The 138,547-nt window shown below is 47.2% G+C and overlaps 2 protein-coding genes across 5 annotated transcripts; one reads left to right on the top strand and one right to left on the bottom strand.

The window, feature by feature from the left end:
* The first annotated feature begins 50,454 nt into the window (after nt 1-50,454).
* Nucleotides 50,455-59,640, top strand: Ada (adenosine deaminase). 2 transcript variants are annotated; one of them, XM_059261864.1, is made up of 10 exons: nt 50,455-50,592; nt 53,101-53,244; nt 53,840-53,955; nt 54,964-55,091; nt 55,609-55,680; nt 55,765-55,866; nt 56,092-56,156; nt 58,192-58,321; nt 58,785-58,884; nt 59,402-59,640. In XM_059261864.1, exons 1-10 carry the CDS (start codon nt 50,528-50,530, stop codon nt 59,413-59,415), a joined length of 936 nt encoding a protein of 311 aa, XP_059117847.1. In that variant the 5' UTR covers nt 50,455-50,527; the 3' UTR covers nt 59,416-59,640. The 2 variants fall into 2 exon arrangements, with proteins under 2 accessions (XP_059117847.1, XP_059117846.1); XM_059261863.1 differs by having other exon boundaries at nt 59,399-59,640.
* Nucleotides 59,641-60,858: 1,218 nt separating this feature from the next.
* Pkig (cAMP-dependent protein kinase inhibitor gamma) lies at nt 60,859-135,351 on the bottom strand. 3 transcript variants are annotated; one of them, XM_059261865.1, is made up of 4 exons: nt 135,246-135,351; nt 88,051-88,119; nt 65,665-65,838; nt 60,859-60,965 (listed from the first exon to the last, which is right to left on the bottom strand). In XM_059261865.1, the coding sequence occupies exons 3-4, from the start codon at nt 65,813-65,815 to the stop codon at nt 60,886-60,888; spliced, it is 231 nt and encodes a 76-aa protein (XP_059117848.1). In that variant the 5' UTR covers nt 65,816-65,838; nt 88,051-88,119; nt 135,246-135,351; the 3' UTR covers nt 60,859-60,885. The 3 variants fall into 3 exon arrangements, with proteins under 3 accessions (XP_059117848.1, XP_059117849.1, XP_059117850.1); XM_059261866.1 differs by lacking the exon at nt 135,246-135,351 and adding an exon at nt 135,071-135,231; XM_059261867.1 differs by lacking the exon at nt 135,246-135,351 and adding an exon at nt 134,936-135,041.
* Between the last annotated feature and the right edge of the window lie 3,196 nt (nt 135,352-138,547).

The raw sequence follows: 138,547 nt of genomic DNA, 5'->3' as shown, positions 1-138,547 counted from the left end.
ACACACACCACACACACACATACACACCACACACACACCACACACACACATACACATCACACAAAAGACAGACAGTCAAGAAAGAAAGAAAGAAGGAAGGAAGGAAGGAAGGAAGGAAGGAAGGAAGGGAAAGACTGCAAGAAAAGGCTTACTGCTGTCAGAAGTATTCACAGTGCATGAAGGGAGAGGACAGACAGACTCCTGTCCACCATTGCCCTGCATCCAGGCTAACAATCCATCCATGGGACAACTCTTCTAATCTCCAAGGGCCTCAGGCTTGGCCTGTTCTCACTGTTTTACCTGCTGTTCCCCATCCTGGGATTCATTCCTGCCCCTTCCAGATCTTCCCTTCAACATGGCTAACCCTGCTCCATCCCTGGGAACCTCTCAGGCCCCCTGGGGCCACCCTCTCTGTTCCCTGTCACACTCCATCCTGCTCTGTCACGTGTCACTGAACACCAGAAGATGGAGACACACTGTCCTGCTGGCTCTTGTCTTCTCTGCCTGTGTCTGCTCACCCACCAGTGACTTCTGGGTAACCAAGAAAGGGGACTTGAAGAGTTCCAAGAGGACTGCACACAGGGCTTGGCCTGGCTGGGTTGGCCGCTGGTAGGTTGCTTCAGTACTGTGAACTCTCTCCTGGGCCAGTGAGAATTCTACTACAGAGTGCCTAAAATAAACAACAAACAAACGAACACCCAGGCTCCTTTTTGTTTTGTGTTGAGACACAGGCTCATGAATCCCAGGTTGGCTTTGAACTCCTTGTGGAGCTAGGATGACCTTGAACTTCCGATCCTCCTGCCTCTACCTCCCAAATGCTGGGACTGCCGGCCTGTGCTGCCATGCTCTGCTTAAAAGTCAGGCTCTGGTTCATGGTCTATGAGGCCTCATAGGATTTTGCTGGTGCCCACATCTTATCTCTTTATTTTCCCGCTCCTCTGTTCCAGTCGCATGGGTCTTCCAGATGATTCTCCAACATGAAAAGCAATCAAGCAGACGCATCAACTGACCCTCCCTAGATCCTGTTCTCCTCACCTCCAAAATGGCCACCTACCCAGTCCCCACCACCCACTCCCCCTCCCCCTCCCTCCCTTGTAGGCCATTGTGAAGGTTCTGTGAAGTCTGGGTGGAGCCTGCTTGGTGAACCGCACAGGGTACATAGCTATGAATGACTGTTATTATAAGAGCATTGAGAGCTGGGGGCCCAGCTTCCTGGTGGGCTGGGAAGGTAGGAACTGGGTGGGGTGAAGACAAAGGCCAACTACTCCCCCTTGGCCCCAGGCTGGGCCTAATAGATCTGCCAGATCCTGCTCTGAGATCCTTGTCAGTGAGCAAGGCCTGGGCCTTTCCCAGGGACCTGCAGGGGGCTGGGAAGAGCAGGGCCTCTGGGAGGTCAGAGCCAGCCAGGTGGCTGCTTACCTCACCTTCCCAGGCCAAGTTTGGGGTGCCTAGGCCAGGCAACCAGGAGCTGTCAAATGGGCCCTTTTACTTTGCAAGCAGCCGGCCTGCTAAGGATTGGACTCTGAGGAAGATAAGATGTTCAAGGCTCCAAATAATTAGGAATACTCAGCTGTCAAGTGTCCTCTGCTTTTCTGGTCCCCTCATAGCCCCCTTGGGTGCTTCAGGAAGTGCTTCATGATATCTATCCATGCAACTAACCATTATCTAGTCCCAAAGAGGAAAGCGATTCTGACATGTCACAGCATGGAGGAATCTTGAAGACACTACGCCAATCAAAACACGTCACAAAGAACGGACTATTTATGCAAAGTGTGCGGAGCTATCGAGTTCATAGAGACAGAAGGCTGAACACTGGTTGCCCGGGGCTTGGGGAGTGGGAGCTGCTGCTCAGTGCGTCCAAATGAAGCTTTGAGAGATGGGTTCCATGGCACTGCATCGACTCAGCAAGTCTGAGCTGTCCTCCAAACGTTAGGGTGGCCGTTTTTGTTACATGAGTTCTACCACAACTAAACATCTCCCTGTGAATTCTGTTTCTCCAATCCCACCTGGTCTTGCTTCGTGTGTTTTAAAGTTTCCTGGTTAGTCCCATGTGTAACTGTAACTGTTGAGACTTCTGATGAATGGACCTCTATTCATGATTAGATCAGTGGTGTTAGTCCTGCCCCGACAGCCTGCAACTCCCTAATTTCAGCCATGGGGTATGGTGACTAAAGACACAGACTCTGAAATCAAAGTCCAGTGACACCCCGTGTACTCTGTAAGCTAGGCAGGTTTCTTAGCCTCTGAACTTCTGTCTCCTCATCTATAAGCTTTATGACTTTACCTCCTTCATAAAGCTGAAACTTTCATGGCACCTGGCATATGAGTTGGTATCAGTCTCCCAATGTCATTAACTCTTCTTTGAATGGTGTGTGTGTGTGTGTGTGTGTGTGTGTGTGTGTGTGTGTGTGTGAACAGGGATGGGGAAGGAAGAGTCCAGACTTTGGAAAACAAGACATTGGAAAAGTCTTTGTAGGGTACCAGGTTACCCCGGGCAAGAACAAAACACCGGAGCCCTGTACCTCGAGCTGTCATGAGGTGGGAGGAGAATTAACTATGTCTGCAGCCCTGTGGATGCTCAGGAGCCAAAGGGGAACTATAGACAGCTGTCAGCTTGACAGAAGAACTTCACAGCCAGGGCTCTCCCCCATGACAATGACCGCACAGGACTGGAGGAGCACTCCAACCCCCTCCCCAGCCTGTGACGCTGAGGCTCGTGGGAGAGGATTCCTGCTCTGCTGGGAGGTTGAAGGAAAATATCATTCGCCTCCTTTTTTGGCCTTGATCTCAGTAAATAGGTCCCAAAATTCTTTCCATGTTTGGTAACACAGCCAGCAAGAGTCTACACCATTCTAATAATAAAATAGATTGAGCATGCTAAAGTTGAACAGTAACAATAAACATTAAGTTTATATGAGATCAACTTTGCATTTATGTAGGCAAGTATGTAAATTAAAATGTGCATCCACGCTTTCGTTAATGTAAAGCATCGCTGTAAGAATTTCATCATGGCATCTTAGTTGCATACTTTTAGAATAAGCTCCCACTGTATATCAATTTTGTGATGTCATTTTTCTATTAAAAAGTGAGATAATTTCATCTTTTTTCTAGCAGTTGATCAAAACTTTTTTATTGTTGGCCCTTGGAAAAGTCTCAGCATCTCCACTCATTATTGGAAAACTGAATTTCTTCCATAGCAAAGTTTTAAGGCCAGCTGGACATGATTGTGAGCCTGTTAATCCCAGGTACTCAGGGAGCTGAAGCAGGAGGATCATCGTTTGAGCCCTGAAGACCTTGGGAACACAGCAGGTCTTCACTTCAAAATGAAAACATCCCGAAGACAATGGTTGTCAGACTGGATTTCGCAGCCATGCAAGAACAAAATCAAAAGCTGTGAGCTTTCAAGCTGGGATTCCTTGATCGTTAATCTTGAGGATTCTTTGAACTGACACCACCTATTAACCAGCTCAGTGTTAGTATCCTCTTCGGGATGACATCTTTTGACCTTAGTTATTGTCATAGTCAGCACTACTCCTCGACAACTTCTCCTTAGCTGAACCTCTAAAAACACCACACATACACCATTATACCCAAGGAGAGAGGAAATGGCAGAGGGAAGTTGGAGTGGACAGAGGCGGCGTTCTCAATCAGCTACGGTTAAAATATCTGATTTTGACGATTCTACAAAAGCATGTGATTATGCATGGGTTGGGCCCACTCCCCAGGTTGTTGGGAGGCACCCAGAGCTGCTCTGAGGCGTTAGTCTCTGACTTCCCAGTAAGTCTACCTCGGCCTCTCCTCAGAATGAAAGCCCTGCTCTTCCATGCTTGGACACCAGCAACAGCTGTTCCTGTTGCATAACTTCGTTTTTCTCTGTTTCTTCTTCCAGGAGGGCTCCAGAGTAGTTTGCTTACCCAGCCCGTCACCTGCTCTATGGCACTGGTAGCCCCTGTGTCTAGTTGATTTGCACCCGTAAGACAAAGGCTGGCCAGATGGCTCAGTAGGTCAAGCATTTGCTACACACACATGAGGACCTGACTCCCCTGAACCTGTGTAAAAATGTCAGGTGTGGTGGTGAGGTTCTGGAACCTAAGACCTGAGGAGGCTGGCTCAACACACACACGAACACACACACTCAAGAGTGTGCACATACATACATAAAGTAAAATATTGAATGGCGCCTAATCCGTAAGAGATTCAAGTTGGGAATGCTGAAGTAGCCTGTCCAGGTCTCCCGGACAATATTAGCAGAGCTAGGGACTGACCCAGAATGAATGAATAGACAAATGAATAGGCAGCAGATGAACTCCAGTTTTCCAGACTGAGGCAGGGAAATGTAATTTCTTGGTGGAACACTTGGTCTCTGCCTGACTGTGTCCCACTGTGACCCACCTGGGTCAGGGACCCCAAGAGAAGGTCTTCTGGGTCCAGCATAAATCTCCTCCCCGTTCCCCACATCAAGAGGCATGTAAGAGCGTGTGCACAAGTGTGAGCATCATGTCTTCCTTTTACAACTCTAAGTATCAAAGCCAAGACTTTAGGCATATCAGCCCAGAGCTCTACCATGGAGACACACCTTTAGTCTATGAATTTAAATCTTTTTTAAAAATCGTTTTAGTTAGCATACAAAGCAAGGGGCTTCATTATGATATTTTCATATACAAGTGGATTGAAACTTGAGTGAACATGGTCTCTGGGCAAATTGGCCTCACAAGACAAAATATACCTACATTGATGATGCTGGTTAAACCTTTTGATGACTGATCAGCGGTTTTCATTCAAAGTGCTGACAGGATCTTAGAATCTATTCCATGTAACAAAGACAGTGAAACTTTTAAAATGCATTGAATCATTTTTCATTTTATGATTAAATATATAGTATGTGTTAGGTATTAGAAATATGAAATAGATGAAGCCTAAACCATTTGGATTTAGGAAAACTGTGTTTGTATATTACCAATGCTCTTCAAAGGTGACCTTTGAAATTATTTCCAAGTTGAAAAAATAGGCACAATGACAGAAAAACAGATTGACTATGTAATGGAAATTAAAGTGGGATGTGAAATTAAATGAGAACTAATATAGGAGTGGTAAAGATTTTAGCCTGAGTCCACAGTTAGGCACTTTAGGACTCAGACATATCTTGGCATAGCTAGAACTTACCAGGTTCAATCCAACAGGGATACATTTAAACAAAGTGGGGGCCTACAGAATGGGAAAAGATTTACCAACTACAAATACAATAGAGGAATAATATCCAAAATATATAAAGAACTCAAAAAACTAGATATCAAGAAAACAAATAACTGAATGTAAAAATGGGATAAAGATCTAAATAGAGAATTCTTAAAAAAAAAAAAAAAAAAAGAAACTCACCAGGCTGTGGTGGCAGTGCACGCCTTTAATCCCAGCATTCGGGAGGCAGAGCCAGGAGGATCGCTGTGAGTTCAAGAACAGTCTGGTCTACAGAGCGAGATTCAGGACAGGCACCAAAACTACATGGAGAAACCCTGTCAGAAGAAGAAGAAGAAGGAGGAGGAGGAGGGAGAGGAGGAGGAGGAGGAGGAGGAGGAGAAGAAGAAGAAAAAGAAAGAAACTCAAATGGCTGAAACAAAGGAACGTTCAGCATCCTTAGCCATCAGGGAAATGCAAATCAAAGACACTTGGGATCCCATCTTACCCGTCAGAATGGCTAAGATCAAAACCACAAGTGACAGCTCATGCTGGCGAGGATGTGGCATAAGGGAAACACCCATTCATCGCTGGTGGGAGATCAAACTTGTACAGCCACTAAGGAAATCAGTGTGGTGATTCCTTAGGAAGCTGGTAATTGATCTACCTCAGGATCCAGCTGTACCACTCTTGGGCATATCCCAAAGGATGCTTCATCCTACCACAGGGAAACTTGCTCGACCATGTTCATTGCTGCTCTATTCAGACTAGCTAGAAATTAGAAACAAGCTAGATGTCCCTTAACAGATGAATACATAAAGAGAATGTGGTACATTTACATAATGGAGTATTACTCAGCTGTTAAAAAGTGAAACTTGATGTCTTACCCATAACATGGGATGAGTGACAGGCCCTCCCTTCACAGGACACGTGAGATCAGAAGATGTGCTCAGGCCTTGGAGACAGAAGCATGGTGGAGCCCGAGCAGGACCTTCCCTCCTGTGCAGGCCCACTGTCTGAGGGACTTTCACATAGTCCCTCAGAGTCAGAAACCTTAAGATGTCTGCTGATGCTTTCTGTGGATGTCAGTGAAGAAGATGGCCATTTGTCGTTATAAAGTAATGCTAGAATGGACATTCATTCCTCCTTCCTGAGGGGTGTGGGCGGGCCCACGTCCATGTGAGCAGATGGGCAGCTGTCCCCCGCACTCCAGTTCTTAGTAAGGAACTACATCCCATTGCGCGTCCTCAGCGAGTGTCTGGCCCAGGTAACTTTCAGTAATGCAGGCAGAGGATTTGGGGAGCAGCAGTCACACTGTCTCTCGTCCCCAAATCATTGCCACGTCTCACCACAGTGGCAGCTGGGGAGTCAGGAGCGGGGCTGTCACCTCCCATGTGCCATACTTCTCTACGTCTCTCTGGAAGGTAGCTGTCACTGTCCCCGTCTCTCAGAAACCGAAGCTCAGCCTGGAATAGCTCCCATCCGAAGAATCTCTTCTCAGCTAAGCAATTTCTCTTTTAAGATTTAACACTTTGGCAAGTAACCCTAGAAAACAGAAGGCCCTCCTTCCCTCCCTCCCTCCCTCCATTCTTCTTTCCTTCCTTCCCTCCCTCCCTCCCTCCCTCCCTCTCTCCCTCCCTCCCTCCCTCCATTCTTCTTTCCTTCCTCCCTCCCTCCCTCCCTTCTTCCTCCCTCCCTTTTTCCTCCCTCCCTCCCTTCTCTCCTTCCTTCCTTCCTTCTTCCCTCCCTCTCCCCTTCCATCTTTCCTTCCTTTCTCTTTCTTTACAGTTCTGGGAAACGAGCAGGCAGGCACTCCTACCACTGAGCTGTAGTCCCAGCCTTGACAATTCAGGTTTTTTTAAAATCTAACATTATTTTCCACCCAGGAGCAAAAATAACCATGTGCTCTCTAGAAGGAAAACAAGGATCATCCCCCGTGCTCACTGCCTAGCGGTTGCTATGGAGTAGAAGCTGAATGTTTGTTGAAGGACTGTGAATACAGCAATGGTGAAAAGGTGATCATTTCACCTGCCACTTGTCTGCCCATGTAGAATGATAGTTCATAAGATGAGACCCACCAGCCCGAGAGTCAAAAACCAGGAGCCTGTCAGTCAGATGGACGATGGACAGTTGTTGTCTAATTCACGTGATATCTTTTTGAAATTTGAATTTCTAGGGGCTGGGAACAGAGCTCCCTCAGTTTGTACTTACCCAGAATGCACAAGGCTCTGGGTTCAATTCCCAGCATGAAATAAAGCTAGATATGGTAGCAAATGCCTGTAACCCCAGCACTGGGAAAGTTGAGGAAGAAGAATTAGAAGTCCAGGTCATCAGGTCAGCCTCAGTTACTTAGTGAGTTCAAAGCCTGCCTGGATTACATGACGTGAGACCATGTCTCAAAAAATTAGAATAAAATAACATGCCTTGATTTGTTTAAAAATCAGAAGATTGTGCATAAACTCTCAGTTTGTAGCAACACTGGCACCTGTTAGACAATATTTCCCAGACTCCCTTGCAGTTATGCCCATAGGCCTACATTCCAGCCAAAGGAATATGGACAGAAGTATGATGTCACCCGGTAATAAAACCTCCCTCACCATAATCTTCCCCTGCTGCTGGCCAGACAGAGAAGGCTCCAGGAGATGGCAGGATCACAAAAGGAGAAGACTGAGAGCTTCCCAGATGACCTGCCCTGGACTGTAGGGAATAGGAAGCAAACCTTGGGAAAGCCAAACTCTAGTCCACTTCGCTTTCTCACTCTCAAGAAAGGCTCATGGCCTTCACTACAGAAGCAGGACCAATACAAATACAGACCTCAAAATCAATACATTTGTAAATGAATCCCAGGTGGAGGTAACAAGGCCATTTCTGTTCTGAGCAGAGCTGGAGAACCTAGTGAATGTGTTCTCTGTGGGCCCCTCACAGCGGCTATGCTGTGGAGGAGGTTCAGCCCATCTCATAGCCATAGCAATCCCCTCATACCTGCTGAGGCGAGCATTTCCTGGAGTGCTCAAAGAAAATATGTGACATTTTCTGTGCAGCATCTGCCATGAGACTGTGGACACCCAGCAGGAGCTGAGGGACCTCCCGGGACTCAGCTATCTCCCTCAGATGAGATGATTGCTTGAGACTAAGAGCAACTTTACCAGAATCATCGCTCCTTCTCCCACCCCCCGGAGACCAGCTGGCCCTCCCCCTCCACTGACTCAGAGATTTGAACATGCTGCCTTCCCCTCCCACCAGCCACAAACACCATACTCAAGGGACCAGGAAGACATCATCACTACATGTAGGGCCTGGACAGAGACAGCAGACAGGGTCCCTCAGTCCTCAAACTTAATTTAGAAAGGCCATGCTGGAAAATTCCAAGAACCCAAGGAGGTTGTGGATACAACAGCTCTGAGTTGTCCTCGAGGACTGACTGACCACATGACATCACACAATGTCCACTAAAGTACAGTAAAAACAAACGTTGCAAGCTATACAGCTTTGAGGCACACCCCTTTCTAAACACAGGAAGTCTACCAATCACACTTGGTAGAAAAAAGCTGACTTGGGGACTGGAGATGTAGCTCAGTTGACAGAACACTTGCCTGGCATGCTTGAGGCATGCTTTGATCTCCAGCACCACATGAACTCGGCATGATTGTACCTGTAATCTCAGCACATGGGATGTAGAGGCAGGAGGATCAGAAGATCAAGGTGATCCTCAGCTACACAGGGAGTCCAATGCTAGCCTGGAATACATGAGACCCTGTTTAAAAAAAAAAACAACAGTAAAATCCTAACTTGAAAAGATGTGTGACGAAAAGGAAAGAAAGATGTGACCATTCAAACTTTATTCTTTGCAGGAATACCAGTGTCTTGAATTATGGGGCTTTAATCCAGATCCCATAGATGTGGTAAATAATATATATTGTGTGCTTGCCCAAACCCCCAAACAACTCCATATCCCAAAATGCACTGGTACCTTGAGACATCAGAGTTTTTGTTACAAACCTAAAACACAGAATCTGTCTATGGCCATAACCCTGAACGTTCCCTACACCACCTAAAACATTGATTCTCACACAAGCATGTCAGAGGAGTTTGTCTGAGCCGGACTCACCCAGGAAAATGCGCTCGCTAATTGCCAGAATCAGCGCTCTGGAATGGATGCAAAGAGTCTGGTGTTACAGATTTAACAAGAACAGGATGGGTGGTTATGGCTGCTTGGCTGTTGGTGACAAGAATATCGGGTGTTGGTTGATCCCTTGGGCTCAGGGAAGATATAGAGAGAAGCTGGAGCATAGCATTCCTACGGAAGTTTTTCACTCACATAATGTCAGCATGTCCATGATGAGCAGAGATGAAATGGTTTAGGATCCGACTCAAGTAGAGCCTGAGACTCCCCCAGTGCCCTGCCTGGCAGGCTGAACAGGAACTGGCTGTTTTCTTTTCCTTACTCATGACTTCACCACCATCCTCTTTTCCCATTCCTCTTTTTTGATATGGGTCTGTCTTATGTACCCCACACTAGTCTCAAATTCAGTATATAGCCAAGGATGACTTTGAACTTACAACCTCTGCCTCCTGAGTGCCAGGTTTGCAGGCATGCACTACCACGTGCAGTTATGTGCCATCCACGGAACCCAGGGCTTCCTGTGTGCTAGGCAAGCACTCTACCCACTGAGACACACCCCAACACTGTTTTCCTCTTTTGTTAATGATCTTTCCGCTGGAGGCATTTATAATATCAATAACAAAATTGTAGGGGAAAATCCTTGCCTCAAGGAAGGGTCATTTCTAGGTAGTCATGTCCCCAGTGCAGTAATTTCCAGAATCATACCATCCTTTTGCTACCATGATTTTGGTTTTAGAAGTAGTCCTGTTATAACGTCAGGACAGACAAATGACAAGAGATTCTAACCAAAGACAGACAGCAGTGTGAGGCTCAGCAAAGCAACATCTTTAAGTCCTCTAAGAGGTCCTCCACTGCCGGTGACAACCAAGGAAATATTATATATGAGGGTGTCCAGTAAAAGGCCTGAGGTGGAGAGGGTGACATTGGTCTCACCTAGGTCCCTGAAACTGTTGGGTCTAGGGTGAACAAATGTCCCTCAGAGGAACTGGGAGGATGAGGTGAAGCAAAGCCTCTCTGTTTCTTCCAACCTGAAAGTCCTGTCTGATTGGTCTCTGGGAACTAGAACCAATGGGTCAAAAGTTGAAGCAAAAGGTTGCAGAAACACATAACCCGTTATTTGAAATCAAGCTGCTCCAGTATTGCCTTCAGGATTTCCTGTTCTGCCTGCTTCTGCCTGTTTCTGCCTGGCTCTTTCGCAAGCCCATAATTGCTGCTCTCCTTAGAGGTCTCGAAACCTTCTCTGTCCTGGGCTGTGGTCCCAGCATTATCAGAGACCCATCCTCACCACAGTGATTCCTCCAACTTTGTCTTGAACCTCCTGGAAACTTGAGGATAACAGTTATTTCCAAAAAGTACCCAGAAGGGCATCAGAATAAAGCAATTCAACCACAGACAGGATTTTAAACAGTCGTGACTGAAGGACTGACGGAAGCCCATGTCTGACAACAAAATCAGCTGTTTGTTACAATGTCAGTATTGGAATTAGGACCTGTGAGAATTAGACACAGGAGTGCTAGATTTGTAAGAATCTCACATTTAGATTAAAGGAAACAGAAGCCTCACGTGTGTCTTTTGGAGTTTCAGGTGCTGGTGGTGAAGGTCCGGGAGATCCCCAAGACAGCCATGACCCAGACCGCAGAGATGTTTTCCGGTTCTTGGAATGTCGGAAAGAACTCGGAGATGTGACAAATAAGAAACTGGGAGGAATACTTTTTTAAACTTTCATTACGTGTGTGTGTGTGTGTGTGTGTGTGTGTGTGTGTGTGTGTGTGGTATTTGTGCAGAAGCACACAGGTGTGGAGGACAACCTTCCAGTCAGTTCTGCTCTTCTACCATCTGGGTCTGAGTATCAAACTCAGGCCATCAGGCTCTGGGACAAGCTCCTCTCCCCACTAAGCCTCCTCGCCAGCCCACAGGACTTATCACAGAGCGAAACTCTGCACTCCAGGGGTGAGAGTGGGCTTCCCAAGAGAGTCTTGCCCCGCAGGCTTTTCTCGGCGTGTGGTCTCTTAAAGCTAGGGGTTGTGGTGTGAGGTTATACGAGCTATTTTTGTCTGGGGTAACTTGACAAGGAATATTTGATTCCTATGCTATGTCAGGATGAGGGTTGGGGCAGATGTGATATCTGCAGCTTAAGTTGGTTTTCACTCTCCGGTTTGGTGCTTTCTGATTTCATGGCCAGATACTGGCAAGCATGTCCAACCTGTGGCCTGCATCTGGCCAAATGTGACGAAGCATGTCCAATCTGTGGCCTGCATCTGGCCAAATCGTGACAAAGCATGTCCAACTCGTAGCCTTCAGGCCACTTCTATCTGGTTGTAACCAAGCTATGAGTATGGCCCAACTCAAAGTCATAAATGTACTTAAAACATTATGAGATTTTTTTTTTGTCAACTTTTTTGTAACAACATCTCCTACATCTTGAGTATGAACTTTATTGACATGTCTGTGCAAGGTTTATGGATTATAAATTCTTTTTGTATCTCTTCTTGTTTTACCTACAGATTTTCCCTTTGACCACCTTCTACTCCCTGGTCAGTCACTATTTCATCCCTCTGTAGTGATATTGTGTCCCCCAATATATTGTGCACCCTAATAAACTTATCTGGGGTCAGAGAACAGAACAGCCACTAGATAGACATAGAGACCAGAAAATGGTGGCATACACACCTTTAATCCTATCACATGGGAGGCAGAGATCCATCCTGACATCCATGAGTTCAAGGCCACACTGGAAACAGCCGGGCATGGTGACATACTCCTTTAATCCCAGGAAGTGATGGCAGGAAGCAGAAAGGTATATAAGGCATGAGGACCAGGAACTTTAGTTTTTTAAGCTTTAGGCTTTTAGCAGCAGTTCAGCTGAGATCCATTCAGATGAGGACTCAGAGGCTTCCAGTCTGAGAAAACAAGATCAGCTGAGAAGTTGGCGAGGTGAGGTTAGCTGTGGCTTGTCCTGTCTCTGATCTTTCAGAATTCATCCCAATACCTGGCTCCAGGGTTTTTTTTTTTATTAATAAGACCACTTAAGTTTTGTGCTATATCCCTCCCTCCCAGACATCCATCTCTTAATTTTAAGGAGTTGCAGAGGGGTGAAGGTTCATTTTCTGTAACCACTTCTGGCTGGTTTTTTCATGGAAATATCTAGAAACCTGCTCTAGATCCGCTTTTTCAAAGGGATACAGTGGGATTTTGTTTGTTTTGTTTTTTTAGGGACCCTCATATTGATATGCAGGGCCTTGATCCTAGAAGATGCACAATTTGCCGGGCGGTGGTGGCGCACGCCTTTAATCCCAGCACTCGGGAGGCAGAGGCAGGCAGATCTCTGTGAGTTCGAGGCCAGCCTGGACTACCAAGTGAGTCCCAGGAAAGGCGCAAAGCTACACAGAGAAACACTGTCTCGAAAAACAAAACAGAACAACACACACACACACAAAAAAAAAAAGAAGATGCACAATTTACAAGAATTTACTGGGCAATGTGGTTTGAAATGCCAGCACTTGGATGAGAGAGGCAGGAGAACTATTGCAGGTTCAAAGCCAGCCTGGACCATGAAGGCCAAGCAGGGCTACACAGATCCTGTCGAGAAAGATGGGTAGAGAAAGAGGAAGAGAGAAAATGATGGGGGAAGGGGAGAGAAAAAAGAAAAAGGAAATGGACATGTTTAAAATGTAGGAATCAGGAGCTGGAAAAATGGCTGTGGCCACAAGCACTTGGTGCTCTTCAAGAGACCCAAGTCCGTTCCCCGATACTCATGTCAGGTGAATCACAGCTGTCTGTAATCCCAGCTGCAGGAGATCCATCACCTCTTCTGGTCTCTGAGGACACCCACATACATGTGCACATACTCACAGACACATACAAATAAATTATTTTTTAAAAGCAGGAATCAGACACAAAGAGCCGACTAGTGATTACCAGAATATGTTCAGAACAAGATTAGTTGAGGGGAAGAAGCTTAAAAAAAAAAAGTCTAGTCTCCAATGCACAGACCAGAAGGCCTTTGGAGTTACTGGATCCAGATCACCCAGACACACCAAGCCTGAGGTAGTTTATAAAACTGAAAATATATTTGAATGCAAAGCATCCTTGAACAGTAATGCCCCAGAAAGGGCTGAAGGATGCATTTCTGCAAGAGCCCACAGCACGGAGGCCAGAGTTTTATAGCTACAGGTTAAGATGCTACAACTGAGTCTGGAGAGTGCTGGAACATTCTGGCTTTTCTCCCTGCACACAGTGGCTACTAGAGTCTTTTCTTGAATAGACCCTACAGTAGCTGTCACGGCCCCAAGAGCCCATCCCCCCACTCTCTGCTTTGGTTCAATACCAATGACTCTGTTCTTTGGTTAGACTTTCTTGTTGGGTATGTTTAAGACCATGTAGGGGAACAAAAATCAACCAACCAACCAACCAATCACCCCGCCATGTGTGTGAGTGTTAGAATTTAAATCTTTTTAACTTTATAAGAGTTTGTGAGTGTGTGCAGCCTGACATATGTATGCACATACATGTGTCCATGTAGAGGCTAGAGGCAATGTTGGATGTCTACCCCAATTGCTGTTTATTATTTTTTAATAATAATAATATTAATAATAATATTACTCTCTCTGAACCCGTAGTTCAGCCATTGGTTAAACTAACTGGCCAGTGAGTTCCCAGGATCCTCCTGTCTCTGCCCCCCAGCTCTGGAGTTATAAGAGCATCCTGTAAAGCCCTGCAATTTACATGGGTGTCGGGGATATGAACTCAGATCTTCATGTTGTGCACCTCATCTGCTGAGCTGTCTCCCCAGACCCTGAAAATCTCTATAGAAAGAACTTTTTTTGACGCTGGGTGGCGGTGGTGGCGCACGCCTTCAATCCCAGCACTCGGGAGGCAGAGGCAGGAGGCTCTGTGTGAGATCAAGGCCAGCCTGGGCTACAGAGTGAGTTCCAGGACAGGCAGGGCTACACAGAGAAACCCTGTCTTGACAAACCAAAAGAGATTTTTTTTTTTAACTCAGTGCAGTGATATCTACCTGTAATGCCAGCACCTGGGAGGTGGAGGCAGGAGGACAGGGGTTCAAGGTCAGCCTCAGCTACAAGCATGTTTGAGGACAACCTGAGCTACATGAAATACCATCTCAAAGAAAACATTGGCTTTGTAAGTCTAATAAAACATTTTATTTACCCAATACTTTTTTTTAATTCTCATTTTATCAAAAAAATAAATAAAAAATGATTTCGGTCCTGTGGAGTGAACCCAAACATGCCAGGTGAGTACAGTACCACTAAGCTGGTACTTAAATAAACCCTGGGTTCCTGCTATTTTTGAGATTAGGTTTTACCGAGTAGCTCATGCTGGCCTTGAGTTCACTATGTAGTCCAGGCTGGCCTGAAACTTTTATTCTTTAAGTTGTCTTATAAAATAATAGGTTTGGTTGACATTTTCATGTGGATGTGTATTATTACACTTTGCTCACATTCACACACAACCCTTTCTATTTTATTGTCAAGGTCCGCTGAGGCTCTTGGGTGACTGGTCGAGCCTTGTGAGGAGCCCCTTGGCTTCCTCAGTCCTTTTCCTCTAGCAGTTCTGTCTCTGCTGGGGCAGGTCAGGGTGGTTGACCAGGTGGCTTCCCTTGAGCTAATGACTATTTATATTGGGTGTGGGTGGGTAATGTGTATGTGTGCACATGTGTGGGTGCACTGGCCTGTGTGTGCAAGTGCAGAACCAGAAACGGACGTCAGGTCTTCCTCTATCACACTCCACTTTATTCTTGAGACAGAGTGGCTCACAGAACCTGGAGACTGCTGTTTCAGCTAGACTGTCTGTTCAGCCAGCTGCTGGGACCCACAGGTCCAATGGCGGTCCTCTGAAGGATGTGTCCTGGGGAGAGCCCAACTTCTGTGGTCTCCACAGCCCTCTGGGCAAGAGACAAGTGACTTACCAGGATTGTCATCCTCGGTGTTTTGGCTGACTTGGAGGGTAGGATCTTATTTTACCTGACATCTTTTTAACCTCAAAAGATCATTTCTTGTCTTGGCCTCAAAAACATAGCTGTTGGACACTCAGAATGGTCTGTCTCCCCCACCCCCACCCCGTGTGTGTGTGTGTGTGTGTGTGTGTGTGTGTGTGTGTGTGTGTGTGTGTACATGCATGTGTGTATGTTGGAATTTAAAGCTTTATAATTTTAACTTTTGTACAACAGTAGCAGATAAAGCTTAGACACATAACGCATTTAGCTCTCAGAAGAATGTGTATTTATAGTCACGGGTTTACAAATACACTGTAATAACCTAAACAAGAGTTTACTTAACTGGGGTTATAGACTATTTAAAAGATCTTAAAAACAGAGATGCAGAGTCGATGGTGCTGGGGAGATGGATAGCTCGTCAGTAAAGAGCACTTGCTGCTCTTCCTGGGGACCCATGTTCAATTCTCAGCACCCACATGGTAGTTCACACCCATCTGTAACTCCAGTTGCAGGGGATTCAATGTCCTCTACTGTCAGTGCCTGGAGAACTAGGCACACATGTGGTGCACAGACATCCATGCAGGTAAAACATGCATACACATAAATAAATATCATTTTTTAAAGACTCAGTTTCCAGCCGGGCGGTGGTGGCGCACACCTTTAATCCCAGCACTCGGGAGGCAGAGGCAGGCGGATCTCTGTGAGTTCAAGGCCAGCCTGGGCTACCAAGTGAGTTCTAGGAAAGGCGCAAAGCTACGCAGAGAAACACTGTCTTGAAAAACCAAAAAAAAAAACAAACAAACAAACAAACTCAGTTTCCTAAGTAGTAAAAGCTGAAAAATGAGCAGAAAACACAAGCAATTATATTGTTTAAAAAAATAATAAAAATCATTGTTGTTTGGATGTGTGTGTGTGTGTGTGTGCGTGTGTGTTTCAGATAGGGTCTCCCTATGTAGACAGGCTTTCCTTGAATCAGATATGTAGCCCCAGTTAGCCTCAAACTCACAGCAATCCTCCTGCCTCTCCCTCCCTAGTGCTAGGATTACAAGCATGCACCACTATATTCAACTAAAAATCATTGTTTTTTTTTTTCCTTGCTGCTTCCCAATTGTTGTGATCAAACACTGACCAAAACTAACATGGAGAACACTGGGTCTATTTGGCTTACACATCCCAGTCACAGTCCATCACTGAGAAGAGTCAGGGAGAAACTCACACAGGAGCAGAGGCAGGAACCATGGAGGAAAGCTGCTGACTGACTGGCTTACTGGTTTCTTCAGCTACTTTCTCACACAGCTCAGACCCACCTGCCCAAAGGTGGCATGGCTCACAGTGGGCTAGGCCCTCCCACATCAATTGTCAATCAAGAAAATGCCCCACAGATATGTCCACAGGCCAATCTGATGAATGCAGCTCTTCAGTTGAAATTAGCTCTTCCCAGGTGTGTCAAGTTGACAATCAAGACCAGCCATCACAGTTCTTTAAGTTGTTTTTATGAATGTTACTAAGAGCAGGATTTTCAGAACTCTTACACAGGGCTGGAGAGATGGCTGTTCTTCCAGAGGTCCTGAGTTCAATTCCGACACCCACATTGTGGTTCACAAACATCTACAATGGGATCTGATGCCCTCCTCTACAGATGGACATGCAGACAAAGTACCCATACACAGAACATACATTAAATAAATAAGTAAAAGAAATCCTTACTCTAAACATTAGAGAATTAGGTTCTAGTTTTACATCAGTGCATTAAATTTTACCTTAGAGTTGGAGAGATGGCTCAGCAGTTAAGAGTCCCGGATGCTGATCCAGGACACCAGAGTTCAATTCCCAGCACCCACATGGTGGCTCACAGCCATCTGAAACTCCAGTTCCAGGAGCTCCGATGCCCTCTTCTGGCCTCCGATGGCACCAGGCATGCATGTGGTACTCTGACATGTATGCTGCAAACCATCCATATATATAAAATAAAAATAAAATAAAAATTGACCTTGGTAATTCCTCAGATAACCTTTCAATGTGGCCAACTAATTTAACATAAAACAAATGCTTTTAAGGTCTCATACTTAACTTTTGTGACATACTTTAAGTTTATGGTTTTGCTCTTATCAGTTTTTTGTTTTATCTGGACGCAATCCTCTTTTAATCCAAGAGCATTCTTTTCTTTCAAGTCCTTTTATTTTCTAAACCAAAAATATATTTCCATATCTAAAAATTTTAATATAATTTCTCTTTCCCTTCTCTTCGTGTGTGTGTGTGTGTGTGTGTGTGTGTGTGTGAACTGCTGGAGACCAGAGGACAGCTCTAGGGAGTCGGTTCCCTCTTGCCACCCTGTGGGATCCAGGACTTGAACTCAGGTCGTTGAGTTTGTGTTCAAGGGCCTCTACTACTGAGCCACCGCACCAGCCCAGATGGTTCCTTTTTTTTTTTTTTTTGCCTTGTTTTCTTCTTTAAACAATAAAATTCAAATCAGTCTTTACCAGTTCCTGAACTTAGACAAAATTATTTCTTCAGGAATAAAATCATATATTTTATATTTTAGTGATGATCCAGGAAGTGATATCAGAAACAGAGAAAGCAAAGAACCTTCAGTTGTAAACATCTAACACATACAAATCCAGACACGGGCAAAATGTAAGTTTACAGTGATAGAGACGTTTCTATTTGTTTCGTTTGGTTTGTTTTTTTCTTGTCATTGTTTTCCAAGATAGGAATTTCCTGTGTAGCCCTGGCTGTCCTGGAACTCCCTCTGTAGACCAGGTTGGCCTCAAACTCTCAAAGATCTGCCTGCCTCTGCCTCCCGAGTGCTGGGATTAAAGGTGTGCGCCTCTGCCGCCCAGAACATTTCTGTTTTATATGACCAACAAATTAATTTATTTGCCAATGACTTCAGTCCTATGAACTAAAAGGAATTGGAGCTAATTTTACATGAGCATTTCTTTATTCGTAAGCCAGCTGGAATCAACTCTTTTTGGAGAACCTTATTTTGCAAACACTTCATATATCATATATCATATACAAAAGGCAACATATGTATGTACTATGTATGTATTTATGTGTATATTTACATACACACACAATCTGAGATTATATAGACTCCAAGCTAAAACCTGAGTTCAAAGACAAAGGAATGTGGTGAGACTAAACTACTCATTTGAAGAGTATTGATGCCAGGTGGTGGTGGTGCTCACCTTTAATCCCAGCACTGGGGAGGCAGAGGCAGATGGGTCTCTGAGTTTAAGGACGGCCTGGTCTACTGAGTGAGTTCCAGAATAGCCAGTGCTACATAGAGAAACTCTATGTCTCAAAAAAAAAAAAAAAAAAAAAAAAAAAAGCAAACAAACAAAAATGAAATGAAAAGGTGCTGTGGATATCGTTCTGTATAAATAAAATGCTGATTGGCCAGTAGCCAGGCAAAAAGTATAGGCAGGACAAGCAGAGAAGAGAATTCTGTGAACAGAAAGGCTGAGTCAGGAGACGCTGCCAGCCGCTGCCATGAGTACCAACATGTAAGATACTGGTAAGCCATGAGCCATGTGGCAAGGTATAGATTTATAGAAATGAGCCGATGGTGGTGGCGCATGCCTTTAATCCCAGCACTTGGGAGGCAGAGGCAGGCACATCTCTGTGAGTTCGAGGCCAGCCTGGGCTACCGAGTGAGTTCTAGGAAAAGCACAAAGCTACACAGACAAACCCTGTCTCGAAAAACAAAAAAAAAAAAAAGAAAAAAAGAAAAAAGAAAAGAAATGGGTTGATTTAAGATGTAAGAACTAGATAGCTAGAAGCCTGAGCCATATTTTATAAGTGGGCTGCAGGACTGCCAGGGCTTGGCGGGAATTGGAGAGAAACTCTCCAGCTACAAAAAGGAGTGTTGAAGGCTGGGCCAGGTGGCACAGTCTTGTAATCCCAATGTGAGGCAGGGGTTGCTGAGTATTCAGGCCTGAGTTATAGAAGATGGACCTCTGTGAGTTCAAGGTCAGCCTGGTATACATAGCAAGTTCTAGGACAGCCAGGGCTACATAGAGAGACCCTGTCTCAAAAACAAACAAATAAACAATAAATAAACAAAATCCCAAAGTAATATAAGTACACAAATAAATTAATTTAATTACATTTATGATAAGTTATATTTGTAACAGAATAAATGAGGTTATTTGTCTAAATGATCACACCCTAACAATTTTTAGGTGTTGTAAATGTTTTGTTTTGTTTGTTTGTTTGAGAGAGAGAGACAGAGACAGAGACAGAGAGAGACAGAGAAGAGTCTATGTAGCCCAGGTTTCCCTATCTCATAATCTTCCTGCCTCAGCATCTCCAAGGCTGGCATTACAGATCTGTATCACTTGGCCTGGCCAGAGGCCAGTCTTAAGCAAGCCTCATGGATGACTGGATTTTAAAGAGTCACGTTTGAACCCTTCACCGGTCTGGTCGTTTGCTCTTGCACGTCTGTGTTCTGTGCAGGGCTGGCTTGCAACAATCTTGCCAAAGCTGTGTTTTCAAAAGAGGCAACTGAAGAGAATAAACCCAAAAGATTAGAAGCCTCTCAACTGTAGCCCTGGAGATGCATGCAAACACACACACACACACACACACACACACACACACACACACACACACACACACATCAGTATCAACCTAGATATGTAAGATGAGCTCAGAATGCAGAACCAAAGCAACTGTAGGTTGCCCAATACTGTCTCAGGACACATCAGTAGAGGCTCATGCTGATGGCTGAAACAAGAGTCTGTGTTAGGGAAGCGTTTGAGCTCAGCAAACCCTGCTTCCCAGAGGCATCAATGGGTCAGATATCCTCCATTAGAGGTCTCAGAAACCCCCAGCACCAAGGGGTGTGAGTCACTCAAAGTAAGGGTGGTTACACCTCTGCGCCCTTCAGAAGACTTGTCGCATTGCTCCCAACTCTCATTCCTATGAGATATGTGAGGCCCTGTGAGGTGGATGCATGGCATGGGGTCAGATACTTTGATGCCTCCATTAAGACCCACAGCAGGCTAAGGTAAGCATCTGTCTCTTTCTTTGGGGTCTGGAGACCCTCAATAGATAAATCTCTAATGGGACACTGCTGTTCACTCAGAGGTTTTAGCCTGTCAGTCACCACAGACAGGCTAACGTCAGAATAATGGCAGAATGACATGTCAACAGTTGCATGAAGTCAACAATTATAATGAACACAGATGAGAAACGAAAAGAACATGTGTTAAATTAAATCAGAGTATATTCTTAGATATTTGAGTAAACTATTTTTAATAACATATAATCCTTTTTAGCCATAAGGGGAGTTTTAGAAAACATAAACTTAGGGCGGGGGAGAAGGCTCATAAGAGTTTGCTTTGTAAGCAAGGAGACTTGATTTGATCTCCAGAAGTCATATAATACAAAGCTAGGCCTGGCCGTATGTACTTACACTCCCAGCCCTGAGGAGGAAGACACAGACAGGTCCCTGGGGCTTTCTGACCAAGCCAGCCTAGCCTAATCTATGAACTTCAGGCCAGTGAGAGACCCCACCTCAAAGTAAGATGGATGAAGCCCAAACAACACTTGAGCTTGTCCTCCAGTCTCCACACATATGTACACACATTTGCATGCACACCAGCACATACATGCACCAACACACATGTGCACCCACACATATGTACAAGTACATACACAAATATAAAAAAGAACACAAATCATAATCATGTGTTTTAATCTCTGTTTCATGGGAAGAATGTTTATTCAACCTAACCAGCGCTGCCCAGTTCAGAAATCAAATATTAACAGATCCAAGAGGACATGGGCCAGACATCAGCACGTGAGAACAAAAGAAAATTAGAAAAACAGGGTGTTGCTTCCTTTCCAGAGTGGGGCTGGACAGCCCAAGGGGAAGTCATTGGGTAGAGGGGGGGTGCCCATTGTGCTGAGTCTACTCATTTTTGTGACCTAAAAGGAGAGGGTAAAGGGGACTAAAGCATGCAATCACTCCCAAAAAGGGAACTCATATGACCTTATGACCATATGACCTTACACTGGGATTTGGCCTCTCCATTCCAAAAAGGATGGGCATTTTAGAGCCTGAATGTCCTCAAAATCAGAGGGCAGCAGCTTTGTGTTTGTAGAGGCGGGAGCTTTCGGCATGGCCAGGGTTCCAGAGTCCTGGTGATGCCCCCAGACATGAGGCAGCCTCTTGCCCAATCAAGGTGTTTTGTTTTGTTTTGGTTTTGGTTTTGTTTTTGTTTGAGACAGGATCTCTTACAGCATAGACTGGCCTCAAACGTGCTGTGTAGCCATGAATGATCTTGAATCTCTAATCCTCCTGCCTCTACCTCCCCAGTGCTGAGATTACCAAGCATGGGTCACCATGGCTGGCCTGAGTGAGGTCTTCAGACCAGGAGGAATGTTTTTTTTTTGAGCTAGCAATGGCCGAAAGGAATAAATTGGGAAGGTCATCTGATGACCAATTTATTACATGCTTTGTAGTGAAAATCAGAGTGAACTGTGAAGAAAGGGGAATGTGGAGGGGAGGGGAAAGCGGCCCAAAGGCTGCTTCGTCGTCGGGGACTGAAGAACACGTGACTATGTCCACAGAAGTCAGAGTACAGAACTCCCAGAAGGGCTTTTCTGAACCATGAACCTAATGACTGAGAAGATGCCAGAAGAAAGGAGAGATGGGGGTGGAGCAGATCTCACGGTCAAGTGCACAGTATGGGTAGGGTGTGGGCAGAGATCCACAAAGGCAAAAGAAAAGCCAGAGCTTATATGGTCCCTCCCTGCTTTCTGGGTGATTCAAGACCCACCTAAGACTAGAGGCTGCCCTCACCTAGGGAGCGTCGGTGGCTACAGCTTGGGAAGAACTGCAGCATTCCTTGGTCTCAAGGTGTTCTGGGATTTGACCAAGAGCTGCTCAGTAGCACTGACTCAGTTGGGATGGAGCCCATGCTGCCTGCCTTCTGTCTTGACTGCTCCTTTCTCAGTGTGCTTCAGGGATAAATCAACCAAGTGCTGGACTCTTCAGTCACTGGGGCCCAAGATGGTGGTGGGTATCTCTTAGACCCTTCCAGGTCCCGATCCCTGCGATCACCCTAGATGCTAGCAAGATGTGTTCCCATGTGTCACTTGTGGAACCAGCTGGGGTACGGGATGGAGCTCTCCTGTGGAGAAGGTCCCAGCTTTGGAAAACTGGCTTCCTTAATTTGGGTTCCTCGAAGAGTGAGTGGGTCTGAAAAGCGCTTTGAGTCAAGTGTGTGGTTTATGGGCGAAGCTTTGCCAGGAGTCACCTCACAGTCAAATAGTACTTCGAAGTGTCTGAGAAATGCAGTTACCTTAGACTGACTGAGATACTTGAAGAGACATGTGGCAGCCTTTGTAAGCACCTCCAAGACAAGCTAGAAGTTCCCTCCACTGGTTGGTCCTTCTGGTGTCAGTCTGTAAGGGACCACTACAGGTTATAGATCAACATCCCAACACAGCCCTCTTCTGGGCTGTAAGGAACACCATCTCTTCCTTTTGGAGAAGAGCTCTCATGTAGTAACACATGACAAAAGACAAAACGAAGTAGTGGGTCATTGACCAGGGATAAATCTAATAAATGACCATCTGTTTATATGCACATCTTCAACTAGGGGTGGCTAGATGGTCCCTCAGGTAAAGGTACTTTCCGTGTCACCATGGTGACCTGGGTTTCATCCCTAGAGGTGTGTTGGGAGAATAGGAACTAAAACAGCTCCATCAAGATTAACGTGTGGCCAACCACAGTGAGAAACACTTTTAATTCCAGTATTTAGGAAGCAGAGGCAGATAGAGTTCTGTGAATTCAAGGCTATCCTGGTCCTCACAGTCAGTTCCAAGCCACCCAGGGCTATATAGACCCAATCTGAATAGATAAATAAATAAATATCAAGATTAACATGTAAAGGAAGTGAGTTTCTTAGGAAGACTGAAAGCTCTACCTTATCCTGGCATCATATAAATGCATGAAATAAAACTCCCAAAATACAAACAGGAGGTGAAGGCTATAAAAGACCAGACACTGCGTGGCGAGAGGCTATTATGGGCTCTTTCCTCCTCTCATTAGCCCACTTCCATTCTTGAGAGTGTTCTTTTTATTTATTTATTCATATTATTGGGGGTTTTTGTTTGTTTGTTTGTTTGTTTGTTTGTTTCATTTTTTGAGGCAGGGTTTCTCTGTGTAGCTTTGTACCTTTCCTGGAACTCACTCTGTAGCCCAGGTTGGCCTCAGACTCACAGAGATCAGCCTGCCTCTGCCTCCCGAGTGCTGGCATATTATTGGTTGTTTTTTTTTAATATTTTTAGTGCATGTGCATTGGTGTTTTACCTGCATGTATATCTGTGTAAGGATGTCGGATCCTCTGGAACTGGAGTTACAGACAGTTGTTAGTTGCCATGTGGGTGCTAGGAACTGAACCTAGGGTTCTCTAGAAGAGAAGCCAATGCCTCTAACTGCTGATCTATCTCTTCAGCTCCCTATATGATTGTTTTTAGTTATGTGTAATATGTATATGTATGTGCATGAGGATGCGGTTGTCCTCGGAGCCTGGAAGAGTGTTGGATCCTCTGGAGTGCGAGTTACAGGTGATTGTGAGCTTCTTAATGTAGGTGCTGGGAATCAAATGTGGGTCCTCTGCAAGAGCAGTGGTTTTAACTGCTGAACCATCCCTCCTACCTACCTTTTCCTTTTTAAATAATCTATCTATTTCTAGTCCATGCCTAACTTAGCAGACATAAGTTTTCCTCCATCTCCCCGATGGCTGCTAGGACTTTAACTTAACCTGCACTATTTTTCTTTTAGGCTCCAATCAAATTGTTCTGGGGCTTTCTTTTGAATCTATTCTAAATTCTTTTATTAATGAGACTCTGATCTCCACAGTCGTGCTGAGGCACTCACACCCACACACACACATCACACCCCTACACACACACACCACACACACCCACACACACTAAAGAAAATTTAGACTAAAAGGCCCTCTGCTGTTCTGTTGTTTGCTTGCTGGCTTGCTTGCTTTAAGAGCAGCCTGGCTTTTAAATCATTCTAATTCTAGGGGAAGACAGCGGTGCCCAACCCCCTTCAGTGACAGTGGTGGAACTCAGCTCCTCTCCCTTCCTCTGGAGAAAGCCCAACAACAGTAAAAATATTCTGACTTCCTCCAAAGCATCTGGGAGGTCTGCATCTCAGGGCAAACCACTGTCCAGCTTCAGTCACCTGAGGCAAAGACTTGCTCCCCAGAGCGGTACTGCTGAGGTCCATAGAGGTTTCAACAGCGATTCTCAGCCTTCCTGACGCTACGACCCCTTAATACAGTTCCTTATGTTGTGATGACCCCCAACCATAAAATTATTTCATCACTACTTCATAACTGTAACTTGGCTACTGTTATGAATTGTAATGTAAATATCTGATAGGTGACCCCAAATGGGTCTCAATCCATAGGCTGACAACCTCTGGTTTAGGAGGTGGGATTCATGAGGCGTCTTCAGGTGGGTTGCTGGAGTTGTGTCCTTGCAGGAGATATAGAGCCTACCTCCCTCTTGCTCTTCCTGTTTCCTGGTCACCATGATGTGTGCCACAGGCCCCACACCTCCAAAACTGTGAGCCAACAACATCAAACGAAAAACCCAAATCCTTTGGTTCCATATAGTTGAATAGCCTAGGTGTTTGTCATAGTGACAGGAAAATAATATGGCTGCTTCCTTGAAGTTAGGAAATGCAGAGTTCAAGGCTGGTACCAAGTACCAGGTCTAGAGTGGACCACCAAAGTCAGTGGTTATCAAAAATCTCACCCTAAAACATACTCTCACAGGATTGTGCAAGAGTCAGAGCTACCTTCTCTGACATCCCTACCACGGCAGGAAGCACTTCAGGTCCAAGGCAAGCTGCCTTATGTAGCCAATCTCTGTCAAGGGGAGGGGAGGGGAGGGCTGGAAAGGGGAGAGGAGAAGAGAGGAGGGGAGGGGAGGAGAGGCCTGGCAGAGGTCTTTGTACCAACAATGAGGATGGTCACTTGTGAAAACACACATTCTTGCTTCTCACACTAAATGCTCCAAGTGGCACCAAGGGATCTATTCTTTTTTTTTTTTTTTTTTTGTTTTTTTTGTTGTTTTGTTTTTTTGAGACAGGGTTTCTCTGTGAAGCCCTGGCTGTCCTGAAACTCAGTCTGTAGACCAGGCTGGCCTCAAACTCAGAGACCCCCTGCCTCTGTCTCCGGAGTGCTGGGATTAAAGGCGTGCGCCACCACCATGGCCTGGCTAAGGTCTATTCTTACAGAAGAAAAGAGAACACAATAAGGGTTTGCCCTGGTTGTTTGTTTATTGCTTTGATCAACAAGAACAGATTAGTCATAGCTCACTTACACATTCCAAGTAGTTCTAGTGATAAGTGAGAACGAGATATTCTCCTAATTATTCATATTTGGATGGTGTCAGCATGTCTACAAGGAACTTGGCTGAAATGGCTCAAGGTCCAGATTAATTACATAATCAGACTTTGAAATCCAGGAGGCTGTGTCCACTATCCCAAGACTACTAGCTACTAGGCCTGCTGGGAAATACAGATAGTTTTCTTCATATTTCCATAGATAAAGGGTGTGGCCCTCTGGCTGGATGACAGACAGTATTGGAAGGGACTTGCATTCACTGAGTCACTTAATCCTTACAGTCACCCGTTGACGTGGAACTTGGATTATACACTTATTCTGTAGATGAGGAAAATGGGGCAGAAGTGAATTGAAATGACGTGTCTGAAGAGACAGAGCTGGAGATGGCTAGAGCTGAGGACTGGACCTGGCACCCTGATTCCAGAGCCCACTCTGGACATCTCCAGCACTTGTCATAAAAATGCTAGGGGACATGGGGTGGGGAGATGTGTGTGACCGCAGATAGTAAGCAGTGTGTGTGTGTGTGTGTGTGTGTGTGTGTGTGTGTGTGTGTGTGTGTTTGCGTATGCTTGTGTGTATGCTTGCATATGTCTCAGTGTGTGCTTATGTATGTGTGTATGCTTGTGTGTGTGTGTGCCTCTGTGTAAGGAAGGGAGTGTGTATGAGCATGTGAAGGACAGAGGTGAATGTTGGACATCTTCAATCACGCTCTACCTTAGTTTTTGAGACAATCTCTCCTAGAACCTGAAGCTCCTGAACTGGGCCAGACGAGCTGGCAAACAAGGATTTGCCAGGGATCCTCCTGTCTCTGCCTCCCCAGTGCTGGGATTGCAGGCACAATTTGATGTGGGTTCTGGGAATTGAACTTGGGTCTTCATGATTATACAGAAGGCACTTCATCAACTAAGTCATTTCCCTAAGCCCCAGAGAGTAAGCTTTTAAGCCGCATGGCCACCCCCAAGATAGCACCTCAGGAACATTCTGGTGGTCACCAGCAGTTCTGGTTTTCCATGGCACGACTTTGGTTTTAGCATTGAAAACCCTGCACCTCAGGAAACTCACTATCTGGGAAGGCTGCCCACCTAGTTCTTCACCTCTTCCCATAAGAATCACAGAAGGCCACTGGGGGTTTCTGGGGTCTGAAGACACATGCTATCTGTACCACAGTCTGCAAGTTTTAATTTTTCCAGACAGACTCTCACGATGTAACTCAGGATTCCCTCAAACTCATGATCCCCCTGCCTTAGTCTCCCATGGGCTGTGAGTGTATACCATCAACCCTGGCTCTTAAGAACTTCTCACAGACAGGCGATGCTCTTGCAGGCTCCCCCAGGGGACTGACACCGGACTTCATCCATACTCCAGTGGGAACACACCTCTGGAAGGAGATCAACTCTAGCATTCCAGCATTCCAATTTAGAAATAACATTCTCAGCCCCACCTTTGAGTCTAATTCACCAAAGATCAAACTGACATCTAAGGAGTGAACTAGGCCAGGAACTCATATCCAGCAGCTTAGGGCCTGCCCAATCCCATTCAGGTTCAAGGAAGAATAGTTAGGTCCTGCCCCTTAGCAGGGGTACAGGCCAGAGCTGAGATGCAGCTCTGCTCAGGCGTAGAGACAAAGAAAATTCTGAGGCACCAAGGGCTTCCAGAGCTAAATAAGGAAGGGGCAGCCAGGCTGGGAACACCATAGAATGTCCTCTAGCCTTGAGGTTTCCCCAGGCAAGAGCATAAGCCACATACTGGCTAGCTGTGGCCGACTGCTATCACTTACTTAATGTCACCATTCTCTGTGATTCTGAGAGAATGACAAAGACACACACACACAACATACACATCCGCTGACTGGGACAATGACACCCTGTGAGGTGATAACAGACAGGAAGAATCAACTAAACTGTGGATGCTATAGAACCAATGATGGATGGATGTGGACAAGGAACCCAGGGCCTGAGACCAAGATGCTCCAGGGAGCCATGGAGATATACTTGCCTAGCTCCCCAAAGGCTCAGGAGTTGGAGGAACCTGGCTCCCCTGAACACCCAGAGGTGGAGGACAGATTGCCATTTGAAGGGATGACTGACTATTGCTCTGAGGAACTGGTCAACCAAGGCTCTTTTCACAGTAGGCACAGACAAAATGAGACCTTCCCCACCATGATAGGAGACCCCATCTCACGTGCTCATAAGGGCTCAGGAGTGTGTCTCTCCCCATTTCCTTGATGAGTCATTCACACCAATGCCCTCTTCCTGGCTTGTCCTCTTATTTTTTCTTCTTAGTTACCAAGAGACTCAAAGACACAGAATGAGAGAAGTCACATGGACACCAGTGTCTGGCTTCCTGATGCCACACTTTCTTCCTACCCTCCTCAATGCACCAGGCCATTTGATGGGACAGAAGAAGTTTGTTTCCTCCCACTGTGTAACATTCTCTTGGTCAGTTTTCTAGAGTGCTGGGGATGGGACCCAGGGCCATGCCTGTGCTAAGCAAGCACTCTACCACCGAGCTGGGTCCCCATTATCCTCTCCTTTATTAACAGGGCCTTCCTTTTTACCTGAGAGGCTTGTTTTCCAACTAAAATGCAAAACACTTCCCAGGTTCCTTTGCAGTTCAGTGTGGTCATATGACATCATAAGTGAAAACTGTAAAGAGATTTGGAGAACTGAATCTTTAAGAGGAAGGCATTACTGGCTCCTTTCTTCTTCCACTCTGATCATGGAACTGCTGATAAGATGGGTCAGGGCCTCAGCAGCTACAGCAGCCATTGAGCATGAGGGCTTCACAATGGGTGTCACAGAACAGAAATAGGCTGAGCTGTTCTCACAGAGTCATGACCTTCATGGCCTGCCTTTGGATTTCATATGACAGAGAAAGAGAAAAGTGTCCTGTTGTAACCACTATCATTTGGGGATTTTCTGCTGTGAAAAGAAGCTAATCCTATTTTGTAACCTGAGGTGAGGTCCATCTTCTCCCAGGCTCTCTTCCCACTCAGATCCTGGGAGATCAGCCAGCAGGGACTGGGCTGTATGGAGTTCACATATCCAGGGGCAGATGTGAAGCACAGATGTTTTCTTTAGCTCCTACAAAGTTTTAAAAATCAGAAAATACTCGAATATGCTTTCTCTTATTATTCTTGGTGAGTTTTGTTGTTGTATTTTTGTTAGTTTATTTGAATCAGTGTCTCATGTACCCAGGCTGGCCTCAGGCTTACTATGGAACCAATGATGACCCTGAATTCCTGACCCTCCTGCCTCCATTGTTTGGGTGCCAGGGTTACAGGCATGTGCCACCATACCTGGCTTATCCAGTGATGGAGACTGAACCCAGGACCTTGAGATTCTACATGAGAACTGTACCAACTGAACTATATCCCTAGCCCTTGAATAGATCTTAAACTTTGAAGTCCAGGATTCTGGATCCTCTTTGATGGCTGGAGGATCTGGCTGCCAGGCCAGTATTTCAGCACAGCAGTATTTTGTTTGTTTGTTTATTCATGACAGGGTCTCATGCAGCTCAGGCTAGCCTCTAATTCACTATATAGCTGAGGATGACCTTGAACTTCTGGTGCTCCTGCCTCAACCTTTGGAATGCCGGGTTTATAAGCATGTATCATCACAATGAGCATTTAGATGTGGCATCTGCTACCTCCTTGTGATGGTTCCTTATCAAATAAGGATACTCTCCTTGGTCCAAGAATGAGATTTGCCTGTGGCTCAGACTATGAGCCAAATACGTCCACACACTGTCCCTGAACTAGGGACGACCCTGGCTTATTCCGTGAGTTAGTGAATCTGTGTCGTCATCTCCACTGTACAGAGGAGGAAACGGGACTGGGGCTTGTCTGAGGCTGCAAGCCACAGGCCATCGTGAGTTCTGACCGTCTGTACTCTGTAACTGCTCTGTCAGCATTGACTCTGTAACCCTGAGACTCCTGGACGTGTGCTCAGCCTCACAGGGGAAGAAGATAAACTTAACGACCATTGATGTGTCACATTAGGAGGGGACAGATTATCTGAAGAATTACAAATAAGCAGAATGAGAAATTCCCTATATTCCCAAGTCTGGCACAGAGTCAGCCTGGGGAGCTATGTTGAGCAAGTGAGGAGGCCACACTCCTCAGTCACCTGGCATCAGAACAGAGCCAGGATGCAAACCCTGGGTTCCTGCCTCATGCCCAGCCCCACCTGCTTTCCCTCAAGCACACTGCCTAGCATGTTCACATTCAACCCTGGTGCATCTCTCACCAGCAGCCAACGTCGAGCTTTGGCTCCTCCCCAAATGAGGGTCTGATTGTGGTCCTTGGCCCTCGGGACTGCAGGGCCGCTAGGAGGACTAGATGATATCACACACGAGATGGTACATAACAAGTGTAGTGGGTAGCCGTTCCAGCTTTGATCTGGAAGTACCACCCCCACTGAGGCTTTGGTAACTGTCACGCCTACAAGGCAGAGCAGAGAGAGGACCCCTAAAGACCCGAGATCCGGATGGGCTGGCTCTCTTGGTTCCTGGACCCTGGATACTGGAGGTAGACCGAGTAGAGTTCTCCAGAGAACACTGCCGGACTGCGCTACACCTTTCCCAGACCCTGTAACCTATCCCTTCACTTGTAAGTTACCCCACAAAATAAACCTCCCTTTTAACTACGTGGAGTTGCCTTAATATTTTAACCAATAAACAAGTGCTCAGTAAACAGTGGGTGTCGTTTGGATGCACCGTGTATGAAGTTAGGAGATGCAGGGGACTGACATTGGTACCTGGAAATCCTCATCTGCAGCCATCAACCTGACTCTACACCAAAGCCCTGCTCAGATGCAGCTCTGCTCTATCCAGGCGCATCACAATGACCAGAGCTTCCCCTAACACTCCATCACACACCCCACAACACGCAAGCTTACTCTTCTCAGATCCTGGCCTCGGCCTGGGGATCTGGAGAGAAGATGAACCCAGCCACTGGCCAGTCAAAGTCATAGGACTTTCTTCTTTAATTCGTGTGCATTAGTCACAAAGATAATGGGAACATGTAATGTGCTCTGGTCATAATCACCCTGTTACCCTCCTCATTTCTCCTTCTCCTGACCTTCTTCTCACCAGTAGCTTCCTTCCTGATAATTCTTCCTCTATATTCTGCACTTGAGAGAAAATGTGACTTCCTTTTCCTTTTAAATTGATTTATTTAATTTAACATGGTGATCTCTGGTCTTATCTATTTTCCTTCTAATGATATAATTTCATTCTTCTCATGGAACATTTTCTTTTCTTTTTTCTTTCTTTCTTTCTTTCTTTCTTTCTTTCTTTCTTTCTTTCTTTCTTTTTTTTTTAAGAAAAAGCCTCAGCCTGGTCTACAGAGCAAGATCCAGGACAGGCACCAAAACTACACAGAGAAACCCTGTCTCGAAAAACCAAAAAAGAAAGAAAGAAAAAGCCTCATGTAGCTCAGGCTGGCCTCAAACTCACTAGATAGCTAAGGATGACCCAATTCTTCTGCTTCCACTTCCCAAGTGCTGGAATTACAGGCACGTACCACCACATTCCTTCTTCACACATCCACCTGTACTCTACTACAATGAATTAAATGTGCTCCTTCTGAACCTGGCTACCTCAAACTTCCTCTTCTAACTGGCTGGAGTAAACATGACCTTGATACCCTAGTGCTGCAGATTCAGCAGGACTGGAGGGGACCAATACCCAGAAGTATTGAAGAAGTGGCTAACTCAGGGATCAGGCATCAGTATTTGTTACATCCTCTTTGCTACAGTAATTACTGTTGAAGAATTGTAGGTTTTTTCTTTTCTTTTTTTCTTTTCTTTTTTTTAATGTTTTAGTGTTTGAGACAGGATCTCTACACAGCTCTGACTGTCCTGGAACTCAGTCTAGTCTATATAGACTAGACTGGCCTTGAACTGAAGAGAGATTTGCTTGCCTCTGCTGAGTGCTGGGATTAAAAGCCAGGCCCCGCAGACTGTAGCTGTTTTTAAAGTGAAGCACCCCCACTGCACCCCACCCCCACACAAACTTTGTTACATGAGCTGTTTGCTATGGCATCAGCGATGTTATTACCAAAGCCTCTCCTGGCAAAGCTGGAGAGATTACTCCTAAGCAGTCCCCATAATGCAATTTATTAGCTTGAATTGGATTTACATATATTGAGACACAGTTTCACTCTGTAGCCCAAGCTGGTCTTAATCTTGTGACAATCCTGCTTCCACCTCCCAAGCACTAGGAATACCGGCATGAGCACTCCACTCTGGTTGGGGTTAGACTTGAGCTTGGTTTTGCAGGAAGGCTAGGAGAGCCAGAGTTCCTGTGTGCTTGAGAACCTATCTCAGTACAAGCAGTGTGCTGTGTGCAGAATGCAGTTAGGGGACGGCCTCTCTCTCCATTCCTCCTCCAGCTCCTGCCTGGTGTGTGTTGTACGGAGAAGCTCAAGGCAGGGACCAGATGACACCCTCAAAGAGAGTAATGGAGGAAAGTTTAACAGACGGACCCACTACAAAGGTGCGGGCTATGCCTATGTGCTGCCCAGGTAACCTGGACTTCCCTCTACATGGTGAAAACTACTTCCCAATGACAGCTGGATGTCCCCATGTCTGTCTCTCTGCTGCAGGGGCCCGCAGCCACTGAGGCACACTTAGCCGGTCATGTTGAACTGTGGGCACCAAGAAGCTAACAGAAGAGGTTCAAATAATACCAGAGGAGATGGGGGAAGGGGACAGCGCTTGCCTGCCACTCAAGAAGTCTGGGGTTTGGTCCTCAGTACTGCAAAATATACACACAAGCACACCTGATAATGGAGGAGAGTGTGTGGTTAAGCCCCTCCCTCCCTGGGCCCCCAGTTGGATTAACTGCATAGCCTACCATCTGCCAGAGGTTGAGTCCAGAGCTCAGGCTGGTCACCTACCTGCTCCTGAGTTCTCTCACTGCCCTGTCTTTTTTCTGCATCCCCCTTTCAGTGCTTCCTCAGATCTCTTCAAATAAACCCCAAACTGTGTCTCCGGAGCTGTGTCTAGGAAAACCCTAACACCAGGAGCATAGCTCAGGGAGAGCAGCCACACATAGTATATAGATCTTGGGGTCATTGTCTTAGAGACAGGGGCAAGAGGGGAGCTGCGGGGGTGCGGGGGGTGGGGGGTGGGGGGTGGGGTGGAAGCCTGCCCGAAGTTATGGCCTTGCCAGAAAGACAGTTCTCTTTGATGACTCGGGAAGCAGAGGGAATAAGCATCCTGGCTTCTCCATCCTGTCACCTTCTGCCTCTCTGCCTATGCCACGGGCAAGAGTCCATGGTGGTGTGTACACCATGAGGCTGCTTTGGCAGAAGGGCGGTTTGTGTACCCAGCGGTGAGGACAATCAAAGGCTTGTAACCAAAACTCGGCTATTTCCTGGAAGTTTGATCCTGCCTAGAGAGCAGAATTTCAACAGTCTGGGATCTAGAAACTTTGCTAGGTCTGGTCAGGATGGAGCACACTGAGGTACAGAAGCTGTGGCAGGTAGAAGTACCTGCCCCCAAACACGGTAGCCAATGAGAAACACCTGCTATAGCTTTGAGAGTAAGGAACATGGCTGGGCTCGATGGGGCACTGACTGGAGTCAGCTTTACTGTACCTCAGACGGTGGGATTAGGGGTGGCTGACAGTGGGGCCTGGCTCAACAGCCAACTGGACTAGCTGAACATGAACTTTTCACCAGTGACAGTTTCTTCTGGTGGCTCACATTCCCAGAGAGAAAAACCAAGAGACCCCAGTGGAAGTCAAAAGAGCCCCAGCTCCCTCCAGATAAGAAAGACCTTTGCCTCCTTGGCCATGTCCTTTTTACCAGCAAGTTCTTCAGGCCCTCCCAGGGCAAGAAGCCAGGACCTAGACTCCATCAGACAAAGACAGAATCAGCAAAGAGTTGTCACCTTTGGTGGAAAGCAAGTCATTTGCATGGCCCCAGCTTTCTCTAACATGCTGGATTGACTTTGGAGAAGGACCTGACTGGCACAACCCAGACCCAGATACAGAGTCAGAAATCAACCTAAGTACCAACTCTCCCTGCAATGCACTAATCTTCCTGGGCCCAGTGGGCAGGGTCTTCCTGCAGCCTCGGTGACTTCATCTGTAGACTGATAATGGCTCCTACTTCACAGGGTGTGGGATAGATTGGACCGGATGGTGTTTATAAAGCGCTTCCACGACACTGGCCACCAAGGGTGTGCCCGCATACGGTGGTGGTGTCATGTATCCAAAGTAACAACAACAAAAAATCTCCTACAAAGCTACAATGTGTTAGGAATTTTTCTTTTTTGAGACAGAATCTCAATAATCTCAATAATAGCTCAACATCCTCCTGCCTCAGCTCCCTGTAACTAAGGTCACACGCATGTATTACCATCCCTGTCTTAGAAAGACCGTTTTGATCCAATCCATCCGCTCCCTCACTCCCACACGCAACCCAATCCCAGATTCGGATTCTGCAGCTTACATGCAGAATCTATCATCTGCCCCACTGTCTCTCACCTGGATCCTTCCCCGGAGCCCCTCTCATGCTGTCCCCTCATGTCAGGGTGCCCCGGTGTCTCCACCTCAAGGTGCACACAAGTTGTTTAAGATCTTGCTAGAATACAGCGCCCCCTTGGCCTCAGCCAAGACTATGTTTCTAACCAGCTCACCTGGGATGTCAACCTGGCTAAGTTTCTAGACGCCCCTGGAGGATTTTTCCAAATAAAGGCGCAGCAGGCTCATGGGAAGGGCCAAGCCTCACTGGGGCAGTAATATGATTTAGCTTCCACCTCGCCTGCTGGCCTCAGCCCTCCACTCTCCTACCTCCACTTTCCCCTCTGATTTATAGGTCGGTTTATTTACAGACGAAAAGAGGAAATTGCACCTCGCCCAGTTCTGATGTTTCCATGTGCCCCAGTCTTCCCACAGATTTATCCTGTCCCACCTCGGGACACAGTGCCTAGACTTAAGTGTATGTTTCCCTTGCTTTACAATCCTCCTCACTGGTGCATAGAGCTAAACATGCATAGTTTGGGTGTTGTTTTTATATGTTCTAAAGGTTGACCAGAGTCTGTGGAGTTTTCTTCTACCTATTCTGTCTGTCTCCATTCAGTATTGTGTCTTGAGTGCACCTGCTGTGCTTTGCAGCTGAAACTCACATAATACTTTGTGGAGCAGACAGTGCCGGGTATTTCCCCAGAGAGTCGAGGTGAGAGCATCCTGACGTTTCTCCAGCCTGACTGCCCCGGGAGAGATGAACTCTGTGTCTCCAGCCACCCTGGTGTCCTTTCAGTTTTAGTTTCCAGGAGTCTCTCACACACATAACGAATGTCCTCTGCATCCCACCTGCCCTCACCTGGTGAGCTCCAGCCGTCGTTGACTCCGCTAAATCTCCCTAATTACACACTTTTGTCTTGGGATTCTGCAACAAGTGGGTCTGTCCCACAGAATCCAGCCCCATGAATCTCCGGGGCTCCGTGCCTCCAGCTCCGGCCTGTGCACAGTAGGCACCCAGGCAACAGTGAAAAGCCTCGGTGCAGAAGGGGCCGGAAAGAGGCCAGGGTTTGGCGGGGACACTGGGGTCACGCCTTCTGGGGGCTCACCTGGCTGTTATCCAGAGTGTAGCCGCCGGGAAGGTCTGGGGTCCAGCACTCCGGGAAATGGGCGCCAGGGCTGCAGGCCGGCCAAGGGCGGGCCCCGAGCCCTGGCAGGCGGCGTCTCCGGTGTGGGCGGGGAGTGGGCGGGGAGTGGGCAGGACCGACCAGGGCAGCCCGGTAAAAAAGAGCGCGGCCGTCTGCCTTCTCTGAGAGCCCTCGGGACGCGACCCCGCCACCGAGCCAGCGCCGACCCAAAGAGCTTCAGCAGAGGGATCAGCGTCGGGGTGCACACTCGGCACCATGGCCCAGACGCCCGCTTTCAACAAGCCCAAAGTGAGCGCGGAGGGGCTCTGTCGCCCGGCTTCTGCCCCCGGGCTTGCCCCAGGGCTTAGCCGGGCCCAATCCTGGGAGTCTTCATCCTAGATGCATAGGAGGACTCCTGCTGGCTTCTCCCCTCGGCCCAGGCCTGGGCTTGCTTCCGGGATGTCGAGTGAGGGACGATGTGGCAGGGAGCGTTCAGAACCTGGAGGTGCCTCTAGCTGGCCTTCGGGTTCGGCTGCTGCCCACGCCGCGTCCACTTTGGGTCTCAGCCTCGCTGTCTGCAAAATGGGCGCCCAGTGGGTGGGGCTGTGTAGATGTGTGAGCCTGGGCGGGGTCCTGATGTCTGAACATCAGTAGAATGGGGCCCAGGGTCTCTCGCTGTTAAATGTTTGGTGAATGGCTTTATACTTCAGTGTTATGTTTGCTTTGTTGGCACCAGGTAACTTAGGTTTGTGGATGCACCCGTGGGAAAAATCTGTGATCCACGCCAGAAAGGGGAGCAAGACAGGAGGGCGCTGGGGAGGAATTCTTATGCACCCCGGGCCTTTGGCCACAGTGGGTTTGTCTGGGGTCAGGTCATGGCCCTTGACCCCAATGGAGAACCCCTTGTCTCTCTGCCCACAAGCTGTGGCTTCTTGGAAACAATGAGAGTCGAGGAGAGTCCAGGTCCTTAAGGCCAGGTTTGCAACCTTTACAGAATCTGTCCAGCGAGGCACTAGACCCAGCAGTCAGCCAGGCAGATTGAATGGGTCAACAGAGTGTAGGACTGAGGACGCAGGGGGAGGAATCAGAGACAGTCAGCCTCAGACTGTCCAAGAAACAGATGTTGAGTGGTGATGGCGGACATCGCTAAGGCGTTGGTAAGAATCCAGCGTCTGGAGGGGCAGGGAGGAAGGGCAGGTGGGCCTGCTCTTACCATAGAGAACTCACTCTGCCCCTCCTGCTAGAAGCTAGAGGCAAGAAGGGCAGGGCAAGTCTTCTTGCCCAACTCACGCCTCCTGCACATCTTGTCTGGTGCCCCTCGCCATAGTTAATGGCCCTTGCCGCTGAAGGCCTTTCTTTCTTCTCCTCTCCATGGTCTGAATTCTCTCCACCCTTGGTCAGGGGAACCACTTCTCCTGATGGGAGTGATGGAAGCTGAAGATGAATGACCGGTCACACTTCAGTAGCACCTTACCCTTTTGTGACAGCTCTGTGGGGAGTACCAATATATTGCTATCCCCGGTATTGTCACGTGGCTCATGGTGGCAGGTCATTTCCTTCTAGGCCTCAGACTCCACACCTGGAGAAAAGGACTTCATTACTGGGTCTACTAGCACTAGTATCTACGTTAGAAGGCAATGCTGGAGCAGGAAAGTAGCATGTTGGTGGCCACGTCTGAGGTGTGACACGTCTCCTGTCATGGTGGCGGAGGAATGCCACTGTAGCTGGCTGAAATGGGAAGGAGCCACTGTGATCAGAGTCTGGCCAGCCTGTGTAGCTGAGTGTCACCAGCTCAAGTTTACCGAGGGCCCAGCCTACACAGCATAACGGCACACAGCCAGTCCATGCTGGCAATGACCTTACGAGGTGGCCAGTGCCATCTCCATGTACAGATGGGGAAACACGTGCAGAGAGCTTAGCTAGGAATTAGCCAAGCTGGGAGAAGAGCCCACATTGAGGGCTGGCTTCAAAATCCCATCTCCTAAGCCAGGCACCATGGTGTGTACACCTGTAGTTCTTGGTATTTGGAAGGCTGAGACAGGAGGATTTTTTTTTTAGTTCCAGGGATGTTTGGGATAAGAAAAAAACACATAAAAGCCAGACATTCCATGCCCCTGTCTCTCCTGGTGAGCTCTGCAAAAGCCTTGGGGATGAGAGGGCATCTCACCTGAGCCAGGGGCCTTTGCTAGGTTCTTTGTTTCCCAAGACCTGGGACTTGGACAACTTCAAGGGGAGCCGAGCCCACGACACCTTCCAGGGCTTTTTGTTTTGTTTTGTATATATTTATGTGTGTGTGCAGGCATACTGGTGGAGATCAGAGACCAACCTTGGGTGTCGGTTTTCACCCTCCAGCACCTTTGAGATAGGATCTCTTTGTTGTTCACCTCTGGAACACCAGGTTAGCTGCCCCCTGAGTTTCCAGGGATTCTCCTGTCTCTGTCTCACGGAGTCATGGGTATTGCAGATGTGAGCTACCAGTCCTGGCTTTCATGTGGGTTCTGTGGATTTGAACTCAGATCCACACCCTTGTGTTGAAAGCTTTTTACTCACTGAGCCAGCTCCTCAGCTCTGCCTTCAAGACGTAGAAGTAACATGGCTTTAACTGCAGGCTGTGACTGAGGAGGTTTGGGTGGGGCTGAGATCCTATTGTCTTGCCCCCAAGCGATATAACACCACTGGTCCAGCAAGCGGCCTGGAGGAGCACCTGCTACCTGCTTCCTAAGAATTGCTGGGCACGAAGAAGGTGTGTGTGTGTGTGTGTGTGTGTGTGTGTGTGTGTGTGTGTGTGTAACAGTGACCCTTATCACTCTATGCCCACTTGAAACAGGGTTACAAAATCCCATGCTCCAGCTGCCGCCGTGTTAAAGGTCCATCCTGACCTTGTTCCTCTGGCTGTGATGTGAGCTGAGGACCTTTGGAGTAGAGTAGCCGTGAGTACCAGAACCTTTAGCAGCTTCATTCACAGAATCCTGAATGACCAAGCAGGTGACTGTCAGCATCCCATCTGCAAGTGGAGTTGTCTGAGGACTAGAGAGGAGAAGGAGCTTGCTCAAAGCTGCTCCATCTGTGCATCTCACATCTTAGACTTGGAGGGAAGTGGCCCGGGTTGGGAAGGCTCAGTTTCTAAGCCAGCCTTTCCTCCTGTGTAAGTTCATAGGTAGCATGATCCCAGAGCACCTTTGCACTTGGATGTGTGTCTTGCACCGAGTGCGGTTCTAGCTACTTTGTATCGATTATGTCATGTTTCATTCACAACAGCCTTCCGGGATAGGTCTTGTTGTCTTCATTGACATAGGAGGAAACTGACTCAGAGATGCAAAGGAACTTGCAAAAGTAGCTCAGCCAGAGAGCGGCAGAGCTGGGCTGTAAGTCAGAGCAGCCTAAAACTGAAGTAGGTGCTAGTGACTGCTTTGCTAATTAGTCATTTTCCTTTTGTGGGGCAAGAGAAGCGGAGTGTGGGGATGTTACAGAGCAAGGACCTAGCATCAGTGCCTTGGCCTTGGCCTTCAGATGGACCAGGGTAGAACCCCTGCCTCTCAGCTTGGCGGCATTGTCCTCAGGTAAGCAGGCCCTGAGACTCGGCTTCCTTTGCCTTGGGGAAAACCCACACCGCCATGGTTTCTGCTATAGTGCCTGGCTCTAAAGTGTGTGCTTCCTTCCAGGGGTTGCAATGGGCGCTTCCTGGACTCTGGGTCACCCTCATTGCTTATCTTGAGCAGGTGTACTTCTCTGGGTTCTTGGGGGTCTTTTGGTTACCAGAGCCACCTGTTAAAATGAAACTACCCCTGGGAAAAGACCGTCTCGCCCGTTCAGATTTGTGTGACAGTTGTTGGGGAGGGGACAGATGGAGATTTGGTTTCATGGAAGCCTTTGTCTGATGGGGCAGGATGAGGGACCAGAAAGAGGAAGGGGTCTGTGGTCACGCAGGGAGGCAGGGAGGCCAGCCTGATTCCTGATTCCATATCCTGGAAGGCTGCCCTGCAAACTGGGAGAGGACTTCACCTGCCTAGGTGTCCTGAGAGAGTCCTGTGGTGGTACCCCTTGGGGTTGGGGAGGCAGCACTGTGTGGGATAGCCTTAGACAAGGGGACCCCAAAATGAGGTTGAATGCTATATTTATCCTGGGGTCAGGGGTATGGGTGAACTGTGCCTCAGAGTAGCTGCAGGGTTAGATAGCGCTCTGGGGGCTAAGGCCAGGCCTGTGCTGTCTGAGTTCTGCTCTCCCACTTAATTACTAGAGTTAAGTAACTTCACTGTGCTTAGTTTTCCCATTAAATGGGAATTATACCTGTACCCATCTCAGGGACACCAAGTGTGGCCTGCTTCGTGTGGGCATGCCACTGATAGCTCCTGTCTATAGGGACCAGTATCACCATTGTTGCTGATCATCCTGATCACATTTTCCCTCTCCTCTGCCTAGCACCTTGCCTTGCACGCAAGGAACATAAAAGCTTCTGGCTTTAGGCTCAGGCAACTTCCTGGCTATGGTGTTCATCTGTTTGTAGTACTGTTGTGGTCTACGGCAAGCTCCTCTCTGAGCCTCAGTCTTATCACCTATAAAGTGGGGGCAAATGGGCCGCATTCCTAGATGGTGGAGTCATAAGATTTCCCTCAGTTAGAGATGCTTCTGCTGGCTGGGGAAGTTCTGGGGTGGCTTGTGAATAGTACTGGAGAGCTTCACCAGGCCCCAAGGCTGCAGGAAACACAGAAGGGCTGCTTGACTCCTTCCAGTCTGTACCTTGGAGCTACAGGAGCGCAGAAAGGGCTGAGCTGAGCTTGGAGGGCTTCCTTAAGGAAGCAGGGCTGAGACGGTTCATTGCCCCAAGCCTACCTTGTTTATTGATTTCAAACTCAAAGTCAGCAGAGAGGTGGTAGGGCATGAGGTACTGACCCCTGACTCCTGCTCCACCCAAGCCATTGCCAGGATGAGGTAGGAGGAAGGGGCTAGGGCTGGCAGTGGGCACCTGTGGCTCCTCTGGGTACTGGCCATGGTGCTCAAGGCCAGGGCCTGGCTGCTCTGCCTGCCTAGATTCTCTACCAGATCTGCCGTTGCTGACATTAAGACTGGGGGAGGGGGTGGGATCAATGACATTCAACATTTGCTGTGCCGGGTGCTATACTAGGTACCTAAGACCCAGGAGAGTGACACAGACAGGTCCCAGCTCCTGAAGCAGCGAAAGTGGAGTGAAAACAGAGCAGGGGCAGGTATGGTGACACACACCTTTGATCCCAGAGCTTGGGAGACAGAGAAGGGTGGATCTCTGAGTTTGAGGCCAGCCTGGTCTACAGAGTGAGTTCCAGGACAACCAGGGTTATGTAGAAAGACTCTATCTCAAAAAATTAAAAAGAAAATTTAAAAATATCAAAGAGGAAAGGAAGGAAAAAAAGAGAACAGGGCTGTGTGTTTAGGCGTGTGGAGGCCTGGGGACACATTGTGTACTGGGGCCAGCCCTGCCCACCCTCTATGGTCCTGAATCAGATATGAAAGCATCTGGCCAAGGAGTCCAAGATTTAGATCCTTGTCCTGGTTCTGTCCACTGTCTCCAGCATGTCTTGTGACCTGAATGCACCTCTCTGGACCTCACCTCTCTGGACCTGACATCTCTTGGTGCTTCCTGAGTTCCTGGTACACAGTAATTATCTGTTTGTTACTAAGCTGCTTCCTGTCCCCAGCAGCCCTAGGAGGGCTTCCTGCCATTCTCACAGATAATGGCCAACTATGAGCCAGTCTTGCAGAGAGAGGCATGCAACTCCTCCAGAGAGTCAGGAGGCTGGGCGGAGACTGGGCACCGGGGTCAGGATGGTGCTGTGGCCACGAACAAGACCTGCGCTTAGAGGCAGAAGGACTTGGGCCCTGACTCGGCTCTCAAGTCAGTCTGCACCCCCTAGGGAGGGCCTTACTGAGCTTTACTTCACAAGTCCATTTATGCAGCAGCAACTAGATCTAGTATGAACCTTGCCTAGTGGTCGAGAGAAAATGTGATGAAGGGTTCAAGGACAGCCACAGTTCGTCCTGTCTTTGGTGAGGCCAGCAGGACAGTAGTTAGGAGCTCAAGGGCAGACTTGGGTTCACTGACTGATTCCTGAATCTTTAGCGCAGTGGTTCTCAACCTTCCTAATGCTGCCACCCTGTAATACAGTTGCTCATGTTGTGGTGACCCCCAACCATAAAATTATTTTTGTTCCTACTTCGTAACTAATTTTGCTACTGTTGTGGATCATAATGTAAATATCTGATATGCAGGATATCTGGTATGTGACCCCTGTGAAAGGGACACAATCCACCTGTTGAGAACCGCTGTTTCACATATTTCTCTGAGCCTCAGTTTCCTCTTGTGTAAAATGGGTGTGGCGTCCTTACCTTCAAGGTTGTGACTTACACAGTAGACTCCACAGACACCCTAGCTGCTCCTTTTCCTGAACATGGCCCCACCTCAGTCTCCAAACTTGTATACCTCCATTCTCATCTGGGCTGGTGGACTGGCTTCTCAATAGCAGTTTTCTGAAATGTTCGGTGGGTTACCTATCTAAATTTTGAGCTGTCTGTGGAGATGGTCTATGCTTTTGCTCCCCACCAGCCTGCTTCTGTGGAAGCTTCTGTGGGAGCATGGTGGACAGCTGATCCCAGAGTTACCCTTGCCCCCTCCTGGTTCTCTGACACCCTCCTCCGGGAGCTGGTGTGTGTTGGACTCCTGCTCGCCGCGTACCTACTGTGTGTACAGTGAGGGACACCCCATGCAGTAGCCAGCTCCCATCTGGACACATTAGTGTCCTCTGTTGAGGTTTACTCCCAGCCCACTCTCCACCCAGGAAGCTAGAGAAGGCTTTTAAGAGGTGCCTCCCCTGTTGAAAATATTTCTGTTGAAAACCCATCTCTGTGAGCAATTCCCGGCAGGCTTCCTGATTCCAACACACACTAACTCCTTGATCCTTCCTTCTTTCTCTCTGGCCTACTCTGCCCTGTGGGTCTCCTTCAGGTGGGCCTTCTGGACATGCTCTATTGTATCCCTTGGTGTCTGATTGTCTTTACCTTGTGGCTCTGACTTGTGTGTGTCATCGTAGCCTGGGGCTCTAACCTCAGAAGGGTTCTTGTTCTGGTAAGTGGGACAGGCCAGAGCAGTCCAAGACAGCGTGGACGCTTCTAGAGCAGGCTGGTTGGCTATCTGCCTGGAGCTTCGGGGAGCCTTTGTGGTCATGATGGTCTCCTGGGGGCGGGCAGGTGGGGCTGTCACATCCTGACAGATGTTGCTGTTAAACCGCAGCAGAGCACACTGTGGAGGCATCTTGTGTTGACACAGAAGTGCTTTCCCCAGAGTGCCCTTGCGGACCCCTGGCACCCACTGATGGAGACACAGAACCCAGAGACCCTGCCCTGACCCACTGTCTGATCCCCCTTCTCACAGACCAGGCTTCATTTTGCCTCCTAAACCTCCTCCCCCTTTTTCTGTGACCTCCTTTACCCCATCATGCATTAGTGTCTAAATGTGGCCAACTCACTCCCCCCTCAAAAGAAATGAGCTGCTGTGACCCACATCTAGCCTCTGCAGCCTCCTGGGCTGTGTCTACCATTCAGAAGTGAGGTTCATAGGAGAATAATCACAACCTTCTCCACTTTCTCTCTTCCATTTAGTCAAGCTTTTCCCTATCTGGATCCTGCCCTTGCTCAGGCCTCTAGTGTAGGGCTCTAGGGCATCTTCTCAGCCTTGACTCTATGTTCAGGGAAAAAAACAAACAAACAAACAAAAACCACAGGACTGAGGGTGTGACTTAGTAATAGAGTGTTTTCCAGCCTGCTGGAGGCCCTGGCTCCCATCCCTAGCACCCCAAAACACATAAGTACACAGTCACACAACTGTGCCTGAACCTACCCAGAGGACTGAGGCAGAACTGATGAAGCCCAGACATCAGTGACTTCCCAACACTACCCCAGTGTCCTGAAGGGTTTCTACAGCCTGAGTTCTTAGACTCAGGGGCATCATTGTGTCCTCCTCGCCTTGACCTCTGGCAGGGCCTGGCTGCATGAAATTCCTGTGGCAGCTGTCACAGGTGACCACATGCTAAGTGGCTTTAAAGCCACAAAACCCCCTGGGCTCTATTCCCAGCCCTGAATAGACAAAGCAGTGACATCTCCCTGCCCCCGGCCCACACTCTACCGTTCTGGAGGCCAGGAGTCTAAAATCAAAGTGCCTGCGGGGCCATGCTCACCCTGAAAGTGCAGGGAATCAGCCCTTGGCTTTTCCAGCCTCTGGTAGTGTCAGGCATTCTGCAGGCTTATGGCCTCAAGGATCCAATCTCTGCCTTTGTGGTCACATTGTTGCTTCTTGTCCTGAATGTGAAAACTCTACCTCTGCTACTAGGACAAGAGAGTACGTTCAGGGCCTGCCCAGAGAGTCCAGAATAAGCTTTCCCAAGATTGTGGAGGATTCCAGGTGTTAACATCTAAGATTGTGGAGGATTCCAGGTTTTACCATCTAAGATTGTGGAGGATTCCAGGTTTTACCATCTAAGATTGTGGAGGATTCCGGGTGTTAACATCTAAGATTGTGGGTGATTCCAGATGTTAACATCTAAGATTGTGGAGGATTCCAGGTGTTACCATCTAAGATTGTGGAGGATTCCAGATGTTATCATCTAAGATTGTAGAAGAGTCCAGGTGGTACCATCTAAGATTGTGGAGGATTCCAGGTGTTAACATCTAAGATTGTGGGGGATTCCAGGTGTTAACATCTAAGATTGTGGAGGATTCCAGGTGTTACCATCTAAGATTGTAGATGATTCCAGATGTTAACATCTAAGATTGTGGAGGATTCCAGGTGGTACCATCTAAGATTGTGGAGGATTCCAGGTGTTAACATCTAAGATTGTGGGGGATTCCAGGTGTTAACATCTAAGATTGTGGAGGATTCCAGGTGTTACCATCTAAGATTGTAGATGATTCCAGATGTTAACATCTAAGATTGTGGAGGATTCCAGGTTTTACCATCTAAGATTGTGGAGGATTCCAGGTGTTAACATCTAAGATTGTGGGGGATTCTAGGTGTTAACATCTAAGATTATGGGGGATTCCAGGTGTTAACATCTAAGATTGTGGAGGATTCCAGGTGGTACCATCTAAGATTGTGGAAGAGTCCAGGTGGTACCATCTAAGATTGTGGAGGATTCCAGGTGTTAACATCTAAGATTGTGGAGGATTCCAGGTGGTACCATCTAAGATTGTGGAGGATTCCAGGTGTTAACATCTAAGATTGTGGAGGATTCCAGGTGTTAACATCTAAGATTGTGGAGGATTCCAGGTGTTAACATCTAAGATTGTGGAGGATTCCAGGTGTTAACAGCTAAGACTGTAGATGATTCCAGGTGTTACATGTAAGGTCCTAGTTACTGGTTCTAGGGCTTGAAGTGCAAGAGACTCTGGGGGCCCATGGTTGGCCTGGTGTTCCCCCCAAAGGAGGTCACTGCTCTTCCTTGATAAGCCTGGTGGACTGACCTTTGTATGCCATGTCCCCCGGTTTCCACCTATCTCTGGCCTCTATTCTCCAGGCTCTGCCTCCCCTGCACTAAGTGCTGGCTTATGCCAGGGCCTGGTCCTAGACTCCAGCCTCCAAATCTTGTTATGGCAGCCTCTCTCAGCCTGCCTTTCTTGCCAGCTTCACATCTTATCCTGGCTTCTCTGGCCCTTTGCCGCTGGGTGGTTCTGCCCTAGGGTTCCCAATCTCAGCATCTCCCTTCCTCCCATACACTCCCATTTCCCCCGTCACAGGGCCTTTGCACATACTGTTATGGCCACCTGAAATATTCTTCTGCCCGTCTCCTCCCTTCACTTTCTCATCAGCTCCTCTGCATCCTTCAGCACTTGGTTCAGGTCTGCAGGAGGCTGTTTGCTGCCCAGCTGAGTTTGTTTGTTGCTGTCCTTCACAGTGAGGGTTTCCTGTGGGACCATCTCGGTTTATAACTATACATTTACCCACTGGTCCCTAGCTTGTCCCTTGCTGGCCTGTGCATGCCGAAGGAATAAGACAAGACTGTCCCTTTTGCTTGCTTCTGTAGCCCCAGCAACACACAGGGCTTCACTATTTTTACTCAAATGAAAACTCCTAAGTGCTGGGTATGGTGGCTTCGCGCCAGTAATCCTAACACTTGGCAGGCTAATGCAGGGGAATTTCAGGTTTGAGGCCAGCCTGAGCTTGGGCTATATAGTGAGATCCTATCTCAGAGAACAATTTGAGAGATAAAGAATCAGGAAGACCATTCTTGGCTATAGAGTGAATTTGAGGCTATCCTGGGTTATATGAAACTGTTTTTTAAAACAAACAAGTGATAGAGGGCAGGATTTTAGCAATTGCTATATGCCTAGAGCTTCATGATGGACCATCCACATGGTTCATGAAGACCTAGGGGAAAGGCATACTCTTCTCCCCATTTGATGTGAGAACCCAGGGCACAGTGAAGTATCTTGCTCGCTCTGGGTTGCAAAGGAGTGAATAGAGGCTGGCTCCCACTGTGTGTGTGATGCCCTCCCAACCACTTGGCCTAGCTTCCGGGTGGATAACATCCCCCTCCAGCCTAGGCTAAGAAAGTAGAGACTCAGAGAGGTACAGTCACTTGCTTTAGGTAACACAGCTCCATGGGCCAGAAGCTTCAGGGTTCCAGTTGGAGACTCAAAGAAACTCTTAGCCAAATGGGGAAGCCAACAGCCAGTGTGACCCCAAGCTGGGGGTAAGCTGTTCTATCTTCTCCCAGCTGGACGGCCTTAGGAGTGCTGGTCACTTTAAGGACTTGCCGACTAGAATTTTGTCACCTCTGCTCCCTGTTGCTCTGGGCCTGGTTTCCTCTGCTGGAAGCAGGCTCTGTGAGAGTTTCTGGGGCTGCCCCTTAGGTCAGCAGTTCCCAGATGTTCCTGCTCCCAGCGAGATCTGCCAACCTTCTTATCTAGGTCACCAATTTCCAAATGTGGCCACACCTTGGGAAATAGCACTTCTGAGTCTCCCTTGGTCCAGGAAGTTTCCTCCATGATCTGGATCAAGCAGATGACAAAGTCCCTTAGGTCACTGGCTCCTGGCACTTGTACCTCTTAACAGCTTGTGGGAAACACCACCTCCCGGAGGCAGTGACTGCTTTCTTTGGGCCACACTTCTCCACAGTCACTGTCTAAAATCTTCGTCGTGGTTTTTGTACAAGAGTGTACTATCCCACGCTGTTCAGTTAAAGCTTAGACCCAGAGAGGCAAAACAGCTGAGGTCTGCCCTACAAGGGTAGAGCTAGGATCTAGACAGATGGACTCTCTCCAAAGCTCCTGCTTGTGGCCTTGGCTTTGTGTACAAGGTATCATATATGGGACTGGGCAAATAAGGGGTGATCACCAAGACCCTTTCTAGAGGATTAGAAAGACTTAGTTGTCACATACATTGCCTGCAAAGGTAGTCTTGACTAGCACCTCTTTGTGACACAGCGTGGTATTTATATATTTACAGTACTAGGCTTGGAGCACAGGGCCTTGCACGTCCAAGTGTGTATTCTACCACAGAGCTGTACCCTCCGCTGGAATCTGACTTGTGTTTCAGTGTGTGTGTGTGTGTGTGTGTGTGTGTGTGTGTGTGTGTGTATGTGCTTGCATGTGTAGGCCAGAGGTCAATATCAGGTGTCAGTCCTAGAGTGCCACCCACCTTATTTTTCGTGACAGGTTCTCACACGGGGACCTGGGGGGGGGGGGCTTACCGGTTAGGCTAAACTGGCTACTGAACCCCAGGGATCCCCCCACCTCCATCTCCCCTGCCCTGGAATTACAAGTGTGCACCAGCACACATTTTATGTGAGTGCCGATTGGACTCAAGGCCTCATATTCATACTTTATAAACCGAGCTGTCTCCCCAAACCCCAGAGCCTGATTTTTGAGGTGTCTGCAGATGGCCCTTTCTGTTAAACTCAAGAGTTGGCTGAGTGACATGGCTGAGGGCAGCAGCTCTGGTGTGGTGGTGGTTGGCCTCATGGTTGTGATCACAAGTTTGGGAACTGGATTGGGGTTCGAATGCTGATTCTGCTGCTCCCCAGCTGTGGCTAGGGCAAGGGTTGGGTCCCTGTGTCCATTGCTTTCTATGTGACTTTGGACAAGACATTTAACCTTAGTATCCTGAGCTGTCAACCACATAGCACAAGTACTTGGCCAACCCCCCCCCCCAAACACATAAGGTGAGCTCGGGCAAGAGCATCGTGTAGAGTTTAAGAGGTATATTGACTACGTGTCCGGGAAAAGGTGGCTTCTGAAGGGGTCCTCAGGCTCTGCGGTGTCTCATGTTCTTTCTCTGCCCCTTGCAGGTAGAGCTGCACGTCCACCTGGATGGATCCATCAAGCCGGAAACCATCTTATATTATGGCAAGTAAGTCCATGAACAACCACAGTCCTCGCCAGGGTTCAGAGAAATGTACAGCTCTTCTTAGGGACCCCTGGAGATTCCCAGGGCTCTGTTCATCCCTTGTGGGAGTCAAGGCAGCCCTTAATGGAAGAGGTGATGTCCTGGGTGCTTTCCACCCCAGCCTCCATAGGTTGGAGGTGGGAGGCGAGCATCCTACCTCCTGAGGAGCTGTCAGGAAAAGTGAACCCTTCCCTCACCAGCATCCTTCACTCCTTTGTTGTTAAGCACTCTGTGCATGCTGGAAGGACTCAGCTTTTCCCCCACTGTCTCCAGTGTCTAGCCTCAACTCTACCTGTGTGCCATGAGACAGCCTCCCCGGGTATTCAGGTGCCAATTGGGAATTTGTCGCCCAACTCTAGAGCATGGCCCCCAGTTCCCCGGGAGAGTTCTGCTAGCACCCTTCTGTCCATGTTGTGCTTCCAGCAGCCTTTTCCTGACCTGGGTTGTGGCTGTTCTTCAGCCTTGTGACATAAGCACACAACCTCGGCTGTGCTACACTGACTTAACTTAGTGATTCCTTCCCAGGCCACTGGCCTGGGGGGCAGTTCTCTCGATCACCCCACTTTACAGATGGGAAGACTGAGCCATGGCACCAAAGGCTTCCTCAGGAGCACAGGGCAGGGTTTTAGTCCAGGAGTCTGGTAGAGTCTCTGCTGCCATCAACAGCGCAACCTTCTGTGAAGGAAGGGCTGAAAAACAAATAGCTCAGTGCATATCAGGATACCCCATTAAGGTCACTCCCAGATGTCACGCTCAACATCTATGGCTCTCGTGGTGGGGACATGTCTGGCCTTATCTCTGTGGCCTTTGCTCAGCTGGAGCTGGTAGCTATTGCCACAGGGCCTTGCTGAGGTCATTTGGATGGGACGCTAAGATGGGTTCTAGTCGGGTATTATTAAATGGTCAAAGGCGGCTCATTAACCAGGTCAGGAAGACGTGAGTATTCCTGGGTAAAACAGGAAGAAGTGGATATTGAGGGACTGGTGTGATTCTTCTAGCCTCAGTGAGCTCTCAGGACGGGGGGTTGCCCTGGAGTCTTCAGGCAGCGGAGAAGCCCTGGCTTACAGTGCCCACGCCAGTGACCCCTTCTCTGTCTTGGTGACTGTGTTGGCAATCATCTCTTCTTCCTCCAGCTCCCGGGTTTCTGCCCTTCATGGTGCCTCTTGCCTCCTTGCCAGGCCCCTTCACCACCCTGTGGGCCCTCTGTAAAGCATATGAAGACCCAGCCTCCCTCTATTGCCCAGCATTACGCTACTCGGGGCCAGCACCGCCCTGTCTCTTGTCTGTCTGCTGTCAGGTGCCTGTCACGGCCTCAGCATCCTCTGGGCGTCAGGGCTGCAGTGTGACCACTGTCTCTGAACATAGTTAGCAGTGTGTCCCTCTGAAGGCTCTCCAGGATCACCATGGCTGTACATGGCCTCAGGAAGGTCATGTGGGCAGGCTGGCCAGCAGCAAGAAGCTTAACCTGGAGGGAACAGGGGGTACTGAGAACCTACCTTATTGGCCAGAACCACAGCAGGGGCAGGGACCACATCCCCATGGTAAATTATGGGGACCTGGGACTGGTGAGGTTTCATGACACTCAGGCTGGAGCAGGGAGGCCTTGGTGTTACTTACTGGGAAACTACAGGGACTAGGCTTATTTTATCTTATTGCTGGGATGGAACCCAGGGCTTCTGCATGCTGCGAAGCTGAAGTCTGAGCCCCTTAATATTCTCTTTTTTAAACACACACACACACACACACACACACACACACACACATACGTGTGCACACACGTGCACACACGCACACCAATAATAATAATAGTGGTGGTAAAATAGCAGAAACCAAGGCCTAGAGGAACACTACGAACTGGAGCTGAGTCACAGTGGGTGGAGACAGCAGAAGGAGGAAGACACACCAAGTTCCCACCAGCTTCCTGCAGTCCACGGGGAGGCAGAGCTCTGGTGTAGGAAGAAGGCTCCAAGGCGAAGGTGTTGGAGCAGGGATGGGGACAGAGTCCTGAGCTGGGTGGCCAGCACAGCAGACCTGTTCTGGGTGGGGCAGGCTGCTATGACATGCCAGACAGGAGGGCAGAGGGAGAGGTCCTGATCCCAGCTCCTGCCCTGGGAATTACGATACTGTACAGTAGCTGTTGTGTCTGAGAGCTTCTGTCTGGGCATATGTCCAGACGTCTCTGCCTGCCCCTGGACCTGATGAGGAAGACATGGGCTTGCCATGGTACTCACCCCAGCATCAGCCTCCCTGTTAGTCCCTTGAGATGTATGGACTTTTCTCTAGCTCTACCACCCTGAATGCATTTACTCTCGGAAGCCAAGCAGGGCTGGGCCTGGTGAGTACTTGGATGGGAAATGTGTGATTTGTCGTGGCTTCTGGCTACAAGTCTTGGAAGGCCTCTACTCTGTCCTCTAGGCCTTGGAGCTCAGTTGCCTCATCTGTACCAGAGGAGAAGCTAGATGGAAGGATCCCCTTGCTTCTTACTGGGGCTACCAGTCTGTTCCATGCCACCCTGGGAGGCCTGGCTGGATCCTGCTCTGGCATCTCATTTTGTTTTCATTTGTTTTGTTTTTTAATGTAGATTTAAAAATTCATTTTACGCGTCTGAGTGTTTTGCCTGCAAGTAGGTACGTGTAACACATGCATGCCTGATGCCTACCAAGGAGGCTGAAAGGCATCAGATCTCTTGGAACTGGAGTTGTAGATGGTCTTGAGCCTTCGTGTGGGTCTCGGAAGTAACCCCAAGGTCTTCTGCAAGAGCAGTCAGTGCTCTTGCCCACTGAGGCCTGGCTGCAGCCCCTCACCCTCAGTTTTATTTTTAGGAAGAGAGGCATCGCCCTCCCAGCAGATACAGTGGAGGGGCTGAACAACATCATCGGCATGGACAAGCCCCTTTCACTCCCAGGCTTCCTGGCCAAGTTTGATTACTACATGCCTGTTATCGCGTGAGTTGTTCCCAATCCTCATGGCGCAGGGCAGCACCTGTCCCTGTAACCAAGACCAGACTGAGCTGCTGTAGAAGGCACTCCAAACCTCCGGCCCTGCTTTTTACCATGGTGTGCACCTGAGCCAATCTCTCCTCTGCCTTTGGACTCCTAATCTCTTATCCCACCAAGAGGCAGAGGAGGCTCTGCTGAAGCCCTGTGGTGCTCAGGCTATGGGATGTCTTGTTCAGAACTCACTGCCCCTTAACACACCATATCCCGAGGCTCCTGCCACCATCACAGATCTCAGAGAAAGAGCCCTTGGCCTAGGTCAAGAAAAGGCATGGGTGCAGAGCAGGGTGGGGCCTGAATCAGGTCCCCCATGCCCCAGTCTGGAGCTTTGGAGGCAGGGCCAGGTCAGGCACCGGAGTGGGAAATGAAGGTGGAGTTGGGTCTTTCTTTGATGTCTTGAGTCACGGGTTGAATGAGGAACATTACTAGTCTTTGAAAAGACCCAGGAATTGTCGCTAAAGAGTGTCAAGAGACAGGACTCAGACTCTCAAAACCTAAGCCAGCCTTCTGACCCAAATTTATCAACTTCTCTCTGTGTCGCTCAGAGCCAACACCAAAACCCACTTGCCAGGTGCACAGTCCTACAACTTTGAGCCCTTGCTTTTTACAGACTCTGACTCCTACTCTCCCCTTGGGTACTAACACCCCACCCTCAGGTCATCTGCCCTTCTTCCCTCTGCCTGGAATGCTGTTCCCTAAAAGCCCATGGTCTGCCTTCCGTACATATCTCCTGTGTCCCTTCTCAGGGAGCCTTGCTGACCATGTTGTGGCATACCACATCGCCTCCTGGCTTTATCTGTATCAACAGTGTTCCTGTCTAGTGGACTGTGTGTTTTCCCTTTACCTGTCTCTCCTGTCAGAAGGTGACCAAAAGGCAGGGATCCCAGCTCCTGGAGTTCACTGTGCACTAAGGGTCTGGGTCTAGTATACAGGCTCAGGACCCACTTAGAGAATGAATGGAACCACAGCTATGGGAGAGCCGTGGGGGTCTGGGGCTGGGAAAGGCAGAGAGCAAGCCCCTCCCACGGCAGAGCTGAGACCCAGCTCCCCCCTCGTCCATTGAACCTCCTCCTGGGGGTGACCCAGTTCCCCAGAGCCGGGCCCCTTCTTCTCACCAAGGGCCGGTGGGGCACTTGCTTCCTTTGCCCGCTCTCCCTGCTCTGGGGCAAGTCCTAACTAGGACAGCCCATCAGCATTCGATCAGTGCTCACAGAGGCTCTCACAGGTCACTTTCTGACTTGCTCGTGTAGCCCACACTCCTCAGCAGCAACTAAAACACTTTCAACATCTGACGGATCACTTCTGGGCCTTTTGGCTGAGATCAAGTGTAGCATTTGTCTGCCTCCATCCAAGTGCTGGCCTAAGTGAGGTTTCTGATGTTTTGGCCATTTGTCCTTACAATAGTCCTTTGATACAGGTATCAGAGAGGGCAACTGACTAGCCCAGGATCACACAGACTATATAAGTCCATGACTATCATTTGCCCATTCCAGAGTCCCTCTGGATTCACATATCTGTACCCCTTTATCATCCCTGCCAGCCTTATATCCATTATTCAACAAATATTTGGCCACTGTGCCCTAGATCCTTTCCTTAGATGAAGTGTCACAGCCGTGACAAGAGAGAGGAAGGGATCTTTGCCTCATGGGAGTCAAGGGGAGATGGGAAATAGCACTTCAAAGAATGGTGTGATAGCTAATGTCAAGTGGTGATTAGGGCTTGGGGAAAGGATACCCAGAGAGAAAGTGGTCTGAGGAGGCCTGGCAGAGTGCAGGGTGCTGGGGCAAGCGATGGGACTGTGACCCAAAGTCCTGAGGTGGGAGGGACAAGCTTGGTGGTCTTTGGCCAGAGGAAGAATGTGAGGCCCAAGACGTTAGGGAAGCTGGTGACTGCCATTGGGGCTGGCATGGAGTCAGATCTTTCTCCACAGTTAGAAGCCATAGGATGCTAAACACATGTTCTGTCATTGAGCCAAACCCCTGAGCCCTGGTTTACTTTTCTTTCTAGATTCTTCTTTAGGGGGTGGAATCAGAGGACAACTTGCAGGAGTCTGTGCCCTGCTTCCACCCTGTGGCTCCTGGCAATCAAGCCCAGGTCTTCAGCCTTGATAGCAAGTACCTTTTCCTGCTGAGCCATCTCACTAGCCCTCCTGGTTTCCATTTTTAATCATTCTCACTGCTACATGGAGAATGAGGTTCAGGACAAACATGAAGACATGCCCGTTAGAGGCAATTCAGTTACTCAAGGGTGAGGGGTCAGAATGAGTTTGTAGGTCAGAAGTACCAGGTGCTAGGACCTGCCAGGTGGCTCAGATCTTCTCTGCAGGTGCCCAGACAGTGAGAGCGTGTGAGCTGGAAAGAGGTTGGATCTAAGGAGGGTTGCAGGCACCTCGCTTGCTACTGGAGCTCCCAAGGAGTGGAAGAAGGTTGTTGCCAACCTGTGTTTTTCCCTTCCCAGGGGCTGCAGGGAGGCCATCAAAAGGATCGCCTATGAGTTTGTGGAGATGAAGGCCAAGGAGGGTGTGGTGTATGTGGAAGTGCGCTACAGCCCACATCTGCTGGCCAACTCCAAAGTGGACCCAATCCCCTGGAACCAGACTGAGTGAGTGACAGCCCCGGAGGGGCTGTGCTGAGAGTGGGCTGCACTGCCCAGCCGGAGAAGGGAGGATGGAGTGCTGAGAGTCCTGGCCTGGTCCATGGACTCAGGGACTCAACTCAGCCGGAAGAGGCATGATCCCTGTCCCTCTGCCTGTGGTTATGCCTCGGCCCTACGTGAAGTGCTTGGCTAGCTGCCCATGACTCTGCCTGGCTTAGCCAGTGACTTCTAGAGGCTTTGTTCAATGAGTGAGTCTGGCCCATCCCCGTCTTCTGGTCTGTACCCCTTGCATCTTGAAGGCCCCCTTGCTCCCTCCCTCTGAGCCATGATTCTGATACATGGAGAAAGTGGTAGTTCAACAGGCCCAAATTTAGCCCCCTCCACCTAGAAATAGGGAGGGCTGTCTGACATCCTCACACTGGAATCTGGCAGTGCCCATGCAGCTCTAAGGAAGTAGCCCCTTACACAAGGGCTTGAAATCATGTCCACGTGTCTCCTTGGAAGACATAACTCGGGGGCAAGGCTGCCCCTCCTTGCTCCAGTTCCATGGCTGCCCATGGCCTTCCCTTGGCCTGAAGTCCTCCCTTCTCTCTCCACACAGAGGGGACCTTACCCCTGATGAGGTTGTGGATCTTGTGAACCAGGGCCTGCAGGAGGGAGAGCAAGCATTCGGGGTTAAGGTCCGGTCCATACTATGCTGTATGCGCCACCAACCCAGTGAGTACCATTGCACCCTGCTGGCTGCCTGGCCTAGCCACAGGGCTGTGCCTATTCTATCCCAGCATCCCCTACCCCATGTGTCTGAGCTTTCTAAGGACACCAGTGAACTTTTGGTGGCTCTGGTGAGTCTCCTTATCAGGAAATCTAGGTCTTGACAGCCATGTGACAGGAAGCCAAAGGAAACTAAACAATAAGGAAACATCCAAGACCACAGGACTCTGTGGTTTGGCCCGGTCTTATCTAAGCCAGAACCTCTTGCATAGGTCTGATTTCTGAGGTATCTGGGATTCCTCCCGTTACCAACATTGGTCAAACATCCAGGGCTCAAGCTTCAACCTGCAGGGCCCATTCTGTGACCTTGGGCAAGTCACATCACCCCTCTTGAGCTTTTACACCTTGTCCTGGGATGGTCACACTCTATACCCCGCCCTAAGCATTAGTGGGAACCAAAGCCAAGGGCTGAGGTGAGGTTACAGGGCTTGCTACAATAGGGCATGGCCTACATGCCTCTTCTCTACCAACGATGCCGCCTGAGGATCAAACTCGGGTCATCAGGCTTATGGCTTTCCCCACTGAGCCATCTTGTAAGCCCACACTATAATAACTTTATGGGGCTCTTAATATAAAAGTGCATGACTCATTAGCAATGAACTAATACTCCTGTGAGTTATATTATGGGCTAAATATTAGGCTCTATTTTCCCATTTTCTGAGTAGGGGTAAGTCTGCCATGGGTGTTGATAAGCACTGAGGGAACGGCCTGCTCATCACCTACTGAGCCCAACCTTTGTCTCAGCGGACCCTTGCCATGTCCAATGGTGGTGGTGTTCCTCTGGGAAAGGGGACTGTGAGGCTTGGGTGGGGGAGACACAGCAGTCAGGATCTGAAGACAAGACACTGGAACCTAGGTTTTCTCTGGACTCAGACGAGGGATCAGAACATTCAGCAGGGCAGCTGGGCAGCCCTACTCTCAACTGTTTGATGAGGTGCCATTGCTCTGTCCCAGGCTGGTCCCTTGAGGTGCTGGAACTGTGTAAGAAGTACCATCAGAAGACCGTGGTGGCCATCGACCTGGCTGGTGATGAGACCATCAAAGGAAGTAGCCTCTTCCCAGGCCACGTGGAAGCCTATGAGGTGGGCCTGAGGAGAGAGATGGTCTTGGGGAGCTTGGATGGTGAGCTTGGGGCCTCCTGAGTCCCCAAGTGTGTCTTGGTTGGGGTTAGGGATTCAGAACCAGGCAGAAACAAAAGCCCCCGCATGGAGATGGGAGAGCTGTGTTTGAGTCTGCATGTGCCTGTGATTTCCTGTGTGACCTTGGACAGAACTGCTTCTTCTCTGGGCCTCATTTCTTGGTTCTTGTGTAACTTGACTTTCTTAAGCTCCACCCTAAAATAGTCTTAGTTTGCTTTAGAATATTAGACAATGCATTTAAACCCTTCAAACAGGTTCAGTGCACAGGAGCTGCAGGGTAAAGGCTAGTTACCACTCTACTCATGACTTGGGAACCAGGCTACACCACGTACTTAGGGAGGTAGCCTAGCCTGACTCTGAGGACAGTCACACCTGCTAAAACTTAGACCCCAAGTGTGGCAAAGACAGTGCTTTCTAGGGACCTCTCGGAGCTACCCCAACCTGTCTCTTCCCCTTCCAGGGGGCTGTGAAGAGTGGCATTCACCGTACCGTCCACGCTGGGGAGGTGGGCTCTGCTGAAGTTGTGAGAGAGGTAAGGAACCAGGGACCCTGGGCCTCTTCTTCCTGATTCTGATCCTGCTCCCAGAGAACTCAGCTCCTCTCTGCCTCTCCACAGGCTGTGGACATACTCAAGACAGACAGGGTAGGACATGGCTACCACACACTGGAGGACGAGGCCCTCTACAAGAGGCTACTACAAGAAAACATGCACTTTGAGGTGAGGGTCGGAGGCTGGGCGCTGCCTCTGGATACCCTATGCCTTTAGGACAGAGGTGGAAGGACAGGCAGGCTGAGTGGGAGGGGCCAGATGATGGTGGTCTCATGGGGCTTGAAGCAAGGTCTTGGCAAAGCGAGCAAGAATGGTGCCACAGCAGGTGGCTCTGCCCCGCCCCCTGGTATGGCCTGGGGCCCGCTACGTCAGCCACACCCCTGCCCCTTGCAGGTCTGCCCCTGGTCCAGTTATCTCACAGGCGCCTGGGATCCAAAAACGGAGCATGCAGTTGTCCGGTGAGATCTGGTTCCTGGGACCCAGTTGGTTTTCTTCTGGAAAGGAAGGGGAGGGAGTGCAGGAATGGGCACCTGGTCATCCTGGTTCATAGTAATGAAGTCACGTTGACTGGTTGGGAAGCAGGCATTTCTGTCTCTGTCCAACAAACGAGGAGTGTGAAGCTCAGATGTACAGACCCAACTAATAGCACTGGGGTCCCATAGCCACGGCAGAATGCCCCCTCCAAGGCAAGCTTCTACATTCTTGTCACCCCACTGTCTCCTGGGCTTTGGGAAGATGAGTCTCATCTGTCTGGGTGTTTGCTACTCTTGGTGCTGTTGAGCATCCCCTGAATGCCAGCTTGAAGCTTTTCCCCAGAGCATCTCTCCCATACTACCTGGCTCCCATCAGCAACTAAGAACTCGGCCCTCCAGAGCTGTGACCAGGTCCTTACCAGGGCTCATGAGGACAAAGCTGTCTTCTCCTAAGGCAGGATACAGATGGAGAAACTTGGGCTGCCACAGCTCTGCCAGCCAAGCTCACACAGATGGAAGGAGTGTGCTCTGAGGACAAGAGGCTCTTGGGCTTCCTTAGCACACGCGTGCACGGGGCCCGTGAGACACCAGTGGCAGGTCTTGGAGACACATGGGTCTATAGCATGCTGGCTAAAGGTTCAAGTCATCTATGCAAACACAAAGGTTGAAGAACAAAGCCTCTGGGAGATGGTGGATTGAGAGGACCAGGGAGAGAACTCACAACAGTGACATTAAGGGACAGGCAGAAACAGAAGGGAAGTCAAAAGTGTGGTGCCAGGGGCTAGGAAGACAACTCAGTGGGTAAGAGTGTTTGCTGTGCGGCATGAGGACCACGTTCAGATTCCTGGCACCCACATAAAAAGCCAGGCATGGCCATGCACACCTGTGACCTCAGTGCTAGGGAGGGGAGTGGAGACAGGAGGATTGCTGGAACTTGCTGGCCTCAAAATAGTGAACTTCAGGTTCAGCGAGAGACCCTGACCCAAAGGACTAAGATGGAGAATGAGGAAGACAGCCAACACCTTCCTCTAGCTCTGTGCATTCTCAAACATGGGCATACACACAAACAGAAAACAAAAACCAAAATTTTAAGTGATGTTTTAAAAAGTATGGTGTCAGAGAAATCCAAGATTGGTGCTTTGAGAAGAGTCAAGTGTCAAGTTCTGGGACTGGAAAGATGGCTCAGTTGTGTAAAGGCGCCCGCCACAAAGCATGGCAACCCACTAACCTATATGGTAGAGGCAGAAAACCCACCACCACAGATTGTCCTTTGGCCTCCACACATACACCATGGCATGCACATCCACATCATAAATACAAATTTAGAAGTGGTGGAGAGATGGCTCAGAGATTGAGAGCACTGGCTGCTCTTACAGTGGTCCTGAGTTCAATTCCCAGCAACCACACGGTGGCTCACAACCATCTGTAATGAGATTTGGCGCCCTCTTCTGGCGTCCAGGCATACATGCTGGCAGGACACTGTATAAATAAATAAATAAATAAATAAATAAATAAATAAATAAATAAATAAATAAATAAACAAACAAAAACAACAAAAAAGGGTGTTGAATACTGCTACCTGAGCAAATAAGGTTGGAGCTAACACAGTCAAGCTCAGTAAGATGGCGGGCAGGGTTGTGCCAGGAAGTTTATGTGGTGTGCTGAAGAGCCGTATGAGGAACCGAGGACTGACTGGGAGAGGAAGGCAGGGTGCCAGACATGCTCCAGTACTGAGAGGGGAAGGCTAGAGGGAAGACAGCTTGGGCGGCGGCGGCGGCTTTCTGGGCTCTCCAAATTGCCCTTCTCCCTGGCTGTCACCTCAGGCCATTCTTCTGGAAGTCTTTGCTTCAGGACTGGCAGGGTGGCTTGAGATCAGCTCCTGAGTTTTCTAAGTGTCCTCCTGGGTACCGGAACACAACCCTTCATGTTGTCCAAGGCTGTGTAAAGATCGAAGGGGGAAATGGGCAGCGATGGTTCTAGGAGTAAAGAGGTCTTTTCTCCCTGCCGGCCCCTCCCCCAGCTTCAAGAAAGATAAGGCCAACTACTCACTCAACACAGACGACCCTCTCATCTTCAAGTCCACCCTGGACACTGACTACCAGATGACCAAACGGGACATGGGCTTTACTGAGGAGGACTTCAAGCGACTGGTGAGTAGGTGTGAGCTGCGGCCCTGACACTTGGCCCAGGTGTCTGTGTGAGGACTGCCTGGGAACTCTGGAGACCCACAGTCGGTTTGCCTGACATGCCAAGCCGAGCCTAGCACCAAAAGCCTTCCACAGAGCTGCCTTGGCACCGGCATCCCAGCTGAGGGACCAGGTGGCTTAGCCTTTGCTTGTGTTGATGCCTCTCCCCAGAAAGGGGTCTGGCTGTGGAAATTTTGTTGCCATTTAGGCTGCTCCTCCACCGAGACCTTGGTCTTGGGCTCTGATGTCCTGAGTGAATCCCTGCAAGGGCCTCTGCCCACATCCAACCTCCCCACATCCGCACTGAGTATGGGGGCCTGTGGTCCCTGCTACGGCTCATGCTGTCCTGTGGCCTCATGCGAGCCCCTTGCCCTGGTTCACGAGGCCACTCCCTTCCTTCTCTTCAACTCCGTGTCTCCCCTTCTAGAACATCAATGCAGCGAAGTCGAGCTTCCTCCCCGAGGAAGAGAAGAAGGAGCTTCTGGAACGACTCTACAGAGAATACCAATGGCCGCCACAGGCTGAAGGTACACCTCTGCGGGGGCCCAGCAACTCTCACCCTGTCCCTCCTCTACCTTACGTGTGTCTCACAGCAGAAGTCCTTGGGGGGAGGGGTACACCTCTGCAGGGGCGCAGTAACAACCCCACCCCGTCCCTAACTTTCTGTGTGCCTTGTAGCAGAAGTCCTTGGGGGAGCAGGGGCCAGCGCTGAGACTAAGTGAGGACTGCCTGGCTTCTGGGCACAGTTGTCAGGCAGCCAACTGTCAGGGTGGCCATTCCTGAGCAGCTACTATCTGACAGGCTTTCTGAAGACTCCTCAACCATCAGGGAAGCCTGGGGTGTGACCCGAACAAGGAGCTGGCCCAGTTCTAGCTCCCGGAGTCCCTTCATATGGCCTTGGAAAGGCACACATCCCCTTCCTTGCAGCGCGTCTTGCTGTCTGTGGAAGGAAGTCACTCTCTGGGCCCGGAATTCTGTGTTCTCCCCAGTGCCTTATGTGTTTTGAGTGCTCTGACCTTTCTGTCTCTCTGACTTGACCAGCAGGGCAGGTCCCCTGAAGATGGCAAGGCCACTTCTCTGAGCCTCAGCCTGTGGATGGAGTCTTCACAACTCTGTGACACTTACCTTCATTCCTTCCAGACCGTGGAGTGCCAGGTCTGTACTCTGATCGGGTGTTCTGGCCAGGGCCCAGGGGCCTTGCCAATCATGGGTGAATCGTGAATTGGAAACCTTCCTTCTAAGGCTGAAAATCTGGTGTTCAATAAAGCAGCTGGTGACTGGTACCTTGCAGCACGTGGTGAATGGGGTCTTGGGACTGGGTGGCTAAGAATGAAGAGTCCTGGGGCCCCACACCGGGGACTGGGCTAGGAGGAGCCAGGACCAAACTCCACAAGTGACTTTTCCAGAACTGTCTGAGCAGATGCTCCTCAACTCCTGGCTCCTTTAATCAGAGTCCTCTGCAGTGATTTTTATTATTTTTAAGATTTCTTCATTTTTGAGTATATGGGTGTTTTGCCTGCATGTATGTGCACCATGTGTGTGCCTGGTACCAGAGGTCAGAAAGGGCACCATATCCCCTGGAACTAGGGTTTAGATAGTTGTAAGCCACCACCGAGCATGTGTATTTCAGAGGACAACTTGTATCTGTTCCAGGGATCCAACTCAGGTTGTCAGGCCTGGTGCAAGTACCTTTACACACTGAGCCCTCTCACAGGCCCCTTCCAGGCTGTGGTAGCCGCTGGCTGTGTGAGGATGGGGTGGGGTAGGGCTCATCAGATGCCACCTGAGGAGTTGTACTGGTCACTACAGGACAGAGGGCAGCACTGGAACCCTGCTGGCTGAGGAGGGGGGAGGGGTACAAAGCCCAGCGGGGCATTTGATGGTTAAAAGAAGGAATCTTAAGCCAGTCACACAAATCATCAGCATTTATTTCCTGGGACCTAAGTATCACTCTCTTGGTACAAAGGGCAAAGAATTGGCCTGTTAGTTTTGAGTCCAAATCTTTTCCCTACAACTGGATCTGTGAGGCTCCATGGGGGAACAGAGCTGCATAGATCATCAGAACTAAGCTTAAAACGGCTTTCAAACCAAAACCAAAACAGAAAAAAGTGATTTTCAGTTCCCCCTTCTCTGCTGAAAAAAGTTATGTTTTTAAAAAATGTAAAAGAGGCTTTAAAAAAGGGCTAGAACGATCTTTCCAACATAGGCGGCTGGCTGGAGGGATGAATGGTGTGGAGACAGACCCTGTTCAGGTAGGGGCTGCTCACCTGGGGGGCAGGGCCTGGCTCGAGCCCTGCCCCCACCTAGCTGAATAAATAACATCCCGTGGTGATGGTGTACCTGGGTACCATGGGGAGGTGGAGGGAGAGTGAAGCCTGTGGGTGTGGGCAGACGACTTTGCTGGAGTACGGGCCACAGAGGCCTCCACAAGGCTCTCAGCTGGCCTGGCTGGCCTGGGATATGGGCTCAGAGAAGAGGCTGCTGGGTTGTGCCAGGGCTCCAGTTCCGGGGGGACAGCAGGTCTCTCTTCAAGACGAGGCGTTAGCATCACTGCTCTCAGGCTGGCTGCTGGCCTCCTTGTCTGGGGTACTTCCCTCTGCCTGTCCTTCTGCAGGGGAGAGGAGGAGGAAGTTTGGGACACATTTGCATACTATGAAGCACAGGGGGTCTGGAAGGACCAGTCAAACTGATCATTGTGGCCAGCCTTTGGAGCAGGCTAAGAGCTGCACTGGGGAGGAGCTGACCAAGGCCAGAGATGCATTAGCTTGCTCTCTCAATGTCCCACTTTTACCATGGAAAGGCTGGCAGGGCTCTAGTATAATAAAAATCAGTAAAGGTCAGGATTGTGGACAGGTGCTAAAAACATGAGATGAATGTGTGCTCTCCAGTGGGGAACTGTGAATGTTAAGTTCCCGGCAAGAAGCACGTGCTTAGTAAATGGGAATTTCGTTGAAGACAGTATAGCAGACTCAACCAGTCCAGCTCAGGAGTACCCACTATGGCCTGCACATCCCAAGGTAGAGGATGCACATATGGACTCCCTGACTCAGCACACCACTGCCAGCATCCACTCCTGCTCCACTCCAGCCAGCCAGAAACCTGGGCTGGCCTGAAGTGATGGACAGCAGTAGGCTGAGAGACCTGCCTGCTCTCACGTCCCTGTGTGAGCTGGGTCTCCTCACTCCCAGCTTCCTCTGGCCTCGCTGGGAGGTGGGACCGGCAGCTTCTGCCTCGCCTACCTAACAGCAGTGTGCCCAGCTCGTACTCCGTTCTCAACCCTCCCAGGGTCAGCACCCTCCACAGAGCCTAGTTATGGGCAGAGCCTGGTTACGGGCAAAGCTCAATCAATAGTGCAGTCTCAAGCCCAGGGACACTGTGAGGCACTGAAGGTCCATCTCACTCTGCATTGGGCCTGTCTTTCTGCCTGAACTGAGCTCTGGGTCTGGCCACTGCAGGCACTCTGTTAAACAATCCACACAGCAGCCTCAAGCTGTGGTTAGAGCCACAACATCCATGAGAAAACAGGCTCAGAGGGGCAAGTTGATGGATGTACATGTGACCAAAAGGTGGAGAGCCTGCTTACTGCTAAGCCCAACTTCTTCCACTAAGCAGCATTCTCTGGAATTTATAGAGACTTGTTGGCAGGACAGCCTCCCGGTACCCCACATGGAAGTCTTGGGCCCTGAATGCTCAGGGAAGTAAATAATTTGGACAGAACTTGGCATTGTGGCTCAAGTGTGTGCCAATCTGAGCCTGCCTGGCATGAAGCTACCTCCTCTGAGGATGGTGACTGAACCAAGGCTCTATCCCACAAGGTTCTTCTGGGCCTCTGGAGGCCTAACACCCATGACTGCAACCAAGGTAACATTTGCATTTTGTGAAGTCCTCTATGAGCTGCGACCCTTTGAACTCCCCATGGTCTTTGCTCTGTTACTCTGCTCCTAGAGACCGCAGGCAAGTCACTTTGCAGAAGCCAGGCTGGCAAGGATGAAGACATTCTGAATAGACTCTGTGTCCCTCACCTTAGTTGTCAGGCTATTGAAACACGGACCCCAAGAAACTAGGAATTCCCCAGGATCTCCTGCTGAAGAAAAGCCTAGAGCCTGAGCCAACCAGAGGGACTTTTCCCCCCCGGAAAGAGCTCTGCAACTTGTCAGACCCTGAGGACAGTGGGCCCCAAACAATGAAGGGTCCATGATGGGCAGGACCACACCTTGTACAGGACTGCTTAGGTATTCACAATTCTGGCCTCTATTTAAACCTGCCCTCATGGCAGGGCCCCAAAGATGAACTTGGAAGGGTCACTTGATCTCTTTGTCCCTCCTTCCCATTGTGGCCATGCTGAATAAATTACCTTTTCCTGATCTTTATGTTAAATTGGATCTCAAAAAATTTTTTAAATGTATTTTTACTTTATGAGTGTTTTGCCTGCATGTATGTGTGTAAGTATTTTACTTGTATGTATGTGTGCCACATGCATGCATGGTACCTTTGGAGGCCTGGAACTACATATGGAGCTACATATGGCTGTGAGCAGCTATGTGGGTGCTGGGAACCAAACTCGGGTCCTTGATAGAAACAGCAAGTGGTGTTAACCACTGAGCCATCACTCCAGCTCCTAATTTGGTTCTTTTAATTGTCATACTGGGGACTGACATCTGAATCTGGCTTATTGGAGCATAAGATGTGACCCTAATTTCTCTCTAACAATCATATATTCTTTGTGCCAGCCCGAGAAGAAAGAAACCGTGCTGCCCAGGGTCAGTGCACTGTCACCCCCATGGCTAGCCTGTGGCTTCTCTTCCTTTAGGCAAAGAAACATCTGTGCTCCTTGTCTGAGAAGACACCAGGAACAGACAGATTCATACACAGCATACTGGAGAGTGCTCACACACAGAGCAGGCCAGAGGCTCGGGGAGACCAGGTAGCCAGGACCTCTTAAGCCTTTGAGGACTATACCCTGTCCTGCTCAAGTTATGTATCACCCTTGGAAGTTCTGACAGAGAAAAATTCTGGGGCCCTTGGCCTGCTGGGTCAGAATCTCAGGGGTGGCATTAAGGCTCTGTCCTCTGTCTTTGTGAGTCTGCTGGGCTCAGAAATGCCTGGAGACATTTTATTGTGAGGCCTCCTCACAGAAGCTTCTCATAGCTGGTCTCTTTGCCCCAACTCTACCAAAGCTGCTCCAATCCCTGGCAGCAAGCACTGTTCTGTCTCCATGTCTCCTTGTTAGACACCAGTCACTGTGGCTAGCAGGCATCATGTACTGGGAGGACCCAAATGCCACAGACTCTCAGTTAGGGCAAACAGTGTTGTAAGGGCATGTATGAGGGGACTAGCAGCTTTGATGGCTAGGGTGGAAGGCACCAAACAAAGCCAATTAGAGCTGAACAGAGCACAGAAGCCTTGAAGAAACCCTTGGCACCATGCCTAGTGTGCCAGCTGGACACACTGCTCATTCGGCTGGGCAGTGAGCAGCCATTGAGGAGGTACCTGTCACATGCCAAACAGTGCTAGTCACAGAGGGCATGTGCTGCAGCTCAGTTCAGAGGGGGTGCTGTGCTTACAGGGGATGGAGACAAAGGGAGAAAAGGGGCTCCTCTGCCAGAGACGAGCTGTGGTCAAGGAAGGCCTGGGCACAAACAGCACCACAATGAGAAGCAACCACCATGTGTGGAGCAGGCAGTTGAAGAAGCCCATCACAGCTTTTGAGAGCCTGCAGGCCTTTCCTCTGGCTGGAAGAGAGAGCATGATGTGTGGAATCAGAGTTGAAGCTGCATGGGGATGTGGCATGAGCCCTGTGGAGCTGTCTACACCTGAGCAAAAAGTAGGGACCAGCACAAGCGAGGCTGAGAGGAGGTGAGAGGCAGGACACTCCCTCAAGGCATAGAGATTGTCATACTAACTATGGTCATTTACTGGGTGAACCCAGGAAACCTCCCAATTTCTCCTGACCTGAGCTGACCTATCATATGAAAAGCTGGGTTCCAGCCCCCAACATCTTCTCTGTTCTGTCCTCCTAAGTCACTTCTGGGTAATAAGGACCAAGAATTCAAGACTAGAGCACCCCAGGTAAGGACAATGCTATGGCTCTGCAAGGTCTGACTGCTCCTGGGTAACGCAGGAGGAAGCCCCAGTGCATTGTGGGAAGTGGTATGGCAAGCATGGCCTTGGTGCCTGCAGCAGAGAAGGACTGGTAGGGAAAGCTTCCCAAGGAAGGGTCTGTAGCTATCTGTGGAGTTGAGCTGAGCAGAGTCCTCTTAAGAGAACAGAGGGAAGTCGGGCGGTGGTGGCGCACGCCTTTAATCCCAGCACTCGGGAGGCAGAGCCAGGCGGATCTCTGTGAGTTCAAGGCCAGCCTGGGCTACCAAGTGAGTTCCAGGAAAAAGGCGCAAAGCTACACAGAGAAACCCTGTCTCGAAAAACCAAAAAAAAAAAAAAAAAAAAAAAAAAAGAGAGAGAGAACAGAGGGAGAAGTGGGGAGCAGGGTGTCCCAGGCAATACTGGGTGTTTCCTCTTGGTTTCTTCACTGGGTCATTCAGCCTGCAGTCACCAACTGCCTGCCATGTACAGGAAGAACAGAGGCCCCTCTCTCCTGGAGCTCAAAGTCAACAAAATGAGAACTTTGAGAGTAATATGGCTGGGGCAGCCCATCAGCTCTCAGAGGCCACTCAGAGCATCTGCTAAGCTGGACCTGAGAGTAAAGGGCCATTGGGGATGTTCTAGATGGGTAACAGTGAAGTAAAGGCCCTGACAAGGATGCTCTGCACCATGACAGAGAACTAGACAAAGATGGCTGAGTGGGGTAAGGTGTGGTTAACAAGGCACAAGTAGACCCAAGGCCAGGCAGCTGGCAAGCAGTGCGTGACTTCTGGGAGTACTGAAGAGCATCTTGGCTCTGCGGTGTTACCAGGGAGTGTGGGGCAGAAGCCCAACAGGACTGGATGGCTAATGAATCCTGCTGTCTGCAGTGCAAGACGGGCAGGGATTCCTAGTGAACAGCAGGTAATATGGCAGCTATGGGGAGGATGAGAGGATGAGGCATGAGGAGTTAGGATAATCACAGAGATCTGACAGGGCTTGGTGGTGGAGTGGGAGCAGGAGAAGGAAAGTGCCCTAGATGCTGGCTGGAGCCCCCAGGACCAAAATGCTGACATTCTCCAACCTAGACATTGGCTGGGCTTTGCCACTGATCAATAACAGTCCCAATATAAAAACACTTCTCTGAGGAGCTGTAGAACCTGGAGACTAGCAAGAGCTAGCAGAGTACCTCCCCACCTGCCCACTGGGATGCTGGGCATTGGCCTGACCTGCCCCCTCAAGTGCCAGCTCGCCCATGTCTCCAGCTAGTTTCCGCACGCTCACAGCCTCTGAGTCACCCTGGATGTCAGGGACTGCATTCCGACGGCCCGTTCGGTCGCAGGAGATGAAGTCCGAGTAGGAGGACTCGACCTCCATCATGCCTGTCGCATCGCTCCTCAGGCCTGTAGGGACAGGAGCAGGAGAGCAGAAGTGAGGCGCTGGCAACCTCTGACAAAATGGCATGACTATTTTTCCACTGAGAACTGAGAAGAAAGCATAGCAAACAAAAGGGACCCAAACCACTGTAGTCCCAGCTAGACCACTATCCACATCTTAGAGAACAGCATGGAGCCAGGGGGTGGTGCAAGGCGGTAATCTCAGAAATGGAGGCAGAGGCAAGATCTCTGTGAGCTCTATGCCAGCCTGGCCTACAGCGAGTTCCAGGACAGCCAGGGCTATGTAGAGAGACCTTGTTTTATTAGAGAGAGGGGAAAAAAAGAATGTGTGAGGCCCAGGAAGATGGATCAGTGGGTAAAGGGGCTTGCCACCAACCTGATGGTCTGAGTTCAATCCCCAGACACCACATGGTAGAAAGAGAACTCACTCCTGTAAATTGTCCTCTGATCTTCATACCTTTGTACCTTCTCTCTCTCTCTCTCTCTCTCTCACACACACACACACACCTACACACACACACACACACACACACACACACACACACACACGATGAAATAAATGTAAAAAATATCTTTAAAAAGAGCATGCATTCAATCTTCATTCAAAGTAAATTTGATGATCAGCATTTCCATGCTTACCATATCGTGTGCCTGGCCTGTCTTGGGGCTACAGAGGGAGCAAAGAACAGCCAGCACCATTCCCCACCTCACAGAGCTTAGAGGTCACTGTATTTAGCATCAACCTACCATGGCTTAGGCCATGATCACGTGTTCAGGGCTTCAAGGGTGCTACAGGGATGGCCAGGACCCAACCAAGACTTGGAATCAGGAAGTACCACAGCAGTCAAGATCCAAGGATGGTGTGAGAAGAATCTGGGCATGGTGGTTTACACCATGTTGTAATCCCAGCACTCAAGGGACTGAAGCAGGAGGATGGTTGTGAGTTTGAGACCAGCCTGAGCTATGCAGCTGCATGTTGAGCTCTGGGATAATAGAATGAGACTCTGTCCCAAAGTAAAATTTAAAAATGGCCAAAGAGAGAGGCAAAGAGTGTCCTAAGGAAGGGAACAGCAATTCCTGCTCTGAGGAAGGACAATGGGTAGAGTGGCAGAGCAGAAAGGTCTTGTAGGAGGGGACAGTGACACCGAGGGCCCTGAGGGTGGGCAGAGGCAGACCACGTCCCGGCTGTGTATTTCAAAGACAATTCTAACGTCTGTGTAGAGCAGGGCCTGGACGGGAGCAGGTTAGGAGGCTTCAGGAGAGGTCAGGTATGAGAAGACAGAGGGATCAAGCAGGCCTGAGATGGATTCTAGACACAACCTGAGAAACAAGCATGTGGGCAGTGTCTGGTTGACGGGGAATTTTGGTTTCTGACATGAGTCAGGAGATAGTGAGAGGCGTGGCTACTGAAATGGGACCCACAGAGGAAGGAGCATGTGGGATACCAGGTGGGTGGAAAGCAACTGTTTACTAGTTAATCGCCTGGCTGGCTTCAAGTTTCCCATGAGCCCTCCAGTGGGAAAGGTGGGGCAGGCACATGAGGAGGCTGGAGAGGAAACAAAGGTGTGAAACCAGAAACTGTGGTAGACAACTCTCTGAGCAAAGAGAGGACACGGTAATTATTTAGGGATCATATCATACATCACATGTACATCTACACATCGTACACCACAGCCTATTCTTTGGAGCAAAGACCCTATCCCTCTCTGGGCCAGTTTGCCCACCTGTAAAATGGAGGCGTGGGGAGATGGAGGGGGGCACACAAACTCTGTGTGAGCAGTCCCCACTGCATCCAGCAGATGGCGCACCCTGCCTAGATTTCTTAGCTGTGGTCTTAGCTGTGGTGAGGGCCTCAGCTGAAGAAATTCCTGGAGGTGGTTCCTCCTGCTAGCCACTCAGCCTCCCCTTCCTTTAGGGAAACTGTTCAAAGCCCCAGTACAGGTAAATGGCTGTCTGCAATGATGATAACACCGTAGGAACAAGTACAAATGACAATGCCACCAGCGGAAAGAGTGACAGGACAGTCACCAGGCTCTTGTTTCATATCCATCACTCTCAATGGCCCCACCCAGTAAATAAGCACTGTGTAGCTTTATAACCTGACTTGGAAAGGTCTCAGGCAGATCCATGTGGCTCCCAGGCTCAGATGTTTCCCCATGTGACACCAGCTGCCCATGGGATGGGTCAAACCCTGGACAGCCCACACCATCTGCTGCAGCCTGTTTCCTCCATGAAAAGGAGGATTTGTGTCTGGATATTCAATGCACCAGACTGAAAGGCCTGAGCTTGGCAGCCAAGCCAATATGCTCTGCTGCTTCCTTCCAAGATGCTCCACTCGGCACCTGCTCCAGAAGAGGAGTGCTCTATAAATAAACCTGGATCACATTGCTTTCATCCACCCACCTACCCACCCAGCCATTCTCTCCCCCTGCTACCTATCTATGGGATGACAGAATGACTCCACGGGCTGCAGGGGAAGGCTCTGCTGCCACAGAGTGCTGCACTGTTCTTGCCTATCTCCAGGATCTGACACCAGCAGATGGAGTTACCTGCTAATCTCAAGTGCCAGCCACTCTCTGGGACACACTCCCTGGGGCTCTGACCTTGCTCCTATGAGCTGCACAGACAGAAAGTAGATGCTGTTGGCACTGAGAAAGATCACTGTCAAGCCCCAAACCCAGTCCTGGAAAGCATCTGTCCCCATCCCTCAGGGAACAGGGATTCCAAACACAGCTCTGGGGAGTTTTCAGCTCTCACACCAACACCTAAGCTCACATTTCTTTCACATCTATATTCTTCACCCTGTGGTGGCATAGACCTGGAATCACAGCTACCTGGGGGGGCCAAGGGAGGATGATCTCAGAGTCAGCTAGCCTAGGCTACATAGCAAGATCCTGTCTCAACAGATAGACAAACATGAGGAAATGTTCATGTATACTGTTAAGTGAAATAAAATCATATAATCACATAGCGAATATTTAAATTATGAGTGATTTTTTTAAGTATTTTATATTTTCTCTACTTTTTTGAGACAAGGTCTCGTGTAGCCCAAGCTGGCCTTGAATTCACCATATAACCACCACTGGCCTTAAACTCCTGATTTCCCTGCCTCTATTTCCCAAATGCTGGGATTACAGGTATGCACCACACCTGGCTTACTTTCTAAATCCTCCTTAGGGAAATAGTTATGTTTCTATTATTAATTATTTTTAATGCTGGAGATGTGACCCAAGGCCTTCTGCATGCTAGGCAAGTGTTCTACCACTGAACTACAACCCTAGCCCATAAATTATCAAGTTTTAAGATATGTGTGCAAGAGGAATAAAACTCACAAGGTGCAAGAATTAGGTGTCTCCAATCTACTCCAGACACTCTCCCCAAGAATTGGGTGTCTCCACCCTACTCCAGATACTCTCCCCAAGAATTGGGTGTCTCCACCCTACTCCAGACACTCTCCCCAAGAATTGGGTGTCTCCACCCTACTCCAGACACTCTCCCCAAGAATTAGGTGTCTCCACCCTACTCCAGACACTCTCCCCAAGAATTGGGTGTCTCCACCCTACTCCAGATATTCTCCCCAGCACGATATATCTTGGGTTCTCCCAGAAATGTCTGTGTCATACACAAAGTCTTTCCCTTCCTTTTCCCTTAAAATTTTTGCAAACAAAATTTTCATTTTATATCTTTATTATTATCGTGTGTGTGTGTGTGTGTGTGTGTGTGTGTGTGTGTGTGTGTGTATGCATGTAACATGAAGTGCGTGAGTGTAGGTGTGTGGCAGCCACATTGCTCATATGGAAATCAGAGGACATCTTTGCGGAGCTCTCTCCTTGTGTCCTTCTGGGTGGTCAGGCTTGTGAGGCAAGAGACTTTAACCACTAAGCCATCTTGTTGGGAGTCCTTTCTCTTCTTTTGGAGAAAGGGTCTCACGCTGTGGACCAGGCTGGGCTGGGACTTACTATATATCCCAGGTGGGTCTCCAACTCACAGCAATCCTCCTGCTCTAGCTTCCCAGATGCTAGGATTACAGGCTTGAACTATCATGTCTGGACAAAACTTAATTTTTCATCTTGCTTTTCTTCATTCAAGCATATGTCTTAGAAACAAGTCCAAATTCCCCTGAAACCCTGTACGACGATGATATCAAAACGCTAAAAATACATCCAAAGTCTCCTAGCCCTCAGCTGTCGCTGGCAGCTGCATGATGATCCTCTGCGGTCACTGCTGCAGACCGATTTAACTGCTCCCCACCCGTAAAACCTGGAGCCTGTTTCCTTAAAAGCAGAAATGCCACATCAAAGGCTCTGTGCTTTTTCACTGTCCTAAGTCCTGCCCAATTTTCCTCCACAGGCTGTTTTATTTTCATTCCCATTTCAACCATCCTGTGCTGCTAAAACAGAATACCTGAGTCTGAACCATCCTCAGCCCCATGCTTCATTTGAATACGGAATGTATACACAATCAAGGTTTTAATGATCACAAGTCATTCTTTTATAATCTCCCTCCCACAAGGACAAACACCGTCTTTCTTTTCTGTTTCCCAGTGTGCCCTGGAGGGCTTTCCAATGCCTGCATGCACTGGGTACTTCATATTTACTGAATAAATAACGAACTACTAATAGCCTGAGTCCTCCTCCTTAGCAGCCAGGCTGGGTCACTATCAGCACCCTGTGGTAGGTGTAGGACTCCTCTACACTCCACTTGAGAAATGAGAAGAACTGAAGTGCCTGAACTACTGGTGCTCCCATGCTCTCCTTCAGGCTCTTCTCTGTTTCCTCTCATTGCTCTGCACATCTCTCCATCCCGTGACATGGCCATCCACCTGCTCAGCATCAACTCTCTCATGCTGAGATGCAGACACCTGGGTGACATCAGTAGGAACAGCAACATTCTGTTCCTTCCCAGGCCTCTTGTTTATTCTTTCTCCTGGGCGAGGAGCTACCTCCATAACCTGCTGCCCAAGACAAAACTCTATGGCCCTCAGCTCACTTCTTCCACAAGCTGGCCTATGACAGCGCTTTCCTTCTGGCATATTCATCTACTCCCTACCTCTACCTCCGGCTCACCCTCAGGTCCTTCATCCTCTGCTGGCATGAGGGACACTCAAAAACAGTCAGGCTCATGGTCACCCCTGGCTCAGAAAGGTTCAGTGATTAAAAGGAGTAAAGCAAAGCTGAGTATGACTGTATGTCTGAGACAGAGGCAGGAGGATCAGAAGTCTAAGATCATTCTTGATTATATAGTAAGCTCAAAGCCAGTCTGGGCCACATCAGACCCTATCTTAAAAAGATAAAATAAGGCTACATGCACTGATGCATTCACACATATGACATGAAAGAATATTCTCAATAAATGGTCAGCAACACGTGGGTCTGTGCTGCTTTCTCCCCTTAGCCCTGGCCCATCCTGGATTTCCAGCAGAGCAACAGCTTTGATGCATTCAGGATCACAACAGGGCCTAGTCCATAGTATATGCTCAACAAATAACAAAAAGTTTACAGCAGAGTCGAACTGAGGGGGACTCCAGAGCTCATCTAGAAGAGCCTCTTGCTACTTGGAAAAGCTGAGGCTCAAAGGAGAATGCTAGAGGGTCACGGTGGTACACTCCTTTAATCCCAGGAGGCAGAGGCAGCGGGGGTGGGGGTGGGGGGATTTCCGAGGCTAGCCTGGTCTACAAAGAGAATTCCAGACCAGCCAAGATGACAGCGTAAGACCTGATCCTAAGTAGTAGTAACAGTAACAACAACAGGAGAGTGCTATACCCAAGGTTCTAGAATCTACAGGTCCTAACGCCTAGTGCAGAGCTCACTGCTCTGCCAGCTGAGTGGTCCCAGAACATCACAGAGGTCAGAGGCTGCAGATGCACTGTGGTGAACTCATCTAGTGCAGCTGTCCGGCCAGCTTCCCTACTTACCACTGGGGACATAGTGGCTTGGGCCTAACCAAAACACTCCAAAGTTCCTGGGCCGAAGTGAAGATACAGTAAGAATACAGGCTTACAGGGGCTGGAAAGTTCCATGCGATGTGAGAGGTACCAATTAATAAAACATTGCTGTGTCCCACTGTGGCTGAGGTATCAGCAAAGCTTCCCTTCTGACATTTCACCCAGCTCCTTTGTTTACTCTCTAACAGTGCCGCAGAGAGCCAAAAGCTACACCTCCTTCTCCCTGCTGTCACTGCTGGGTGGAATAGGGATTCTACCAGTAGGCAATCCTGGCCAGCATGTGCACTATTTTACTTGACAGACCTAGCTTACAGGCCAAGTTTAGGATGTGATGAACTGTGTTCTAGACTCAAGGTGTAAGGAGCAAAGGCTGAGCCCTGCATCCTAACAGCAGTAAAGGTCTGACTCCACCCTCAGTGCTCACACAGAGGGCAGACTCCCAGACCCTCTTCTAGCTTCCTTTCCTGCATCTGAATAATGGAGTGTGTCCGCTAAGTCTCTTCCAGACTGGATATTTCATTGTCTACTGCACCCCACCGATATGCCAGGTACCTTCCCATGTGTGGGGTACACACTGCAGACAAGAAAAAGCATTGGGTGGGTATGAAAGGAGATGGGAGGGTTCTCCAGCTGGACACATGGGTCAGTTAGAGGTGGTAAGTCAAGGAAGTGGCTTCGGGGTTAAAATGAAAAAGAGAGAAAGGTCAAGTGCCAGGTGTGGTGACATCTGACTACAATCCCAGCACCTAGGAAGGAGAAGCAGGAAGACTCCCAGAAGTTCAAGGCTGGCCTAGTCTGCACAGAGTCCCATAGGGAGACCGCCTCTCAGAAACCAATCGATCAAACTAAAACACCGTACCCCACACGAAATGAAGGTGGCTCAGGAGTGATCCAGGCAGAGCCAACAGCCCATGTGTGTCTAATAACGTCAATCTGAGCCTGTGCTCCATGCAGTGCTAAAGATCAAAACTCTCTACGTTATCCCTGGAGGTCTGGGGAACTCTGTGGGATCTGGATGCTTTCGGGGAACCCAGATGATCTTGACACTCAGACTGGAAGGGAGAAGCCCTTCTATTCTGGGGTCTTAAAGTCAGAGGCCGAAGGCCCTGCAGGTGTTACTCTCGTCCCCACAGGATGACATCTCTTTAGGGTCTCTGCTGCTCTCCCAGGCTCTGAAAACTGAAAAGGCCCTGGGCTGTGCCAAGAGCTACAGTCTCCTTGAGTCTGCAACTCTTAGTCCTCATTGCTAGGGCAGATTCCATTACAACCCCAAACTGATTTCCAAATACATTTGAAAGGTCCTTTCCTGCTTTTTTTCCTTTTTTAAAAAATAAAGTATTTTGCAGAAGTTACAGAAAAAGCAAACAGATTTTTTTTTTTACAGAGGACATAGGGTATGGGAGTGTGAAACGGTCTTGTAGCAGGTTTCTCAGGGTAAGCAAAACTGCCTCGTTCCTCTAATGCAAGAAAGAGCTGTGGGTAGCTGATGTTTGGAAAGCCAGGATCTACTAAACCAGCAGACCCCAAACTCTCTTCGAAGAAAGCTGGAAGCAGACAGGCAGCAAGGCTGGCATCAAAGGGCTCCCTAGTGCCCTGGGGCACATACAGTGCAGGACCCCAGAGTGCTCAGCACCCATGCAGAGTAGCCCTGGGCACAGCTTTGATCAGAGGTGCCAGCAGGCTCCCAGCCTCTGCATAGGGAAAGCCCAGACTTCCACGGTCAGGGCGCAGCAGTGAAGCCTGCTGTGGGAAGTGTATGATGAGAGGAAACAGTAGGATGCTGGCCCAGACAAGACCACCAGTGACCCTGTAGTGCCAGGGAGCAGGGACAGCTTTCTGTTCATTTCTTACTTCTCTAGTCACTTTTCCCGTGGGGTGTCCTGACACTACACCCTCTGGGTCCCCTCTCCTACTGGAACCTGTACATTAGAGCTTCTCCCCCAAGTCCTTGGTCCTGTGATCTGTGTGCTCCTGGGGGGGGGGGGGGCGCAATGCCTTCCTTTGAATACTATATGTTGATGTCACCCAAAGAGCTTCAAACTCTCTTAGAATGTGTGAATCTGCCCACTTGGCATGTCACTGGGCTTCCTTGTCACCAGCAAACCTCACCTGTCAAGCTATCAGCCTGCTCCCTCCCAGTCTTCCCTTTTCCTGGGCTGCTGGAGTCGAGAGTGTGGAGCCATCCCTCATCCTCCTCCGCCACCCACTTACAGTTTGTCTCCAGGTTCCATCACTTCTGCTTGCAAGACAGTCTCAGCGTGCCACTGTCCACCCGCTAAGTGTCATGCAGAGGCCCTGGATGCAGTCCTGCATCCCTCTTACCCAAACTGCTGCATGGCAATTTCCCATGCAGTCCCAGAGTTGTTCTCGAAACAGAAACTGGGCTGTGTGATTCCTCGGCTCCATTCAACATCAGCAAGACCCTAAGCTCTCGTGTCAAGCCCTGACGTCCCACTCTGACCCAGCCGTGCCTTCCCTCACAGCTTTTCATCATTTCCTCTCACTCTCAAACCTAATGTGATTCCTAACCTTTCCAGGCCTCTTCCGTCTGCCCGAAGCATTCTTGGCCACTCTCACGCTCGTGCACTGTAAGTAGACAGGTGACACTCTAGTTTTCCAAGGTTCCTGCTCTGAGGTCTGCAGGGCTCCAAACCACCAGGGTTCCTCTTTCTCACTGTGTAAGTCAAGAAGGCCCGGGGCCTGGAGGCTACTGCAGTGGACTTATATAACTAGGGTTCTGAAATCTAACATCTGTCCCAGAGTGGGCCCTTATGGTCCTGGCCGACTCACCTGACCAAGGCACGACTGTGAAACATGGGTGCTAATAACTGCCTTGAGTGTGGCTGCAGGGATTCTCAAAGCTCACTGGTAACAGAGCTCCGGTGGTCTCTCTCTGGCTATAAACCAAGGCTAAGACAAAGAAAGCATTATCATGGCTGTTTTGCAAAAGACAGGGGAGGTCAGTATCTTGCCCAGATCACACGGCAGATGTGGAGCAGGATCCAGTCTATAATCAATCAGGCTAGAGCATGGAAATGACCTAGAATAAGGTCTAGTGTCTAGTACGATTGTTTGTTTGTTTTTCGAGACAGGGTTTCTCTGTGTAGTTTTGGTGCCTGTCCTGGATGGATCTCGCTCTATAGACCAGGCTGGCCTTGAACTCGCAGAGATCCGCCTGGCTCTGCCTCCCGAGTGCTGGGATTAAAGGCATGTGCCACTGCTGCCTGGCCAGTATGATTTTTTTAAGTGTCTGTTTCCTTTCTTTTTCTTTTTTTTTTCTTTTGTCCTCTGCCCACCCAGCCACCCCAGTCTCTAGCCTCAAAGAAAGAATTTCACAAAGTGGAACAGGAAACAGGGAAGCCTCAAGAAAGCGTTCTACTGTGCTCGCCAAAACAAACAGCAGATGTACTTAACCACACTTAAGCAGAGTTCTGTGCTGAATTCTTGCACTTGTGATTTCTGGTTTTGAGTCAGAGTCTCACCATGTATCCCAAACTGGCCTCAGCCTTCTGATTCTCCTGCCTTGGCCTCCCTATCGCTAACAGTACAGACCGGTACTATCACACCTAGTTCTCCGCATTGGATTTTGTGCTGGAGATCAAATTCTTCAGTCTTTGCAATGATGACTGGTTGAGTCTATGAATTTGTCTCAAAATTCTTTATCCACAGCAATAGGAAAAATAATGTGGGATACCAATTTTAAAAACTTCACCCTCTTAACAGCTACGCTGGACTCAGCAGGGCTGTGTTGTGACTTATGTGCTGTAGGGGCTGGAATCTGTCCGTCTGGGATTCTAAGGAGGCCACTGGGATGAAGTAGCAAACAGTCTTGCTGGATCTTTCAGTGGCTAGGCATGCTTCTCCCCAGCTCTCCTACCATTTGTGCCATACCTAAGCTTAGCTTTAAGCAAAACTTGCTGAGAGGATCAGCTCCCTCTACTCTGAAGGGAGGGGCAGGAAGGGATAGTGAAATCACTTCCAGGCAGGCTTGCCAAAGTCCAGGCTGGGCTGAGCTCCAGCTCTGCTGGTACCAGGTGGACACGGTTCCCCCAATCTTAGGGGTCTCAAGTACAAATGAAGGGGGAAACAGCCCTCTATCTCTGTAGTAGTTCTGCAATATGTCTACAAGCTGTCTGACACTCTGCCTAACAGGACTGACTTCTAAAAGGCTGGGAATGTAACTCAGTGATGGAGCACAAACCTAGTATACACACAGTCCTGGGTTGAAGTTTTAACACCCTCAAGAAAATAAAAAAGGTAATGGAGGGTTCTAATTTAAATCCTTTGGATAAGTTATGAGCTAGCTTTGGGACTAACTTCTCTTCCTCCTTTTGTCCTGGGGATCCCACCCAGGGTCTTCCGAATACCACTGTGTCTCTAATTTCTAACATAAAATGAATCATGGCATCTGATTTCTAGGACAAAGGTAGTGCATCTCCTACAGTGTCCACTTGGCTCTCCTGGATACCTGTCCTCAGCACTTGAGCAATACAGGAAATCAGAGGCTGCCAACCATGAAGAACCCAAACTAGCTCCGGGAAGTGACCCCACGAGGGAGCCTGAGCTACATGGATGGAGATGCAGCTGGCCAGTCACTGGCTATTACATGCCCCTTGTTAATTCAACTCTAGCCAATATCTATGCGTGAGACATAAAAACCAGAATTACCCAGGTAAGCCGTCCAAAGTCCTGACCTACAGAAATCAAGAGAGAAAGTAACTTACTACTGCCGTTTCCACCACCAGGCATCAAGGTGATGTGTTATGTAACGGTGGAGAACCAGAGCAAACTTGAGTTACTTCCAGCTCAGGTTTCCTCTCCAGCTCCTCCAAGAGCCTATCAAAGTTACCCAAAAAAATATAGTGTGTAGGATGAAAAGAAGCAAGATATTATTATCACTACTCTTCATCCATTAATCCAAAAAAATGTACTGATCACTCACTGTGTACCAGATTTGTGACTACATATGGGCATAAAAACAGCCAGACACAAGTATAGCCTTGAGTATATAGTTCATGGTCTAGTGAAGAAGATTGACTAAAAATTCCTTAACTCTTCACAACTTAAAGCGTGTGAGACACATGGTGGAACTGCTAGAGGCAGTGGGTGTGCTTCCAAACCCTTTCCCCTCAGTGGGTCTGTAAATGACAGGCGGGACGGGGCATTGGTACAACAGCCCTTGTTGACACTTTACTGATGGGAGAGCATGACAGTCCACATACCTGGTAAGTGGGAAGAGTTTAGGAATACTTCAGGATATCATATATAAACTTTAAAATGTCACAAACTCAGGCAGCAGTAGCGCACGCCTTTAATCCCAGCACTTGGGAGACAGAGCCAGGCGGGTCTCTGTGAATTCGAGGCCAGCCTGGTCTACAGGACAGGCACCAAAATTACACAGGGAAACCCTGTCTCAAAAACAAAAAACAAAAAACAACAAGAAAAAAGACTTTTTGGGCTGGAGAGATGGCTCTGTGGTTAAGAGTACTGGCTACTCTTCCAGAGGACCCAGGTTCAATTCCCAGCACCCACATGGCAGCTTACAACTGTCTATAACTCCATTTCCAGAGGATCCGACACCCTCACAGATAAATGTGCACATAAAATAAAAATAAAATATATTTTTTTAAAAAAGTCATAAACCTTGGTAGATAAGAGCTATAGCTAAAAGGAATAGATGGAATGATAAAAGACACCTGGCACCTTCTTCCTCCTCCTCCTCCTCCTCCTCCTCCTCCTCCTCCTCCTCATCTCTGTGCATGAGCACAGGTGTGCACACACACACACACACACACACACACACACACACACTAAATCTTAAAAAAAAAACCCAAAAACCTTCTGCCTCTTGCCTACATCAATCCCAAAGTGATACGGATCAGAGACATGCTCAGAGCTTCTTAGCTAATAAAGCCATTTATAAACTACATTAGAGTCAAATTTCATTTTTCTAATTATTCTCTGGGAAGGCCGCCCTCCACGGCACCAGGATCCTCACATTATTACTTTCTACGTGTCAAAGCCTCATCTGGAGACATAAAGTAGATCAGCAGTTGCCTAGGGCTGGGAAGGAAACAAGAGGGTGGTAGAAAAGGATGCAGGGTCCTTTGTGGGTGATGGAGAGGTCTATAATTGACTGTGCTGATGGATGTCCAACTATGAAAGTACTGAAGGGTACTGACTTGTACTCTTTAATGGGTGAGCTATGTGGCAGGTGAATTCATGAAGTTGTAGAAAGAAAAGAGCCTACCTAATTATAATGGAGAGAATCCCTTCTCCTGTAGACACCAGTGCATTAATGCATTATGCCCTAAGCCTTCCTTCGGTATTTCAGATCACTCCTGTGAAAGTGGTTTCTCATACAAACTGTGACACAGCAACATTCTCAGTTTCACAGTGTATGGGGCCCTGTGCAAAACTGTTTCTTATTTTTCTGCCTTTTCCCTAAAATAAGGAAGGTAAGCAGGGATGCTTTAGTCACACATCTCTGACTGGCTCATTGGCTAGGTAATCTATGGCAAGTCACTCGACTCTATACAGTACAGCAGTTTCTCCACGTGTAAAATGATCACACCAACTTTCTTAGGGGCATTAAGTACAATAGCATGTAAGATGCCTTTAATGATACCCCTGGTAGTGGAAGCCAGACTGAACTGAAGCTCTCAACATAATTTTGTTTTATTTTATTTGAGACAGGGTCTGTCTATTATGTAGCTCTGGCTGTTATGGAACTCCCTATATAGACCAGGCTGGCCTCAAATTCAGATATCCACCTGCTTCTGAGTGTAAGGATTATGTCCTTAATTACGTCACCAGCCTGCGACGGTGTCCCAGCCTAAAAAGCGGGCGTGCCCTCTCTGTGCTCTCTCTTTCTACACTCTCTCCTTCTGTATTCTCCCTTCTCTGTGCGGTCAGTCTCTCTTTCTTTCTCTCTCTCTCTCTCCCTTTTTCTCTCAATAAAGCTCTAGAAAGGTAACCATGGCTCATGATTCTTCTGCCACCGATACATCCAGCACTCTCCTCCACCACTTAACCAACATTTGGTGCCGTGACTCAGATAGACCACCGAGGACCTGCTGTGACCACTGCTGCTTGCCCACCTCCTCCCCCACCCAGAGAGACTGCGAGACCGAAAGCGCACACACATCCCTCGCCTCTGCTGGACCCCCACACAGCTACCACTACTGCTACCGCCATGATTCTTCACCACAGTGAGTGAGTCCACTGTTCTTTTGGCTGTAGTTTGAGCTATATTCTTTGCAATGGAAACCCTGGGAGTTGTCCTCGGGCTGTGCTGGAAACAGCAGGCACATTTTCACTCCTGACGAGGGGGTAAATGCTGTCTCGGGTCCACTGTGAAACAACTGCAGCACAGCTGTAGCCCTTAGCATCCCTTGACGAAGAGGATGGGTAACTTGAGCTGATTCATAGATCTCTCTTCACTCCTTGGGGACTCCCAAGATTGGAGTCTGATCCCAGCTTGTTATTTTAATTTTTTATTTTTCTCTTGGCTACAGCCATTGGACAAAGGGGTGGATACATTTACCACTTACATTGGCGGATAGGGGCGGGTACCAGTAAATCTGGCCACATAATAGCTTCGCAGAAACTTCTGCCAGCGAACGGGCAAATAAAAAAGTTACTTTATCCCCAAGCTTTCTGCTAAAGCTCTGAACCCTTCTCCCTCCTCATTTCTGCCTCTGCCACGTGCAACCTTTTCTGTCTGACTTCCGCCGGCAGTAGGCAGGCTCAAATGGGCGGGCTTGGGCGGCTTCTATGGACTCTCATCCTAACTCACCTTAACTCTACCCACTCATTCTCAAACTGCCTTGAGAAGCACAGACGGGTCTGGTAGCAACTGATTAAGATCCATACAAATAAGTTTACAATAGTCAGGATGGCTCTTAAGCCAAAAATCAGCTTATAGCCTCAGACAAGTCTTCCAAAAGGATCGGTTTACAGCCTGCCTCCTGGCAGATCTTCCAAAAGCTGTCCTTAAGTCAACAATCATGAGAAAAAAAAAAATTCAGAACACGGAGTAAAATCTGTCCCTTGTTCCCCAGACCTCCCTGACTAAAACTTAAGCATCTGGAGAGCAAGGGTCCTGACCCCACAGGCAAAAGAGTCATCTGTGGCATTTAAGGTGTGCCAGGGAAAAGATAAAAGCCTGAAAACGTAATTGCCAAGTGCTGGCACTCGCTGACTCCCAAAAGCTATTGGGTCCCTATTTTAAGTGAGGAAAAAGGCCACGGGCTAGTGAATGCCCTGCCAGGCTATCAACAGCCTTGTTAAAAGTGCCACCTAGAAAGACAACCAGTCATCTGACTGCCCCCAGGCACCAAGACTCATGGGTACATCAAGCTAAGACCTCCAGCAGACCTAGGCTTGGCTACAGACATGACAGGGAACCCAGAACACAGCAGGGAAGCGATCCGTTTCTTTCCTTCTGGACACCAGAGCCACTGACTTGGTCCTGGGAGTTTTGGGATGTCACCTCTCCTTTCTCTATTGTCGGGTACAGAGGACAGCCTTACCCACCTCACCAGATTTAATTGCACTTTCAGAGTTACTTAATGAAAAAAAGATTTCCAGCTAAGATAAGAGCTCATAGCCTCACTCCAGATCTACTGCCTGTGTTTCTCATGTGCAAACAGACAGGGCCCTGATCTTTGCCTTGTCCCTAATTCAAAAAAATAAGTTCTCGCCGGGCAGAGGTGGCGCACACCTTTAATCCCAGCACTCGGGAGGCAGAGCCAGGCGGATCTCTGTGAGTTCGAGGCCAGCCTGGACTACAGAGTGAGTTCCAGGAAAGGCGCAAAGCTACACAGAGAAACCCTGTCTCGAAAAACCAAAAAAAATAAAATTAAATTAAAAAAAAATAGTAAGTTCTCATGCACCACAAGCTTTTGTCTTCCCAGTTCCCTGTTCTAACTCACTGTTCAGCTAATGGTACAGGACCACCACAGAACCAGAGTCCAGAGATCAGATAAAAAACTGTAACAGAAGGTTCCCAGCCACAGCCAAGAAGGATACATGTCTCCAGAACAATGGATGGCAGACGGTATCCTACAACGCCTGTCTACCTTGGAAGACTCCCTTTCCCCATTCCCCCAAGAGCCAACTGACATCCAACCGTCAGCTGAAAGCAGCTTTTGAGAGAAACGACGCCCCTATTCCCATCTACCTGCTTTTTTTTATAATAAGCAAAAGTCTGGGATGTAAGGATTATGTCCTTAACTAAGTCACCAGCCTGCGACGGTGTCCCAGCATAAAAAGTGGGCGTGCCCTCTGTGCCCTCTCTTTCCGCACTCTTTCCTTCCGTATCCTCCCCTCTCCATGCAGTCTCTCTCTCTCTCTCTCTCTCTCTCTCTCTCTCTCTCTCTCTCTCCCTCCCTCCCTCCCTCCCTCCCTCCCTCCCTCCCTCCCTCCCTCCCTCCCTCTTTCCCAGTAAAGCTCTAAAAAGGTAACCACGACTCGTGACTCTTCCGTCACTCTCCTCCAGCACTCTCCTCTGTTGGCATGGCCGCCACTACAAGCGCCACCCCTTAACCAACACTGAGTGCTGGGGTTAAAGGTGTATGCCACCATGCTCAGTCCCAACACAATTCTTGCCGTTATCAATGTCGCTTCTCACAATGGTCTTTCCATGTACTCAAACCAGTAAACTAATGTCATGTTCAGAGCACTTGGGTGTTGAGTAGAATGAATTAAGAACCAGGCTGAGCCGGGCGGTGGTGGCGCATGCCTTTAATCCCAGCACTTGGGAGGCAGAGCCAAGCGGATCTCTGTGAGTTCGAGGCCAGCCTGGGCTACCAAGTGAGTTCCAGGAAAAAGGCGCAAAGCTACACAGAGAAACCCTGTCTCGAAAAACCAAGGAAAAAAAAAAAAAAAAAGAACCAGGCTGTGTATTTCATGATGTGGCGTGGACCACATGGTAACCATGCTGCTTGACAAAGTTCCAGCATTTTGACATTGCAGGCCACACTTCTCCAGCACCTTTTTACTTTCATTTTTAATGGTTCTCAATAGTAATGCCTTTCTCTTTGGGAAATTTTGTATGGGCTTTTGTTTTTTTTTTGTTGTTTTTTTTTTTGTTTTTTTTTTTTTGGTTTTTGGACAGGGTTTCTCCGTGTAGCTTTGCGCCTTTTCCTGGAACTCCCTCTGTAGCCCAGGCTGGCCTCAAACTCACAGAGATCCGCCTGCCTCTGCTTCCCGAGTGCTGGGATTAAAGGCGTGCGCCACCACCACCCAGCCAGTCTTATTTCTGTGCTACAGTGTAAACCATACTCTAGATAACACGTCAGCTCAACAGGGTTAAATGATGGCTTCCAATCAACCAGATAGATGTTTAAACCTTTCAGCATGACAGTGGTAAAAGTCAAACGTAAAACTTACATATATTCATAGTGTGTGGTGTGATGTTATGTATGTATTTGTGTAACATATACATTCATATATATATACATATACTAAATCATCTAAGTGATTACTACATTTAGCTAATTACATATCCATCACCTCACTATTTTGTGATGAGAAGACCTCAGATCTATTCTCTTAGCAACTTTCAAGCAACCAACACATTATTAGCTCTAGTTGTCATACTATACATTAGACTTGTTAGTATTATTCATTTTATAACTATGAACCATCAAATCTGCCTAAAATTTCATTTTTAAGAACCTCACCAGTTCTCCATAACAGCTACACTAATTTACATTCCGACAACAATGGACAGGCGCCTCTTGGATTTCCTCCTGAGCCTTTTACAACCGTGCTTCTAATGCATGTGAGGCAGCTAACTCACTGCAGTTCCAGTTGCATTTCCCTGATGATTAGAGAGATATGAGGTTCTTCCCATGCATCTGTCAGTATGGTACCCTAGGGAAAGTAATTATTGGGATAAAGTAGTACAAACTTCTGGTTCCAGCCCTCAGGAGGTAGAGGCAAGACGATTGTGATTATAAGGCCAGCCTATATCAAGCTGATAATAGAAAAATAAATAAATAAATAAAAATTAAAAAAAAATAAAGCCAGCCTAGGCTACATAAAACCCTGTCTCAAGAAAGCAAAAAAAGAAAAAACTTAAAAGGCCAGGTATAAGAACCATGACTAATCCCAGCACTTGGGAGCAGAAGGCAGGAAGATGAGGGATTAAAGAAAACCTTAGCTGGGGCTGGAGAGATGGCTCAGCGGTTAAGAGCACTGACTGCTTTTCCAGAGCGACCCAGGTTCAATTCCCAGAACCTACATTGTAGCTCACAACTATCTGTAACTTCCAAGATCTGACACCCTCACACAGACATACATGCAGGCAAAACACCAGTACAATAAAATAAAATTTAAAACTAACTAAATAAATGTTTTAAAAAAGAAAGAAAGAAAACCTTAGCTACAGAAGGAGCTGGAGGCCACTGTAGGCTATGTAAGACCCTGAGGGGGTTGTTTGTTTAAGTATGTGGAGGGGCTCTGGATATAGAAATGTATCTCAGCTAGTACTGTTTGCCTAGCATGCACTAGACCCTGGGCTCAACCCCTGGCACCACAGAAAGCAGGTGTGGCAGCACTGGGGAGGCAAGAGGATCAGAAGTTCAAGGTCGGGGCTGGAGGAGACATGGCTCAGCTGTTAAAAGCACTTGTTCTTCCAGAGGACCTGGACTTGGTTCCCAGCACCTGCAAAGTGGCTCACAACCATCTGTAACTCCAGTTCTAGAGGACCCAATACCTTTTTATGACCTCCACAGGTAACAGGCATCCATGTGGTATACAGACATACATGCAGGCAAGACACTCATGCACATAAATAAACCTAAAAATTAAAAAAAAAAAAAAAAAGAAGCTCAAAGTCATCCTTGGCTATATAGCAGCTTCAATGCCAGCTGGGGCTAGATGAGATCTTGTCAAAAATACAAAAACAAAATAAGAAAGCCAGAGGTATTCCAGCACTTGGGGAGAGTGGGAATAGGGCTACTACAAGTTTTAGGCCAGCAGGGGTGACACGGTAAGATCTCATCTCAAATAGCAAACAAAAAAAGCTGGGTGTGGCAACCATGCCTGTAACCTCAACACTTGGGAACTGAGGCAGGAGAATCAGGAGTTTCAAAGCTATCTAAAGCTACATAGGGAATCTAAGGACAGCCTAGGCTACATGAGACCCAAACACAGACCACCAAAAACTAAAACAAATTTAAAAACCACCAATAATCGAACAAATATAAAAGAATCAACCATAACCAAAAAGTAACCATGAAACCCTCAACAACTAAGTACTCTGCTCATTTTTAATGGAGCTATTTGAGGTGCTTGTTTTTGTTATTAAGTTATATGAGTTTCATTTATTTTTATTTAAATCTTTATTGTATATAATGATTTACAAATGACTTCTTTTATTCTGCTGTCTACCTTGCATTTTGTCTATCTCCTCTGCCTCTGCTGTATATAGTCACACTTCTTTAGCTTTAATGTGGTTTAGATGTCATATCCAAAAAGTTGCTGCCAAGACCAAAACCATGGAGCTTTTATCCTCTATCCTAGGACTTGTAGAGCTCCAGGACACGTGTGTACATCCATGTGGTCTCTTTTCTGTCTCTCTGTCTCTGTCTCTCTCTGTCTCTCTCTCTCCATATTAATGTGTGGGTGGGTACACGTGCCTATACATACACGAGGAAGCCAAGGCAAGGCAAGACTTACTGCACTGAGCCAGGGTCTCTCCCAAGTCAGAAGCCTGCCATCTGAGCTAAGGTGGCTGGCCAGTGAGCTCTCAGTACCCACCTGTCTTCACCTCCCAGTGCTAAGGTTATAGGCACCCAAATCCATGCACTGCTTTTTATGTGGATAGGGGAATTTGAACTCAAGTCCTCAGGTCCCCATGCTACAGGGAAAGCGCTCTTACTGCCAAGCCATCTCCCCAGCTATCAGATCTTACATCTAAATTTTAGGCCATTTTTTTAGTTGGGTTTTGTGTATGGTATAAGAAATATACCATTCTTTCTCATGGATCATCTTGCTTTCTCACTTATTAAAGAGGCCGTCTGTCCCTTTCTCCACTGCATATTTTTGACCCCTTTGTCAAAGATTAGCTGACATTCCATGTGGAGTTTGCTTCTGGACTTTCTATTCCAGCACACTGGCCTGTCTCTATGTCTGTTTCTAGGCTAACACTCCACCACTTTAATTGCTAGTTTTGTAACATAACTTAGAATCAGGTATTGTGGGACCTCCAGCTTGGCTCTTTTTGCTCAAGAGTGCTTTAGTTATTCATGGTCTTTATAGCTTCATAAATTTTAGAATTTTTTTTTAATGTAAAAGAAATCTTCCTAAAACAAGTAATTCTAGAAAGCCTTCTGTTGTGGCTATGGCCAAGCAGATACCTGTTTCTGGGAGAAATGCCACTTCAGTTCTGATAAGGACAGTGCTAAATGTGTATACTGCTTTGGGTAATGTGGATACTTTGGTCACACTGGTTCTATTGGCAGACTCTTTAGATGGCTTGGCGTAGATACTGTCCTGAACAAAGAGGATTCCCACCTGCGGCGACCCTCTCCACTTGCTCCAGTGGAGCCGTCACTCAAGGACGTCACTCCACTCAAAGGAGCCGTCCTAGTGGCCATGGCTCCTCATTAGAGGAAGGGCACCCTCCGTGTGCATCCCAGGTTAGCACAGGCATCGCTCCCTTCCTCTCACAGGAGTAACAAAGCCTTCTCTGTGAGCATGGCTGCAGGCCCAAAGGAAAATATCCAGGGAGCTAAGCAGACACACTCCGAGCTGTCAGGGAAATCACACACAAGGCAGAGAGGTGGCCTCAAGGCATCTGGAGAAAAGGTCTTAGGCAAAACACTAACTGGACAAGCTGCCCCAGAGCTCAGCTCTAGATCATGTGTTAGTCACCAAGAGAGAACAGAGGAGCTGTGTCTCTTGTTTCTCCACGGCCTCTGCCATATCTGACCTGTCTACAGAAATACATACAGTACTGCAGGTGCTGCAGCGTCAGAAACAGGCTCTTCCACTTCATCCGTGTCACCAGGAGGTCACCTCTTGGAACCTCAGTTTCGTTATCTGTGACATTTGGGTATTTCACAAGACTAAACTCAGTGAGATTAAGAAGCGTGAAATAAGGTGGCCATGGTAGTGCTCAAGCAATCCCAGCACTTGGGAGGCAGAGGCAGAAGGATCTCTGAGCTTGAGGCCAGCCTGGTCTACAGAGTGAGTTCCAGGACAGCCAGGGCTACACAGCAAAGCATAGGTGTGTTTATCCTAATACTGTTCTACACGCCTTCTGTATGGCCATGGCCAAGCACACACCTAGCCTGCAGCCAGCATCCCTAAAGATGGCATCATGGGAGAGAGGCCCTTAACACAGGACAAATAGCAGCTGGTGGACCCTGGGATCCCTGTGGGCATTTCAACAAGGCATTGTGTGACTAACAAGCCACAGGGGCCTGAAGCCCCAACTGAGCACATACAATACCCACAGCAGAATCAAACAGGAGGGAGCGAATGCCTACCATCCTTTAGTAGACAAGGCAGCTGGTGCCCACAGCTATGAAGGGACTTGTGCAGGGCCACCTGTACAGGGCTACTCTGCTTTACACTAGATGACTCTACCCACCCACCTCCTCATTCTCTCCCAGGAGATCACCTCCCCAGAATGTAACCTTTCCTCATCAGGTCCACCAGCAGGAGGAGTACAGGCCCTGAGGAGAGGGGATGAGGGCAGATGGGGAGGGTAAGGAAATTAACTTAGCCTAATTTCCAGAAGGGTCATCTTTCTAAGCCTGACTCAGTGACTTACTGCTTAGAGCCATAATGGTCCAGCCATAAGCTGGACTCATTCATAGCCATTTGCAGACTCAGCTTCACCGGTGGCTCCTGCTCTGTGTTACAAAGCCCATGCACACCACTGTATCCTCAGGGGCACCGAGCCTCTCAGGCCTCTGGACCTTCCTTGTGCTGCTCCAGAAGCCTGGAGGCCTGCAGCCTGTTTGGCATACTCCTCTCCAGACCATTTCTCACCTGCTTCTGCGCCTAGCGCTGACAAGTCACTCATCTAGCGACCGGACTCTTAAGCTTCCTGAAGGCAAGGACTAAGTCTGCCACTTCTGCTGTGGCAACCAGTATCCACCTCACCCCTGCTGATAAACTGAGCTAAAAGACCATTTCCTGAGTGAGTCTAAACTGAGCTGCATTAGAGCTGTGCTGCTCCTACAAGACAACCTTCCTCACGAGTCCCTGGTTGAGGAACACAACAGAACCAATGAGCTCTTCACAACTGAAGAGAGGTGAGCTTGCTGCCAGGCTCTCAGCACCTTTCTGACAATTTTAGTTGTGGAAAAGACCTGGGTAGACATGGGTCAACTGGGCACATGTGGCCACTGACACCTGCATGAGTGGGCAGATGGCTGTGGACAGAATACCCCCAACTTAACAATGCATGGCAAGTCACAGGATTTTCAGATTTCGGTGTTGTGGGTGAAAAGCCAGGTGTGGTGTGGTCATGTACAACTTTCATCCTACCATTTGGGAGGCAGAGGCAAGTGGATCTCTGTGAGTTCCAGGCCAGCCAGAGTAACATGGTAAGACCTTGTATCAGAAAGAAAGGAAGGAAGAAAGAGAGAGGGAGGGAGAGAGGGAGGGAGGGAGGAAAGAAGGAAAACCAACAGCCATGCCATCTGGTTTAGACCATGTACCTCTATGCCAGAATACCTGGCTATCATAAAAACTATGACTACTGACCCTAGGTGGCACACTTCCAGGCAACCCATTCACACTGTGTATGCAGTTTGTTTCCGAAAGTAAAGAGCCTGTCCCAGCCCTCCTATAAGAATGCTGGGCTGTGCCCATTTCTTTGGGCTGGGCTTTGCTTGTTTTGGTAACTCTAACGAAGTCTTAAAATGACAGTTCCCATAACATGCCCTGGTTGTTGTGAATATTTCTTTATAACAGAAACATGCAGAAAAAGTTGGCGTCACACCCAGAGTTGCTAATCAGCTATGTATGACTCCATCTGTTTGGATATATGGCTGAAGAAACCTGCTAAGACACTGGAAGGAAGCTGTCTTTCCAATGCCTGTGGGAGTCAGGCCTGTGACATGGCAGGTAGCATGCCATTATATAACTGCTGCTAAGAGCCACCTGCCTTTTCTTTAGGCGACGAAAATTCCCCCTAAACTTCATTTAGAACCTAATGACTTTCTTTCAAGCAAGAAAAAGGAAAAAAACATGTAGGCAAACTTGGGATATGATGGCACAGAAGTGTGAACTGCATAGCTACCCACCTAGTTTAATTTCTTCTTCTTGCTTGCATCTCTTCAGATTTTTCACTCTTGATTAATCAGTGTGGAAGTCTAAGAAACAAGAAGAAAAGAAACTGAGATTAGAGCCAGACACACTCTGGGCTGTCTGCAAACTGGAGCAGCCTTTGGGAAGACGAGTTTGCTGCAGTATCTGTTAACGTGGAATGAGCACTTTCTTTGAGTGAACCCAATGTTCAGAAGTCGGTACCAGAGATATATTCCAACAAGTAAAAGATACTGTGTGGAATTAGCTGCCTATATGGGATCGAGTCAGATTCCTGGGTATCAGTATGCCAAGACACCACATAGCCATTTCAAAGTGTAAAGAACTAACATGGAAAGAAGTTAATATTTAGTTGCTTAAAAGAATATTGTAGCCAGGTGGTAGTGGCTCACGCCTTTAATCCCAGCACTTGGGAGGCAGAGGCAGATGGATCTCTGTGAGTTCAAGGCCAGCCTGGCATTCAGAGCTACTTCTAGGACAATCAGGAAGGAAAAAAAAAATCATGAAATTACATATATTGAGTAAAAAAAAAAAACTGTAAAATTGCATATATTACTGTTGCTTTTTTGTGGGGGACAGTCTTCCTATGTAGTCCCAACTGCCCTCACAATCTCCTCCTCGGTGCTGAGGTGACAGGTGTTGATGGCACACAGCTACGTACATCCCTGCATGTGGGACAGTAAGCTGCATTTGCCCTGACTCTTTTGGGCAGGAGGGGAGTGGTGGTGGTGGTGAGATCACAACAGAAAGGGCTTCCATTCCATGGTGCTGTTCTGTCTTTTTGAGACAGGTTCCTGCCTAGCTGGAATGCTATGTGTTGGCATGCAGGTTTCTGTGAACTTCAGGTCAGCAAGGCTACAAAGTAAGAGCCTGCCTATCAATAAATAAAGCCTACAACGTAAACTCCCTCCCCTCTGGGAAGCCCATTCCATCCTGGGAGTGGCTGCTGCTGGGAAGAGGATGTTTCAGACCACAGCATCTGCTCACTGGCTGCTCCCAGCAGATGCTCTGGCTTCCATATCCCACGAGACCAGAACCAGATAAGGGAAATGTGAACACTGTTTAAATCATTTAGACTGAGGAGAAAGCAGAGGAAATGATAGCAATAAAGAGTGAAGGGAGCCAAGGCTCGCCACAGTTGCCAAGAGAATGCCTGACTGCATCAGCCCTTCCAGAGTTCCCAGAGGGCCTCTGCTCTCCTCTGCTCTAGGGCTTTGCTTCTCACTTTGTCTTAATTGACAGTAAAGATTTCAGTGAAATAGCAATGGCATCTCCCATCTTCACATACCCTACAAAGCATATTTGCTTTGCTTCTCACTGCACTCAGCCTTTGCCCTCTATGCTTCTTCATGGCAGCAACCACCATGCAGGCCACGACGTGTTCAGGCCTGCTGCACTGTTAACCTTCAGCAGTCTCATTCACCCCACTCCCTCATTCCCCCCACCCCCTCATTCCCCCCACCCCCTCATTCACCCCACTCCTTATGCTTTGTCTACACCGGCCTTTCAGTTTCCTGAACGTTCTACAGGTTTTCCTGCCTCCAATCTTCTTGCTCTCCTGCTCCTCTCCCTCCCTGGGTGTTCCTCTCCCTCCCTGGGTTAGTCTTCTGGCTCCATGCTATCCTTTAACCTTATCCCTTACCCCTGGCTCACGGCGTCAAGGCCTCCTGACTCTGTTCCAGCACCACCGCTTGGAGGAAGCCCTGGCCCACACTCTCCTGTATCTCATTTAGCCTGTTCATGCAGCCTGAACACGGAATCTTGCACTGGGTGAACTTCATTTGGGAAGGGCCATTCCTGTGTTCTTTCACACCACCCATCTATCACCACACCCACTACAAGTGGTGAATGGATATTGGCTGACCACAAGAAATGTCCTCAGCATGAACTGAAAGTGTGGCCTCAACGATACGCTTTCTTTTCTGCCTTTGCAGGCTCCCACCACTCTCTGGGGACACACGACAACAGGTCTGCTTTGTTGAAACAGGGCTTGTGTGTATGTTTGTTTGTTTTTATTTTTGGTTTTTGATTTTTTGATTTTTTTCAAGACAGGGTTTCTCTGTGAAACACTTCTGGCTGTCCTGGAGCTCCCTCTGTAGACGAGGCTGGCCTCGAACTCACAGAGATCTGCCTGCCTCTGCCTCCTGAGTACTGAGATTAAAGGCGTGCGCCACCACACTTGCCTTCCTTTTATTTCTTTAACCGCTGGAAGTTGTTTTGGTTTTGTTTTTTAATTTCTTGTTCTGTTACTTTCTTGTACATTTAATTTCAAAATTTATTATGTGTGTGCTTCCTGTATACACGTGTGTGTGTGTGTGTGTGTGTGTGTGTGTGTGTGTGTGTGTGTGTGTGTGAAAGAGACAGATAGAGAGACAGAGAGACAGAGACAGATGGGGGGAGAGCCTATGAAGCTACGATCCAGACACTTTCTAGGTCATAATTCAAAAATTTTCAGTAACTATATGGTTGGCTACCATCTTGGCTGGTAACCTGGTGTGTGTGTGTGTGTGTGTGTGTGTGTGTGTGTGTGTGTGTGTGTGTGTCTGTGTGGGTCTGTGTCTGTGTGTCTGTGTCTGTGTGTCTGTGCCTGTGTGTGTGCACAGAAGCTTTTTTATATTTTTGGTTATGAGCCTAGCCTTTAACAGCTGAGCCATGAGCCATCTATTCAGCCCAAGAAGCTCTTTAAAAAAGATCTTGGCCAGGGCCAGGCATGGTGGTGCATGCCTTTAATCCTAGCACGAGGGAGGAATTTGAGTTTGAGGCCAGCCTGGTCTACACATAAAATTCCAGGCCAGCCAGGGCTACATAGTGAGACCCTGTCTCAAAACAAACAAATTAAATAAAAATTTAAAAGGTCTTTACCACCACCCCCCATTCATATTCTCACAACAGCACCATTCAGGAGGCTTAACACCCAGATTTTGACTAGCAGGGCAGGACAAATGGAGGTGGCAGCTCCTACCCAATCAAATGGTAGTTCTGCCTGTATAGTGGACACCACCAGAACACGCATGCCTCCAGGATACACAAATGCACAGGACCCCAGGCCCAGGGAGAAACATGGCGATCTGAGCAGAGGACCGCGAGAGGGATACGTAGACATACCAGGTAAGTGAAAGAATGAATGGTGATTTATTTTAAGTATTTTTCTGCACTGCCTAGCTTTCTTTCCTGAAATATGTTCTAAATTTGTAACTGGAGAAGGAAGAACATCACAACCAATGCTATAGAAACAAATCAGAAAATCCACTGCTGACTGTAGACTCCAAGTTACTCACCCCTATAGTTGGGGTTCCCAATCTGGGGCCATCCATCCCAGGAGGGACCCTGTATTGTGAGGAAGAGTTTCTACCATTCCTCTGAAGCATGGGGGACAGACAGGAAGGTGACGGAGCAAGTGTCTTCTTGGCTGCAGCAGTAGCTGCAGCTGCTCCCAGCCCAAGAGCTGCCAGCTGTCAGCACAGGAACTGGAGGAAGAGTGGGGGCTGAGAGCAGCCAGAACTCAGAGCCTCTGCGGCCCCACTGCCTAGCGCTCCACAGCCCTCCACATGTCTTGCTTGTCCACGTGGCACATGCCACGGTAATTGTTCACTCCCGCTGTCTGCCTTGAATCACAGGGCTTGGGGGGTAGCCCTGTGGCAGGGTGCTTGCCTGACATGAAGTTGGGTTGGTTTTGTTGTTGTTGTTGTTGGTGGTTTTTTTTTTTTTTTTTTTTTTTGGTTTGGTTCCTGTCCTGGATCTCACTCTGTAGACCAGGCTGGCCTTGAACTCACAGAGATCTGCCTGGCTCTGCCTCCCGAGTGCTGGGATTAAAGGCGTGCGCCACCACCACCCGGCTATGAACTTGGTTTAAACATCAATGCTTCATTTAAAACAAAACAAAACACAACAAACTATAGTAACAACCCAGGAGCCATGTGGAATTCTGAGCAGGGCCTGGTAGCATCTACCTACAAATTATACAAGAGGGAGGAAGAGTAGTAAAGGCCAGCTTCAGCTACCTAGGGAGTCTGAGCCAGCCTGGACTACGCATGATCCTGTCTCAAAAAGAAGAGGGGTGGGAAGGAAGAGAAAACAGCTAAGGCTGGGTCTATAATCACCTAGTCCTCTAGCCCAGCGTTCAGCACTGTGGGACGTGACAGCCAGCCCTAACCTGATGGCACTGTGTTACAGCATGTCCAGGAAGAAACCACTCTATCCCAGTCATTAATGACCCTTCTTTCCGGTTGCCCTGGGTGGTCTGGTTTACTAGTTTATACAATTGACAATTTATAGGACTCCCCTGTGGTGGCTAAGGAACTTAACCCAGTACCAGGCACCCCCTAATAGCTGTTGATCTTTGTCCTGAACTGCCCATGAGATCCTAGTGGCCTGCAAGTGTTGGCCATGTGAGATAAGAAAACACGTTACCTTTACCATTGTGAAGTAATTAACCACTGTGCTCTGGCTTTTGTAAACCCACTATGGCTCTGGGTCTGGGATGAGATGGTCTCTTTATCTCTGACAAACAACTGAGGGAGTGAAGCCTTTTCTCCTCCAGCTGTGGATTCCACAGAGCACGAGGTAACTGTGATGCCCACCTCTGGGGTCCACCTCTCTAAACCCTTCCTTTAGCCCCCTCTGACACTACAAGCTCCTGATTTGGCTCTAAGGTTGTTGTCCTTCTGCTAGAAGTAAGAATAAATTCATTTAATTTGAACTCAAATTGACAAATTGAGTCTAAGTCTTTAGTCTTTCCCAGTACATTCAAACTCTACAACAATATGAGACCTCAACACACATTTACAGAATAGTGGAGACCACATCTATAAAGCATTATACAGAGCTGACCTAGAGCCCTGGGACACAAGTGTTCATTAACCACCAGACACTTCCTTTCTTTGGGGCTCTAAAGGTCCATTACCCTGTCCTAAAGAGCCAAATGGAAGCAGTAATTTCTTTGAACATCAACAAAGCTTCTCTTACATTTGGGAAAGGCTGGCTTCATAGAGTGATTTGTTCTAATCTGCAATTCACAATTTGTTGGCCTCACAGCTGAGTGCAACTCCCAGAGAAACCATGCTTTCTAGAGGAAGCCAGGCCAGTGTTCTAAGCATAACTGAAGGGTTTCCAGGAGGTGGTGAGCACAGCCTTGAGCCCTGAGTAATAACTGTTTCCAAGAGTTTCCACCTCTGACTCCACTTAGCAATCACTTCTGGTACCTGGAGCTCAGCTGAGTAGACTGGGTGGGCTCAGCCTCTCACAGCCGCAGCTGCCCACCGCTTCCTCCTCCAGCTCCCAGGCAGTAGCACCCACCTCTTCTTCCTGCTTCCATGCTGACAGCTGACTGAAGTTCAGAATTAGGTGTCCAAGTGACAGAATGCAGCCCTGAAGCCTGGTTTGTAGAGCCAAGAGGCAGTCCTGGGTGCCTCACATAGATACCACCCTGTGAGTGCACTACTATTTTCCTACTGTAGTCAAACAGCAGTTTAGAGCATGCAGTTTGGTTTTATTTTGTTGTTTTGTCATTTTGGTGGTGGTGGTTGTGGCGGTGCTAGCCTGGAACTCACTCTACATAGCTTTGAGGCTGAAGATAGCCTAAAACTCACAATGATCCTCTCCTGCCTTAGCTTTTCAAGTGCCGGGATTACAGGTGTGACTTACCATGCCCAGCTTAAGAGTTTGGTACCAATCTACAGGTGCTAATTTACTGTATTTCATCCACCCCCATGACACCCTGTGTGATAGGTTTGAGTGTGATCCCAGCTTTGCCCAAAGGCGGACGGGTTCTAAAGGAGGAGTGAAGGTCTGTCCAGGGCATCTGAGCTAAGGAGTGAAATGGTGCTCTTCCCTGCCTTCCCACCAAACTCTAGATTGAAAGCATAGGCAGACTAGACACCAACAAGCCCAGGGATCACAGAAACCCACAATGGCAAAGGGCCAGGAGCCAGACAACAGACTAGAACGTATAGCAAACTAAGCGGGGACAGTAATGAAGCGAAGCACATGACCTAAGCGGCTGAGTTAGACTAAAACACCACTCTGCCTTCTGACTCTGGTATAATGCCCCTCTTCAAGCAGACAGAGAAACTGAGCCCCAGGGAAGTGATATGGACAGGAGAGAAACTGAGCCCCAGGAAGGTGATATGGATAGGACAGCAGCTCAGGGGCAAGTTCAAGGCTGGCAGGGACTGCCTAGTCTCATTCAGCACTCTACCACTATCGCCTGCAAGATGTGAGAACTTGAGCAGGTCGCTCCCCATCTCTGCACCTTTTTCTGTAAGATGGAGAATACCTCTCACTCACATCACTGCTGTAAGATGAAAAGGAATCAGCTGAGCTGAGCTGCCCGGCCTTGCATGTAACACACACTTGAGGAAGACAGGAAACCCACTCAAGAGCTCAACATACAGTCTCTTCCACAGCCTGCCTCTACTCCTAAGATGCCCTACACTCACTACCAGGGTGGCATGTGTCAGGAAAAGCCCTGTAATGGAGCTCTGATAGCACAAACAAGAAACTAAAGCCATCCTCACCTTGCATATGAAGAAGGCATACCACTCACCACTGTCCACTCCTGCTTCCTGGCAGAGACCAGGCAGCCCGCCCCATCCTTTCAGAGAATCACGGCCTCATTACCTCCTTAGAAAGACGGATGGTCCCTACCCAGATTCCCCAGATCAAGGGGCCAGGCTGGGAGCTGAGGCAGAGAAGAAAGGCCTAGCCTCCCAGTGTCCTTGCTACCGGGTAGCTAGAGTCCACCTTGGATGGCACAGCCACTGGGAAAGTCTGCAGCTTTAAGATATGCCAAGTGGCTGTGAGAGTTCTCCCTCTAACCCTGACCTTACTTCAAACAGTTTCCAAACAATACATCCTCCTGAGGATCGGGGTCTGTGATGGCCCTAAGATAAGGAATTAACAAGACCTGGAAGGACAAGTGACCTTTGCTTTGTTTGCATCCTAGCTGTGGACATCCTTTCCCAGCAGCAGTAGTGGCCAGAACATCAGGCTAAAAGAAAGGGCACAGAGGCAAGTACAGGGAAATTTTTCCTTCCCCTCCCATCTCTCATCTTTCTTGCCAAATTAAAAACTAGAGTGGTAGGTTTTCAGCTGAAATGGAATTGTTAAGGCCAGAAAGATGGCTCAGCAGTTAAGAGCATTTATCCTCTTCCAGAGGCCCCAGGTTTGGTTCCCAGCTCCCAGGTAGCTCCCAAACACCTTTAACTCCAGTTCCAGGGATGCTATCAGTGCCCTCTGGCCTCCAAGGACTCGGACATAAATGCACTTGCCATTAAACCTGACTTTTTCATACAAGCTAGGATCTGAACCCAGGTCCTTGTGCTTACAGAAGCAAGCACCTTACTCACTGAGCCATGTCTCCTCCTGCCCAGTGTCCTCTTGATTTTCCCACCCAGCCAGTTTTTAGCCATTTTGGAATACTGAAAACCTAGGACACTTTGCTTCAAAAGCTATAATGGTCAGCCTCAGAAGAAAGAAACATACACACAATCATCTGGTTTTGTCTCCTCATTTAGGTTCAAATGAGAAAACCTATGTCCAAGTGTATCAAATCCTTGCATAGGCCATATACTTCCCCGAGGATGGCTCCTTACTACATGGTGGCTTTACTTTTTCTGATGGAAACCTGGGAGGCCGTTACATGGTGACAAGTGTTTCCCCCTGAGCTATACCTATTCTAACCCTGCTTTTGCTTTCCAATATTTTCCTTTTAGCTATAACTTCTCAAGTATATTTAACCTGCTTGGTTCAAAACTGTCTGTAACTCCACTTCTGGCCTCTGCAGGCACTGGACATGAAAGTAGTACAGGCAGGTCCTGAGTATACATGCAGGCAAAACACTCACACACATAAAAATATAGTAATTTTCAAATATCAAATCTCTTTAATCTGCTAACTGGAGAGGTGGGCCACACCACACCATAAGCCATCTCTAGCCACCTGAGGACCTCAGATGAGACCCACAGAGGGATCTTTGAGGTAACAAGGGCCCCTCCCTTCCTCTCTGCACAGAGTGACCTGCCTTGTTTAAAAACTTGAAAACAGATTCCAAGAGAAGGAAAGAGTAAGGGCTTATCTGGTCAAGGAAGAAAGCAGAAAGCCAAGATTAAAGATCACTCCTTCTGAGACTGGAGCTCTCCACACAATTGTTACAGTACATGGGAGATGCCTTTGTGAACCTAAACAAGTTGGTATCCGAAATTTAACATATTTAACATATTACCAGCACTTAAGAGGATTAGGAATTTTAATATACCAGTTTTATGTGTGTGAGAAATGTCTTTCAAGAATTATAAAACTTTTTTAATAGAAATTTTAAAAAGCCTCTGTAATCAGAAAACTACTAGAATTTTACAGATAGTAATTTCTACAGTTAGACTTGGCTTTTTAGCCTGTATGTGGACAAGGAGGTGCTCTGAAGGCTGTGGAGATTTCTGAAGCTATGTGGTGAGAAAGCCTCCAGTGGGAATGGAGCCTCCCTGGGAGAATGAGGCTCCCACTCTGCAGCCCTGGACAGCTGCAGAGAAAGCTGTAATGACTGAAGCAATTGTCCACCATCAGAGCATAGAAACAGACCCTCTGTGGGCGGCAGGCTGGGGTGGGGCAGACAGTGCGGTTGTACTCACAGGAGCCAAGTCTCCTCCAAGTGCAGAGGTCCTGGGTCAGAACGGAAGGTAGAGTGAGAAGCCCGAGTTCAAGAAGGGCCGTGCAGAGAGCAGCAGGCAGCTCGTTCCTGCCCGTTCTCTCTCTGTCTCCTAAATGAAAAGCACTTCGAGGTTTTGGAGGGTGTTTCCCACATCTCTGGCCAAGTAAGTCCCCATTTGTTGTAATCCAATTCTTGGCCTGATGATGTCAACCACTCAACCCACTTGCTCAGTTTCCATCTCTGTCCACAGGAGAGATCTATTTCCTTTGGACAATGAGCCGGGGGGCTGTAACTGAATCCCAGGCCCGTCACATTTGTCAAACATCCTTCCTTCAATTTTCAACACTGAGGCCTCAGTGACAAAAGGCTTCCTATGTGGCGGGTCAGTGCCAGGACTCCAGGCGTAAATCCCTCTGCTTCTCAGTCACTGGGAAGACTGTGGCTGCCTGCACTCTGCTGTGCTTCCATTCATTTCTTTGGTGTATAAGTGCTAAATTAGGCAGGAAACCTCTCTATCCTCCTCCATCTCTTCCTCTCTGCCCAGTCCTACAAGGTGCTTCATCTCTCCAGCTTTCTAAGAGTGTGCTGGGCACAGTATGTGTGTCCTAATGTCCTCATGCACGCACACACACAGGAAAGGCTGGGACACAGCACTGCTCTGCTGCCTGGAGCACTGGCTGCAGATCTTGGCCCTGCCTCAAGCAAGTCACTGGACTTTGGCTTCATCACTGAAATGATAACCTGGGTGTCTTTCCTGCCTGAAATCCCACTGGAAGTCAGTGTGTACAGAGATTATTATCAAATTCATTTTGGAACATTTTATTCCAGGCTACCAGCCACATGCCTGAGCAGGAAGAAACCCCTTCTCCCACAGGCCCAACATGCATGCCTGGCTTTGTGGGCTCCTGGGCCCTCACAGTGGAGCTAAGACATTTCTCTGGGAGAAAACCCAAAAGATCTTACTGAAGGCATCCCAGGGGACATGAAAAGAGACAACATAAACTACTAGATAAGATAAACAAGTACGAGAATTTAACTGTCCTTAGGGACAAACCCAGCAATGGTTAGGCTAGATAACAAGAATGTTGCCTCTGCAGTGTGCTCCACCAGGGAGATGGGCAAACCTCTCCACTCTCGCCTGTGAGAAGTAAGGAGACCTAGGCAGGGACCGTCAGGAGCACCATCAGGAGTCAGACACAGGATCTGGGTCCTCCATAACTGTCTCTCTGTCTCTGTCTCTCTGTCTCTCTCTCTCTCTGTTTTCCCAACTATAAAATGAGATGCTGGTGGCTCCATTTTAGGATTATGAGAAGTGATGCTTTCATGGGAACTGAGACAACGGTCAGTACAGACCAAGTACTGGGCAGATGTTAGCTCTCATTGTGGTACATCATCTACTTTTATTCTCACGACACCCCTAGAAGAATTATTATTATTCTCTTTCTCAATAAGAAGATGAAACAGAGAAGTTTTGTAACATGCCTAAAGTCACACAGCTTGAAAACAAAAGGGCCAGAATTAGAAACCACGGCTCTTAGCTCCTAAGTCAGAATGAATGTCACACATGTGTCAATGCTATTCTTTTTTTTTTTGTTTTTTTTTTTTTTTGGTTTTTCAAGACAGGGTTTCTCTGTGTAGCTTTGGAGCCTGTCCTGGATCTCGCTCTGTAGACCAGGCTGGCCTCGAACTCACAAAGATCCACCTGCCTCTGCCTCCCGAGTGCTGGGATTAAAGGTATGCGCCACCACCGTCCAGCGGCCAATGCTATTCTTAAAACAGACATCCCACCAGCCCGATAAAGGGAACATTCTAGTCCACCAGATCAGAGGGTGGGCTTATTGGCTTTGTTACCAAAATGCTGGGTGGTTTTAACTGCCTTTCCCCAAAGGGGCAGAGCCAATCTATGTGCGTGCTATTTCCATGGGGACGGGTGTTATAGAACTCTACTGGACACAGCTCTTTATGGCAGATGGGAAAGGCTGTGGCCCTTTGTAACTTAATAGGAATTTTAATTAGTTCTCAGAAAACTTTGATGCTTATCAGTACTCAAGCAAACAGGCTCTTCACGGGAGGGTGTTTGCCAATCAGAAGGCTTTGGAACAAGTTGGTGAACTGTGGTGGAATAAAAACGACCAGCCTGAAAATGCTGCAGGAGCAACATGAACATCGGGGAGAGATGTGGGGTCCTAGTAGCCCTGCCTTCCTCCCAGAGGATGACCTTGGGTAATTGGTTTGTGCCTTGGCTGCCCAATGGAGGACGGGATCATAACAGCACTTTCCCTAATAAGTTCTGTGTGTGTGCTGTATGTGAATACATGTCTGTGTAGGTGTGTGTACATGTGGACACATGTATGTGGAGGCCAGAGATCTGGGCTGGGTGTCTTCCTCTATCATTTTTCACTTTATTTCTTTTTAGATTTATTTTATCTTATTTGTATGAGTGTTTTGCCTACATGCATGTTTGTGTACCATGTATGTGCCTGGTGCCTATGTGTATAGGTCAGATGAGGACATGCGATCCTCTGGAACTGGAGTTAGGGATGGTGGTGAGCCACTGTGGGGGTGCTGAGAACCTAACCCAGGCTCTCTGTAAGAGCAGATGTCAGATTGACAACTTACTTGTTTTCTGTGCCACAAAGCTACAAAAGTCATGCTATTTTAGACAACTAAGAAACATAATACTGAGATTTGCATCTGAAAGTAGAGTTTCTTAGCTGGGTGGTAGAGCAGAGGCAGGTGGATCTCTGAGTTCAAGGCCAGTCTGGTGTACAGAGCAAGTTCCAGGATGACTAGGGCTACACAGAGAAACACTGTCTCGAAAAACCAAAAAGCAAAAAGAATTTCTTGCCATTATCTTTTCAATTATAATAATAATTACATATGTAAAAAAATGGGCATCTATAGACCAAGAAAAAAGGCAAGAAAGCTCCCCATCACCCCTCAAGCAGGTGACACCAGAGAGCCTCCGAGTGCACAGCTCTACAGAGAGTGGGAATCAGAACCAAGAATCACATGGGAAGGAGAGCAGCCGACCCCACAGGAGTCACAAAGACACCTTCCGTATATTTGCTTGAACTTGCCACATAAGCCAGGCTAGCCCTTGACCTTCCAGGCATCAACCTCCTCCTCACTGTGACTTGTAGGATACAGGCCACCACCACTGGCTTTTGACATGACTTCCAGGATCTGAACTCAGGTCCTCACAGTTGGAAAGCAAGCACTTTACTGCACCATCTGGTATACCCTCCCAGAAGGTTTTCCTGGGGCTGACTGCCCAGAGTCTTACACTTTGAACAGGAGCCAGCCTGACTGCCCAGAGTCTTACTCGCCTGCCACTCTGACTGCCCTGCCCTCTGGTTCTGGTTAATCAGACCCCACATTAAATGTCACTTTCTTGGAGAGGCCTTGTTTGGAGCCACATTAGCTCATGCTGGAATGATCTCTCATTCCTCTGAGCATGTTATTTTAAGTACCTGCTGTGTGCTCTCCTACCAGACTGGAAAGGCTAAAACATCTCTGATATATCCATTCCAAGTGCCTCAAACAGTGCTAGGTGGACACACGTCACACACACACACACACACACACACACACACACACACACACACACAACCTTGTACACTATAAACAAGGCCCTCCCTCTGGAAAAGGGTCATTAAAGAACAAGAGATTTCCCTTCAAGTAGTTTCTAAGGAAAGCAGTGCCAGAATCAGGCATGGTGGTGTGCACTGTGGGACATGAGAAGCAAACTGCTGTATGGAACCCCAAGGACGGTCTCAGCCTGGAAGCGACAGTAATGGAGGATGTAGGGAATCTAACTGGCCAGCCAGCTCCCAGCCCTACCCCTGCAACACGGTTGGAAGCTCTCAGAACTACAGGCAGAAGGGCTAAGGCTTCTCCCAGGAACCTGGTCTCCTTATTATAACATCTGAGAGATTTCATTATACCTGCCGGTCCAATTCCTGTGCCCTGAAGTAAACCATTCCTTCCACACAGAGGGTGTCCAACAATTTCCCAGGAAGAAGAGGCTTATGGGGCAGACAGCCAACTCCAAAGGAAGCTAAGACCTATCCCCTAAAAGGAGTCTTTCATTATTGATCAAGAACAGCCAAAGCATCATTACAAGAAAACCATCAGCATGGCGAAGACTAAAGAGAAAATAGATCCATTAAACACAAGAAAGTCAGGCAAATGGGAAGGGTTTTATAAACTCCTGTCCTGAGGAATTCTGAACAGTTTCCATAAAGCATAAAGAAAACTAACAAATGTGAGCTCTTATGAATTGACAGCATCAATGCAGAAGCTAACACTTCAGTGGGAGGACTGTGAGTGAGGGGAGGACAGAGTGAGGGGAGGAGGACAGAGAGTGAGGGGAGGACTGAGAGTGAGGGGAGGACAGAGTGAGGGGAGGAGGACAGAAAGTGAGGGGAGGACTGAGAGTGAGGGGAGAAGGACAGAGAGTGAGGGGAGGACAGAGTGAGGGGAGGAGGACAGAGTGAGGGGAGGACTGAGAGTGAGGGGAGGACAGAGAGTGAGGGGAGGACTGAGAGTGAGGGGAGGAGGACAGAGTGAGGGGAGAAGGACAGAGAGTGAGGGGAGGACTGAGAGTGAGGGGAGGAGGACAGAGTGAGGGGAGGACTAAGAATGAGGGGAGGACAGAGAGTGAGGGGAGGAGGACAGAGAGTGAGGGGAGGAGGACAGAGAGTGAGGGGGGAGAGTGAGGGGAGGACAGTTCACAACGCAGAGGGGCATACAAGGCAGAAAGTATCTTGATTTTAGAACAATCCTGGAAGTTCATCGTGGCACTAAATAGGAGTTCCAGGACAGAAAGAGGGGAGGGGGAAGGAGATGGTAGGAAAGGATCTCAAATTCTGAGACATTTCCAGAGCTGCAGGAAGACAGTCTTCAAAGTCAGAAGTGTACAGTATTCATGGCTGACAGCCACTTAATCTTGCCCACTTCAAAAGACAAGGCAGAGGGGCTTTGCAGAGCAGAGACATTGTTTTAAGAGTAAACAATCTGCCCAGGTCTGAAACCCCAACACTTGGGAGGCTGAGGCAGGAGGGTTTGGAGTTTAAGGACAATATAGTCAGACCCTTTTTTAAAAAAGTGTAATATAGAAATACATGGTCTTGTTTAGCTCTGACTGGAAAGACATTTATGTTAAGCTAGTTGATAAGGACTGTTAAATTACTGTATGTGTGATACCAAATGTTACAAAGCACCTTTTCGGTGTTGTTTGGGGGGTTGGTGTGAGGCAGCTCAGAGGGCTTGCCTAGCTGCTGTGAGGCCCCGGCCGGCCGGCCGGCACACCTGCAAACCAAGCATACAGAGGTGGAGGCAGGAGGATCAGAGGTCTAAGATCATCTTTACCTTCATAGTGAGTTTGGTCCAGCCCACACTATACTACATAAAATAAGAAAAGGGCAGTGATACTAAACTAAACGGTTGCTTCAGAATGAGGACACAGAAGAATGATGTCTTTTTGGACTCATGGTTTCTTTTTGTTTTTTAAGTTGATCATGGCCAACCACAGTGGCACACATCTTTAATCCCCAGCACTTTGGAGATTGGAAGAGAATCTTTGTGAGCTCAAGGCCAACCTGGTCTACACAACAAGTTCTAGACTAGTCAGGGCTACATGAGTCCCAGTCTCAAAAGCAACAACAAAAACCTCACTCATTCATTCAGTTATGTCTTACCTATATTTTAAATTTTTATCTTTTATTAGCAGTTATTGCAATCAGCATTTAGCAAGCCCTTTTGCTAATGTCAACATCTACAAACCCATGTTTATACACCCAATGTCCCTTCAGGGTTAGACTCCTCAGTCACCTGCTGTTATTGCCACTTTGTTATGTGCACTCTTAGTTCTAACTCTCACAAGAATCCCCAGGGGCCCAGGTCTGACACTACCACACCTCCCCTTCACATCCTGTAGTTTGCTATAATCCAGAGGGTCATTTCACATAAATTTTCTCATCAACCCCAGGAAAACAGGGGGGGGCAGGACTAGCCTCATTTGAAAAATGAAGACTAGAAAGGGAAGTGATTTGCCCAAGATTTCAGACTCCCTGATCCTTTTCCAGTTTTCCTTCTCACCTGCCCCTCCCCCTTCCATGGGCATTTGACCCGCAGCCACTGTAAATGAATACAACAGAGGGAGATCAAAAGCAGGACGGAGACAGGAGAGGGAGAGAGACACCCTCCCCCACCCCACCCTACCCACCCAAGCAAAGGAAACAGAGTAACCAACTATGGAATGTCTTAGGGTTGCTCTGTCAGCATTCTGCATGAGTCTTGAGGGGCTCTGGAAATGCCAGCAGTCAGACCTTGGCACATACACCAGCTCTTGGCACAGACAGCCCAGAGCACTTCTGACAAGCCGGGCCACTCTTTTGGGGTTCCAAAAGAAAGAGCTGTGTGTACCTCTGCTCTGCAAAGACACCACCTGTGCCTCCTAAATCTGCTTTAGTCTGGTCATGTGGCTCAGGGCTTTTAGTTCTTGCCAATATTCTTAGCTAGGGCTGGTCTAGAGCAGTGGCAAGTTGGCAAAGCCCCACAACAGGGTGGGCCAGAGAGGAAGTCCAGTGTGTGGAGTTAGAGTGGGCAAACACCTGACTCCAGTCACTTCAGGAGAAGCCGACAGCTCCTCCAAGCAGAGAAGGCCAGGATTTGGGTGCAATGCATTGAGCCTGGTTCTGCTGCTGTTCCCAGCCTGCTCTCGCATGTGAATAATGGCCAAACAGCAGCAAGGGGAAGAGGCTGTTTACTTGAGTTCAAACTATTTATAGCATCAGCAATCTGCACATATTTGGATGACAAATCTCTGGGCTTCAAGTGAGCTGAGCTTTGCTCCTGGACAATTTCAACAAACACATTCCCTCCCCACACCACCCCCAGGCCCCTTAACATGTGTTGCCCTCAGGATATCTAACTTGAGTTGCTGAGTTTCAAAAGATTATAAAAAGAAATCACATTTCAAGAGCATGTGACTTTTAATTCATCTATCTATGAGTTTAAAATACATATATCCTTTAAGACTTAAATCATAAATCCTAATCCATATACATTCTTTAATAGTGCTTAAAGATCCCATAAATGGCCAAACAATATCTGACTGATGTTGTGGGATATTTTGATTGCACTCTGACACTCCCGAGACCAACAATAAAGTTGTCAGATGGCAGAGCTAGTTACTAGCCAACCAAAATTATCCATAGAGGTTTTGGAGGACTGAGGACATACAGAGAGACACAGGAGGCAGTAGGGTGGGGCTTAGAAAGATTCTCAGCCCCTTTGGATCGAGGAAGGAGAGAGGAGGTCACTGGTTGCTTCTCTACTGCTTCTCTGATCATTTAGCTTCTTACCCCAATATCTGATTCCCGAGTTTTTATTGATAAAAAATAATTCAATAAGCACAGGTTGGCACCCAACACAGGGCATGTATTCCCACATAGGATCTGAGAAAGCTTTAAAAAAAAAGTTTCAAACACACAAACACAGAGCCAAACTTGGCTTCCTATCCCACAGTCTCTCAGGTGGGCTGACACATACAGAGACACGGCTCCCAGACACTGCATGCAGGCTTGAGCCAGGCGTGTCACGTGTGGATGCACACAGCAAGTTCAAGGCTTGGCTCATGTGGTTAGAGAAAGCTGCAGGCATGCAGTAAAGTGGTCCAGATCGAGAAAAATCTTTAAACAGTTACAGTAAAAAACAGGTATAGATAGTCATAGAAAAAAAGTTTAAAAATAATAAAATAAAGCCTTTAAAGAGAGAGTAAAGTAATACAAAAGAAAAAAGTCACATAAAGATGGAAAATACACAGGGCATCTGGATCCTGTATGGTGTTTTGTTGACTGAGTTTTTTGAATGTTAATGAGTGAACAGCAGCTGCTGAGAGACATTGGATTATGAAAGGGACTGCTGAAATAAACCAGTCTATATACTTTAGAGATGTCTTGGCTTTAATGGAAGTCGGGAAATGTGTTGTGTCGGGGGAGAGGCTGTGCCTTCGTTTCCACAGGAAACAAAAAGTTATGGATTTCTTCAAAATTAATGAAGATCAAATTTGATTGGGGGAGACCTGCTGAAAATCTTGACTACAGACATGAAAAAAGGAACCAAAAAAGACTAAAGGGCAGGTGATATATATGCTGATTCCTCTACTATGGGAACAGCTCTGAGTCTGAATGAGACATGACAAATCTTGTTGGCTACAGAGTCCTCATGACTTATTATTATATGTCATCCTTTCATATGGCATGGATAGAGGTTTGGTTATACAGTCCAAACAAACTTACAAAGTTGAAAGACACCTTTTATCTGCTCAAACATAAAACAAAAAATCATCTTTAACTGACTGGTACACAATGCACATTCCTTGTGTTAATGCAGTTATACAAGTTACCTTTAAAAGTTTGTGTGTTCTGAACAAAAGGACCAGACATCAATGAAGACAAGTAGCCCAAGTGATGCAGCCTCTCAGAATACCTGTTACAGTTTCCTCAAAATTCTACATCCAAAACAACTTCAAAGCCACTAGCTGAGATGGTCCAGCTACTACAGCTAGGACTTCAAATAAACCTTGCAGTTTCCCAATACACAGAGACTAGACAACAAATGATACAGCTAGCTTGCCCAGGACTTGACCATTCTTTTCAGTTTTCTCAGGGTCTCCTAAAGATGTCATCCCCTCTAGACAACAGAAATTTTAAGAACATTCCCAAGAGGTGGGGTGGGTGGTTTTTGGTCATTCGGTTGATTATGGATGTTTATCATCGTTTAGGAGGATTAGTTGCAAGTTGTTACTGGTCACAGTCATGGAAGAAACTAAGCAAAGGAGATTAGACTCAGGGATCTCAATCTGAAAAGAAAAAGGGGGATACAGGAATGATAGGATAAAAGAGAGATTACTGAATCTACTTTTAAACTAAAAAAGCAACTACTAGGTTTATTTTACATTGGTATGGATTTTTGTTTATTGATACAAATTTAAGGTTATTTTTGTTATACTGTATATATGTTTCTACTCTTGTTTAAGATATTTTTTGTATGTTGAAACAAATTTAAGGTTATTTTTCTTTTAACATACTGTACATATGTTTCTACTTGTTTAAGGTATTGTACCTATGCAGCTCATTTTAAAATGTAATGTAAAGGTCTAGTCTTTAAAGGCTATTATTACAAACTGTTTAAGATAATTAAGGAGCCAGGCAGTGGTGGTGCACGCCTTTAATCCCAGCACTCAGGAGGCAGAGCCAGGCAGATCTCTGTGAGTTTGAGGCCAGTCTGGTCTACAAAGCGAGATCCAGGACAGGCACCAAAACTACACAGAGAAACCCTGTCTCGAAAACAAACAAACAAACAAACAATGTGTGTGTGTGTGTGTGTGTGTGTGTGTGTGTGTGTGTGTGTGTGTTTATTAAGGAATGTAGGTTAGTAGTTAGTCATCTATAACAATCAAATTTGTTTGTGGCCATGTTAGGTATGTTGTCAAGGTTAAGCAGAGATATATTTTAGATAGATAGATGGTCTTCAAATACTTCAGAGGCCTATAAAATACGGCATTTAAGATGTAATAATAATGCTTTCCATGACAGTGAGACATCTACTCCTGACAGCTCCAATCTATTTCAGAGAAGATGATGGGCACTGAAGAACCTCCACATGGAGTTTGCTTTTATTATGGCAAAGTTAGCTACTGGACAAGAAAGAAACAGCTCTTGTCTCAACTGCTGACAGTGTACTGTCCAAATTGGACAAACAGGACACAAAAGAAAGTGACTGCTAAACTTTGCCAAGGCAAAGTAAGACAGTCCTTCGAAATTTCTGCTTCACAGAAAAGTCTGTCAGGCCAAAGATGGATGCCCCAACAATGCAGAGGAACCTTGGGTGACTGTCCAGGCAGCCAGTTGTCTCTGTCATTTCTATAGTTTTGGAAGTTGTTTGCTTTGCAATTCCTGTTTACTCAGGTAATAATATATCCTTCTCAGGTCTTTGATAGAGTTGAAGATGAAATAGTTATAGTTACAGTTTTCCTTGTTACCAAATTCAAAAAATAAACTTACATAAGAGATGTAAAGTTTATAAGGGTGAAAACCACAAAAGCTTAAGTTGTTTCTCTAAAAAGATGTTTTTAGGTCTAAAAAGATATTTGTAAGATGGGAATACAAGTTATGATAGAAAACGGTTTAGATATAAAACTTTGGACTCACCAAGATAAGACAGATAATGAAATAATTTCTCAATTTCTCCAAATTTGCCAAATGCAAATGGATTGGATACTGTGAATGTAATCTCCCCTGATAATTGTTCTTACTGTATACTGTATATAGTTTTACTGTATTAAGAGTTAAAACCTTTCCTTTTTTTATTTAGACAAAAAGGGGGAAATATGTGGGATATTTTGATCACACTTTTGACACTTCCCGAGACCGACAATAAAGTTTACTTTGAATCAGAGGGCAGAGCTAGCTACTAGCTGACCAAAATTATCCATAGAGGTTTTGGAGGACTGAGGACATACAGAGAGACACAGGAAGTAGGATGGGGCTTAGAAAAAAATCCTGGCCCTCTTGGATCAAGGAACAAGAGAAAGAGGCCACTGCTTGCTTCTCTGCCACTTCTCTGATCATTCAGGTTCTTACCCTGGTATCTGACTCCCAAGCTTTTATTGATAAAAAATAATTAGACAAATGCTTCAGAATGATTGTAATCAGTATGTTTGTGTTGCTATAATGCTGCCAAGCCCAGCTCAAGACCTATACAGAGAACATTTCTTATAACACAGTTTGTGTAGGAGGATAAAAGTTTTCAGAAGTGATCCACAAATATGTAATCACATATGCGTGCCAAACAAACAGCAGAAACATTACACCGACTGCAGAGCAGAAGCAGTCAGTGCAGGATTGCCAACGCCTCTGGAGCTCATTGCACGCCCATATAGGAGAGGCAGGGCTACAATAAAAAGCATGCAGACCCTCCTATAGCTTTAATTCAAAGTGTGCTCAATGAGAGTCTGTTTGGAAAAATTTGCTACCTCTAAAAGCTGCTTTGTTTTTAGGATTAGGGACTGTCTAACTCTGAAGTGAGAAAAATGGTTGTTGTTAGGTCCATATGCAGAGTGGCTATTTATGCTGGAACCTTGCAGCTCTATCACACAATGCAGCCACCCAAAAGAAAAAGCTAGTAAGTGAAGAAAAGACATCAAGTGTGAAGAGTGATGTTGGACAAGTATTTCTGGAGAGGGGACACAGTTTGCCTTTAGAAGGCCTGACCTGTTCTCTTACCCTTTCTTCTTGCTAATACACTCACTGGAAGACAAAATGGAAGGGTTCCAACAAACCTTAAATTTTATTTTTTTTGTTCTGAAACAGAATCTTACTACATAGCCCTAGCTAACCTGAAGCTCACTGTGCAGAAGTGAGTGGCCTTAGATATGTGGCAAGCCTCCTGCCTCAGCCTCCAGGGTGCTGAGATTAAGGTATGTGCCCCCATGCCCAGCTGTACTATTACTATAATGCTGAGGATGAGACCCAGGTCCTCAGGAACCCTAGGTAAATGCTCTACCTTTTGTGGCCCCACTCATCTTTCAATGTGCACTTCTTATCCCAGTGGTTCTCAGTGTGGATATTTATCACACAAAGATAACCAGACAAGAACACCTACGTAGATACATCCATCAGTAACAGTGTTTATAAAGAAAGTGTTGGTGACATGTTTACACAAGTCACCAGCTACCCACAAACCTCAAGTCTACTTGTTTGGTAAAGCAGAGGCCTCATCTCAGAGACTCAGGATTAACTGAGACTATCTGAAGTACCCAGTTCATAGTTTACATTTTGTTGCTGTTCCTAGAGCCATTTACATCTGTAAAAGAATATACAAAATACCAAATTGTCAAATGAGGACATTGCTGGATGTCAGATAGCAAGAGGCATCCATTAAATTATGTACTTCCCCAAGTCCTTAATTTTTAGAAGTGCATGTTAAGACCATATCTATGAAAAAATAAGACATTACTCTTCAGGAAAAGAGGGTGGGTGGAGGTGGAACTCAAGGGCAGAGCACTTGTCCAGTATCCACAAGGCATTGGGTTTGATCCCCAGCATCACAAAAGAAAAACAAAGCAAGGATGGAGAGAATCAAACTGAAGGAACACACACAGAGGAGAAAACAATTTGGGGACAGTAATAGGAATTGGAATTGGCTTAGTAGATCTCAAAACAAAACATAGTTCCTAGCCAGGCGTTAGTGGCTCACGCCTATAATCCCAGAGGCAGAAGCAGGCGGATCTCCAGGTTTGAGATCAGCCTGGCCTACACAGTGAGTTCCAGGACAGCCAGAGAGACCCTGTCTTGAAAAAAACAAAACAAAACAAAACAAAAAACAAACAAGAATAAAAGGAAGGAAGGAAAGAAGGAAGGAAGGAAGGAAGGAAGGAAGGAAGGAAGGAAGGAAGGAAGGAAGGAAGGAAGGAAAAGACAAAGAAAAAGACAAAGAAAGCAAACCCAGTTTTTTGGGGACTTAAGAGACTGCTTAGTTGGGTGAAGGCACCACCAGTCCACCAGGCTGACAACCTAAATTCAATCCCCAGGACTCCCAAGGTGAAAGGAGAGAATCTATTTCCTCAGGCTGCTGTCTGTCCTCTGTCACACACACACACACACACACACACACACACGCACATACACACACACACACACTGGTTAAAAAAATTCTTTTGTCCTAGGTGAAAACAAGATCTCCAAAGTATTTCCAGGTTCTATCCATTGTGCCAGTGACACAGTTACAAGAGCATTACTTAAAAAACAAACAAAAACTACCTAGGGGATTTATGGGATGGCCTCATAAAATCCAAGATCTTCCTACACACATATGAGAAAGCTCTTTAAAATCCTATCTGCCATCCAAGCAGGCTCCCGCCACATGGATGGATCTCCCAGCTAAGCACCATTTGAGTTTGGTGCTGCAAAATGTAACAGAGATAAAAGCTGCAACTCTCAAACTGGCTCTTCGGGACACAGAAGGAAGAACTGGGGTTACAGGGCCAGTCTGTGGGTTATAAAGAAGAGAAGGAACAAGGAGCCAGCAGGATGGCAGAAACTTGGGGTCCCCTCCTTAAGACCTCAAAATCACCAGCCAACAATACTTCCAATGCTTTAATGAGTGTGTTCCCTGTTCTTGAGAAAAAGTAAGAGAAGGAGATAGTTTCAACTCCGAGTTGGCAAATCAAGAACAGAGAAAGGTGGCTAGGGAGCACAGTTCAACTGGAGTGCCTGCAGCTCCAACCCCCAAAACTGACAAAAGGGGGAGAGAGGGAGAGGAAAGGGGGAGGGAGAGAGGGAAAAAGAAACAAAAGAGGGGGGACAGAGGTGACCTAGAGAAGCATATGCCACACTTTCTACAGAATCCTGGGGACTTTGGGCAAGACATGAAACCAGGGGTCTGGTCTCAAAGAGCTGGGATATCTGGATCACAGAGTTTTTTTCAGTTATTTGTTTAGTTTTGAGACAGGGTCTCACGTAGCCCAGGCTGGCCTTAAACTTGTTATGCACCGAGGATGGCCTTGTCCTTCTAATTCTCTTGCCTTCACCTCCCAAGTGCTAGGATTACAGGTGTGCCTGCCATGGCCCATTCATGCAGTATTGGGAGTCAAATCCAGGACTTTGTGCATGTTAGACAAGTACCAACTGTGCTACATCCCTAGCCCCTGGATACTTTATCTAACAAGTGCAAGTGGGTTTGTGAGATAAGGGGATAAACATGTGATCTTCAATTCTGATCTTCAATTTGACTGGATTAAGACATAGCTGGGTAATGAATGAAACTCACTGCTCTCTCGCTTGCACACATGCTCTCTTTTCTCTTGGTGTGTGTGTGTGTGTGTGTGTGTGTGTGTGTGTGTGTTTGCATTTTCAGAGACAATTAAGACCTTGAGGGATCTGATCAAATGAATAACTTAATCCCTTGATGGATTCTAACATGGTAGCATTATTGGGAGCCGGTGGAAGGGAGGGGGTAGCAGCTAGCTGGAAGTAGGTCACTGGGAGCATGCCCTTGAGGCTGTATCTAGCCCTGGCCATTTCCTGTATTCCCCCCCTCCCCCGCCCCCTGTTTCCTGTGTACTGAGAATAGCTGTTCTCTGCTACACACTCCTATCATCACCATGTTCTGCCCAAGTACAAGGGGCCAAATGACCATGGACTGAGCTCCTGAAACTATGAAATCCTTCTTCCCTTATGGTTCATTATTTATGTCAGGTATTTAATCATATGACATAAGGCAATTAATATGCATGAATGTATGAAAATACACTGATGAGACTCCTCCATGTCAGTGAAATGCTTTCCTGCTTTCAGCGACTCCTACTCAATGTACATTATGTATCCCTTTGAGAATCTACAGAGAATGTGTATTTTCAAACAATTTTCTTTCAAGAGATCAATGGAATCTGATGATCATCTTTGGGTTTGTCACAGGTGCACAGATCACATCCAGAAACTCTCAAGAAAACTGCAACAGTCTTGATGGACATTGCTTGTTGTTGGTAATGGGCATCAAGCCACTTGCAGTTTATGCACAAGGCCCCACAATAATACCAACTCCCATCCATGCATTTATAAATGTGTGTTGGGGCCAGATACCCCAGGCCCTGGAGACATAGATGCGTGCCATGAGACCTTTTACAGGGTTAACAATGGACTGAGGGAAGCAGAGGGCAAATAGACCTCCACAATATAGACAGGATGTATCAGAGCACACACATCAGACTGACCTCACCCCTCAATTTCCTTTTTGGCTCCAGGACTTACTAGCTACAAAACAACAGGTGGAAATGATTGACAGGAATTCTGAATAGAAAAGAAAGCAGTAAGCAGTCTAGAAACTATGGTACCATTGTTAAAGGCCTAGTCCTCTCTGCCTGTGGACTGCTGGACTTTGTGTCTACAGAAAAGTATCTCAAAACAAGAATAGGTTTCTTGGGTCTGGGAAGCCGGATCAGTCCATGACACGCTTGTTGCACAAATAAAAGGACGTGAGTTCAGATTCCTAGCACCACCCTTCAAAGCAGCAGCTAGGGGCAGGACCTGCAGTCCCAGGCTGGCCTTGAACTCTGCTTCTGCCCGCCCCCACCCAGTGCTGGAATTAAATGTGTGTGCTAACATGTTGGGACTCAGATATTCTTTTATTTTATTTATTTGTTTGTTTGTTTATTTATTTAATGGTTTTTTGAGGCAGGGTTTCTCTGTGTAGCTTTGCGCCTTTCCTGGAACTCACTCTGTAGCCCAGGTTGGCCTCAAACTCACAGAGATCTGCCTGCCTCTGCCTCCCGAGTGCTAAAAAGCGTGTGCCACTGCCACTCGGCCAGATATTCTTTTAAACAGTACTTCAAGAAAAAGGAACTTGGGGTGGAGAAATGGCTCAGGGTTAGGAGGGCTGGCTGTTCTTGTAGAGTACCCAGATTCAGTTCTTAGCACCCACATGTTGGCTCACAACTGTCCAGAACGTCAATTCCTGGGGGTCTGATACTTTGTCTTTCATGGGTACCAGGCAAGCATGTAGAACATATAAATACATACATGCAGGCAAAATACTTACATACATAAAAAAAATAAAAACTGAAGCTTTTTAAAAAGAGAAAAAAGAAAAAGGAATTAATTTCCTTTAATCCTCACAGACACTTTATGATCACTTTATCACTATTCTCATTTTACAAGTGAACAAGTAAAAGCTCAGAATGTTAACTTGCTTAAAACTGCAAATCTTTTAAGAAAAGAAATCAAGTTAGCTGTCTAAAAGGAAATACTTTTTTGAGATTTATTTTATTTTATATGTATTGGTGTTTTGCCTGCATGCATGTGTGTGCACCATGTGTGTGCCTGATGCTGAGGAAGGCCAGAAGTAGGTGCCTGATTCTCTGGAACTGGAGTTACAGATGGTTGTTAGGTGCCATGTGGGGGCTAGAAACTGAACCTGGGTTCCCTGGAAGAGCAGGGTACCCTTAACCACTGAGCCATCTCTCCAGCCCTATATTTTAAAGTTTTAATTATGTATCACCTACTATGTGTGTGCTTATGTATGTGTGTACAGACATGTATAAATGTGCAAGCCACAGGCCAACTCAGAGTCGGTTTTCTCCTTCCATCACATGGGTCCCAGGGGTTGAATTAGTTTTGGCAGCAAGCACCTTTACCCACTGAGTCATCTCACCTGCCCAAGGAAACACTTTAAAAATTACATTTTGGCTGGGGTTGGGGATTTAGCTCAGTGGTAGAGCGCTTGCCTAGCAAGCGCAAGGTCCTGGGTTCGGTCCTCAGCTCTGAAAAAAAATTACATATTGGGAGGTTGGAGAGATGGCTGAGTGGTTAAGAGCACTGACTACTCTTCCAGAGGACCCAAGTTCAATTCCCAGCACCCACATGTTAGTTCACAACTGTTTAATTCCAGTTCCAGGGGACCCAGCACCCATGGCAAAATACCAACAGACATGAAATAAAAATAAGTAATTTTTTTAAAAAATTACATATGGCACTGAAGAGATAATTCACTGCTTAGAAGCATTTGTACCTAACATCTCAGTGTCTACAGTGAAAACGGGGAACTCTGGTCATGTGTACCTATAACCCCAGTGTGTCTACAGTGAGAACAGGGAACTCTTGGTCATGTGTATCTATAATCCCAGTGTGTCTACAGTGAGAACGGGGAACTCTTAGTCATGTGTACATATAATCCCAGTGTGTCCACAGTGAGAAAGGGGAACTCTGGTCATGTGTACCTATAATCGCAGTGTGTCTACAGTGAGAACGGGGAACTCTGGTCATGTGTATCTATAATCTCAGTGTGTCTACAGTGAGAACGGGGAACTCTGGTCATGTGTACCTATAATCTCAGTGTGTCTACAGTGAGAACGGAGAACTTTTGAGCCACCTAACCTTGTTTATACAGCAGTGAACATGAGATGTCCGCCTCCAACAGGCTAGAAGGTAAGGACTGACACTGTTGTCCTAACTGAAACCATCCTCTGACCTTCACATGTATTCTGTGGCATGTGTGCCTGCACTTACACACATGAATAAACATGTGTGGTACCAGCTGGTCATGGTAGCACATCCTGTAATCCCAGCATTTAGGAGGTGGAGAAAGGCAGATCACAGAATTCAAGACTAGTGTGGACTATATAGTGAGTTCCTGCACAGCCAGGGCTACACAGTAAGACACCATTTCAAAGTAAAACTAAATTGGTTGATGATATGGCACAACAGGTAAAAGTACTTGTCACCAAAAATGAGGACCTGAGTGTGACCCTGGGACCCATATGGTAAGAGAACCAACTCTTGCAAGTCATCCTGATTTCTACATGCACAGTGTGGCACGTGTATACCCATATACACATCACATATACAAACACACGTACACATAGAGTTATTTTTATTTTGTTGTTTTTTGTGGGTTTTTTTGTTTTGTTTGAGACATGATATCTTACTGTTCTATTGCTGTGAAGAGACATCATGACCAAGGCAACTCTTTTCTTCTGTTTTATTTTTTAGGTTTTCTTACCCCCAGGAGTGGTATTGTTTTGTTTTTTGAGACACGGTTTTGCCGCCAGGCAGTGGTGGCACACATCTTTAACCCCAGCACTCGGGAGGCAGAGGCAGGTGAATCTCTGTGAGTTCGAGGCTAGCCTACTCTATAGAGTGAGTTCCAGGACAGGCTCCAAAAGCTACACAGAGAAACCCTGTCTCGAAAGACCAAAAGAGAGAGAGAGAGAGAGAGAGAGAGAGAGAGAGAGAGAGAGAGAGAGAGAGAGAGGGAGATTTTCTGTGTAACCTTGGCTGTCCTGAAGCTCACTCTGTAGGCCAGGATGGCCTTGAACTCACAGAGATCCACCTACCTCTGCTTCCTGAGTATTAAGATTAAAGACATGCACCACCACCACCACCTTGTTAAAGCAACTCATAAAAACAAAGCATTTAATTGGGGGCTTGCTTATAGTTTCAGAGGTTAGTCATGGTGGGGAGCATGGCAGCATGCAGGCAGACATGGTGCTGGAGAACTAGCTGAGAGTTGTACACCATAATCCATAGGCAGAGAGAAAGAGAGAGAGAGAGAGAGAATCTGGGGCTGGTATGGGCTTTTGAAACCTCAAAGACCATCCCTAGTGGCACACTTCCTCCAAGGCCACATCTCCTAATTCTTTTAATCCTTTCAAACAGTGCCACTCCCTAGTAACTAAGCATTCAAATATATGAGCCTATGGGGGCCATTCTTATTCAAATAATTACACATGCTCTCACTATATGGCCCTGGTTGACCTGGAACTCGGTACATAAACCAAGCTGGCCTTAAACCCACAGAGATCCACCTGCCTCTACCTCATAAGTGTTGGGATTAAATGTATGCATATATAAAGTTATTTTTAAGTTCCTTTGGACAATGTATGTCTGTGTGTTACAAACATGTGCATACTCTGACATAAATGAGATGTTTATACCAGAGCTATCTATAATACAATAAAATGGAAATACATCTGGCTACTAAAAATGTGGAGACACACATGCTACAGTATCCTCTAAACTGTTTCTGAATGGTGCTCCTATACTCCACTTCCCTGGCCCAGTCCAAGGTTGCCTTGCCTAGCTGACATTGAAACTCAAGCAACAAGCTGAGCTGGGCATAGTAACACACACCAGTATCCCAGCTCCTGGGAGGCTGAGGCAGGAGGATTTCAGATTTGAAGCCAGCCTGGGCTACACAGTGAGACCTTGTCTCAAAGCAAAACAAAAGGGTTAAAAAAGGCAGCCAGAGTGAAGAGGAGGTAGAGTTCTTGATGCTCAGCCCTGATACAGGCTCTCCCTGGTGGGAATGGCCGAGACAAGCATGAGGAGGAAGGAATGAAAAGCAGAGGGGAAAGTCTGAGTAGGACCTGGAGGAAGAAAAGAAAACAGGGTTTCTAGAAAAGAGGGGTGGAAACAGTACAGACGATGAGGTGGGATCTATAAGACCAATGGGCTCCTGAGCCAGGAGAGATCCCCTGAGGGTGCTGAGCCAAGATAAGAGGCACTTTAGACACTTGGATTTCCGGCCAGTGCATACAAACTAGTTATAAACTCACATATAAACCTAAGGAGCGTGTCAGGCTCTAGAGAAACAGGAACTTCATAGACCAAAGTTATTCCCTAGTGTGTTTAAATACTGTTCCTGTGAGTTGTTTGTTTTTGTTGCTGTTGTTTTTGGTGTTTTGTTCTGTTTTGTTAGAAAAAAAGTAGTTGAAGAGGTCTGTGTCTCTGAATGCATTTTAACGTTTGCTCATTTAATTTTAACAGAAATTGAAAACTTCCTAAGCCAAAATTCCAGCTCATGGAAGGTGGAGAAGGATCAGAAGGTCAAGGCTAGCCTTGGCCACATAAGAAGTTCAAGGAGCTCAAGATCAGCCTGGGTAACTCTGTCTCAAAAAACAAAAACAAAGCTGGGCGGTGGTGGTACACCCCTTTAAACCCAGCACTTGGGAGGCAGAGGTAGGTAGATCTCTGTGAGTTCAAGGCCAATCTGATCTACAGAATGAGGTCCAGGACAGCCTGGGCTGTTACACAGAGAGACCCTGTCTCGAAAAACAAACAAACAAACAAAAATAAAACCAAGAACCAATATTTGTAACAGCAACATTGCAGATAAATCTAGATCCTTCCTTTCAGAATAATAGTGAAGAAATACAACTTTTAAAAATGACAAATCACACTGTCCCCTTCCCAAGAACATTCTTTGATAAACTCATCTGAAAACTAAAAAAAAAACAAATGAACAAAAAACCAACTGGATCTGGGTGTAGCTCAGTGGTGCAGAGCCCTTGTCTGGTCTACACAAGGCTTTGGGGTCAACCCCCATGGGTGCTGGGTCAGAGTGGAAAACATTAACAAAAATAGCAGAGTACTATGTTAATGATTTCCGGTAGCACATCAAAAACCCTCGTCTTAAAGGAAGACACTTAAATGATGCCAAGCTTCAGGAAATCTACAGCTCAAAACCTAACAATGTGTTTATACATTTGGAAAAGGAAGAAAGTCTCATGTGCCATAGGCAACAGAAATAACAATCAAACACAGCCACTCCTCTCTGCTTCCTCATTGGAGTGTCCATGGAAGCCCCCCCCCCCCACTTAGTCTCTCCCTGTCCACTCTTTTAGGAGACTTTTTGTGCGCTGCGTGCGTGCGTGCGTGCTCGTGTTCGTGTGTGATCGTGGCGGCACACTTGTGAAGGCCAGAGGATAACTTGCTGAGGTTGGCTCCCTCCTTCTACTGTGGACAATGGGGACTGAACTGGGTCTTCCTGGTTAAAAACAAGTGCTTTTAGCCACCGAGCATCTCAGCAGCTTCCTCTTTTTCTTTTCTTTTCTGTTTTTGAAACGGGTTTCTCTGTGTAGCCCTCACTGTCCTGGAACTCACTCTGTAGACCGGTCTGGCCTTGAACTCTGAGATCCGCCTGCCTCTGCCTCCCAAGTGCTGGGATTAAAGGTGTGGACCACCACCAACTGGCTCTTTTAGGAGACTTTCTTCAAAATGCAGGCTCTGGGGAGGATTTTCAGGGACACCTTGAGGAACAGTCTGCTGTGCTCTGTGCAGACACTTAGGCTCCCACAAAGCATTGAGAGGTTTGTCCTGAAAACACTGCCTGTCAGCCAAGAGGCTGATGTGTTCTCAAGCTGAGAATCCCTGCCTAGCCAGCAGCAATGGGCTCCCCAGCGCAGCCCTGTTCCCAGTGACCTCCTTTCCAGTTTTCAGACAGCAGTAAAGTAGAGCCCACATCCCCACTGATCTTGCATCAGATGAAGTATGGCTGCTTGTTCCATGGGAGCGTGCTTTCTCTCCTAAACAAGCTTTACTCAGGTTAATGAAACTCCCACTTAATGACTGCTCGTCAGCTCTTTGTGACCGGACCTTGCTAATGATTGCAGATCTGTGTGTCCAGTGTCACCTCACTGTCCTTCCATCAACTGCTTTCAGTTCTTCCCAAAGCCAGCTCTCCCTCCACCACTTCAAGGCTGCCAGAGTTACAGCTTTTTTGAAGTCTTCAACTTCCTTTGGCCATCCTACCCTTACCTTTACCCTTCCTCCTACTCAACCCTCTATTGGCCCATCAGTCTCAGCTCAGCCACATGCAAAAGCACATGTGCAGGCCAAGATAACACTATGCTCCCTTCACCCTTATAAAGCAAGTGGACTGGGTTGTAGCTCAGTGGTAGAATGCAGTCCCAGCATGCAAGAGGTCCTGAGTCAACACTGTAACAGTAAAAACAAGTGGAAACCATTCAAGGGGTGGGGGAAGAGAAAGAGAAGGTACACTCCACTGTCAGGCCTGACAGCAGGCAGGGTTTCTGTTCCTCAATGCTGCAGCCCTGCTGCTTAGAGCGTGTCTCAGATGATCAAGAGAACACAGTGAATGAACGATAAATGAAGTCATGGGGTATTAGTCATTCTGCTCTGTAAGCCTTCCCCATTTGTCTCCTCTTGGTATGTTGTCTGAATTCTGCTCCACAGTCTTAAGCCCATCATAAGAGCAACACAGCCCTGGCTCCAACTTGGCCTCTTGTTCCTATCTCAGAGAAGGAAAACTGCCAAGTCCACAGAAATTAAGGTGACAACAATCTTCAGAGAGCAAGATGTTCCTCCTCCTCACGTGTACACTTGTCCAATCACTTGTCCAATCACTCAGCCAATGGCATGAGTTTATCTAGGCAAAATGTTATGTGTTTTATTTGGCTCCATGGTACCAATCACACTGGCTATTATCAGGGTGGCATAAACTTTCCTGAGATGAAGTAAAGTTTAAATAAAATTTAAAAAAAAAATGCTAACTGAATTCCCTAAAACTTCCCTCCCAGGCGAGATCATTATGAGGCAGAGGAAGGGAAATGAGGGTGAGTCAGCGTGAGTCAAAGCGAGGAGAAAGCGCTTCTGGTAAACAGTTGCTCTTTTCCAGACAGGATTAGGATTACCCAAACCCCACCGCTAAAAATACACAGATAACAGGTGGTATACATTATATAAGTACTTCCAAAACAGAGACTCGGTCACCAACTCTAAAAAGGGAACAGTTAATCAGAGTCAGCCAGGCCTTCTTGAGCCTGATTCTTCTTGGAGAAGCCCCAAGAGCAAGCAAATGTTTCCACTGAAGCCACGGAGACCCTGAGTGCCCCCACTGCACTATAGCCCCCACGGCCTAACTCCTCCCATCCACAGTACTCTGATCTAGGCCTCTGCATTTGCTCTCTGAAGAACCTGCTCCCTCCTGCTGGGGATGGAAGCCAGTCCTCCTGCATGCTAGACAAGCACTTTACCACTGAGCTCTACCCTGGGCCATGAGACAGGACGGCAACAAGAAGCCCACACAGCCTGGAACTCCTGGACTCAAGCAATCCTACCACCACAGCCTCCTCGTTTTGTTTTCATTGATTTTACTGGGGGGAGGCACGTATCATTGTGTGCACTCTGGATGTCATGAGGACAATTCTGTGGAGACAGTTCTCACCTCCCATCTTAACGTTGGTTCCAAGGATTGAATTCAGGTTGTCAGGCTTATGTGACAAGCACCTTTAACTGCTAGGCCACCTCACTGGCCCTCCTGCCACAGCCTCCCAAGTGCGGGAATTACAGACATGTAAAGGGATTGCCTCAAACGGAATGCTTCATCAGATAAAGGAGGTGGTGGGCCCAGGAAATCCCAAGCTACAAAAGCTACAGGATCATCGGGGCATGCTGAAAGAGATCTGGGTGCCACATGGTGCCTCCTGCTGAACATACCCAAAGCCCAACACATGCATGCTGTCTTCCTTTCCTCTCCAGGAAGCCCACCATTCTGCCTGGATTCTTTACTGGGAGAGCAGTGTGATACAGTCAGCAGGGAATATTTTGAAGGTGGCAGGATCAGAGTCCTTTTCTGAAATGGTCTCCACAGTAAATGGATACAGAGGCCAGCGGTGTAGCTCAGTAGGTATAGCATTTGTCTAACATGCTCAAGGCTCTGAGTTCAGTCTTTAGCAGTGTAGAAAGAAAAGAAAGGCATACATATGAAGGGCTCCGACTTGGTCCCAGCCCACAGAAGAATTCATCCCAGGGACCTCAAGAGAACGGTTTGTTCATGGGATTTGCTTGCTGACACAGGCCAATCCTTCCTACTGGGCTCAGGATGAGACTACACTCCCTGTCATCTACAAAGCCTCCTGAGACCCGGGCCTTGGCCATGTCTCTAGTATGAAATCAGGCTGCTCTCCCTTCCTGTTTGTTCTCCCAGCTAATGGTCCTACGGGTTTTTTTTAACAAGCCAAACTTAACTCCTAGGACCATTATGCCTGAAGTGCCAGTTGTGGCTCTATTACTTACATATTATGTGACCATGGAAAAGCTGGAGTCACTTGGGACTCAGTTTCCTCATCCATTAAGTTCAATCATTGAGGAAATAGTCACCAAGCGCTTTTCACATGGCATGTCCTGTTCTAGGCACTCCAAGGCAGTGATCAACGTCGCTTACTGTCTACTGGACAAAACCAATTTGAGGAATAAACAAGTCACTTCAGACAATACCAAATTCTACAACAGAAATTAAACAGAGTAATAAAACCCAGGAGTCGACTGTCCTAAGGTGTGGATCATCTGCTTCTGCTGGCTTCTGCCACCCACCATATCATCTTTAACTCCAAATTCTGGACTCTGCCTCTTCAGCTACTTCTCCCCCACCTCTCTAACCACTCGTCTCTCCTCGCCTACTCTGTAAGCATCTTCTTGGTCTGCCTGGCTCCTGGGGCCTGCTATGCCCTCCTGGACACCCAGCACTCGGAAAGGCTCTGTCTCTTGTTGGCTCATTGGAGTCTGCTGTACGCTTATCCACTGTGGTTCAGGGCATCTCTGCTAAGACACTTACCCCTCCTTCTACTGGAATCCTTCTGGTGGAGTTCCTCTTTGTGACCCTTTTCCCTAAGCCTCTCCCACTTCCTCTTCACCCTGCTTCTAAAGGATGGCTTCTTTCATGCTTGCTCTAACCATGAGCTCTCTCACTCACAACCAGATTCATCAACTCCTCACCTGCCTTCTCTGACCTCTTTCCTCTTCAGACACAGAATTTTTATTAAAGCCTCATGGTATTTCTACAAAAGGCTTGGCCTCAGTACACCTCAACAAGCAGAAAATGGCACCCTTGATTTCCACATTCTCAAAGGTTATAACAACTACTGCCGCTGCATAAGCAAAGGATCCCCACATCTCGTCTAAGCCCTCTGTACTCCCTGCTCTTGTCTTATCTCTGAGCTTTCTTTATTCTGCTCAATCAAGTTGCTCTCTCTGATCACTAAATTCATTTCACAAGGATTCAAATGTCTCTTGAGCATGGATAATATTAAAAATTGTTATACACTGTTCTAATTTAAAAAAAAAATTTTTTTAAAGGCCTGGCTGTGGTGTTGGATTATGGCCCTCCCACTCCAGACCCAAGCATGCATGTTTAAAAGTTTCCTCCACATATCTGTCCTGGGTGGTGGGCACGTGACTGTGACAGAAAGAATGAAACAGAACACCCCATCCACCCACCCAAGACACCATGTGCTTTAAAACAACCAAAGAGTAAACTATTCCCCAAAGGATTACTGCTTATCTCATATTCCTCTTCTTGGTTTTGTTTAACTCTCTAAATACTCTCCTCTCTTCAATGTCTAAAACTTTTGCTAAAGTATAAACTTTCTTTTATCTCAGGATTTGTAAATTCATTGGGTGTGGTATAAAATCTGTAAAACCTATAACAAAAAGTTATCTTAAAACTTGTAAAAAATTGAAGTTTAAAATCTATACATAGGTAATCTTAATTTGCCACAGCATGCTTGTATGTAACTTGAATTCTTGTTTAAAAAAAATACATCTGCTACAGCATACTACTACACATATGTAACTTGGATCCAATTCTTGCTTGTGAAAAATAGGACAAATCAACAAATGATTGATGATTAAGGTTTATAAACTCCTAAGGTTGTAAAGGTCTACTCAGGATAACAAAATCTGACTTAGAGATATATGTCTAGGCACTTAAACAATGTCTTATGATGAAGGTTTATAAACTCCTCAGGTCCACTCAGGCTGAGAAAAACTGACTTGAGGATGTCTGTCTAGCCTCCCTGTCTTTGCTAACTTTGTTAAGCTTTCGCTATTTCTATAGACTGAGTCATATAAAAAACTGTGATATTCTGTAAAAGCACAGTGTAAAAAAATCAGAAAAACAAGGTTACCAGTCCCCCTGTGGGCTGTTTTATGGTTTAAAGTTTAATTTTAATGCTAAAGAATCTTCTTTTCACCGGGCGGTGATGGCACACGCCTTTAATCCCAGCACTAGGGAGGCAGCGGCAGGTGGATCTATGTGAGTTTGAAGCCAGCCTGGGCTACAGAGTTCCAGGAAAGGCGCAAAGCTACACAAAGAAACCCTGTCTCAAAAAAACAAACAAACAAACAAAAAAAAAAAAAAAAGAATCTTCTTTTCAAATTTTTAAGGCTCAAACTTAAGGATAAAATTGTAAAATCCTAATCTTGTAAAAGTGACTACCTTGTAAACTGTTAAAGATAATTAAGATATGCAAGTTGATGGTCAGTTACCTTCTAAATGACCACATTCTTTAATGTGCTTAGAATTATGCTTTTAGTTATGCTAAGTACAAACGTAATTCATTTACAGGGACAAATTTAAGCTGTCTGTTTATATTGTTCAGGTTAAGCCTGAAGCAAGTAACTAAAAACAAGTCAAGTTTGTTTAAAATCAGGTGTAGTTAATATATTAGATGATGGTCCTCAAACCCCTCCGAGAGATAGGCTGACTATGGCCTTTAAGGTGTTTAATAAAAAAGCCTTCTTCTATGCTGGGAAGGGAGGCAGACGGATCTCTGGGAATTCGGGGCCAGCTTGGTCTACAGAGTTGAGTTCCAGGATAGGCTCCAAAAGCTGCATAGAGAAACCCTGTCTCAGTCTCAAAAAAACAAAACAACAACAACAACAACAACAACAACAAAAGCCTTCTTCTGATAAGTAGAAATACCAGATTCTGGTAGCAGCTGCTGAGGCTGTCTCCAAAGAAGATGGGCAGCAATGGACTCTACCTGGATCTTGCTTCAAGCGTGATAAAGCTGACTACTGAACAAAGAACTACTCCATGCCTCACCCACCACCAGGGCCCTTCCCAAACTATGGACACTGTTCAGTGTTGTTATCCTCTGATACAAGGTAAGTTCCAAGTTAACATGGGCTGCCTTAGAGCCTGTCTTTAAAAAATAAAAAATAAAAATAACCTAGTAACAATTTCACTTTTCAGTGATTAACAAGTGAGATCAAGGAATCCATTTAGATCTATTGAAAGAGACAATAATTCAGAAGAAAGAAGAGTGCTCTCAAAAATAATGAAAATCAAGCCAGGGCCGGAAAGATGGCTCAGTGGGTAATGAGTTAGCTATATACATGTGTGAAGACCTGAGTTTGATTCCACAGAACTCATCTAGAATCTCAGTGCTCCTACACAGAGATGGGGCAGAGACAGGAGAATCCCCAGAAGTTCACAGGCCACCTAGCCTTGCACATACAGCAGCAAATGACAGAGACTCTGCTTCAAACCAGATGGAAGACAAAGACCAGCATCCCTGGTCAAGACTGTCCTCCAACTTCCACACACTTGTGGCTGCACGCACACGTGTGCACGTACCAGGAATGCTGGCACACACCTGTAACGCCAATACATGGGAAGAGGGGGAAGGAGGGGATCACAAGTTCAAGGCCAGTATGGGCTAGGTAGGAAGATCTTGTGTCAAAAGCAAACCAATCAATCCACTAGAAAGGAAGACTGAACTAGAAGCAACGCACCTTCTAGTAAGACGCTGGCTAGAAGATGAACAGAGAGGATTTGTGCCAGCTCCCTTGAAAAGCATCAACCAAATACATTGAAAACACAGGAAAAAGAAGTCGGTGTGTACAAGGGGGGGAGGGAATGAAGAGTTCAACATGCCAGTGAAGTTAATGGTGGCTTTAGGGCACTGCTCTTATATTTGTTTGGGGTTTGGGGATTATAAAGTTGGGGCTTAATCTCCTTGAAGTTTATAAATCATGTGATGGTATGAACCACAAATGCAGCCAACTTATGCTATCAAAAACAACCGTCCAATATTTAAAGAGTGAAGCCTAAATGGCAACTAGTTGGTTTGTTTTAAAGGAAATATTGAAGTTTTAAGACTTCCTGAGAATTTGGGTCTAGTGCATTGACTTTCTGGCCTGGGTTTCTGTGACCCAGGGGATGTGACAGCTCACTGTCCTGTCCAAACAAACACTGCAGACGTTTATTAGAACCATCAGGGTAGTCCATTTCTCTTCCCACAGAATCAAATTTTATCTGGACAGATAAGTCTGTTTCTGTTTTGGAAGAATGTTCTGCATAATCAGAATTCTTTGTAGCACTGAGGAAAAGGCAGGCAGTTTAAAACTCAATTTTCTTTAAAAGAAAAATAAAGGACTGATTTTTCTCCAGAAATCCTGGCTTTGGGGAAAGTAACGCAGTAATCTGAGGATCATGGAGCTATCTTTAATTAGGAGTTGTCAAATGACTGTGAGAAAGCTGAACTTAAGGACACTGTTTATATTTCAAAGACTGTAAAAGAGATTCTGCTACAGAAGTTTCCCAACACTGCCCCTTAGCCAAAGACTCCTTAGGAAAATGATTTTATCAACTAGGTTGGTAAGAATTTCAACTCCAGTGCATATATGGAGCTATAAAATGAAACTGTTTTCATGCTTTAGAAATAAATGTTTTAGCAGGGCTTTGGTGGCACACATCTTTCATCTTAGCACTTAGTGGCAGAGGCAGGTAGGCAGATCTCTAAGTTGGAAGCTAACCAGGGCTACATAGTAAGAATCTGTATAAAAAATAATGAAAACAAACAAATATTTTAATCAGACATGGCAGTGTATGCCTGTAATTCCAGCACCCAGAAAGCTGAGGCAGGAAGACTACCACACACTGAGACTAGCCTGGTCTACATAGCAAGTATCAGACCAACCAAGGATCCATAGAGTGACCCTATCTCACAAATGGGCAAAAAAATAAAAAGACACCTTTTTTGCAAATGGAAAAGCACTTATTGTGTGCTGTGGGATGTTCTGTATGGCAAATGTGTTGCTAATTAGTCAATAAATAAAACACTGATTGGCCATTGGCTAGGCAGGAAGTGTAGGCGGGACAAGGAGGAGAATAAAGCTGGGAAGTGGAAGGCTGAGTCAGAGAGACACTGCCAGCCGCCTCGATGAGAAACAGCATGTGAAGATGCCGGTAAGCCACGAGCAACGTGGCAAGGTATAGATTAATGGAAATGGATTAATTTAAGCTGTAAGAACAGTTAGCAAGAAGCCTGCCATGGCCATACAGTTTGTAACCAATATATAAGTCTCTGTGTTTACTTGGTCGGGTCTGAGCGGCTATGGGACTGGCAGGTGACAAAGATTTGTCCTGACTGTGGGCCAGGCAGGGAAACTCTAGCTACAATTGTGTTATAAGATTTATTTGCTGGGCTGACAAGTGGATCTAGGGGTGAAGATCATGAAGTCTCAGAATGAAAAGCCATATAAGGCACTAGCTTATTACCCCAAAACATTCCAGGGATATGATTCCCTCTAGTCAGATTACTCTGGAAAATTATCCTTAATGTTAATTCAGAAATATATTTACGTGTATAACGTGTGATGCTCTATGGGCTAGGTAGATTAGACACTTTAGTAGGCCCACTCTCCTATGAAGAGAACTACAGCTGGGAAAGGACGGCCCCCCAGGTCACTAGCTGGGTGCCTCAGCTGCCACACTTGCCTTTCTCCTGCTGTGCAGTGATGAGCATGATGACCACAGCAGCAGTGGCACCTAAGTCACACTCACCACGCCGTGGGCACTGTTCTTTACACTTCCGTATGTCCACTCATGCCGTGCTCACAATAACCCCTCACTAAAGCTGGGTGGCCTGTCTGTGGGTCACCAGCTCCACTCTGTCTACTCTGCTCATCTTACACGCCCTGCATCTCTCCCCAGAAAATCAAAGTGGGCACCCTAAGACCCTATGTTCTTCACCTTCATCTCAAATCATAATTCATTCTTAAATACTAGTAATTATTAAAGCTGGATGGTGGGTAATAGGGATTGCTTTATACTGTTTGCTCTTCTTTTGTTTAGGTTTGAAATTACCTTTTAAACATTTATGGTTTTTCCCCTAACACGGAATCTGACCCATTGAAGAGGCCAGATGACTAGCCTCCACTAACACTGAATTCCTAAGACAGTGTTACTGAAGAGGGCTCAGCAGTAAATGAAAGGGGCATTGATTCGTTCACTAGTTCCAACAATAAAGACTAACCCCAATTATGTGTAAGGCTGGGTAAAGGTCCAGTGAGGGACTCCTGTCCTCACCAAGCTAAGAATTTAATAACGAACACCCATGTACTACTTTGAAAAGTAATTATGCAAGGGACTAGTCATGAGAAATGCTATAAAAAGAAAAGTTCAAAGTGCTACAAGAGTCAGAAAAAGAAGGAAATTCCATTATACAGAACTTTCCAGGACAGTCCAAACTTTTTGATGTATTAAGCATTATTTAAATTCAGTAAGTGGCTCACAAAAGAAAGGGTGCTATAAATGCAAAAGCAAGTCAGGTCTGGAAAGCCACATTCTCTTTTATGGTATTATGGTGGCTCCCGGGGTGGAGGTTTAGGATTGTTCTGCAGTCTCAGGATCAAAATACAGATTAGAGAAGATGTGTGTGTATGCATGCATGTGTAAATATGTGTGTGTACACACACAGGTGCTCACACATGCAGAAGCCAGAAGGCGCGCGCGTGTGTGTGTGTGTGTGTGTGTGTGTGTGTGTGTGTGTGTGTGTTTAAAACAGGGTCTTTCACTGGGGCGGTGGTGGCACATACCTTTAATCTCAGCACTCAGGAGGCAGAGGCAAGTGGATCTGTGAGTTCGGGTCCAGTCTGGTCTACAGAGCAAGTTCCAGGACAGGCTCCAAAGCTACACTGAGAAACCCTGTCTTGAAAAACCACACACACACACACACACACACACAAAAAAAAAAAAAAAAAAAAAAAAAAAAGGACAGGCTCTTTCACTGAACCTGGAACATGCCAATTCAGCTTGACTGGCTGGCCAGCAAGCCCCAAGGATTCTCCCGTCTCTACTTCCTTAGAGCTGAGATTATAGACATACATGGTCATATCTAACTTTTACATGGGTGCTAGGGATTGCACTAAGGTACTCAATCCTACTAGGCAAGCACTCTACCCACTGAGCCATCTCCTCAGCTGACATTTTTCTTTAAGATTTATTGGTAAGGGGTCTAGCGATGCTCAGTTAAGAGTGCTTGCTATTCTGTCTTTCTAGAGTTCTAGTACCAGACAGTGCTATTCAGGCTGCTGGAGAAGAAATGATAGTAATGATTTCACCCAGCACCAGACCCTGAATACTACAACACCAACCCAGCGCAATAGTGGCATGACCGTTACAGAAGTGACCAGCCACTCTCTGCTTGGACTTGAGGCCTGCTCCCCAGGAGGGAGTTCGTGCCTGGGACTATAAACCTGTCAAAAGACCATGGGTGGAGACATCATAGGCCCTAAATTTTTCATGGTGTCAAACTGCCTTCTAAATATTTCTATCTATACATCTGTGTTGCTCTTGACCTTACTCAGAGCTTCTTCCTGCACTAGGCAGTGGTTAATGAACTGAGTCATAACTGTCAAAATGCTGAGAACAAGTGACCACGAGTACTGAGCCCTAAATGGGACATCTGTATCATACTCCCCACGCCCAAGGTTTGAGAACACTGCAGAAGAGGGGAAAAAAGAATGATGAGCGGAGGGTGGGGAGGAGTGTTGTGAAGTGCTGTCTTCTGGACATAACAGGCTTTTATAGTCAGGAACTCACTACAGCTGTGGATAAATGCACGTGCCCTACATAATCAGTCAACCTCCCATCAGGCAGCACTAACTGGACTCTGGTTACACACACACATAAACACAGTCATACATTTATGAAATTGTCAAAGTATATATAAAGCAAAGATTTTCTTTAAGTGCACCCTTGAATGCACCTACTATGTAAAAAAAAAAAAAAAAAAAAAAAAAAAACCAGAATCACAGATGCTGCCATCTTTGAGCAGTTTCTCCAAGAATCAATGTGAAGAGAAAAGCTAGGAATCCTGGTAGAGAGGCTGTAATCATGAAAGGAGCAAGACAGGATTGCTGTAACTCCCTTTTTCTAAAAGGTTTTTGTAACAGGTCTCCTAAAGTCTTTGAAGAACAGGGGCTTGGGCATGGCTTAGTTGGTAGAGTGCTTGCTTGTCTGGCATAGCATGCTTGAGGCCCTGAGTGTGGTCCCCACCAGAACCTGTGCATGGTGGAGCACACCTGTAGGTTCAGAAGGTCAAAGTCATCATCCCTACTTAGTGGGAATTCATGACTGGTCTGGGCTAGAGACTGTGTCAAAAGAAGCATGGGACCAGGGCGGAGGGGATTTATTGCTCAGCATTGTATCATTTGCCTAGACCCGGTTTCAATCTGAGAGGAAAAGGTGGGAAGGAAAGGAAGAGGGAGGGAGGACAAAAATATAGGAACTACATAGGAAAGCTCAGATATTAGACCCTAGGACTTCGAGGACACAGCTTCTAGAAGGAGTCTCCTGAATCCTCACCTTTAGTTTCCCTTCTGAAAAGGAGAATGATCTTTGCCCACCTCATGGAGCTGCTTCAAGGGCAAAATGAGAGTGTAGACTTGCATATTTCAGAAATTCAAAGTGTTGAGTTATTTACAAATGCCAGCACGGCAGCCAGCTCCTTCCAGAATGCTCTGAAGCAGACCTCGGGTTGTGGAATAGAGAAGGTGATAGGCTGGGGTCATCCAGACCCTGAAAATTCTTTTTCTTTTTTCTTTTCTTTTTTTTTCTTTTTAAGATTTATGGTAGTGGGCCACACCTTATATCCCAGTACTTAGGAGGCAGAGGCAAGCAGATCTCTGGGAGTTCAAGGCCAGCCTGGTCTACTGAGTGACCAGGACAACTGTTACACGCGAAACTCTGTTTCAAAAAAACAAAAAAAAAAAGAAGAAGGAAAAATTATGGATTTGTTTTTATTTTTTGGAGACAGAGTCTCACTGTGTAGCTCTGGCTGTCCTGGAATTCACTATGGAGACCAGGCTAGTCTCAAACTCACAAGATCCTCCTGTCTCTGCCTCCCAAGTACTAGGATTAAAGGTGTGTGTCACTACTGCCCAGCTATACATGTGAAATTAAAAATAAATAAATAAATCTTGAGTTTTGCAAAACTGGTTAAACAATGCAAATACATTTAACATTATTAAAACCTATATTTTAAAATGGTTATGAGAAAATGATAGATTTTATGTGTCCTTTACCACAAATAAACTTTAAAAACATTTTAAAAATAAAATTTATTTATTTTTATTTTATGTGCATTGTTATTTTGCCTATATGTATGTCTGTTTGAGAGTGTCAGATCTTGGAGTTACAGACAGTTGCTAACTGCCATGTGGGTGCTGAGAATTGAACCCAGGTTGTCTGAAAGAGTAGCCAGTGCTCTTAACCACTGAACCATCTCTCCAGCCCCTTAAAAACATTTTTTTTTCTTTTTTCTTCTGGAGCTGAGGACCAAACCCAGGGCCTTGCGTTTGCTAGGCAAGAGCTCTACCACTGAGCTAAATCCTCAACCCCTAAAAGCATTTTTTTTAAAGAACTAATATTTAAGCTGGTGATGCACACCTTTTATCCCAGCATTCAAGAGACAGAGGCAAGCCCAGCATAGTGGCGCATGCCTTTAATCCCAGCACTCAGAGACAGAGGCAGGCAGATCTCTGAATTCGAGGCCAGCCTGGTCTACATAGTGAGTTGCAGGATAGCCAGGGCTACACAGTGAGACCCTCTCTTGAAAAAAACAAACAAAAAAAATGAGACAGAGGCAGGCAGAAGTGACAGAAGCCAGCCTAGTCTATATAGCAAGTCCCAGGCCAGTCAGATGGCATAGTGAGACCCCATCTCAAACACAAAACAAATAAACAAACAAGAACTAATATTTCCAGAAACTTTTCCTACATATGTATTTTTCTCAAAAAAATATTTTTTGAAGCCAGGCGGTGGTGGCACATGCCTTTAATCCCAGCACTCGGGAGGCAGAGGCAGGCGGATCTCTGTGAGTTGGAGGCCAGCCTGATCTACAGAGTGAGATCCAGGAAAGGCACCAAAGCTACACAGAGAAACCCTGTCTTGAGGAGAAAAAAAAAATTTTTTTTTCCTCAAAAAATTAGAAGCATACTGTGTTAAGAGTCTGCCTCTTACACCTAATCACACGGTGCAGATATCTTTCAAGTGTGCATAACTGCCACCTAGTTCTGTTTTTATGACTGAACTGCCCATCACACGTCTGTTTCCAGCTTTTTGACATCATAAATCACCACGGCAACATCTCTGCAGACTTTCTGATGATGTCTTACTACTGGTACTGGCTTCCACCTGCCCCCTTTGCGGTACCAATGCCCTTAATTTCCCCTGGGAAAACCACCTCCTTGTCCTACCGTCCATTCTCGTTTGGTCCTCCCACCTCTTAATCAACTTTATCCTATGTGGTTAGGCACAGCATGCCTAAGTATATTGCTTAGTATGTGTCTTTTATGTGGCTATTGCCATTTCTCCTACAATTACATTTCTGATTATTACTGCTATTATAAGGCTATTGCCTTTGGGAGGTGAAGGTGCGGCTCAGTGGCAGAGCAGGTGGTTAACATGCTTGAGGAACTGGGTTCAATTCCTGGCATCAAAAAAAAGAAGAAAAGGAGAAAGAGAAGGGGGTGTGGCCTGTTCTCTCTCTTGTAGCTGTTTGCTCAGTTAATCTTAGTATATTTAAGTATTTTTAAGTTATCTCTTGAATTTTCTCAGCACATAATATGCAAGGTATAGAATTACACCACCTAGGTAGTGACCAAGAGCAAAAGCACTGGGCTAGGAAGATGCTCAGTAAGAGCACTTGCTGAACAAGCATGAGGATCTGAGTTTGAATCCCCAGCACCCACATAAAAAGATGGGGTGGGGGGCTGGAGAGATGGCTCAGAGGTTAAGAGCACTGGTTCTTCTTCCAGAGGTCCTGAGTTCAATTCCCAGCAACCACATGGTGGCTCACAACCATCCATAATGAGATCTGGTGCCCTCTTCTGGCCTGCAAGCCTACATGTAGGCAGAATATTGTATACATAATAAATAAATAAATCTTTAAAAAAAAAAAAAAGATGGGGTGGGCTGAGAAATGCTCTAGGTCAGTTGGTACTATTACCTATTACCAGGGACCCAGACTTGATTCCCAGCACCCACATGGTGGCTTACAACTCCAGTTCCCAGGGCTCCTGCATGCACGTGGTGCACATACAAACACTCAGGTACATATATGCACATATAAAGTGCAGGTAAGACTGTGTATGCCTGTAACCCCAGCACTATGGTAGACAGAGAAAGGGAATCCTCGAGGCTGGCTGACTGCCAGCCTGACTCTAGGTTCAGTGAAAGATGAAGAGTGATAGATCAGAACACCACACCTGCACACACAGGCATGCGTGCATGCACTCACACACACAGATTAAAAGCCCAGCAAACTGAAACACAGGACCCAAATATAATGAGATTTCAGGTAAGCATTTAACCACAGTTTTCATCCATAAACTGGAGATCATAACAGGGCCTGTCCCACAAGGTGTTTATAACCAGGCATGGTGGCGCACTCCTTTAATCCCAGCACTGGGGAGGCAAAGTCAGGCAGATCTCTGTGAGTTCAAGGCAAGCCTGGTCTACAGAGTGAGTTCCAGAGTAGGTTCCAAAGCTATAAAGAGAAATCCTGCCTCAAAAAAAAAAAAAAAAAAAAAAAAAAAAAAAAAAAAAAAAGGCTGTTTTACTGAAGGATTGTAGACTGCTTGCCTAGAACACTCAAGGCCCTCAACCGCAGCAACCCACCCCACCAAAAGAACAGGTTATATTGAGAGTAGCACTTAATATACTCAGAGAAGTGCTTAGTATGATACTGACTCGAAAAGGCCCGCAATCTGCCAACAACGAGAGCCGGCTGGCTCCCACACTAACACACACCTTTGTCTGAGCTTGCTGCCTTCCACCTGTGCAGTCTGCTGGCACTAACCTGCTCCCTGAGCCCAGCCACTCCTACCTTCCAGAGAAAGTTGTGCTATCGGTTTCTCCTTCCGCTCCCATGTCTCCTCAGCCTTTCCCTCCCACCAGCTCTATACCAACTGCATTGAAGCGCTCTCCCATGCTTTATTGAAAAAGGAAAAAAAAGCCTTCCCTTACTCCTCGATCGCTCCCCAGCCTCTCCCTCCCTCCACAGCCAGCCTTCTCGGAGCTAGCTGCCTACACTGTCTTCTCACATCCCACTCTCACCTCATCCTACTGATACATTACACCAAACCTTTGGAAGCTGGGACATTCTAGATTCCGCCCCCGCCACTCACCACATCTGCTCAGTCAGGTCCCCAGTGACCCCTGGAACTTATTTCCTCAGTCGGCACATTCTAACCCTAACTTCTACTTGCTACTCGGTGGCATCTAGCAAAGCTGGCCTTCATTACCACACTCTTGGTTTCCTCTTCCAGAGCCATTTCTTCTTGGTGTCACCTAAGTGAACAGTTCTTCCAAGAGTGTGCAAAGCAGCAACCCTCAGATCTGGGCCCTTTTTAAATCTCCTTCCTGATCCTCCTGCTTCAGCCTCCTGAGTGCTAGGATTACAGGTGGGAGGCCCCACAACTGCTCAGTATTGATATTCCACTTCCAGTTGTAGCGGACAGCTTTCACTACCATAAATAAACTAACACCACCAGGTGTGGTGGCCTGCCTTTAATCCTAGTACTCTGGAGGCAGAGGCAGAGGCAGATGAATCTCTGTGCGTTTTAGACCAGCTTGGCCTATAAAGCAAGTTCCAGGCCAAATAGGGTTAATTGTACAGTGAGACCTTGTCTCAAAATAAACAAACTAAATGAACCTGTGTGTGAATATGTATATGTTAAAACAAGGTTTCACTCTGCCCAGCCTAGCCTTGAACTTGTATGTAGCCAGTTAAACTCTTGGTCCTCCTGCCTCCACCTCCCAAGTGCTGGGAAGACAGGCAAGTGCCACCACGCAGGGCTCTGTAACATTGCTTTTGAATGTGTTTGGAATACTGTCCCTTTATCATTCTTACCAGCTCTCCAGACAGTGCTAACTCACACTACTCCCTCCCCAAACCTCCAAACTAGACTGTATTCACCTGCCCAGAGGACTCCATTAATACATCACACAGTCACTTGTCAGAGGCATCAATTCCTACCCAAGTTCTCATCGCCACGATGAGGATCAGCTTTCTCCTCATAGTACCGCACAGTGTCGGGCACCTCATACTTGCTGTGGTTTGCATGTATCTCCCAAGGGTTCATGTGTTGAAATTTCACCTCCACTGTGAGGTGGCAGGTGAGGAGATTGGAAACTGTCTGAATACAGTGTCTAGAGGTGGGACCTTTGGGGGGGAATCAACATTATTAGATAAGGTCATTAGGTTCTTGTGACTGAGTACTAGGACTCTGTGCGAGAAGGTCAAGGATGCAGCTCAGAGGCAGAACACCTGCTTCATATAGGCAAGGTCTGTCTCTTCAACCTCCAGCACCACAAAAAGGGGACTCCTCAAACTCCCCATCTTGTAATATGCAACACTCTGAGCCATCTTAGGACTTTGCTATAAAAAGGCCATGGTCAGAAAAGCTACCCAGTCTCGGGTATTTAACTTCAATAATGAAAAAGGTCTATGATGGGGTTGGGGATTTAGCTCAATGGTAGAGTGCTTGCCTAGCAAGCGCAAGGCCCTGGGTTCGGTCCTCAGCTCTGAAAAAAAAAGAAAAAGAAAAAAGAAAAAGGTCTATGACAATATTCTGTATCTGGTTTTTGAATTACCATAAATAAATGGCTGCAAAGGGAAAAATAAGAGTGATGAGACCGCCAGGCACACGCCTTTAATCCCAGCACTCAGGAGCAGAGGCAGGCAGGTCTCTCTGAGTTCGAGGACAGCCTGGTCTACAGAGCAAGATCCAGGACAGTCAGAACTATACAGTGAGACCCTGTCTCAAAAAAATCATACAAAAATAAGAGTGATGAGACCAAAGAGGGTGAGGGATCAAGCACACTCACCTACTGATTAGAATCCTCTGCCAGCTCACACCTGTATCCTAGAACTCTGCAGGTGGAGACACAAGTTCAAGGCTAGCCTCAGCTACAGAGAAGCATCAAGGCCAGCCTGGAGACCATAAGACCCTGTATAAAACAAGGAATCTCCTGAAGGCCCCCAAAAATAAAATCCTAACTTCCTTTACCACCACCACCCCACCCCAAAAAAAAGTCTGTCAGGAAGAGCAGAGTCTTCTCTCTCAAACATCAAGTAGAGACTATTTCTACCTTTCAGAGTCTCTTCCGGCCTGAAATTCTTTTTTTTTTTTTTTTTTTTTTTTTTTTGGTTTTTCGAGACAGGGTTTCTCTGTGTAGCTTTGCGCCTTTCCTGGGACTCACTTGGTAGCCCAGGCTCGGCCTGAAATTCTTGAGAGATTCTCTACAAGTCAGGCTGTCTCCTCAGGGCTCCGTCTTCCTAACACTGGGCATGTCACCAGCCTCGTCTCCTGGCCAACACACCGGCAAGCTTCATCTCTCCTGTAGGAAGTAACCTTCTTGTGTAATCCCCTAGGACCACCTCTCTCACCTCTGAAGGTCTACAACTGCCCTCTCGGCATTCAGTTTCCTGTACGCGCAAAACCACAGCTCAAATTACACCGAATTCCTGTTCCTAGGTCTGTTTCCTACGGACAGGAGTGGAGTTCCCTAAGGACAAGATGTCTCATTCACTTTTTTTTTTTTTTTTTTTAAACGGCTGGCGATCAGCCCGGGCCCTTGTTCTCAATAAATCCTCAATGATGTTCCCCGTAGCAAGAGCATCAAGGAAAGCTCCCACGTATCGAGGATTTTACATAAAAGGCACTTGTGATCATCTTACAAGACAGGTGTTCCCATTAGAACCCCATTGTGCAGGTGAGAAAACTGACACAGGAATAAGTCCAACCTCGACGGTCCCCCGAAGAGCGGCACACGCATACCTTCTCTTCAGTTCCTAGTTACTCGACGACCAACCCTCACAGAAAAGGAGCTTTTAAAAAATTGTTATTTAAAAAAGAAAACTTTCCAATGAGCCTCAAGAGATGCGTCAGAATAAAAGCCGAAAGCGCACCCACCCGAACCCGCCGAACCGGGCCGGGGTCAGAGGGCGTCGCAGGCGCCCGCTCCCGGGCCCAGGGGACAAGGTCCAGCCCTCCGTCCTTGCCCGGCGTCCTCGCGGCCCGTCCCTCGCCGGCCGCCTGGCGGACCGCTCCTGTCCGAGCCGCGCCCGCCCGCTCTGCCGCCGCTTACCTGCCGCCTCCGTCGCCCTCGCGGAGCCCGGGCCGCCGGCGCGAGCGCCTCCCCGGGGCCGCCTGGCGCCCGCTGCCGGCCGCCGAGCCGTTGCCTAGGCGACGCGGCTGCCGAACTCCCGCGTCGCTCGCGCTACGGCGGCCGGGAAGGGACGCAGCTGTGGGCGGGGAGAGGACGGGAGGAGGCGGCGCTCGGCAACAACGAGGAGTGGGTGGAGGGAGGAAAGCTGTCCCGAGGCTGGGAGCCTTCGCTCCCCGGAGAGGGAAGACGGACGTGGGGAACAGCGAGGCTCTAAGGGAGGGAGTGTACCTCGGATGATGCCTATGTCTCAGTTCATCTTTGGCACGCGAAAGGCGACCGTATGTAGAGGGGCCCTATGGCCTAAGGTTGCTAGGTTGATAATAAATGGATTTTTTTTTTTGAGTTTGTCTTTGGTTAGTTGGTTTGGGTTTCTATTTTTTTTTTCTTCCTTCCTTTCTTACTTTGCTTTCTTTTTTCTTTTTTGAGACAAGAGTTCATGTATCCCAGGCTAGCCTTCAACTCAGTATGTACCTGAAAATGATCTTGAACTCTGCCTCTACCTCCCAACTTTTTTGGTGGTGGAAGAAGTAGAATATAGGGCCTTGTTGCTTGCTTGGCAAGTGCTCTACCACCGAGCTACAAGCTCAGCCCCTTGACTGGAAATAAAGAGTAGAAGATTGATGTGGAGTGACAATTCTCTGTTATAATCTCTGGAAGGAAGAGGTGTGGCAAATAGTGAATAAAATTGGTTTTCGGGAATGATAATTTGATCAGAATTAATTTCAGCATGGGAAATAAAAAGCTCGTAATCAGCAGTTACACTTCCTGGAAAAATCCTGCAAATATACAGGCCCCTACGCACAAAAGATTCTCCTGTTGTGTGGTTCCAATCTACTGGGAAAAAAACAAAGACTTAGACTCAATCTGAACTCAGAGTAAACAAATTTATTCTTACTGCTCGCAGAAGGACAACAACCTTAGAGCCAAATCAGGAGCTCATAGTGTCAGAGGGGGTTAAAGGAAGGGTTTAGAGAGGTGGACCCCAGAGGTGGGCATCACAGTTACCTCATGCTCTGTGGAATCCACAGCTGAGTGATAAAATTGCTTCATTCCATTCAGTTGTTTCTCATCCCCATTATACACAACAGTAACACCATTTTTATTCTTATCTCACATGGCCAACACCTGCAGGCACTAGGGTCTCACAGTCATTTCAGGACAAAGATCAACAGATATTAGGGGGTGCCTGGTACTGAGTTAAGTTCCTCAGCCACCACAGGGGAGTCCTGTATAAATTGTCACACAAACCAGACCACCCAAGGAAACCGGAAAGAAGAGTCATTAATGACTGGGATAGAGTGATTTCTTCTCGGCAAGCAATAACACAGTGCCATCAGGTTAGAACAGGCTGCCACAAACTCCATTGTTTTTTTTGGTTTGGTTTGGTTTTTTGTTTTTAAAAGCAAGAGTTGAGACTAAATGTACATCGCTAGGATATTGAACAAACAAATAAATGGTGGTACATCCATAAAATAGGCACATCCATAAAAAGAATTAAGAGTCAAACTAGGTATGGTGGCTCACACCTGTATTCCCAACACTTTGGAAGCTAGGGTAGGAGGATCACTGAGAGTGCAGGACAAGCTTAGGCTGCTGAGAGAGTTCCATGACTGCCTGGGCTAGGGTGAAATCCTGCCTCAAAAGTCCAAACCCCACCTAAAATAACAGGATCCGAAGTAGCTACAGCTGTCGACACAGTTTACATGTAGACCTGCCTGTCTTTAAGCTATGGTTGTAATAAGATCTCCTGGTCTCTCCACTAGTCCTGTTCTTCCTTCTACCTTTTTTGGGTGGGGCGATGGGGGAACAGGGTCTCTATATAGCCCTCGATGTTCTGGAACTCTATATGTAGACCATGCTGTCCTGAAACTGACAGAGATCTGCCTGCCTCTGCCTCCAGAGCTAGGCCTATGCCGCCACACCTAGCCTCATTCCCAGCCTTTCTTTTATTTTTGCCATGCTGATCAAACCCAGGACTTTGCACGTGCTAGGCAAACACTCTATGGCTGATTTGTCCTCAGCACTTGGCTTTGTGCTTTTTAAGCCCAGCAGGCTTCTGTCTCAAGGCCTTTACTTCCACTGCTCTGTATCCAGACCCTCGCCTCCAGATATCCCTAGGGTTTGTTTCCTCACTTTGTACCTCTGCCTCTATGTCCAATGACCAAAAAGACCTACCTGATTAAATTCGTAGATTCCTCACAAACTCTACTATATTCTTCTCACTTCTTCACTGCTCTCATCCAGCATCTGATGGTTCTACTATACATTTGTTTATTACTTGTTTCTTTTCACTAGAGCATACACTCCTTTAAGGACAAGCACATTGTTCCTTAGTGTTTGCTGTCTTATTGCTGGGAACAGTGCCCGGCACATGGTAAAAGCTTAGCAAATACTTACCAGATGAGTAAGTTGAGTGTACAACATCATGTGTTTGGAATGCTACCCCGTGTAAAGAGGAGTGATAGATCATAGACATGGGTATATACAGGCCTACACATGTATAAATACATACTTATGCTGTGGAATGTCTTTCTGCATGCATGCTGTGAATGTGTTGCCCTGATTGGTTAATAAATAAAGCTGCATTGGCCTATGGAAAGGCAGCTTAGAGGCAGGTGGGAAATCCAAGCAGATATACAGAGAGAAGAAAGCAGGTGGGAGAGACCCCAGCCCAATGCCCAAGGAGCTATATGCTAGCAGACTGGTAACGCCACAACTATGTGGCAAAACATAGATTAATAGAAATGGGTTAATTTAAGATGAAAGAGCTAGCTAGAGAAAAACTTAAGCCATTGGCCATACAGTTTGTCATTAATATAAGTCTCTGAGTGATTATTTTATAAGCAGCTGCGGGACCTTGGGACCAGGCAGGATACAGGAAAACTTCCAGCTACAGATGTATAGTGTCAACAGAGGCAAAGGCCAAAGACGCAATTGAAGGTTGTCTTCTGCAACAGCCTGAAGACTTCTTCTCAGAGACCTCTACTTAGGTGAAACTAGGAGTTTTGATTTCACAAAGAAAAGAATTTCAGGAGCCAATAAGAATTACAGTCACACGAGGTGGTGGTAACGTGCGCCTTTAATCCCAGCACTCGGGAGGCAGAGGCAGGTGGATCTCTGTGAATTCAAGGCCAGCTTGGGCTAACAGAGTAAGTTCCAGGATAGGCTCCAAAGCTACACAATATCTAGTCTATTTGTATTTGGCAAAATTAAAGAAAATT

Source organism: Peromyscus eremicus, chromosome 4 (assembly GCF_949786415.1).
Source record: "Peromyscus eremicus chromosome 4, PerEre_H2_v1, whole genome shotgun sequence".
In the NCBI taxonomy this organism is placed as follows: domain Eukaryota; kingdom Metazoa; phylum Chordata; class Mammalia; order Rodentia; family Cricetidae; genus Peromyscus; species Peromyscus eremicus.
This window is presented reverse-complemented; position numbering and strand designations above follow the sequence as displayed.

Excerpts from the sequence above, each read along its gene's own strand:
- Ada (XM_059261863.1), top strand. The coding sequence starts at position 50,528 with ATGGACAAGCCCCTTTCACTCCCAGGCTTCCTGGCCAAGTTTGATTAC. Across the intron at positions 53,956-54,963 it reads CTGTATGCGCCACCAACCCA|GCTGGTCCCTTGAGGTGCTG; the intron begins GTGAGTACCATT and ends GCTCTGTCCCAG. Across the intron at positions 56,157-58,191 it reads ACGGAGCATGCAGTTGTCCG|CTTCAAGAAAGATAAGGCCA; the intron begins GTGAGATCTGGT and ends CCCCTCCCCCAG.
- Pkig (XM_059261865.1), bottom strand. The coding sequence starts at position 65,815 with ATGATGGAGGTCGAGTCCTCCTACTCGGACTTCATCTCCTGCGACCGA. Across the intron at positions 60,966-65,664 it reads GCTGGCACTTGAGGGGGCAG|AAGGACAGGCAGAGGGAAGT; the intron begins GTCAGGCCAATG and ends TCTCCCCTGCAG.